At 41.6% G+C, this 144,179-nt stretch overlaps 4 protein-coding genes across 10 annotated transcripts; all 4 read right to left on the minus strand.

The window, feature by feature from the left end:
- Positions 1-1,900: 1,900 nt before the first annotated feature.
- On the minus strand, positions 1,901-15,764 carry GJA3 (gap junction protein alpha 3). Of its 5 annotated transcripts, none has more exons than XM_050333407.1 (5): positions 15,672-15,757; positions 15,224-15,349; positions 13,599-13,676; positions 13,294-13,384; positions 1,901-8,452 (listed from the first exon to the last, which is right to left on the minus strand). In XM_050333407.1, exon 5 carries the CDS (start codon positions 8,245-8,247, stop codon positions 7,012-7,014), a length of 1,236 nt encoding a protein of 411 aa, XP_050189364.1. In that variant the 5' UTR covers positions 8,248-8,452; positions 13,294-13,384; positions 13,599-13,676; positions 15,224-15,349; positions 15,672-15,757; the 3' UTR covers positions 1,901-7,011. The 5 variants fall into 5 exon arrangements, with proteins under 5 accessions (XP_050189364.1, XP_050189358.1, XP_050189359.1 ...); XM_050333401.1 differs by having other exon boundaries at positions 1,901-8,567; XM_050333402.1 differs by having other exon boundaries at positions 1,901-8,567; positions 13,283-13,384.
- A 10,382-nt stretch (positions 15,765-26,146) lies between these two features.
- On the minus strand, positions 26,147-61,127 carry GJB2 (gap junction protein beta 2). Its single transcript, XM_050333534.1, has 3 exons — positions 61,108-61,127; positions 29,874-29,966; positions 26,147-27,454 (listed from the first exon to the last, which is right to left on the minus strand). The coding sequence occupies exon 3, from the start codon at positions 27,430-27,432 to the stop codon at positions 26,755-26,757; it is 678 nt and encodes a 225-aa protein (XP_050189491.1). The 5' UTR covers positions 27,433-27,454; positions 29,874-29,966; positions 61,108-61,127; the 3' UTR covers positions 26,147-26,754.
- Positions 49,711-61,156, minus strand: LOC126649404 (gap junction beta-6 protein). Of its 3 annotated transcripts, none has more exons than XM_050333532.1 (3): positions 60,926-61,156; positions 60,445-60,523; positions 49,711-51,513 (listed from the first exon to the last, which is right to left on the minus strand). In XM_050333532.1, exon 3 carries the CDS (start codon positions 51,489-51,491, stop codon positions 50,700-50,702), a length of 792 nt encoding a protein of 263 aa, XP_050189489.1. In that variant the 5' UTR covers positions 51,492-51,513; positions 60,445-60,523; positions 60,926-61,156; the 3' UTR covers positions 49,711-50,699. The 3 variants fall into 3 exon arrangements, with proteins under 3 accessions (XP_050189489.1, XP_050189488.1, XP_050189490.1); XM_050333531.1 differs by having other exon boundaries at positions 60,445-60,526; XM_050333533.1 differs by lacking the exons at positions 60,445-60,523; positions 60,926-61,156 and adding an exon at positions 54,478-54,693.
- A 29,453-nt stretch (positions 61,157-90,609) lies between these two features.
- Positions 90,610-140,290, minus strand: CRYL1 (crystallin lambda 1). Its single transcript, XM_050333148.1, has 9 exons — positions 140,243-140,290; positions 140,171-140,207; positions 137,673-137,780; positions 129,637-129,763; positions 116,565-116,726; positions 112,296-112,490; positions 103,894-103,999; positions 94,445-94,551; positions 90,610-92,859 (listed from the first exon to the last, which is right to left on the minus strand). Exons 2-9 carry the CDS (start codon positions 140,200-140,202, stop codon positions 92,746-92,748), a joined length of 951 nt encoding a protein of 316 aa, XP_050189105.1. The 5' UTR covers positions 140,203-140,207; positions 140,243-140,290; the 3' UTR covers positions 90,610-92,745.
- Between the last annotated feature and the right edge of the window lie 3,889 nt (positions 140,291-144,179).

The following is a 144,179-nucleotide window of genomic DNA, read 5'->3' on the forward strand; positions in this document are numbered from 1 at the left end:
CTACGACATAAAACCAGAGTCTTCCTAGACCATTTTTATGAGAAGACTCTCTCTTCAGTCTTGTGATTTTGGATAAGCATCTGCTTACTCTATTGTCTGCTGAAAATAGACACAAAAACAGTTACACTTGATGCACATCCAGTTGCCAAAATCCAGATCAAAATGTCAGACCTATTAAGACCTCACTAGCTGAAGTCTGTTTCCTTGGGAGGCAATGTGTATTGCTTTCCTTCCTATTCCAGCTAAAGAGTGGGAAAGCACTGATGAGGTCAGTTAAATCCCGTTTTCACAGTGAAAATGCTTACTAAAGTCCAGCTGATTATTCTTGTGCCAAATCCCCGGGGACAGCAGCAGCAGTACAAGAGTGTGTGGAATGCTCCTCATTTGGCTCTCAGCAGAACTGTTCAGAAATTTACTGGAGCAGTTTAGGGTTCCCCCCAGTACACCTCTTCTCATTACCATCAGGATCTTCAGGGTGCCATGACAAAGCTGTGGATAAGAGGGGCACACCTTTCAGCCTTCCTCCACAAGCTCACATGAAGCCACGTTCCTCAGGGTGGCAGCAAAAGGCACCCACACCATCACACAGGCCTTCAGAGACCAAGAGTAGCAACATTCACATCTCATACTCCAGCCAGAAATTCTTTAGAGACAGTGGATGCAAGGGGACAGCAGCACGGCTGTGTCCTAAGGGAGGGAGAGTCCAGGACTGAGCTGTGTCTGCACCAGCTGATGCTCTCAGCTCCCTTGGGAGTACTCTGACTGTTTTTCAAGTGACAAAACTGCGGAACATGCATCTAAACACAAAGCATGCAAGATACACTTGTAACAAAAAGTGCTCTTGGTCAAAGGCAAGTGAGTTTTGTTCAGCAATACAGCTTTGTGCGCTTTCTTCCTTAGCTTGTTACAGCAAAGCACAATCTTAGTACTATCCATATTATACACCTGTCAGCTTGCTTTACCCCTGCCAGTCATGAGAGATGATGAACAATCTTGTTTACCATATGGATACCTCATGTAAAGAAGAAATAGCATTGCCTGAGCACAGGAGGGACCAAAAATATGCTTGACAGTACTCACATGAGAGAGAAGCACTCAGTGCTACTGGGCAGAAACTATCCTGACCTACCAGGTCCATAAAAGTACTGCATATAAAATACAGTTTTACAAAACCTTCATACTTATTTTAACACTTCTGGAAGAGTTATTTAGTACTGCCCACATTGCTGCTTTTCAAAATCAAAACTTCTTGGAAACCTGGACCTGGCCTTTTCACAGGACTGTACAACGTTTAGACTAAATCGCCTTTAGTACATGGTACAATTTCAGTACAAAATTGGGTTGCACTTTTGTGTGCCTTAATTGTGAACTTTCCTACAAGGGACAAATCAGCAAATTTCAAACACGGTGGATACCCCATATTATCCCCAGTAAGGACACATTTTCCCTTCATGCATTTACAAGTAACAGCCTCATGACATTTCAGCTAGATGGATAGATCAAAGTTAGTGAGTCAGCACTGGGGAAAAGATGGGAGCCCCTATCAACACCACACCACATGAAATGAATGGGGACTCCTGTGTCAAAGTAAGAGCCAAGGGTGAAACCTGTATTTGGCAGAAGGCAGAAGGCAGTATTTCACCCTTTGCACCTGCTCAAGTGGGTCTTGGTCACGCATGTCTTCTGGATTGTGAACTTCCTTTGAAGCCACTGGGAGTTCGGCACGGAGACGGGTTTCAGCATCCAGTTTTGCAACAGATGCAATTCAGTGAGCACTTCATATAAAGAGGGAAAGGAGCAGTGGAAGTGAGTAAAGGGAGGGAACTAACTGTTCCATTGTGTTAGTATTGTAAAAGACCATCTACACAACCATGGAAATTTAATCTAAAAGAGACAATGCCGTGGTACAAAAAAGTTTATTTAGTCACAATTTTGTAAACATATGAGGTAAATTAACGTTTACATCAACTTGCTTCTTACAGAATTTAATATACAAGGCACTTTGTTGAAGACAGTACTTTTAACTGTTTGCTGGTTTTATTGTTCTACAAGTTCCTGACAGCCCAGAAAACTTGTTATGTTTGTTGTTTAGATTCTGTCATGTAAAAGACAAACATCTGGAAAGCCACAAGAAAGTTCTGAGTAAGCCTTCTTATGCTTTACAACCCATTAACTGTGAGAAACAGCAGTATATTCTCCACCTTAAAATATGCTCACATATCTTGCATAACTCTTCAAGAACTGAAACTTTTAGAACTACGTTGGTATCTACAGCAAACTTAAAAAGCAATCTATAGTTTCTTTTTCATATCAGTATTTTTTGCTTACGCAAATAGTCCCATTACCTTTAATGGTCTTATCTGCAAAAGTTAAAATAACTTGCATGAAATTGTATTTGCAGGTTCAGAACCATATTTTTGCATAGAAAGCAAAACATTTATTTTTTGTAAAATCTTCTACAGTGTAACAGTGCAGTGTTTATCCTCAAGTATTTTGTTTGGAACCTTAAGCCAGGCTGTAAATTTAGCTCTTAAAGGACTTACGTCACAGCTAGTTTTTGTCATTGAACCTCTAAACACACAGGAAGGCTTATGAACAATAACGAACCTTAGTTTATTTGGTAATAATTGAGTTCATGATGAAAAGTATCTTTTTCCATAGTGTGCTCCCTATTTATCCATATATTTCAAATATACAGAGAGATCTGATACTATAGATCAGTGACCAGGTTAAACCGTCTTTAATGGTACTGCCTTATGTCTAAAGAGTTCCAGTGTTACAGTAAGACATTTCTCTCTTAAGTTTAACACATTGGCAGAGTCATTCTTTTACTTATTATACAAATGTAAACTTAGAAAGCAGTTTATTTCATCCAAATGTGCAACCTGAAATCAAAAACTGAATGTAAACTTCAGAAAATCAAAATTACAAAAGCACACTTTTCACAAGAAAAATCAAAGTAGAACATCTGGAATTAAAAAAAAAAACAACCCAGCCTGTTCAAATCCATGATGTTAGTGTCTGTATTAAACAAAAAGACCTGGGGGCTCAATGCTCTGCTTCTGCAGACTGCTGTCACCCACGTGAACTCAGTGGAATACAACAGCTTTGTAGCAGCTGAGGAGGTGGTCCCATGCCTAACCAAAAAAGGACCTAAGTATTGATCTGGTTTTTAAAGCTTGCTTTAATTATTTCGCTGATGCTACACTTACGTATTCATACCAGAAAATAATCTCAAGAGCTGCAAAATGTCAGACATTTAATTAGCTCTAAGTGCCTTGATGAATGACAAATATACTGCAAAAAGTGTAGTACATTATACACCTGGTAACTTGTTCAAAGAGTATTTTTTTTTCAGTTTTCTTTTCCATAGTTCACCTCAGCATATTTTTTAACTTCAAGTAAGAGAGACAACAAGTTTTCCCACAATTATTCTACTCAAAGAGCAAAAATGAGTGGGTTTTTTTTCAGTTTGCTTAATATCAGGCATGATTCTGTTCTGAATTCTGCTTTTGCAATAACTTACCTAGAGGTTTCATCTTAGCTGTACATCTAAGGTCTTTCAGGATTGTGGATTGAACAGCCGTATGACCGGGCTAAATCAAAATATCACTTGCTACCAGTTCCCATGAGACTCTGTAATTAATTGATGTGAAAGACTAAATGACTTGGAAACTAGCAGATAGTTTTTACCAACAGACTCTGTTCTGCAAGTTAGTGAGTGTTTGTACATACTTCCTAGAACCGTGGAATTCTCCACAGTTATACTTGGCTGATAGGATGTTGAATTCAGAGTTCATTCACGAGTAAAGATTAGAGTGCTCAAAATTGGCCACACCAATAAGATTTTTCTTTCAACAAATCTGAACCCAGATGTGATGTGGCAACTAAAAGCAGTTGTAAGCACTAAGGAGGAGTTCTGCCAAAACAGTTACCTGGGCTTAAATGAAGAAACAGTTACTGGACTCCAAATGAAACTGTAGGTAATGAAGAGGCTTGACGCTGCATAGTTACGTGATGGAACTTAAGCTGATCTTAAAAGCGCAACCTGTGAGTTGTAGCTTTGCTTTCTCAGACCAGTACTGCTTGGATGCAGAGGCTGCTCTCTCAGACTTCTCTTAGGGGTTGCAATAGAGTTACATTTCTCCCCCCGAGCTTCACCTAACAGGAAAAATGATCTTTTAGAGCTTTCCAGTAGTTACTCTGACTGAAAATACCATATATTCCACAAAAGCATCTGAACTCTCTGCAGGTCTAACCACACACATTTACTAGAAAAGGTCAGACTAGGTATCAGTTGATTGTAAGTTGAATCTATCTCTGTTACTATTTTTTATATACAATATGGATGTAATCCTGCAGGACACACTCTGTGAGGGTTGTACTAAAGTAAGGACTGCAAGATTCAGAGCCCCATCAAACAACAAGTCAGTTTTGCTCTCAGGCACTGATATAAAAAAGCACATATTCCAGGTGGTCTCGTTTATATAAATACACTCCAGAAAGACTTTGACTTCATTCTTCAGAAGCATAGAAGAAAGGGAAATGTAGCCTATAAATTTTGATGCTCTAAAATACAGAGATGCATATTGCATTATTTCAGCAATATAATTAACTGGCATTTATCAAAACTTACAAAACTGCTACTATAGATGCTAGTAAATCTAAAAATTTGGAGTCTTATATTCTGCCTCTCTATACATCTAGGCAACCTCATCAACTTCAGTCTAAGTTCAGCATAGTTGCATGGGTACAATAGAAAGCAGAATTTAGCTTTTAGCTTTCTTGCAGAAAGGGTTTTTATGGCTTATAACACAGAAAATCCATGAGAGCATGTCTGAAGCTGAACACCTAATAATAAATACCTGTATTGTACTACTGCACATTGACTTTTAACGCAGTGTCTGCCCCCAAGATCATGGGAGCAGAAAGACTTCTCCTCAGCTGGTTCACCACAAGCAGTACAAGGAAGTCATGAGACAACATACCCAAGGGTTGCAGAACAGTGCTTCTGATCATGAGAAGCTTTTTCTGACTACTCAGAAAGCAGTAAAAATGTTTAATCTTGAGCAGTAGGAATATATTTTAGCTGTTGAATAAAATGAACACATTCAGGAAAACATATAACAGCAGAAATAACTGGCAATTGTAACTACTTGCTACAGGGTGACCCTGCTTTGCCTGAGTAAGGACTGCACTGCCAGGCCAAATATTTTGAAGATGCAAAGGGCTATCCCAGTGTGTTCTCCAGTTACAGTACTTTCGATTTGTAGCAGCAACAGGACTGACTTCAAGCTTCAGTTCTTTTGGATTTTGCTTAGAACGGAATATGGGCCTAATTCTGCATTCCTTTTGTACCGAAACTCTCCTGAGCCTTATCAGGCATTCAGAAGTCTGACTAATCTCTTGTTAACAAAGGAATAATGGACAGAGCCCATTGTAAGCAAAGCTGCACCTTAGTAACAAATACCCAGTACTTTCCTTCACCCATTTTTAAGGGAAACACAATTTTCAAAAGCAGGATTTCAATGTTTTTATCTACGGCCCAAAATCTACATTTATTCTGGCTCCCAAAACTTTATGTGAACGTTAGTTTTGCTTGAATAAGGCCTGCAAGATCCATTCCAAATCTTGCTCTTTGTTAAATTCAACGGAAAGCCTTCAAGTGACTTCAGTGGGATCAGAACAGACTCTTCAGCCACTACGTTGCCCAGATATTTTAGCCACCTTTTCTGCAATACAATATTATCTAAATCTGTTTTCACTGACCTGTAAGACATTACAGATTGATGTTAAAGGGTAGGACACAACAGGAAATAATGTTGCTTTGGGAATTTTACCATTAGTAAGTTTCTTTCCTCTTACATTTTCTTGTAAGACCAAAGATCAAACTAAAATTATTAAATACACAGTCAAGTAACTTTAAACTTAGAGATCAAAATTATTCTCAAAATGTTCAAATACTTAAAAATATGCACTCAGGTTTATCTCTAAAAAGCATTTTTCCAACAAACTTAAGCTGATATCTAGTAGTCTAAAATGCAGAGCTGTACTTTATCCTATTGTTTGTCCACAGGCAATGTATGGGGCCACAGTGTATTGAAATCATAATCCTTGCTTTCTGAAGAGAAATTGTTCTGTGTAATAATTTCTGAGGTGTGATTTAAATTCCTGTCCTCCTCTAAGCAATTTCAGAAGTCATCTAGAATTATAATCAAACATGCTCAAACATATTTGAGGGCTTTTAAAAATGGTGTAATCATGGTCAGCAAACACTGAATAGAAGGTCAAACTGAACACTTCCTAACAGGTCAAGAGTAAAAAAAAAAAAATTATGGAAAGAAGAACCTCAAAAATCTATTACAGGGGTTACCTAAACTCTGCCTGGCCGAGGACCACATTGGTGATTTGCAATGAGCACAAAGGCTTCTTTAAGTCATGTTATATGGAACAAACTGAGTCACCTTTAATACGGCAAGTTGGTCTGTAGAGATGACAGGCTCCAACAGACGATTTGCCACCCTGATGTCCAACATAGGGCTATGTAAGATTCAAAAAGAAGAAAGTGATTCATCACATCTGCTCATGTAGAGCTTGTGTGAAAAAGGGTAGAAGTGAAGTCATGGGCAAGAGGGAGATGACAGCCAGGCACATGGGCACTAGGGATATTAACATTTTTCCCAGATGAAAGTCAGCCTCGAGGCACATGGCCAGCTACCATCACCACCTGCTATCCGTGCAGGCCTCTTCTATGGCTGCCCTTGGGAGATCTGCCATGGACATGAAGGAAAGTGGGACCGGTCCCCTGGCCCGCGGGCTGCGCTTTGGTCACCCCTGACCTATTAGAAAATGTTGATATTTTTCCCCACTACAACTCACAGAGTGCAAGAACAGCAAGCGTCTAAGTTTGAAGCCCAGGCCTTCTCACCCACGCCAGGCCTGGCCTCCCCGGACAGCTCCCCTGCCCACTCCGCCTTCCACCACCTGCCCCCACACGCAGGGGCGGCCGCCTTACACGGCCAGGTCGTCTGACCGGGCTCTGCAGCTGCTCGACTTACTGGCCCTGCTCAAGCGCCGCGTGTCTACGAACAGGGGTGGCTCGTGCATCTCCACAGTGGTGCAGGCGGCCGGCACGGGCCGTGCCCCTGACAGCTCCTCCTCGCCCTCCACATCCCACTTACTGCCGCTTGCCCCACTCAGGCTGGTGCTGCTGCCGCTGTTGGCTGCAGCAATGGGCAGCACGGCTGGGGGCGGGAGTAGCTGCTCCAGTGGCTCTTCTTGCTCGGGAAGGTGATGCCGGACACTGCTCGGGGTAGAGGAGCCTGCTGAGCTGGAGGAAACCTTCCCCTGCTGCTCCGCTGCCATGTTGGCCCAGTTCTGCTCGGATGTCAGGGCACGGCTGCTGCTGTTGAAGTAGCTGATGACGGCTGGGGTGGGTGTGGAAATGGGGGTTGGGATGGTGACAGGAGTGGAGATGGGCGTGGGAGTCACAGCACAGTGTCTCTCCTCGGGAACCGGTGGAGCAACAGGGTAGCTTGCCATGGAGGTTGTGTTGGAGGGGGGCCGTGGTCTAGGAGCTGCTGTAGCATAGTATGATGCCATGGTGACTGGGGCCAGCAGTGGTGTGACAGCACGGGTGTCAGGCAGAACAGGGGGTGGCGTGGCAGTTGTTACCACCACGGGTGGTGCTGGTGGTGGCAGGGAAACGGGTTTGGACTCCCCTGTTACCATAACTGGTGTCATTGTTGCAACAGGCATCTCAAGGATGTACTGGCTTGTCATGCCCTGCTTAAGCTTCTTCCACCCCAAGTGATATATCTCAAGCATGTTCAGCAGCAAGGAGACTGAGGCCACCACCAACATGAAGATTATGAAGATGGTCTTCTCAGTGGGCCTTGAGATGAAGCAGTCGACAGTGTGTGGACAAGGTGAGCGGCTGCACTGGTAGACTGGTTTTAGCTCAAAGCCATACAGGAAATACTGGCCCACAATGAAGCCCACCTCGAACAGGGTCTTGAATATGATGTTGAAGACATAGGTACGGAGCAAGGCACCCCCCATACGGATTCTACCACGTTCATCACGGATTGGGAGCTTCTCCTTCCCCCTTTTGCCTACAGGATCCTTGATGTTATTGCTGCCCCCTCCGCCACCACTGCCAGATGCTGCTGCTGCTACTGCGTAGTTTCCATCTTTGCTGCTTCCTTTCTTTTTCATCTCTTCTTTCTCTTTCCTCTTCTCCTCCATGCGTACAATGTGCAGGACATGGCCCAGGTAAATGAGGGTTGGAGTGGAGACAAAAATGATCTGCAGGACCCAGAAGCGGATGTGAGAAATGGGGAAGGCTTTGTCATAGCAAACATTTTCACAACCAGGTTGCTGAGTGTTGCATGTAAAGTCCGACTGCTCGTCTCCCCAGACCTCCTCAGCAGCAGCCCCCAGCACCAGTATCCTGAAGATAAACAGTACTGTCAGCCAAACCTTGCCAATAACCGTGGAGTGTTCCTGCGCATTCTCTAACAGTCTCCCCAGAAAGCTCCAGTCACCCATTGTTTCAGATTTCTAACCTACAATAAGAACATCACAGCAATTAGAGCAATGTTAAAAAAATAATAATTACACAATGCTGGGGCAGAACAGACTGATCCTTGACAAATGATACTTCTCAAGTGCACTTGTTTTTGCAGAATATTGCAGATGTGCGTTAAGAACTGGATAACCCTGTGACCATGCAACCACGAGCTTTGATGAGCACAGAAGTGAGATGTTTAGTGCTTCCACATAGCCCATAGAGGTTTAAGTGCCCACGCACAACAGACAAGAAGGATTTGTAAGTTAGAATTTCTACTAGATTTAAATATTTTTAAATTTAGATTTAAACATTTTTAAAAATATTATTTCTCTGTTTCCTCTATCTGAGATGGCTCTAAGTGCTCCTGCCTATATTTAGAAAAGAACAGATTGAAATCAGTTCAATTATAGTAATCCTACTATTCATGTAACTGCCCTTGTATCAGAGTGGGATACAAAAATTGCCTAATTCTAATGATTTTACTGTTATCAGAACTTATATACTCCAGCATTCAGGAAGTTAGAAATGTCCGAAGTCTCTGCTATTTTCAAACTGTACAAACACAGAAAAATAATTACTCAAAACCTATGGAACTTGCAGTTTAATTTTGGAATGTGTACAACTCAACAAGCATGTTCTCAAAGCCTAATCATGTTTGAATTGTTTATTTCTAAAAAAAAAAAAAAACACAAAAAACAAACAGAATTACTTTAATAACTTGAAATATTGGGAAGAATGAGAAATTTTGAGAGGAATTATGAAAAGGTTTCTATGCCATTTTCCCCACTGTCCTGTCAGTTATTGTTACTGAACCATACCTACTGCAACATCATTTAAAAAACCAAACAAATAAAAAAACCAAACCAAACCAAAAACAAAACAAAACAAAAAGCCAACAAACTCAAGGTCACTTTAACAACTGTATACAGAGATTTTCTTGGAAAAAAATAAAATTACATCCCATGACCTTACTTCAGTGAAAAACAACAGCATATATTCTCAGCAATTTCCACCAATTCATGTATGATGGGCCTCCCATGTCCAATTCTAGGCAGAGACACAATTCCTGATTTGGAAAAACACTATCAGAAAAGTGATTATCCTGCTGTTTAAAAACCTCAGAATATTTTATAACTGAATTACTATTTTTATACTTATACTTCTTATCCAAACACGCAGGTGTCTTACAATTCCCAAGAAAAAAAAGGCAGTCATCATTATAGCTAGGAATTTACCACTATTCTCATCATTACATTTAGTGTGATTTCCAGCAATTATGTCACTGGTTTTCCAGAAGAAGCATTTCCAAAGTCTGTATGGAACCTCTTTCAGGCTTTTAGTTAGGGCAGTTAAAGAAATAAAAGTTATTTGAGGTACTTTTTTATAACTTGATTTTACTACAAGGCAATGAAATAACTGTAAATGCAGGCTAGTTTGCTTTCATACAAAAAGTAACAAAACAACTATTAGTATTTTGCATTTTTGCAAATCCTGGAATATGAATTTTTTTTTATCCCACAAAGTTAACTCAGCAAAAACTCCCCCTAAGAAATACATCTTTCATATTCTGCAAAAACACATCCTCTTTAGTATCAGTGAATTCTTTTTCCAGCATAATATGCAACATTTCCAGCAAATGATGATGTTAACAACAAAACACCAATTCTGTGTACTAATGTCCCTGAACCTCAAACTTTTTTTTAATAATTTTTTAATATATTGAGATTCTTTTTGAAGAATGTATTTTTTCTCCTCCTAAAATAGTAGCCCAAACCCAAGTACATTTTGTCATAATATTTTCATAATCTTAATATGCTTATATGATTTAAAAATTTAATCCTCAATCTTAACGTTATACAGTTTACAATATTTTGGATGGTTAAGGAATTTTAATCTTGAGAAGTATCAATTTTTAAGGGAATAATGAATTTTTTGTTGTTGTTGTTTTTACTCAAAACCATTTGAAGATATATCCAGTTTAATTTCAACTTTGAACAGACTTAAACCGATGTTTGGGAATGTTCTCATTTTGAGTGGGAAAATGCAGGAACAGCAAAATGAATAATGTGATATTTGATGGATTAAAGAAGTTTAGCATAAACCTAATCTCATTATTTCCTTTCTCTGCTATTCTTTGCCTCTCAGATCAATACTATCTACCCCACTCTTTATTTTCTATCCAGATCAAACCAAATAGGCAGCTCAGATAATAAGTGGTCAAAGTTACAGTTTGTTCTTTTGTTGCTAATACTTGTAGTAGAAAGTTTATCAACCAGCAAAACGTTAGCCCATTAAATTTTCTTGAATTCATTACTACATCCTATTTTCAGCATGGCTGCAATTACCCCTGTGTCCATTGGCACAAAGCCTACACACTGTTTTATATAAAGACAGATATTACCTTCTGTTGCTCAAAAAAAATGCAGTTGCCCTCACGAAAAATTATAACGCCTGCACTGTAAGGTAAACACAGGTATCAATTTTTTCCCCTTATAGGTACACTGAAGTGCATTTCTTACTGAGATCCATAGGTAATGATGACTACAATGAAAGTAGGATTTTTTGTGCTTTCCTGAAGATTTATCTAGTGATTAGTAGAAGAAGAACAATAACAATTGGTAAAACTTAAAAATGATAAATAATATATCCATCTAATTTAATCATTCTCCATTCAGTAATACTACAGAAGAACTTTTTTTTGTTTCTACTATAGGTCAACAATGCCTAGGCTGAGATAATCAGGACCGAAGACATGACACAAGGCATTTCTCAAAGGATACATATTAAAAAAGCTATTCTAATGCTTATATTAGTTAAAAGATTTATATTTGTGTACCAGAGTGTGCAAACTCATCCTGTACACAAAGAAAAAGTGTCTAAGTTGTGAGCAGATACTTCATGGCATCTTAACTGCACTGAGGTGAAAAACCTCAGTGTTCATCTTGGTATGAACTGCAGCAATTGTTGCCTTCACCAAAAATGCATATTTCCCATAGTACATCCATATGGGAAGGACATAATTTCCAAGTGCAACACAAAGTTACATATTTCCACTAGCTAGAGGGTTCCCAGAAATCCAGGTCCCGTATCTTTCTTCAGTGTCAATACATTCTTCAGTAAGCAATTGTAAAGCCAACATACCTCATCCAAAAATCACACCAAAAATTTAAAGGGATGACTTAATTCAGATAATGATTAAATGACCTCAAATGAAACCACAAGGTCCTCAGAGCTCACAGAATACTTGAGTTTTTCCCAGTAAGTTCAACAATACCTAAATCTAAATTTAACAGCCATAACTCAATATTTTATTTGAGATCAATTCCAAACTTGCTTTTGTAGTATTACATAAACTTCAACTTTACAGTATTACTTTCAGTGCTACTGAAATCCAGAGCTAGGCAACTGTTAAGACCTAATCTTAAATATGGATTGTGAAAGGAGACATTTTTTTCTTTTTGTGTTTGGAAAAAATGCAGATTAAGGAATGAAACATCTTTATCTGAATTTCTTGATGTCCACTAGAGAATGACAGGAAAATCTGTCTCAGAAAGCAATCTAATTCAATTGTTTGAAAAGCAAGGACTTCATGAACCTTGGGATCATTTAATAAGAACTGTGAGTCCTGTATTGTTTGGTTCACTTAGAAAATCATTACTCTGAGACAAATATGGAAAACTGGACAGTTCATAAAAATTGGCATGGCATTTAAGAATCAATGTTGTGGTATTAATTACTAGTTTAGTACATGCACAAATACACTTTGTGTATGGTGTTTGCGTGCATGTAGCAAATAGAACAAGCAAGAGACAGAATAAATTTTAGAAGCTGTGATGCCATATAAATATCTCTGTCTACGGGAGACAAATACTTATAATGTGTCATCTGTAAACTTGTCAGTTATTTTTATTTCTGATGATGTCACCAGATGGGTTCACCACTCTGTATCGAGCGTGTGAAATATGATATTTTAATTATTTATAATTCTACTCACACATATATATGTTTATGTATTTATCTACACATATGCACACATTACACACATAAATAACTACACAGCTGTGTTACATACATGATCAGATTATGAAACCTGATGTATTTATGATTTTATTACACTGGTATATCTAAAAATGTCCCTTAACAATTATTCAGAAACATGACAGATGTCCTTGTCTGAATATGAGTTCTTAAATGCAGTCCACACTTCCTTCAATTTCTTGTGACAGCCTAAAACTATGGGATTTCGACTTTTATCTTTAAAATTATCTAAATGTTATGAAGCAGTATGAGAAAAAAATGCTGCTAAAACAACTTGCAATATTTCATTTGTTTTTACACTAAACAATAAGGCATCTCCTTTACCACCACGTTCTTAACTCTGCTATTTAAATCAGATAAAAGCAGTCATCCTGCAGAAAGTCTGCAGTGTGACCATGTCATTCCAGACAAACTGGCATATATACAGGCACAGAACAAGCTACTATAATTTCCAGTGAAACTTAATGGTATTTGGTCATGCACCTATACATGACATACAATAGTGAGTGTCTCATAAGTCACAATGGAGGTTTCATAGTTCATTTTATAAACTTGTTTAAATGAGAACTTTTTCATCCTCACAGTGTCATACTTTCAGACACATCTATTACCACTCTCATTACATTTTAAACACTTGTTAAAAATTAATTCCTTATTTGATCTTATTATTACCTTAAACTTACTTTACTGCTATGGAGCCTCCTCCTTAAATCCCAGGCAAAACTTCTTTTGACTTCTTCTTGACTTCACTTGACCTCTGAGTGAAAGTTTGGCCTGGGTAAAGGAAAAGTGCGAGGAGTGCAGGGCTGAGCCGGGGAGGAGAGCTACACCCCACCTGTTAAACTCTGTTCCCTGGTATAATAAACCCCTCCTCTGATTCTCTAGTTGCAGGAGACAAACAGGAACAAAAAGTAACCCCTTTTCTCCCCCAGAATACTCAAATGGCATCTTAAGAGCTCTACATCGGAATTAAAAGACAGTGACTTACCAATAAAGCTGAAAGGCGTGGAGGGTGTGGAGCTACCAGGGGACTGCGGAATAGCCGTTGAGCATGAGGGCAACAGTCCTACATCCCGAGTGAGTGAAGCATGAATGAGACAGATCTGTCAGGTGCCCACATACGATCAGCCACACAGGTCTAAAAACTGCACAGTAAGGAGTGTCCCGCCCCCCACCCCAGATATACATCGGAAAGATGAGCCTTTCTGGCATTCAGAGACTCAAGAGCCTTTTACACTGCAGAGAAGCAAGTACTCCAACATTCAAGCATCCATGTGAGGGGACTTAAGGCAAGTAAAAGTAACTGCAAGGGAGATGGTGCTGTAAACCCCATTCAAATTTCTTTAAAGTACACTTTTGTACTATGGCAATCATTTAATTTTTTTTCTAGTTTAAGACTAAAGTGTTCCAGTAGAATTCTCTCATTTCCCTTTAAATTTCTCTTAAAGGGAAGCTCTAATAGCTCTGGTTACTCAGTTCAATTCATTCTTCACATCTATGTCATTCTTCATATCTATGTATCTATGTCTTAAAGGCCTAACACACTAAGGATTCCTAATAACATCTTAGGCTTATATGATTTCTTCAGTGACTCAGCAACGAACCCAAATACTCTAATACTCTTTTTACCTACAGGAAAAAAAGAACAGACACAAATTAAACAACTTTTTTTTTTTTTGTTATAACACTGGAAAAGTCTTACTTAAGAGTTATATTTAAGCTATAAATACCTTCTAAAGAATATTTATTCATCTCAATACTTCACATCACTCATGAGTCCTAAGTGAACAAGTGAGTAACCAGCATGTTTGGATAACTCTCAGATAGAAGATGTGACTGGAAGAGTGATGTAAAAGCCTGGTTAATGCAGGGAGGCCAGCCAGCTGTTTTTCCCACCATCAGTAGAAAGTGTTTGTATGGGTCAGATAACTCAGAGCTCACTTTAAGGAACCCCAGAACCATGTGGGGAGTACACTCCTGAACTCCATCATTCCGTGTAGCACCACTTACAAGAGCTTAAAGCAATTCTGGCTCTGCTTTATAGTTAGGATTTAACTTTACTCCAAGTACAAAACTGACTTGGAATGCACATCAATGTTCGAATGTGAGTGGCAACCCTTAAGGAAGAAATTACATGCCCCTACACGGGCACCCTTTGGCGGGCAACGGCCCCAACAATCCCGCGTGTATTTGGCGTTCTGCTTTCCACTGCATCTCCTTAGGTATTTGGTTAGGTTTGGACACTTCTGCCTGCCTCACCAGGCAGTTCCCGCCCCATGTGCGAGCTGCCGCTGCCTGCAGACGGTTCCCTCGGTGGGGCACCAACGGAAGGACGCTCGCACCGGGATCCCTCAAGGAGGAATCCAAAGCAGTGACTCCCCTTCCCTCATTCGTCCTCAGCGGGATGAGCGGGCTCGGCCCCGCCCTGCCCTTCCCTGGCGCCCAGCCCACGGCCGGGGGGCCCGGCGAGCGGGCAGAGCCCCCAGGCAGCTCCCGCCTCCAGCGCAGGCTCGCAGTGCGCCGGTGGCCGCGGCCCCGCCAGCCGAGCCCCTCTCGGGAGCGGCGGCTCCGCACAGGGGGCCGAGCGGCGCAGACCAGGGTCGCTCTACTTACGGTAGCTTCGCGGGGAGGAGCGCTGTCTTAAGCGCCAAAAGCTCAGCTCCTTCGGAAGAGTCCAGGCAGCGATGGCGCATAACTCGCTTAACCGGGGGGAAGAGGCGCCCCCAAACTTTGCTCGGACTATGGAGAAAGCGGAGGGGGTGGTGGTGGGGGCTGGGTGCAGGGGCGGGGCGGGAGGTGCCCGGAAGGCCGGTGCCCACCTCCCTCCGTGCTGCTGCCCGGGCTGGCAGCGCGCCCCTCGGGCGGGCGGGAGCGCGGCCGCGACGGCTGCCCTCTGACGGGCTGCCCCTCTGACGGGCTGCCTCTCTGACGGGCTGCCCCTCTGACGGGCTGCCCCACAGGCACTGGGCACCCGGCCCTCCCCTCCTCCCTCCCTCCCGTCCCGCCGCGGGCACAGCAGCCGGCTTCACACGGGCCGCGCCGGCAGCCCCTCTCTCCTCACCCGCGAGGCTCCGGGCGGAGCGGCCGGGGTGTTCGCCCTTCTCTCCCTGGATTCTAAAACGTTTGTCACTGTGCAGATGATCCATCCCACCCCCGCGGGATTTCCTGGGAAATAAAACAGTTTATTCCTCCCGGAGGATAAAAGCGTGAGAAACCCCTCCCCGCTGGGCCGTCCGTCCGCCCGCCCCGCCGCGCTGCGGCCGAGGCAGCGCAGAGGGAGCCGGTTCCCGCACGCCCCCCGCCGCCCGCTCCCATTCCCGCCCCGGAGCGGCGTCCCGGGACACGGCTGCGGCACCGGTGTCAGAGGGCGCCTCGCCCCGGCGGCCGAAGGTGCGGCCCTCCGTCAGGTGTTAAGAGAGACCTGAGAGCAAAAGTGGAAAACAAACGAACAAACAAAAAACCCCAAACAAACAAACAAAACAACAACAAAAACAACCTAAATGACAAAAGATTCTTCACAAAAAGAAGGTGGGTCTTTTTTTTTCGTGAGGAGGCAAACCTCGCTGCTACCACCTGCGTCTCCTGCACGAAGAACCCAAAAAGTTGGTAGCGCCTTTTTTTTTTTTCCTTTACCCCAGACCCTGCTCACTGAGGATTAGCTGTCAAACTGTCTGCGTGTAGACCTTTTGGGGGGAAAAAAAAAAAAAAAAATCAGTTGCCACTATTTCCAAAATGATGATTTAAAGGTGTCTCTTGATATTGTCAGCGTCAGGGCTCAAAAATACTATCACCTACATTTTGGTTAGGTTTTTGCGTGTTCTTTAGTGTTGCCCATGTTCTGGGCAGCATCAAAAGCAGCGTGGGAGATGATTCTGCTCAAAGCAGGTCGAGGAAGGTGATTCTCTGCCTCTGTTCCGCTCTCATGAGACTCCACCTGGAGTGCTGCATCCAGCTCTGGGGCCACCAACATAAGAAGGACATGGACCTGTTGGAGCGAGTCCAGAAGAGGCAGCAAAGACGATCAGAGGGCTGGAGCACCTCTCCTATGAAGACAGGCTGAGAGAGTTGCAGGGCTGTTCCTGGAGAGGAGAAGGCTCTAAGGAGACTGTACAGCAGCCTTCCAGTTCCTAAAAGGGGCCTACGAGAAAGCCAGAGAGGGACTTTTTATTAAAAGCATATAGTGACTGGACAAGGGGAATGACTCTAAATGGAAAGAGGTAGGTTTAGATCAGATATTAGGAAGAAATTCTTTACAGTGAGTATAGTGAGACACTGGAACAGGTTGCCCAGAGAAGCTATGGATACCCCATTCCTAGCAGTGTTCAACGCTGGGTTGGATGGAGCTTTGAGCAACCTGTTCTAGTGGAAGGTATCTCTGCCCTTATCAGGGCAGGTTGGAAGTAGATCTTTGAGGTCTCTTCCAACCCAAACCATCCTATGATTCTAAGAAAGACAGAACAACTTGATTCTATGATAGGCAGAATGACTTAAACTAGCACAACTCAACAACTCTTCAGCAATAAGGTATGAGTTTCTGTTGATAGCTACTCTACAGCAAAGGAGTTGAAAACTTAACCACAGCTGAAAACTTAACCATGGCTCACTGTTGCTCTATTTAGTAAAAATACCATCCACAAAAAAATTTGACAGACTTTGAGGAGCTATGTGTAACAGAGGACTGTTGAGAAACTGAATCAGACCATCCCTATGTTCTTGTATCCTTGCAATGCTTGATTGCTCCCTATGAATCTTGCAGCTGAAAACACTAAGGAGGAAGAACACTAAGGAGGAAGATCTCTGTGGACCTAAGCACAAGGACAAATGACTATTCTGAGCTGGGTGATACAGCTGAAGCACAGTGCTGTCATGACTGTAAGTGTAGTAGTACTGCAGTATTGATCCTGAAGCAGTGGGGCATGAGAGGCTGTGTTGGGGTACAGGATAAAATCCCATCAGCCCCAGTAATTCCTAATATTATAACTTTCTTCATGCAGTGAAGTCTCTCAGCTCACAAAGTCAGCTGAAGGGCAAGAAGTTTATCTTAGGGAGAGGTAGACAGATCTCTTGTTTTCAATCATCTGTCCAAAATGTTTAATAGCGTGAAGGACTGGGTGTTTCTCTGATGGCTTTTTCTGTTTCTGGAAGTTTCAAGTGGTATTTCTCACCGTCTGTACAAACTGGCCTTGATACTTGGTTTTTTAAGAAAAATATTCTTACTCAGGAGAGCAATGAGGTTCTAGAGCACCCTTTCAGTACTGCCACAGGAAGTTTTTATGATAGAAATCATTACATTTCAAATGGGGAGAATCTGATGCAATGCCTGCTTACCATGGGACTACACCCAGTAGCTAACAATTTCCTTTCTAAGAATTCTCTTCTGGCATCATATAAGAAGAGGTTTGGTCTGTCAACAAAACCCTCTGGATCATTTGTAAAATAAGATAAGCAAGGATGCAAAATGCATGGGGAAAATTTGAAGGAAGCAGCTTTAAAAATAAAGAACAAATTATGTGCTAGTGAAAGGCCAAGCATGGAAGCATGTCAAGGTGGTATGGATGGTTATTTGTTAGTCATATACTAGGAAAGGAGGGTCTATGCTCAGATTTAGTTAATGGTGTTAAACGGTGTCTCTTTATGTGGACTTTCTGACACAAGGATTTCCATGGAAGAGCCATCCTGTTAGCTTCCTCTCTTATTTTCAAACTGCCAGCCCTCATTAAAAAGTTCCTTCCATTGTCATTAACACTAGATAGCAGCATAAAACTTAGGTCACATTTAAATTTTTACATTAAAATGCACACTTAAGAAAATTTTCAGCCTTCCTTTAATTATCACAGAATCATTAGTGTTGGAAGGAACCTCTCAAGACCATCCAGTCCAATCTCCCTGCCAAGGCAGGGTCACCTAGAGCAGGTGACACAGGAATACCTCCAAGTGGGTTTTGAATGTCTCCAGAGAGGGATTAATTATCTTCTTTACTACCACCTCTTGTCTTCCATCCAAGCCTCCACCCAGGTGACAACCCCTGTTTCACATGTAGATAGACATTTAGCAGTATATGATTTGACTGGTGCAGAAACAAAGTGAATTCAAGAAGTGTGGAGACAGAGCAGTCAGGCAGGTATTTTTAAGATTAGGTGAATCAGGTTTGCATGGCAAGGTACATGGAAAGTAGATAAGAAATAGACACAAAGCTTTATGAAATGATAAAACGATCTCATAAGTTAAGGAGATCTTGCCCTTAGTCTGAACCTGAGCTGTTGCTCAACAAGAAAAATGGACTTTTTCAGATCAGGATTGATCCAAAACAGTGTTTCCCCCATGCTATTTCTAATTTAAACATCTATATTGAAGTGCAGAAGAGGGTCACTCTTACCATAACTGTGCATCCAAACAGAGTTTAATGGAAAGAGCCCACAGCTGGGGTACATGTCATCAGTTGTAAGCAAGCCACACCAAAGTGACACATGCCACACAGCCAACCTAAAAAAAACCAGTTACAAATGCCTTCAGTTCAGCTTGTTGTGGCACTGTATGGCATGTTAATAAAAAGAATTGTGCTTGACATGCCTCTGTGCTACAGAAGATGGCACTAAAGGTATTTCAGTGTTGGGAACGGGTACTGCTACCTCAGGAGGCACAACTTGAAGCAAGGAGGATTAAAATATTTTCTTCTCTAGCTGCTTCTTACATGGATGAATCGAAATATTTTAAAACTAATTAAATAATAAATAAAATGGCAATAAAAACACTGTAGCTTAATCTGATATTATATACTGATTTTTATCATCTGACTAATTAATGATTAGTGTTCTGTTCTGTTACACGCTACTGCCAAACACATCAGAGAACATAGCATATTAACACGCAAGAACTGGTGACAGGAAGAACTATTATTATTTCTAGTCTGTAGAAAGACTTAATGTGACTTCTAGTTTGTAGGAATGGAACCACAGGAAGACTTAATATCTTATCCTAGGTTATATGGTTCTGAGAATAACACTGAGACTCTAGGCTGGTGTTTAAGCCACCAGAACTGGCTTCCTCTCCAAAGTCCTTTGGGAACTGTGGGAAGTCTCCTAATACAACAACAACAAAAACTGGAATGTTCTAGGATATGTAGCAGTGAGATGCTTTCAGGTCATCTTCATGGAAGCAAGAGCTCCATTTGAGATGTATTAGAGGAAGAACTATAACTGTACAAGCCAGGCATCTCTTATGAGGAAGAATTAAAAAGAAAGACACAGGACATGGAGGATCCTAAGAGGAATTATGCCTGCTATCATACTGGCATGGTGTGATGCTATTTTTTTTCCACACCATGGGCAGAAATATGAAATAAAAATATTGAAATAAGTCATTCCTGCCACAAGCCTGGCAGAAAGCTAACTGAGCTGAAAAAAAAAAAAAAAAAAAAGCAGAGTTCAAATAGTAGTCTACTGAGTTAATGTGTTGAATCAACTCATATAAAAGTTGAGGGAAGATTGTGTTGGAGCAAGGGAGAAGCTGGCCGGTAGGTGAGAAGCAGAGCCAATAGAGAGGAATAGAGAGCAAGGAAGGGTACAGAAGCAAAAAAAGGGAAAAGGCAGTTAAGACTTTGCCTTTCTAGTAGCAGTCACTCAGGAAAACACAGCCAGAGGCTGTGGTTTGAAATTGCGTGTGTGTAGCATCAAACAAACTTCATGTTGCCATTCCTTCCACCCCTTCCACTCACTCCCTGCAGCTCTTCTTGCCCAACACCGTGACCTGCTGCCCCACAGTCACCTCAGTGTGGAAGTTCATGTGGCCTCCCTGTAAGCCAGATCAAGGAATTGACCCAGCTAAAAACCAATCCAGCAAAACAAAACATTTGTTTCTTCATCAGCTAAAACAGTCAGCCAATCCAGTGCTAAGCGCAGCTGTGCAAACAACTGCGCTGTCACAGTAAAGGCCCTGGAGCCAAGGCACAGTGTTGAATGGGGTGGGAGAGAGACACAGACAGGATAAGAAGGGATGACATCAGTGTTAATGCCCTAAACTAGTATTGCTACTGAACGATTCATAGTGCCAAACCACAACCAAGGCTCCTAAACAAGGATGTTCTTTCTCATTGTATTCAGGGTAAGAGCAAATACAGTATGTTTTACCAGGAGTATACCTTGTTGTCATGCATGATGACTTTGTAAAGGCCTCAAATAATGAATAACTTCCACAGAAAGGAACAACAGGTATCTTGCTTTGAAGTAGAAAAAGAAAAAATTAAGTATAGGAACATTATTCTACAAATTTTAAACTGCTGCACAATGTGATGGTCTGCCTTTGAAGTTAAAGAAATCAGTAGCACAAAATGGCATGCTACTGCTGGGAAATATTCTGTGTGCAGACCAGGCTTCAGTGAACTCCACCAGTGTTTGCACATACAGTAAAACAGGCAGCAAAACTGATTGTTGATCTGGGTTTCAGTCTTCCTCCTGCTGGGAAGAATGCCTCTTTTGTGAGACACTAAACCAAGGCATAGGGAGCTTTTTCCTCATTATGCTGAGGAGAAGAAAAATAATTCCATCACCAACTTCATTTATATTAACTGCAATTTCATTTACTCACAATGACACCTCATATGCTTTGTTAGGTGGAACATATTACAGCAGAAGAATGTTTTATTACAATTGCTAAAAGCACAAAAGAACCATGCTGCCAGAGATCACGCCAGATAGACCCTGCACTGGCAAACAGACTTGAATTTTGATTCAACAGCTGAGCTTTGTCTCAGCAAAAGGAACTTGTATAACTGACTCTTTCAGTTGAGATCCTCTTCCTCACACATTTTAGAAGTTCCCCCTGTCCTAGGGCATAGTCCTATACCCAGACTATCCTCAACAAATGCTGGAGTTGCCATTTAACAATCTTCAGTGACGAAGTCTGTCAAACCAACCTTCTTCACAGAGAGATTTTGCAGTCACTAACTTACAACCTGTTGCAACATAAGCCTATTATTTATTGTCTTGCTGTGAGTGAATGTAAAGTGCAACATCGTCCATCTTCTTTGCCACAATCTTCTACATATTTGAAGAATGATGCTGGGTCTTTCCTCGGATTTTTCCTGGCCAATTAATTTCTTTCAGTCTTTCCTCGTGAGTTCTGTGTTTCAGACATTTGATGGCATATTATTCCTGACCCCTAAATTTCTCCAGCTGCTAAATAGGCTTTTGGGAAAGATGGTGCCCCAAAGTAGGCTCTAGATAAAGATTTTCGGGTACTAACAGGAGTGAAAACTTTGATTCAAACACAATTTTTTATAAACCTTTAATGCATACCAGTATGATATTTTTTCTAGTCAACAATGTTACTGTCTCATGTTCCACTGATGTTCAACTACAAACTCCAGCTCATCTTTACAAAACTGTTTTTCCCTTCAGACAGTTTTGCAAGTGCTTGGTGTTTCACAATAGTAGCATTTAGACTTTCCTAACTTCTAAAAATGCTATTGTTAAGCCATTTCTCTCCGTGATAAGGATCTTATTGAATCCTAAGCTTATCTTCCCATCTACCTGCAGCTCCTCCCAGCTGCATAAAGTTTGTCCCACTTAGTGGATCCTGATGCTCTGACAATGAGTCATTAATATCTATTTTACTGCTATACACAAAGGCTTTTATCATGGCACAGGCGGAAATTATGCCTGACAAATCCATGTTGCAATGCCTCATTCCATTTGCTACCAGATAACAGAGAGGGAATGATTTAGTCAGTTTGTTGCTCTGTGTCTGTGCGCACATATGTGTGTATGAACTGTTTTTATTTGTGCTGGACATATTGTGGAAGCTATTTAAACTGTATATTAAGGTCTCAGCCCTCGGAAGGGATGCAATACCTAGGGCAGGGACATGACAAACTGTAAGCAGACATTACACTAATTATGCAACATACAATAGGTTTGAAATTTTACCACATAATAATTATAAAATATTTTTTCTGGCACCTGTTGCAACAATCTTAACAAACAGTGCTTGATTAAATTGTTCTACTTCCTGTGAACATGGCACAGTTGTCACCTTTATCTTTAAATTGGATTTGGGAATAGAGCAGGCAGATGTGAAACAATACTTCGAGTTCGTGGCAGTGATTACACTGGCAGAAAAAGGGAGAAGGTACATGCAATGTTGTGACCAACTCTGACATTGAGTTCCATAGTACTACTGGGGAACCAACTATAGCAAAAGCAAGCTGTGTTCTCAAAGGTGGAGAGTCTGAGATGTGGCTTGTTTCTTCAGTTGAGCCTGCTGATTAAAGCTTAATGCATTTCCAAACCTAGCTTATTAGGACTTTCTTTTGGTGGCTAGGAAAGTTTATATGAAAAGTTTATATAGAAAATACACAGGTCAGAGCTGAGCCAGCTTTACAGAAGAGAAATATATTCTGTAAAAGCTGGGTTGGTCAGATAGGGAAAAAGTATAGGTACCTTCTGAACTATATTGAACATCATTACCATTAGTCTTAGCTCATTAAGCTTCAAGTAGTTACCATTACTTTTGCCACTGTCTACAAATAGGTTCAAATGACTGTGTAGGTAATAAGATTGTGAAAATCCAAATAAAACTGTAATTAACGGTCAGGGTAGTGACTGTCCTGAATATCAGAACAGGTGACCAAAAATATAATGCAATTCTTTTGTGTGTGATTTTCATGCCTAGTAAAACCCATTAGCCTAATTTGCAGGGGAGGGAATTAAATAATTAGGGGGAAAAAACAGATTCATTTTCACCTAGTTTGTAGTAAAATGCTCTTAGCTATTGCTTACTGCTGCAGTACACTTTTCACAAAAAAACCCAGCTTGTAACAGAGTTGCTATTTTGAATTGAACCTCCATGATACAGGAGTGCTCTTCTCTGTAGGGACTTGTCTTTTATATTCTTCCTGTTAGATTACAAAACAACACAGTGCATTGGCTCATGATAACTGTAAACAACTGAAGGATTTTTTTATCTTTGTCTAAGAAAACTTTTAATAAAAGTACTTCTATATCCAGAAGTCATAAATACAGATTTATACTTCTGACTTCCTTTCAAATCCATCTTTCTCCCAAGGTAGTTAGGGTTTTTTCTCTAGATGCATCTATGACTTAATAGTGAAGTTTCCTTCCCCTTCTAACAAATGTTTGTAGTTCTGGTTTCAAGGTTTTGAATGAATGTTTAACCTGATTAATTCAATGGTGGTTTTTTTCTGGTGATTTCAGTCCAAGGCATAATTCCAGCCAGTCCCACTCCTACACTTCCCACTACTGATGCCACATTATTAATGACATTTTATATCCTGGCTTTACTGGACACTGAACAGTGAGGAATCAGCCTCATGAGGAAACAGTGATGACCTCAGATTTGCTGCTTCAGTTTTAACACTCTTGAAATCTTCATTCTGAGGAAAGCCCAGGAACCAAGTACCAAAAATGTAGACACTACTAGTGCATTTCCAGAGAGAACAAACACAATTTTAACACAGAGTTGTATTTTAATCTATAAGAAATCCATTTGTAGAAGGTAGCTATGCAATGTAGCACATGCAGAAATAGGTACAATTCCCATGTTCCTATAAAGTATCTGAATTTTTTCCCCATACAAAGCAGCTATTCAGTCAAATTAAATATACACAGAAAATAAATCTGAGAAACAGTAAATACGTCCTGGTAGAGCTATTATTGCCCGATGCTGCAGTCCTGGTTCAAAGTCCTCTTCTGGCTTCTTCCAGACACTTTCCCAATTCTATCTTTTTACCCTGTGTGATAATCTGGTTGCTAGTTGCAGATAACTTCATCATGTTAGTGTTAATGGTTTTGGTGTGTCTCATTTCAAGTTCCAGCTAAATTCAAAGGCAGGCTGGGAAAACGAACTCTCTCCTCTATAGAACTGGTCAAGTAATTTATCACTGGCCTTTTCCAGCCACAATTCTGCTAGCACAGGGCCGTCTTACACAGCATATTTTATTTCATGTAAAGCACATATGTGACCTTCCACTATGAGCTCACGAAACTTCAGGATTACAAGCAATGTAACCAACTGAAAAACCAACCTGCAGCAGAAGGCTAAAATCCTTTCCCTAGCCCTTGGCTATTAAATATAGTATTGGTGCATACATTTTCTATTGTAGTAAAACAGATTTTCATTAGACATAGCAGGTAATACACAGCATGTACAAGTAATACAGAAAACACGCACACATACATGCTTTAATTATAATTTCAGAAAGAAATAAAAATCTTATTACAAAAGAAATGTAATACTAGAGCACTGGGACTAGATAGTTTGTTCTCTTCGTAATTCTGTATGGAACAATGCAGGAACTCTGTCAAGCACAAACCTGATATGTGCCAAGCTTTGTTCTTTGGAGTTGAATTAAAGATGTTTTCACTGTCGAAGTTTCCAGTCCAGCTGATTATGAATGACTTTCTATCTTTTTGTTCATGCTTCTGAGGATGGTGTTTTCATGGTTTCCTTGCTCCCCTTTTAGATGACAGATTTCCAACTGCAGTCAAGTTGCAACACTGGATGTAGCTCACAAGCAATGGAAGCCTGTTTGTGCTCCACTTCCAGTGCAGTGAGGGGCCATGGGCCTTAATTCATGCAGCTTTGTTTACTCCAACAGTAAACATTCAGTAAAACATGAATGCAAACAGAGAAGGTGAGATAGCGATTATTCATTTTGGGGAAAAGCCAGTAATTAAAGCTCAGGAGGAGAGATAGCCAACTTTCTTAGAAGTGGGTTCAATAGGCACTTGGGAGATAAAACTGTGTTGCCTTATGTGCTGTTGTACCTGCCTATGACAGACATAAAACATGTTTTGAGACAAGGCCAGACTGACTCCTATAGTTCTTCAAGTTAGTAATACACAGTTTACAGCCCAGCAATGTGAACTTTAAGAAAAATATCAAATTCCTCCTCATTTCTGATTGGGTCACTTTGCTATTTTCGCTCTACAAGGTGTCTGTAATTTATGCTAGACCAACTGTAAGAAAAGGAATGGTGATTTAATCTCACAATGTGGAATGTCAGAGATATTTGGAGTGGTTTGCTTGACTAATTTTAAAGGTACATCAGATAGGGAAAAGGTTTTATGAAGAAAAGGTGTGCAGGTTGGATAGGAAGAAGGGATCAATGTGAAGAGCACTCCATATCATGCTGTAAGTTGAAGCACTTCTTTTGGATAACAAATAGAAATGAAGCAAGGCAATTTTTCTCATTTTTTACTGAAAAAAAACCCTTATGAAAGGTACACAGCTAAGTGAGGCACAGTCAGGTGGTAAAAAGTCTCTTCATCAAGTACAGTCTACTGTACTGAGGTACTTCACCAAGTATTAGGGGAGAACAAGAGAGGGACACAGTTGCACTGCCTCCACCTTCTCAGAGGTGACAGTCCTTTTTTTCACCTGATCTAGGGAATGAAAAATGAACTTTGTTCCTCCCACTGCTGCAGCATCTGTGACTATGGGGAGGCAGCACTAGTCCAATAATATTCACAAGCAGTTGAGACTGGGCAACTCCAACCCTGTAGGAGATGCTTCTCAGTGCAGGCAAGAAGATGAAAAGATAAAAAGATAAAAGCCATTGCTGGTGCCCAGCAGAGCTGATACCATGCAATGCCATGGAGTACCTGTGTTCCTAGGCCATTTCCTTGCTCTCCAGATTACTTAGAGAGGACACCTACTATAAACATAATCATCCCTTGTCTTCTTCCTTTTCACTGTAGCTGCAATGTCCCACAAAAACCTTTTACCCCACTTTTAGCTGAAACCCTTTGTTATTGGCTTCCCTCTGAGCTGACGTTTTGGTTTTGTGATTCCTGGCTCTCCTTTGGGCACTAGATTCTTCTCTGGTCCTCCTACTCCCACTTTTTGAAAAGTGACTCTGACCCAACAAGAGAGCCAGCAGCAGGCATAATTAAAAAGGCTGCTGCCAGAAGGCTCCTCCCTATTTCTGAATGCAGGAATACTGAATTAGCTCATGATATTTAAAACCTCATCAGTGTCAGCTTCCCAGGGAGGCTACAATTTTTTAAACACAAATGAACATTCATTTTTATGCTTTTCCTTGACTGTGGAAAATATTGCTTATTGTTTTCTGACACCTAAGAAAGTTTAAGGGAAATGGGGAGCTAGGAGATCCTGCAACTGGGGAGTTATTTCAAAACTGTTGTTTTTCTGGGTTCTTTCATGCAAACTTTTATCACTAGGTAACACAACTCAGCCAGATTCAACATCATGCAGATCCCAGACACAGCAAGCATGAAAATAGTAAATGTGGTTTTCTCGGTGGGCCGAGACACAAAACAATCCACTACGTTGGGGCAGGGCCAAGCATCACACTTCACCAGGCGGGGCATCTGGTACCCATCGTACATGTAATAGAACACATACATGAAGACAGCTTCAAAGACGATCCTGCAGAAGACGCTGCTGGTGTATGTCCACCACAAGGGACCCCGGATGTGAATCTTTTCATTTTTTAACTCTTCAATATCAATTTTCTCACCATTTCTGAATCGCCGTTTCTTCTCGTGCCTCCTGTAGGCCACGTGCATGGCCACCAGCAGCGCAGGTGTGGAGACAAAGATCAGCTGCATGGCCCAGAGTCTGATGTGAGAGATGGGGAAAAAGTGGTCATAGCACACATTTTTGCAGCCAGGCTGAAGTGTGTTGCAGACAAAATCTTGTTGTTCGTCTCCCCAGACTCTCTCTGCAGCTACAACCAGGATCATGATACGGAAGATGAACAGGACTGTGAGCCATATCTTCCCGATACTGGTGGAGTGTTTGTTTACACCTCCTAAAACAGTCTGCAGAGTTCCCCAGTCCATCTTCTTTTCTGTGTCCTTTTACCTGCAGAGTACAGAGCACAGTATTACACAATACAGAGAATGATCACTTTTCAAAGCGTGAAAAATCAGTTCTAGACCTCCTGTGAAAAAGAGGACTTCCTAGTAGTCTCTCCAGAGCAATAGACAAGTGTAAAGTCACTTTCATTAATGTCTACATGTTTATGGATTCAAACAGATTATTTAACTCTCCTTCCATGAATTTATAATGGGACAAGGATACCTTGATGTATTTCTCAAGGAGGCTTTGGGCAGGAAATAAGTTACATCTTAATACACTTCCTCTGTGCATCCTCTATGCCCTCCTTCTCTTTCTTGAGATATTTCCCTTTCTGTGGTTGACTCTTGTCAGTGTTTTGCCTTTCACTGTATTTCCCAAAACAATAGAAATTACTATCACTGCATGAGTTGACCCATATTTAGACAAAGTAGAGACTTCTTTAGTATTTTTTACAGGATTTCTTTGCCAACACCACATCCCTAGAAGGCTGAGCTGGTGTTTTCTTTGTTTCTGAGGTTACTACTTGACCACCTTCAGCAGAAGTCCTCACTCAACCCAGATACCTCCAGCAGGCCTCCTCCAGACATCATCCTTAATCTCAAAATTACAGCATTTGATTTTGCCAACACTGGTGAGAAGCCTCAAGTCAGCTCTGTCAGGAATGCGTGCCTATATAGCACAAACCAGGAGGCAAAGAGATAGAGAACAGCCTGCCCTTCCACATTCATTGCTATCTCATCCAAAAAGGAGAAAAGCAGAGTGAGAGTTGCAAGGAAAAAGCCCTCAGCTAAAGAGTTTGTGTTGATTTTCTAGATGCTATCACACCCCAGCAGAATACAGGAGGTCAAACCTCAGAGAAGATCCATTTCAGCTTTCCTCCTACTCTGAAAAACTAAAATCCACACTCTCTGCTCCTTTGAAAGTAAGTTTTGCTGAAGTCAGAATTCAGTCTCAGGGCTCAGCTTTCACTGATTGCAGCCACTTGGAAACTATCAGTGAATTGGACAAAACACTTTGAAACTCGAGCTGAGAACCTGCATAGTTGGTCCATCATCTCTCAAGGCTGGGTTCAACTGTGCTGTGTGGGAGAGCCACACCAACCATGGATAAGAGCTCCGTCTCTTCTTGGTGCTGGCTGTGTGTTGTGGGGAGAATGTGGTACCTTGAAACGTAACACTGGCCAAAGTTTATAAAAGTCTCTCAAACAACACAGAGAGGAAAAAAAAGAACTTTTTACCTTGGTGCAGTTACAACACAACCAAAGGACTAACATGCCCCAACACATACCCTTGGTACGAGGGCCTAGCTTGTATGGACAAGCCTTGAGGCAAGAGGGAGAGGTTAGATTTACTGTGATGCAGAAAGGTAAAATTGAGTAAGACCAAAAAAAAAACAAAAAACAAACAAACAAAACAAAACAAAAAAAAAAAACCACCCCACAACCCACAACAACAACAAAAAACCCCAAACCAACTTCGAGAAGATGGCTGGAATTCCTGAGACTTCTCATGCTTTGTCTCTGCCGAAACTGGCACCATATTACGCAACTTTTTACATTGACCTAAACTGCAGGCTATGATCAAACACCTGCATCTTTCTGTTAAGAATTTCCTCGTGCCTGTTGCATAGTCATTAAAATAAAGTCAGTGAAACCTTCACAAGGAGCTAACCAGGATTGAGGGAAAGTATTTAAAGTGCATATCACTGAGAAATGAATAGCCCGGGCTCCAAGTGCCATCTCCCACTGCAGTCCTGAACCAGTGCTGCAAGTTTTGGGGGGAAAAACCAATTTCTCCTACGCATATGCCCCTACAGAAACACCGAAACTGGCTGTGGGGAGTGAGTGAATCTAGTGGGACACCCAACTCGCCAAAACCAAGTGGTTGTGAAGACCACTCCAAATTCCCACTCTGGGGTTACCAGCTGGATCCCACCCCGTCTCTCCCTCCCTCCGACCTTCGTCCCGCCACGTTCCCGCGCGGCCGGAGCGGACACGGAGCCTGCAGCGAGCCCTCAGCGGCGGGAAGCGGCGCGACTGCCATCGGCTCCTGTCAGCGGGCACCGCTGGCAAACACCGCCTTCGGCTCTCAAGTCCGACGGCTCCCCTCGGAGCGCCGGCTGCAGTCACCGTCCCCGACCCGCATCCCCGCAGCCCGGGCGGGTTCCGTGGCTGGGGGCTCACAGCTCGCTCCCAGGCACGGCTGCATCCCTGGCAGCTCCGGGCCAGCGGGGAATCGGGGCAGCGGCGTAGCTGCCCCAGCCCCGCAGTGCCCTCTCCGCCGCCGGCGGCCGCCCCCAGCCCAGTCCCGCCGGGACTCCCCCCTGTCTGGCACACCACACGGATCCCGACCCACTCTGGGGGGCGCACAGCCTAATCCCGATCCCACCGGTGCGGCACGCGGGAGCCGCTCCGGACGCTCACCTGGCACGGCTCGGCAGGACACGCGGGACGCGACGGGCGCGTTGCTCCGCTCCGCTCCCGCGTCCCGCAGCTTTAAGGTCCCTCCCCGTTCATCTGCCGTCGCTTTTAACCCGCCTCCTCCCGCTCCTGCGGCCGCCCGGAGTCGGCGGGATGGACGCCCGGGGCGGGGCCGGGCCGAACCGAGGGGCTGGGCGGGAGCGGCTGGCACTGGGCTCTGCAGGGCCCGCGGGCGGGAGCTGCTGGTCATGGAGCGGGGCTGGCGACGGGTCCGCCCGCGGGAAGCGCCCTGGGTCCGCCCGGGACGTCCATGCACACAGGGCGCGCATCGGGCGGAGCGGAGTCGGTGCCCTGCAAACACAGCCCTGCGCCGGGATTGATTCCCAAGTGTTGGCAGAAAACATGTCCCGGAGGGAAATCCAGCCCCGTGGGACCCTCGGAAACTGCCCCAGTGCCATGGCAACCCGAGGAAATCGTCACCTTGGACCAGTTCGGGCAACAGTCAGATAAAATGCAGCTGCCACACACTTTCTGTAGGGTGAGGCACGGCTGAAGAAAGAAAGCTGAGACCTTCTTAGAAGGCCTGAGTTTGGAAGACAAGGAACAGATAATCTAACTGCTGAAGTGATAGTAAAAAAATTGATCTTGGTCACCAGATGTAGCGGTAACAAGGACAGCAGGCAGCTAAAGGCATGGTAGAAGTAAGATGATTGTTTTTCTTTTGAGATCTTGTGGACTTTTTACAGCTGTAGGAAACCTTTTTCATTAGTGTGTGCAGCCTCAATTTCGCTGCTGCGCAAAGGGAGTGGGGGAAAAGTTGTTTTTGTGAAAGTAATCTAGCAGGAAGTATAAAGTGTGACTCAAAGAAGAGTTACGTGCCTGTCACTACATGTTATTTGTCTGAAACTTGAGCTCTGATGTTGACAATTAAAAAAAAAATTAAAAAAGCTCCTTCTAATTATAATACCCTTTAAACCCCATCTTTAAGGAAAGTTTCTGAGGACAAAGACCATGGCCTGCCAGGCTTGAGTTAGCTGCATCAGCACTGCAGCCCTTATCTTGGGCTTTGCTTGAAAAGCATTGCTGTCAAGCTCAGGTCTGCACTTCAGCCAAAGGATCCAACCAAGAGTGACTTCTATTAAATAATGCTTGATTACAACATAGTAAAGAGCCTTTGCTTTTTAAAGCACTGATGAAAAAAACTATCAGAAAAGAATGCTGTGTTAAAGAGGGTGTGTAGGAAAGATAATAAAAAATTGCCTGAGTATATAAAGTACTGCTGTGTTTTTGTTTCTGTATTTTGAAGTAAAGACCTGTATGTTACACTTAGTACTGAGCTTGGTTTTGTGATGCCTGTCTGGAAGTAGAAACGCTTTCATCAGAAGGGCTTTAAATAAAATTTAAGTTTGATCTAGTAATTACTGGAAACTAGAACTTCTGTATCAGCAAAATGACAGAGGTAATTGGTTTTGCTCCCAGAGGTTTAGAAAATATCCTGAATTGGAAGGGATCCACAGGGATCGTTGAATCCAACTCACTTCTCTGCACAGGACAACTCCAAAAATCACACCCTGTGTCTGAGAACATTGTCCAAACACTTCCTGAACTCTGTCAGGCTTGGTGCCATGACCACTTCCACGGGGAACCTGTTCCAGTGCCCAACTATCCTCTGGGTGAAGAACCATTTTCTAATATCCAACCTAAACCTCCCCTGACACAGCTTCAGGACATTGCCTTGGGTCCTGTCACCGGTCACCACAGAGAAGAGATCATTACTTGTCCTTCCTATTCCCCTCATAAAGAAGTTGTAGACTGCAGTGAGGTCTCCCCTCAGTCTCCTCCAGGATGAACAGACCAAGTGACCTCAGCTGCTTCCCCTCAAGGCTCTTCACCATCTTTGTTGCCCTCCTTTGGACACTTTCTAAGAACTTAATATCTTTCTTGTGTTGTGGCACCCAAAACTGCACACAATATTCAAGGTGAGGTCACACCAGTGCAGAGCAGAGCGGGACAATCCACTCTCTTGACCGGCTGGGGATGCTTTGCCTGATGCCCCCCAGGACATGGTTGGCCCTCCTGGCTGCCAGGGCACTGCTGACTCATGTTCAACTTACCATCAACCAGGACCCTTTCTGTGGCACTGCTTTCCAGCATCTCATTCCCCAATCTGTCTGTGCATCCAGGTTGCCCCATCCCAGGTGCAGAATCCAGCATTTTCCCTCACTGAACTTCATATGCTTGGTGATGGCCCAGCCCTCTAATTTGTCGAGATCTCTCTGCAGGGCCTCCCTGCCTTCAAGGGAGTCAGCAGCTCCTCCCAGTTTTGTGTCATCAGCAGACTTACTCAGTGTTCCTTCAAGTCCTGTATGCAAACCATTTATGAAGATGTTGAAGAGCACAGGGCCTAAGAAAGAACCCCTTTGTGGAATCCCACTACTGACAGATCCCCAGCCCAATGTTACCCCATTCACTATAACCCTTTGTGCCCAACCCATGAGCCAGTTGCTCACTCATCATGGCTGTGGGCTGGACGTTTTGTCCAGTAGAACTGTAAGACTATTGAAAGCTTTACTGAAATATACAATCTTTATATAATCTAAAAATAAAGGTCATGAAGAATTGTTTTATAAAATAATACCCAAGTCTGATAGTGGTAAATGTAAATGCTTGGGAGAAATCCACAGCTCATGTTGCTCAGTAATGCCACAGCATTTTTCATTTATAACAAAACAAAATCTGTGCTACAGCTGAGTGCCATTTTTAGTCTTGATTTTTGTTTACTTGAGTATATGTGTAAGGAAGTATGTAATGCTATGTTTGGGAAGGAGAGGGAAATCCTAGCAAGGAATTTTGACAGAGCACAAATCCAGGGGTGAAGGCTTGTTGCCTACACTTTGCTTAACACCTGTCTTATTGGCAGGAGGTGCAAGAGACAAGTTTTAACAGCTCTGGAATCTGTAAATGTTCATGTGTAAGGAAGGGGTAGCATTGAAGGTGAGGAATACAAAGCATGTATGTACAAAACATTGATTCTTGTGAATCGTAAAGTAATGCGGAAATAAAAGCTTCATAAAAATAGGAAAATAAATACTGTTGTAACTTGTCAACTCAGAAACAGGTTTTACCTTATTTCAAGATAACAGAATTGAGTGTTGCCATCATCTTCCAGTAATGCCTTACAGCTTTCCAAAGACTGTGTCTGCATTTCTTCATTTAACAGCCCCCAGGCACCCTCAGAGGCTCTGTCTGGATCTCTACTTTTGATAGCCCTTGTTCCACTCTCTGTTTTGCCTAAGCATGTTTTGATGCCACCTGTATATGGATTATATAAATATTTAATACTTATATCGAGATCGAGAGAGAGAGAGATAGAGAGAGAGAGAGAGAGAGGGATGTCCACATGATCCCAGAGTAATTAACTCAGTAGCTTAATATGTGTGGTGAAAAAAAAAAGTTTCATTTACTGAAAACCTGGTCTTTGATAATTTCATGGTACATTCCTGACTCCTCAGCATTGGGATTAATAGCTAATTATCTTTCCTTGTTCATATCCTTCATGAATTCATAAACTTCTGTCATCTCCTCTCTCCATCTATTTTTTCTATGCCGAAAGGCCTAATTTGTTGAATCTGTGCCTTGCAGGAGCTGTTATTATTCACATCACAATCTTCTGTGTCTTTTTCACAAGAGCAGTCCAAGTACCTGCACAGTTTATAGAAACACAGAGCAATGCTTCCTATTGCATTCTCCATAATTTTCCAGTAATTCCTATTTACTTTTTTTCATTTTTTCAGTCACTTTAAAGTAATAAGTTGACTTTTTCATAGTTGCTCCAAGATTCTTTCACAAGCATTGCTAGAAATTAGAACAGTACCTCCTGGTATACATATATATATGCCCCTATACTTGAATAGGTGCATTTTGAACTAATTTTCCCACTGTGTATTAGTTTGCACCAGCAGATGCCCAGGTTCACTTGCCATTTTATTATCCAATTACTCACACTAGATAAGATCTTCTGCTATTCCTCATGGTTAAGTTTAGATCTGACTACCACAAAGCATCATTTTAATAATACAAAAGCATTTTGATTTTTGCTGATTCATATGTGCAGCAACCTCCTTATTCACCACTTTTGCTTAAAAAGAGGCTCTTTCAACACCTAGCAGATTATTTGCTGCTCATCATGTACAACTGTCATTAATCAACTGGAAATGCAACTACAGACTCAGACTGTACTTTGCAAATAGTTTTCATTTCTTTGAGGCTGGATTAAACATGCTGCAGTGGGTATTTTTGCACTATCAGCAATAAAAACACCTTCCCAGTTCAGCTCAGCATGTGTAACCAGTTTGTCTCTGCATTTACTTTTCAAACACTCACTTTAGTCCTTATAAGACTGAAAACACCATACTTACTTAGCCTTTGAGCAAACCATTTTGTCTTCTTCAATATCTTTATATGCATATTAGTGTCTGAAATAGGTACCCAGTCATTTTTATCATGTTCACTTTAATTGTCCTCACAGCCTTTTAAAAATAAGCCTTTGGATTTTATAGAGGAGTGCCTGAAATGCTCTTGCCAAGTCTGGCTAATACAAATACATGGCCATAGGAGCTCAAATTCATGTAGCTTCCATAGCTTCCATATCTGCTATGCAACACTGAATTCCTAAAGTTTACACTGGAACCACATTGGGTACACTCTGCCTCCTCCCTGCCCACACAGAAGTAATGGGCTCATGCCGTTTTCAAGGAACATTTCATTTACAAAGAACAAATTTTCACTGTTTGACATAAATACTTGGTTTTCTACTTTATCATATTTCGTCTTTTTTAACAGTAAAATGTTAACTTGATAAAAATATCACTATGGCTTAGTACTGTAAGAGAAAGATCAGAGATTGCAAGGCTGGTCTGAGTGTGCAAACAGCACTCAACGTGCTTTGTAAACTCACCTTGATTAAGGGCTGCAAAGATGGTGATTAATATCAATGTTGCTGCAGGTGACTCTCAGTTCTCAGGCCATAGGCATCAATCCCATAATCCTTACAGGCTCCAAAGGCTGTCTCTGCTAGACAAAACTTAAGACTATTGATAAAAGAAGCAGCACAGAAGACACTAACCTTCTTTTATGTTCACTGTCTAGTTCAAACAATTCAGGAGGCTTCTGGAAAGGGGGACAGCACTAATTTTATTTCTGTGAGTTAGAGCTGTTTTCCATGAGACTGTTCCTCAAAATTATTTTTCAAAGTTATTCCATAAAATAGCATGTGCTCTGCCTATTCTGTTGGTGAAATCTTGGCTTTTCAGGATAACAAGGAGGTTAAAACAGTTTCTTCATTTCACCCAGCTGTAAAATAAAAAAAAAAAATCAATAAAACCAACAATGTGACACTTCAAAGTGTCAATAGCTGCCTGATCCCTTGTTTCAACCCCCTGTGATAACCAGAATTTTCTTTCCTAGTAGCTGTTTGCCTTTTCTCCCTAATTCAAACAGATAAGTTTGGTTCCCTCAGCTTCTCAGATTTTTAGTGCAAGATCTGCAGCTCCAGAGACACCTTCACAGGGCCACCGCCGGTCCCCTCAGGGGGGACATCTGGCTGGCCCAGCTCTCTAGCCTCAGCTCTCCTTGCTGCTCACAGGACCTCCACTGCCCTGAACTCCATAGCCCCTGGCCCTGCTTGTGAACAAAGGCTTAAATCCCTGCATGGGTAAAACAGAGTCTGGGTAGGACCGATATTTCCTATCTGTGGCTCAAAAAAAAAGTTTTTTGAGAGGGTGATGAAGTCTCTTGTGAGAGAGTGATACCTTTGCACAGAGAGGGTCCCATTTCACCAACAACTCTATCACAAAGATGCACTGTAGGGTCAGGCATGGACAGAACAGGGTCTATAAAGGAGCTTCATGATTTTCTTTGCTTATGGGTAGATGTTTTCCACTGTCTCTCAGAAATAATCTCTCCTCAAAGAAGAGAGGAGTGCAGGGTACAGCCAGGGCTAGTGGCACACCTTACTTTTGACCAATTCCCACCCTTTGTCATGCATATTCCATGTCTGTAAATGCACTATTTACAGCTCAGACAAAGTTTTCTCAGGTTTGACAAGAACACTGTCAGTCTTTGATGCTTATCTGAGGAGGTTTTGTTCTTGTATCTCTTGGAGCACACAGAGCATAGAAGAAACCCACATTAGTTTACTTATTCACAGATAAGGCTGGGAAGTAGACAATAATAGATTTTGCTGGTAAATGCCAGGCTCTGGGAAAAGAAGCTGTTAAAGGCTGGACTGATGGAGAAGCTAAATACAAAGGGTGTGCCAATGAATCCTGGGAGAGGATGGATGCCAACAGTGGGAAGTGGTCTGATTCTGCACACCTCATAGATAAGGGGAAGATCTGGATTGGGATTAAAATTTCTGATGTGAGTCCTTGGACTCAGTGATAGGAGCTCAGGAGGAATGATGGGGAGAGCAGGCAGCATCTGAGAATAATGTATGATTCTTCCGTGGAAAATGGGCTGGGTTCACATATTCACATATACATTCGCATTGTTTTAATTTAATCTGAATAAAGTACATTCTCTTGTTCCTTTTGTCAATATTCAAATCGCTGACTATGTGACTAATCCAGCAGTTTGCCAAGGTCTGAAATTCAAGTCCTGAATCAGACTAAAAACAAGAATAGGATGATTCAGTAATGACCTGGTTGCATCATATTAACCAAATAGTTTCTTGAATGCAAATAAATAATGGGAAACATTTCCTCTTGCTAAACTAATCAGAGGCAAAGGAGCTGAACTGGGTTTGGGACTGAAGAGTCATGAGGAACTAAGGGGATGCAGCTGAAATCTCATGATGTTAACAAAATTAAGAAAAGCAATACGTATTACAAAGAGCTTTCCAGGCAGAAGCTCTGGTCAAGCTTACAGCAGAATGTTCCACCACCAGACCTGAGCTGGATTACAGCTGTGACCTTGCAGATCACTCCGTGGCACTCAGCCAGCAGCAATCCTAGGGCCCCTTGTCTGGTATCCCTGTGTCCAGTGCTACTCCTTGGAGCAATGCCCCCGGGAACATGCCTGTGGAGCTGTCTTGGATGTATCCAGGCAGTGACTCAGGATATAAAGACAAGTCAAATTCTCAAATGCCCACACTGTTTCTTCATTCCCTAGTTTTCCATCATTCCCCACTTCAAGACTTTTTTTCCTGGCAATTCAACTACTTGTCAAACAACGTCTCACTCATCCCATCAGATGGCTCCTTCACATGTGAAAGCCAGGTAGGTCTCTCTTTATTTGTGGGTATCCAAGAGCAAGGACTCCATCACCACTGAGAGGTCTAGAAAATTTAGCACTCTGTAAGGGGGTTATGCACACAATTTGGAGAATGTTCAAAATCTGCTGACTTTCAGCAGCCATCTATATTCAGTGCAGCAGATTAAAAAAAAGAGCACAGGGTGACAGAGTGAGACAGTGATGCTGACTGGGCAAAATCTACAGCACCTGAAGAGCTCTTAGGCACTGAAGCACACAAAACTGTGTGCAAAGCTGGCACTGGTGCCTCTGTGCAGAGACAACAATAGGAGAGCTCCTGTCATGACAGAAAACCAAGCAGGCAGCTGCATGCTCAAGCTTGACTGCTGTTAGTCAGTGGGTAACTGTTTGGAGCTGGAAAGTTAACAGAAACTATGCAAGACTGTGAGGCTCTGCTTTGTACAGGAAATAATGAAGGAAGCTGAAGTAGGCTTCAGGAAGGCTTATTTGGCCAAGGTATATAGTAAAAAAGGATACACATCCAGATTATACATTACCTTGTACCTAAGAGGGAAATGTTACCAGCAGAGTGGGGAGTGAAGTCAGCTTGCTGGAATGATTCTGCTGACCTGAAACAACTAGACACAAAAACAAATGGCAAAGCACACAAAAATGCTATTGAGCTGAGGGCAGCTTCCTTTGTCAGAGGAAGGCAGATCCTGCTTCTCTGGGCTTTTGGGGGAGATGGGACTGGACTACAGCCCAGCATTGCTGCTTGGAAGGACTCTTCTGCATTCTATGGCACATGCAAACCCCAGGCCAGTAGCACAAGTCTAAGATAGTGTATTGATATGTAAAACATGAAAAATAAACACATGAGTTAATGTGTTAGGAAAATGTTAGATACCTTGCTAACATAACAAACAAACAAACACACAAACCCACCACAAACAAAAAACCAAACCAAGCCAAAGAACTTTTTACTAAAATAATTCTTCTGCAGCTGAATAAAATGTCCGTGGGCCAGTGTGACCCTTTTCCTGCACAAGTTTTGCTGGGTTTGCTACATTCCTTTCCTGCATTTCTAGAGGTGATAAACAAATGTTTGATATAAATAGACAGACTTTTAATACTTCAGAGCTAAGTAATGATCAGTGATTGATCAATGCTTATAATTTAGGACCTCACTAATAAATTTGGGCTACAGTTGGAGATAACAGCTAGGGACTGAACCAGCAGTTAATGAAAAGAGTCAGTAATTTATGACAGTATAAATAATTATGAACAGTTATGGGAAGGGTGAAGTGGTGGGTTTGTACTCATCAAAGGTTCATAGCTCTTGTGTGTTACAGGTTGGAAAGGGACAAGGATGTTGGCTCTTCCCCTGCTTTGTGCAATAAGAGGTGGAGAACACTTTGAACATGGTGGTATCCCTGGGGTGCAAAGGCTGCTGGTGAAGAAATCCCTGGATCTCTTCCCCTAGTAGTCTGAATTATCTGTCTGCTATTTTAGGCTCTCTCTGACAGCCTTACAAACTTTACATTTGTTCTAAGTCCTGATTTTCCTAATAACCCCTTTTCATTGCCTGAAGGACAGTTGTCTTTTCGGCCCTGTCACTTTCCTCGTCTTTTTGTCAGGTGCCACAGGCTGGAAAACTGAGAACCTGTCTCCCTTCTGTGTTTTTTTCATTTTTTTGAGTACCAAGAAGTCACTGGTGTGTAGAATACTCCCAGAGAGAAGAAGGGCTTTTCCCAGGTCCTGACTTGGACAGTGGAAGGTGACTTTCAGGCCCTTTCAGGAGACTGTTGTACTACCTGGTTGAAAGGAAGATAAGCTACAAACTGCCAGGATGTTCTCTGAAAGATCTCTCCAGACTTTTGTGCAGCTGCAGGTGTGTTTGAGCTGCACAAAATGAGGGAAAGGAGCTCAGGTGGTTATTAAGTCTACACATAGATTGAATCAGATGGATTTGGATCAAGCCAAAGGGACCAGATAATTTAGGAGTGGAGCAGTAATTACTGCTAAATGAATATAAGAAAGGAGTCCTTTATTTCTATCTCCAAAGTGTGGTGGAGCCCCAGGGAAGATAATGTTCCAGGTACCAACGCGTCTCCTCCTTGCTTGTCATCATGCTGCTATCCACAGAAATCCCAGCACAGCCCACTGCAGAGATCTGTGGGAAGGGATCTTGTAGACACGGAAGAAAACAGAGATATCATGACAATAAATTACAAAGAGCCACACAACATCTCCTCAGAAAGCCGCTGAGACTGTTCCTAAGCAACGTAGGCATTCAAGATTGCAAAAGCTCCAGGCAGACACAAGAAATATCCCATTCAACTAGCACCCCAAAAGAAGGAAAACCAAATCCTTTTGGGTCAGGAATGTTTCTGCCTCTGATCTCTGCTTTATTCAAGTACACCATAAAGGGAAAGGTGGACATCCAACAAAACCGCTGTCTTTTGAATTACCCATGTACTCTCAGTACTTAATATCTGGCTAAAAGTGAAGGGCTCCAGCTAAGCAGGTGCTTGGTGACTTGCTGGCATAATCTAATGGGTCAGTGATCCAAAAGATCGTTTCTTTTGCTAAGAAATAAATTTTTGACTGTTGCTGCTCCTTCTTATTTGAGATTCTTTCTCAGCACCACCATGTACCTGCTACTAAGTGGTTCCTGTATGAACTCATGTTTTTATGAATAAATGGTGGGTGGCAGAATAAATGCACCATGGGAAAAAAACCCTATTTCTTTGTTATTTGACTACATAAAAATGTAGCATTTTGAAAGAGAGGTTGGAGGAGTTTGAGGCAAGTTCAGGAGAAAGTGCCCAAACCCCACACAGTAAGTGCTTGCGGAGTTGTGATAGCTGGGTCTATCACAGACCCCTCCTTGGCTCAGCACACAGCTGCATTGCCTGTAGCTGTGCCCTGCACCCTCCCCACTGGTCACAGACACTCTGGTGTGTCCACAGCTGCCAAGAGGGAGACCACAGCTGTGCTAGGATGCCCCCCAGGAGAGCCCCAGAGTAACTCCCAACACTTCTGGCAGACTCACCTTTGTCCCATGCTGCTGTGTCTGATCGCAGCAGCAGCCCTGGGCTCGCAGTCCCTCTGCTGCAGACACCTCTACTGCTTTCTTCTCCCACCCTGAGTGTGCAGTGCCTTCTCAGTATGGCACAGTGAAGGACTGGAATGTCTTTCGTGCTCAAGGCAGCACAGGGGAACTGGGTGTTGGGCTATCTTAGTGCATAGCTATGCCTGCTTTTCCGCAAAAGTAAAAAGCAAGAAAAAGTCATTCCCCAGATTTCAGAGAAAATGGAGAGGATGGGAACAGAGGCAAATTTTAGGTCTCGGTGATGCACAGGCTGTGAGGTTCCATCCAAAGTGAAAGCAGGCAGTGCTAGGAGGCATTCACAGTGGGGCTCACCTTTTCGGACTGGTGGAGGGAGCACTGTGGTCCTGCTGGCATTTGCATGGCCTGATGGCCTGACTTGTACACGGGATGTTGTCTGGAAACAGAAAAATGGGATTAAAACAACCTTACAGCAACTCTGTACATGTCTAGCTTGTGGAAACAATGTGAAATAAATCAGGTCTAAACCATACTAGGTGTCTCACTATTAGTTATTTTATCATTATGGGTAGAGCATCAGGCAAGGGCGCTCATAAATCAATTGTAGTAGTTTCTATTATTTCAAAAGAGATAGAATCCCCTGGAAATTATTCTGATTGACAGCATTATGTAAAACCACAAAGAAATTCCATTCAAGATCAGAACAGAGTGCAGAGTTTGATCTCTGACAGGGATTGCAATTGCTGTTGAAACACTTTATTTCCAAACTGCAACCCACTGCAGCCTCAGGTGAGGTCATTCTTCCTTGTGTCAAGACATGTTGCGTTGTTATGTAGCCCATTGTACATCCCGGAATTTTGCCTGTAAGTCAGCAAAGTACACACACATGTCTATAACTTCAGACACATGAAATAAAAAACAGAAGGGCATAAAAAACAAGATTGTTCATGCCCATTTAGCTATGCACAGCTCCAGTAGGCCTGCTTAATTGGATTTGCATCTATTTTTTCTTTTCTATGGCACTCAGTACACTTCCAGCACTACCTACTAATGTAATGGCACTGGCTGCTATGTGAAAAATCACAGCAAGATCACTAAAAGCAGCTAAATTAATTTTTCTGTTTCCTTTTGCTCATTTAACATGTGCTATGACAGAGTTGTGTCCACAGTCTGGCTTCGTGTATAAAACAATTTGTGCTCTCTGTGAAATTCCAGACAGCAAAGGAAGGTATGGGGAAAGTTGCCTAAATACTATCCAATTAGCCGTAGAAGCTACTGGCCAGATTTCTGAAATCCAGCACTTTCTGGTAAGCCTTACATTTCTATACCACAGCCAAGGACAGCCAGGGAGGGCTTGTGAGTTGTGTCTGTGGCAGGGGTGGTACTCTCACTGCTCTCTCCCAAGGTTAGATGGAGATGTGGGAGTGAACGCTGCAGTCTAAACGAATCACTTCAGCAACATTTTGCTGTCCTCAGCAGTGTCCTCCACCCTCCAAAAGTGACAGTCAAACCCCGAAATAGCACGTATTCAGGCTTGTTGCTGTCAGTGTTGCTGGGCGTGGCTAGTGCTGAGAGTTTATCCAATTTCAAATTGGCTTAGCAGCGGTGACAGTTTACCAAAATAAGGTAAAATAATGTATCCAAGCTTTAGATTGATTGAAGTATATCTACCACAGGAAGTTTGCAGGAATTTATCTAGATAAATATAAAATTCATTTAGTTAATCCAAACAGCTATAGGAAATTGTCAAACAAAACCAGGCAGCCATTATCTTTCAAGCATGCCATATCAAATACACCTCAAGTATGACCCAGGTGAATTTGATTCTGCTTCAGATTTGTATGTTGGGCTGTGTGACCTCTAATTTCTAAAATTCACTTTTTTTCGCTGGTATGTGTGGAAAAAAGTAATATTTCTTCCTAACAGATCCATCAGGAAACAATACGTTTGCTGCTGCCTTTTAATTATGGTAAATAGGTTGTTATTCTTCAGTGGTCAGTTGGATAATGCCTCCCAGCTCTTTGGTGAATGAGGCTGTAAAATACCAGAACTGTTAAAAAAAAGAAAAAAAAAAAAGAGTAAGCTTTAGCTTGCTGAGAAGTAAATTAAGTTGGTGAATTGTGTGTGAACCGGGTGATGTCGCAAGACCATTTGTATGAATCAATCCTCCAGAGGCAGTGAAGAGCTCCCTTTGGTTCAGGAGTAGCTGGTAGGATGTCTTTGACTGCCAAACCTTTGATTACTAATCAAGGTTTCCCTAAACAGTGATAAAGGGGTTAGATAGGTCTTGGGATGAGTTCCAAGAGACTATTTAGGTACTTGATGGGATTTACATAAATGTCAGACACCTCAGTTCAGAGCTGCAATAAAGAAAACCCCCACCCAGCTGCCATCACCCAGCCCTCCAGGCACTGAAATTCACTGGGTGCTTTCCACTATCACTTGCAAGTTCACACGAAACTCCTCTCCCTGGTGTCACTGGAGGGACCAGGGGGTGGACAAGGGAACTCTTCCCATATCAGCCCCACTTCAGTGGGAAAAACCGGGAAATGCCAGAGTAACAAAGTGTGGGCAGCAGTTTGGTAGGTCAGGCTCTCTCACTCCAGGGGTAGCCTCAGCATGACTTTATGTTTTACAACAAGCAGGGAATAAACATAAAAATAAGCTTGGGACCAAGCTTATCCCTCTTGTCTGTGGGGAGGGAAAACTGAGTTACGCGGCATCCCCCTTTCATCTCTAATTCCTATGAAATAACACACAGTAAGCGCAGTTACAGGTTACCAGTTTCATGTTTCTATGACAAGTGAAAAAAATACTTTTATTGATGTTAATTTTTTTCTCATTAGTGACCAAGAAATAGGAAGGTATCTCTGGCAATCACCTGTGCTTGGTGTGGGCACACCTTCCAGCTCTGTGGCAGAAGGCAGGCATGTCTTTGGGAGCAAACCCTTTGTGTCTGTGACTCTCATGGATAGCTGAACCTGCTTCCTACCTGCCTGCATGATTGGTGATATAATGATCTATTTCATTATCAATTGTAATCTTTATGTATCTAAATATTTTTGGGGTTTTTCTCTATCACCTCTGGGCACACGGCAGAGCTGACCAAAGTGCCAGCCCAGGCAGCTCTCATTCCTGAGGCAGTTCAGGCCACTGAAAACCAGAGAGTTGGATGAAGAGTTCAAATTTTTCCTTGAAATTAATTTAATTTTCACCCTACCATGGTGTGACTGCTGAAAGGATCTTTCCCCAATGTGCCTTAATTCTTCTCTGATCTAAACTAATTCTCTCTAATCGTCTGATGAGTTTGCCTTCTATCAGTCTCTTCTGCTGAAAATATCCCTTGAAATATAAATAATCATCAGGGATGCCAAAATAAAACTTTAACCCAGAGTTTAAAACATTTGCTGGGAATCCTAATTTTTCCTTCACTTACTCTGCATTAATGCAAACTATTATTTTTATCATTCTTCCCTTTGGCCAAGGAACTGCAGGGTCAGAGCTGCACGACACAGACAGCTGTGCAAGACAGGAGTGTTCCAGCTAACTGCACAAGCCTTATATGCACTGGGCAACCTTGCAAGGACTGGTGAATTAGTTAAATTTTTACTAGATAAGAAACCGGAAACTGAATAAGTAACTGTGAGTTGTCAGCTTTTTCAGACAGCCTCTGTTGGATGCTTTTAAACTGTTTTTTAATATCCCCAGCTGAACACACACTGTGTGCCTACCCGGGATATGTTTTGATTAAACTCAAGCCATCATTCCTAATAACAAGACTAAATCCTCCCTCCTGTGTCACCCACGTCTGGCTTGAAGCTGCAAGAGTCGTTCCAGGTTCTACTGTTGTGAACTTTACCCCCAGGGACATACAGAGAGTTTTACCTGGGCCACAGGGTTCACCAGCTGCTTTTCCTCCCAGGCTTTTCCTATATCATAAGTGGCAATAAAGGACAGAAAACAATTCTTTCTTGAGGTCACTGTCATGCTTTATATGACATCATCACTGTTGTTGTTGCTATTTAATACTTGCCTAAATTTCCCCGATGTCCCGAAGACATCACGAGAGGGGTCCCTGGCCTGAGAAGTGCATTATGTAAAATATAACAAGGGAACGGTGGTGCAACGTACTGAGAGAAATTAGATTAGGTAGGGCTCCACTATCATTTTGGTAATACAGAAAGGCTGCACCACACTGCTCTGGAAATTTAGAAGCGGAATCAGCTCTGCCCCTGGTTCTGAAGGAAGCAAAATAGCCTGATTCCCAGGGACTGGGAGTCCTGTTGGGTCAGGAGCCAGCAGGGTGTAAAACCTTCCTTTTTTACCGATCTTGCTGTCCCAAGCTCCTCTGATTTGTGGGCTCGAACACAAATAAACTGCTACCCAACACCCAGAACAGCGGAGAGAAAAGGCCCTCAGATTTGTTAAGCCAAAATATTTTAGGGAGCTCTCCCCCTCCTCCTCTAAGTAATGAAGTCTTTTCTGCAGCAAATCACTGGGAACAGCTGAAATGGTTGTGAGAGCATGACCACACACATGGGCTCTTCGTTCTGCACAGCACTGGGGGAACATTGCTAAGCAGTGGTTGGTCAGTGGGTGGGCATGACCTGAACTGGGAATTATTTATCCAGTTTGGAAATCTGCTGCCAGGACGCAATAGCTGCTGTGTGAAATGGGACCTAACGTTGCAAAAGGGGTGTGCAGAAAGAGGCTGGGTGATGTTGCAGTGTTTTTAAGGAGTTACACCCTTCCTAAGAGCCTGGCCCAAGCCCACTTGGAATCAACAGGGATTTGCTGAGTCATGGTGGGGAGCTTCGGATCTGGCCCTGAAATGTCTGCAAGCTTGCAGAAAGTGCCAATGTGATTTTCTCAGCATAGGAGGGTGTGGAGAGGCTGAAGTAGAAATTCTGGCATTGACGGATGTCCCAGTGGCTCAGGCAAGTGGTAGCCTGGTGGTGACAAAATGCAGGGAGCGGCACCGTTGTCCATATGCCTCTTGGCAGGGATGAAACAAGAGTGCTGACAAGGGCCTTTGCTAGGACTTGATGGCTGAGTCAGGGCTCTGCAAGAACCTCTCCCTGACTCCTCCTCTCACAGACCCACCTGTCCATTGCTTTGTGATTCAGACAAAGCGTTAGGCGCTTCCCTGTGGAGAAACCCACCCAAGCCATGCAGTTGTGCATGCAAGTATCAGGGAGCAAGGCTGAGTAGGTGGGAAATTGCAAAAGCGTTGTTTGCACCCCACCCCCATCTTTCTTGGTGACAGTTTGGCTATTGTGGAAGTTGAAAAGGAGGCCATTCACCTTTACATGGCCAGGCTGAGAAATACAAGCCTGACAGTACAGGCCTGTGCAGGGAAATGGGTGTACACAGTGCCTCTGGCAGGGGAAAGACTGCTACACCAGTTGTGTTCTCGCCCCACTCAGACACAAGGTCTCTGTGTGAAGTTCACAATCCATTCACAACATCCTTCTCTCTGAGCTGGAGAGATAATGAATTTAATGGGTAGATTGTTCAGTGGATGAGGAACTGGCTGGCTGGTCATATCCAAAGGAGAGTAGTCAACAGCTGAATGTCCTGATGGAGATTGGTGAAAAGTGGTGTCCTCCAGGGGTCTGTATTGGGACCAGCTATTTAATATCTTCACCAGTGACATAGACAGTGGGACCCAAGTGCACCCTTACCAAGTTTGCAGATGACACTAAGCTGAGCAGTGTGGCTGACACACCCAAGGGACCTGGACAAGCTCAAGAAGTGGGCCCATGGGAACCTCATGAGGTTCAACAAGGCCAAGTGCAAGGTTCTGCACCTGGGTTGGGGCAACCCTCAGTATCAATACTGGCTGCAGGATGAAGAGATTGAGAACAGCCCTGCCAAGAAGTACTTCGGGATGCTGGTGAATCAGAGGCTGGGCACAAGCCAGCAATGCGTCCTTGCAGCCTGGAAAACCAATTGTTTCCTGGGCTGCATCAAAAGCAGTGTGGCCAGCAGGTTGAGGAAGGTGATTCTGCCCCCCTTCTCTGCCCTGATGAGATGCCCCTGGAGTGCTGTGTCCAGCTCTGGAGTCTTCAGTACAGGAAAGTTGTGGACCTGTTGGAGTGGGTCCAGAGGAGGGCCACAAATATGATCAGAGGGCTGGAATGCATCTCCTATGAAGACAAGCTGAAGGAATTAAGGTTGTTCAGCCTGAAGAAGGCTCCAAGGAGACCTTATTGCAGCCTTTCAGTACTTAAAAGGGGCTTATAAGAAAGATGGTGACAAACTTTTTAGCCCCTTAGGGCCCCTGTTGCAATAGGACAAGGAGTATTAGTTTTAAAATAAAGGAATGTAGTTTCAGAGTAGATATTAGGATGACTTTTTTTACAAATTATGGTGAAACACTGGAACAGGTTGCCCAGAGAGGTGGTAGATGCCCAATGGCTGTAAGGATTTAGGGTCAGGTTGGATGTGATTCTGAACAACCTGATGTAGTTGAAGATGCCCCTGCTCGATGCAAAGATGTTGGACTAGATGACCTTTAAAGGTCCCTTCCAACCCAAACTGTTCTATGATTCTACGGAATAGATTTATTTCAGAAGCATTGTAATACAGCCTTGGTTCAGCAAGGGGAATACAGGTAACAGTGGCAATAGAAAAACATATCAGGCAACTGGGAGCAGAAGTCTGCCTCCTGTAGGCTATGGCAGTGCTTCCCGGCATGCCATTGTAGGGCAAGGGTGGGTGAGGCACTGGGCTGGCACTGCACACACCAGCAGAGTCTCTGCTCAGCCCAGGGGCCGGGGGAGCCAAACTGAATCCGACCTGCCAACAAAGAGCTCACAGCTGCAGTACACGGGGTAGGGTAGGCAGACTAATCATGCAAAAGGAGGAGAGCAGGTTCAAACCACCCCACAACTGGTCTCATTTGCTTTTTAGTGCTTTGGCATGCAGGGTTGCTGGGAAGGGCCGAAGTCAATGGAAAAACAAGTCAAAGTTGCAATGGGACTGGGCTGAAATTAAGAGTGAAGGATGGAGGAAGGCATGCAGTGAGGCTGGAGTCAAGGGCTATAGTGTATAACAGGAATAGAGTCCAGCAGACACTGCTTCTGCACCTGTAGATGGTCAGGGCTCCTGCCTATTTGAATGGAAAGCAAGACAAGAGGGTGGGAGGGGATGCAGGGAATTTGCAAGAGAGCTTTTCCAGAGGCTCTGATTAATTGTTTGGCACCACAACAAATTTAAGCAATCTCCACCTCAGGCATAACAATCACAGAGAAATCACAGGGTGGGGAGCTGCAGCAGGGATGGGCAGAGACAATTAAGCCAGGTGCTATCAGAGAAAACTGGCTGAACTACCATGGGGATGATGGTGGTGCCAGTGCAGTACGAACTGCCAGTCACCAGTGGGTCAGAGATTTGGGGGAATGGGGAGACCCTCTCCCCCGGGGCCATAGCTGCAGGGCAGGAGCAAGGGCAGGCTCAGAGAATGTGTAGGAGCAGTTCAGAGAAGTGCCAGCCATCTTGGAAAGACATGGGAAGTTGGAAACCAAGAATAGCAGCTTGGCTTTTCCCTGCAGAAAGGGTTAAGTACCACCCTGCTAAACACAGCTGCCTCCCCTGCCCAGGCCACAGAGTGCAGCAGGCAGTGGGAAGCTGACTCTGAGAAACAAGTCACTAAATTTCTTCACATATCATCACATTTCATCAGAATGCCAACTACTAGGAATAAAGAGGGCACTGATAGTGTCAGGGACTTCTCCTTGGCAGTAAACAGAAGTCAGGGAGTATTTCAGATAAAGGAGAGTGCCCATAATTAGGATTGCACACAGGGTGAGAAGAAATATTCCAGCCAAACACATCAATCACAACTGGTCTTCCCTGCTGAGACAATCAATGACTTAGCACTAGTGAAGCCTTGGATCAGCTCTGGCTTTTTGATTTACAGCTGCCCTTGGCGTAAATTGGACAGGGATTGGCACATTTTTTCCCAACCTATCTGGCTGCCAGGACACAACAGCAACAGGGCAGTGTTGCCAGACTGCACCTTACCAGGTCCTGCTACCACACAGGAATCATTAAACCAACCCAAACTCATTTACAGCATGGCCACACGCATAGTTGTGCTGGCCTACAAAGGACCATGGATGACCATTTCTTCATTGAAACTTTGCCTACTTATCCAGGCTGAAAAGAACAACAGACACTGATGTTCTAGAAAAAGCTAACTGCTAGAATAAAATGCATTATTTGAAAACTTGTAAACAGGAAAAAACCCACCATCTAGAGAGCTGCTTTCATATCCCCGTTTGGGGTTTTGCAGGCCTGTGCTTTATCATAGACCAACGAGAAGTTACCCCTTCTCCCATTTGAGGAAAACATATCTACGTTAAGGTGTTTTGCAGGTTTACTGGCATTCAGCATAGGGCTATTTCAATTTAATCACTAAGAGTGGTGAGACATGATCAAGTATAATTAACTGATCTCCATTCATTTTCAGCATAAGGTATGTGATTCACAGCACATCCTGGATGAAAGCCCATAGCTCAAGTCTCAAGTTATTCCATGAAACAGTTCTGTAACAGAAGTAGCTGTGTCTCTATACTCTGAAACCACCACAACCCTTGTGCCCCCAGGGCAGACTAGAGGGGGGATCCAGTAAAGTACAGCCTGACCATGCACCTTCCTGACCCTAAGGGAGCAGCTTCATTAAGTCAATACACACTAATATATGGTTTTGTGTATACTTTTTCCTCGAGCTTGCTGGTGGACACATTCAGAAGACTAGCAGCAATTTCTTTTCACAGCAGCGATTAAAAAGGAAAATGTGCTGCGAAGGCAGGAAAGATCAGGAGTTTGCTAGTGGAAGAGAATAGATAAATGACAGGGCTCAACTCAGGCCCTCATGCAGGGACAGAGCTGACTCTAGGTATTTTCTCCCTCCCATTGCTTGCACCTGCTTCCTGTTAGGATTTTACTAGTTACAGATAAACCAACCAAACCACCTAAGCCCACTTACAGCATGGACACACTCAGAGCTGTGCCAGCAGCTGTAAGAAGTGTCATACAACAGCATGAAGAAAACAGCACTGAGTGCAATCTCTGTCCTAAGGATACCTGTTCTTTGTTATGCCCCTTGGAAGACCAGTTCCATTATACAAAAAAAATGAAGCTAATCCATTCGTACTAGTGTAGGGAAAAAGAAAGTAATTCTAGCAAGGTCAGTCTTGAGAAGTGACCCAAAACAGGAAACACACAGAATAACAAAGCTATGGTCTTGCACTGCATGTACTTCTTCCACCTTCAGGTTCCCCTGCGTTCAACACCGTACCCCTCCCACAGGCACATACTGCCATGCACTTAAGAGTTACCAGTGTACCTCTTCTGGAGTATGGACAACAGAATTAGGGCATCAGTGCCCTGGATGAGAATGAGGGGTGTGTAGGGGCTATGTGCACTTTGGATGTAGAATCCATACTTGAACAAGTTTTTCATAAGTTCTTACTGAAGATCTCACTAGCATTCACATATAGACTCTCATTTCACTGAGAAAGGTTAAAGTGTTTGCCTTTTATTCAGAAGACTCGGTCCATTTTCCAGTAATGCATTCCCATGTCCTTGAAACCAGATAGCCTCTAGTCTCAGAACAGCACCATCAGTCTAATACAAAAAAAGCAGAACAAATCAAAACCAAAAAAGTTCCATGATGTGATATAGCATAAAGAAACAAATACAGCTAATACATTAGAGAAATAAACATCTACACAAAGTTATGTAAGTTGCTATAAAACTGGCAGTATGCAATTAAAAGATTGGCGAGATTACCAGGTCTGCTAGATGTTTAAAGCAAGTCTACATAGGCTGTATCTATATTCTCATACTGATTTTAGGCATGACTTTGCATTCAGGATCTAGCTAACTTTCATACAACTTCCCCTACAGCCAGCAGTGTGCGTGCAAGCATCTCAAACTACCTGGCCAGACTCAAGCAGCACTTGCAAAGCCGTAAAGATGTAGCCTATTGCTGTCTCCTCCGTATGAATATGGTGTTACAGGGTTCATCTGCATATGCCTGGTTAAAACAAAATCAGTTGCATACTGTAACACCTTAAGTAACATGGAATCTTAGATTTTAGAAAAATATTTTAATTGTCAGTTCACAAGTAAAAACTATCACTATTACAAAACATCTTTTAAGACTAGAATATCTAGCTTGGAACGAAATTTTGTTCTTATTGCTGTTGTATTTAGTTTTCAGGAGCTGTGTCAGCATGAAGGTAAGTGGTGGGATTCCCACTTGTCAGTCAGCTTGTAAGGGTACTCATAGGAAAGTGTACTTTCCTACTTAATCCTCACGAAATTTTCACATATTTAGGCTTCCCTGACTTTTTCCAGACAGGTACATACTTTACACCTGACACTACCACATCAAAGTCTCACCCAACTTTGTTTCATGTAACAAATTTCATTTGCAGCCTTTAAATAAAACATTCACTCCAAAAAGAGTGAGCATCAGCACTGACTCCACCTTAGCTACTTGAAAACCCTATAACTGTGTTCTGACAGCTATCAGATATCAACTCATTCATTTCATTTTGTTTGGTTTCTTCCTTATTCTCATGATTGGGTTGTTGTTTTGAATTTCCAGCTTTTTTAGACCTTCTGAGGAAAAACTTTGTCACTAAGTAACATAATTCAGCCACATTTAACAGAATGCAAATGCTGGACACAGCAATCATGAAAATAGTAAACACTGTCTTTTCAGTGGGTCGAGAGACAAAGCAGTCTACCGTGTTGGGGCAGGGCCAAGCGCTACACTTCATCAAGCGAGGCATTCGGAACCCATCGTACATGAAATAAAACGCATACATGAAGACAGCTTCGAAGATCAGTCTGAAAAAGATGCTGCCGGTGTACGTCCACCACAAGGAGCCCTCAATATGAAACCTCTGCCTTCTGATTTCTTCAATGTCCTTGTATTCGCATTTCTGGTCTCCCTTTCTGAACTGCCGTTTCTTCTCGTGCCTCCTGTAGGCCACATGCATGGCCACCAGCAGCGCAGGTGTGGAGACAAAGATCATCTGCAGGGCCCAGAGTCTGATGTGAGAGATGGGGAAAAAGTGGTCATAGCACACATTTTTGCAGCCAGGCTGAAGTGTGTTGCAGACAAAGTCATCTTGTTCATCTCCCCAGACTCTCTCTGCAGCCACAACCAGGATCATGATACGGAAGATGAACAGGACTGTGAGCCATATCTTCCCGATACTGGTGGAGTGCTTGTTTACACCTCCCAAAATGGTATGCAGAGATCCCCAATCCATTGTCTTGTTTCAATCCTGTGACCTAAGACAAGACAAATAAACAAAACTAAGATTAATCAAGACAGGAAACAAATACCATCAAGCATGTGGTTTAAAATAGAGGCAATATCATAATGGTACCATACCCATGTGGTAACATTTTGACGCAGTGGGTTTACCTGCAACTAGTCATAAATAATTATCTAATCACATATCAGCAGGTAATAATTCATTACTTGATTATACACATAGCACCACATTCATTTGACTTCTAGGTATATTAGCCAATGCCACATAAAGTAGGAAAAGCGGATGGGAACGGGAACCTGATGAACACACCCTTAAATCCAAAAGATACAACTTTTAGCAGTTGGATAACAGTTACAAAATAATAGAAGGTATCAGCCAAAAGTAAGGTAGATGTTATGTTAAAAAGTAACATGCTAGGCAGATATAATTCCTATATAAATCAAGGCAGATTGATCTATCCTTAGCTTTAGAATGTACGTAATGTTCAGATGAGTACATTCCAGCAATAAAGACAGATCTTGAGTAACTGCTGCTGATGCTCTGCACCTTCCATGAGGTCTAGATAACCTGCATTCACCAATTTAGTTGAAGTAAATTCCACAATAGCTTGAGGCCATGAAGGTAAAGTCTTGGTCATTATCCATCGTGAGTTAGATGTTTAAAATCAATGCTTAAAGATTCAGACCAAAATTGCTTTCTCTCTGCTAACTACAAAAAGGGCCTAAGGTAAGTAGATAAAGATTCCTTCATTGTCAGAGCCTGTCAGGTTATTTTCTCCTCCCCCCCCTGCTTTTCACAACACACAGACCGCATTACTCCTAAAATAGGGGACACATTTCAGAGGCTGGTAGAGAACTAAAATCAACTTTTGAAGAGTTCAGGCAGGCCAGCAGTAGCTCAGAGACTTTTTGACAGAAGCATATAGGTTCTAGTAGGTGAGTTTGAAAGTACTATGACTGTAATTCACAGGAAGCATTCAGAGGCATTTCATTTCAGCCCACCTCCCCTGCTCCACTTCAGATGGATTTACAGAAAGTTAGTTTGCAAGTACTCTGTATTCAAGAATCAGCCAGGACCCTTTAGGAGTGCTCACAGATCTCTTTTGGCTCTGAAATTCCTCATGAAGGTTTTTATTTCACAGCTTCATTAATCTGTTTGCATCTCAGAGACCATATTTCTTTGGCATTTACAATAGAAGGCACCAATAAGCAACATCACCTTTACAAAGTTTCTAGAACAGAGCAGCTACTGGCAAAAGGCCATCATATCTATCACAAGATGATAGCATTGCATGAAGAAGAAAATGATGCCATTTCTTTGCAGTTCTCTTTAACATCATCCTCCCTTCTGAATAAGGTCAAAAGCCTTTCTAACTTACAGTGAGTACATACATAATCAGTAGGTCACGTACAATTATACAGAGCATAAGTCAAAGTACACAACAGCTCAGAGAAAATGAGGGAACTTAATTGTTTTGTTACATAATGCAACAGTATCTTTTCCTTGAGTTATTGGAATAAAATGGTATCTCCCTTCACAACTTCCATAAACTGCATTTTCCTCAGACCCTGCTGGTTGACTGTGTGGGATTATACTGCAGGAGGTGAAAACCAAGGGGGAGACCAAGACTTTCTTCAGATCAGAGACAAGTCTTCCCGAGCCTCCTTCAGAAGCAGAACCTGTCCGCTATTTCTTCTGTACCTGTCTGAAAACAGTCCTGGAAAGAGACTTACCTTCCTATCCTGCTACTTTATTTTTCTAAGGAGAAGGATTATTATTCATTAGCATACAGAGAAAAAGTCTCTGTAGGTTAACAACCCTCTGAGGGCACAGGAAAGACCCTTAATACCAGATACTTACAAAACATAGTGGGTAATTTTCTAGTATTTATTGCCACCCCTTTTTCTGTTATCTGACTGATGAAAAATCAGACCAAACTTCGTTTCAGAATTTGCCTTGGCAATCGTTGTATTGTTAAACAGAGGAATAGTTACAACTTTTATTCGTGTTCTCTATTACACATATACGGCAATTACAGTACTTATAAAATGACACTACCACAATGTATTATGAGTAGAAATACTTATGCACATTCAAAAATAAATCTCGTAGAAAACTGGCACCATGCAAACTGTGGAACCACACACATCATTCACCCATCCTCTAATTCCACCAGTCCTTACATTTCTTCTCAGTTGTTCTATCTTCTCCTGCCTGTCAAGCATCTTCTTACAGTGTGAAAAGGCTGAGAAGTGGAACCTGTGTGTTCCCTCCTCATAAGCCCTGTTTCTCAGTTTCACCTCTCAGTGCACACCCAATACCACTCCCTTTTTGTTACAACTTCACATGGATTTATTTCCTCCTCCCTATCTCCCTGTGCAGAAGGAGATTCAAAATACAGATGTCCCAGTGTTTAGTTAGTTAGCTCAAGAAACTTCCCTACCCCTGTTTGCTCCCGAGGTCACACTGCAGTTCATCTCCTGTGACTTTTGAAAGAGCATTATAAACCAGGAGACTTGAGTTCAAAAGTTATTCCCAGGGCTAGTAAGTTTTGTTTGTTTTTAAACCTGATCCATTTCACTAACTTGCTCTACAGCACAGATCCACAGAGCATCTGAAAAGGACAGCTTTGTTAAAAAAAAAAGAAAAAAACAAAACAAAAAAACCAGGTTGCAAATTGTAAAGCTGAATGAGCGGTCAGTGGGGAAGAGGGGTTGGCAAAGCTTTAGTGCTGAGGACAATACACACTTTTCATCTGACTTGCTCCATCTCCTTTGAGAGTATATTGTGCTTGCTAAGCCAAAACACTGTGCTTCAATTCTAGCAGAGGCATGTCTGCATCTGTACCAGTGAAGCCACCACACTTTTAAGAAGCAGCCTTTTGCCAAGTCTCCTAGCAAGATTTCCTCTCCCTTCCAAAAAAGCCTTGGTCTCTCATCTCTGCCCAAACACTCACCCCTGCACCCTTCCCACATACCTTTTCAAATCTTCCAGCTATCTCTTCAGCTCCTCCTGCCACATTCCACTGTTCTTCCCACTGCTTGCTGAGCTAGTCACCAACCTTTGCCCCTTCTTGTTCGTGGCCTCTCAGGCTTGTTTTGACACTGTTGGAGAGTCATATGACTTCTGGAACACCCCAGAGTGCTACAGGCACTGATCAGATAGCAGTGAAGTCTCACTATCTGCTCCCTGAAGGGTGGCACAGCTATAATTGTAGAGCTGTATTCAGGCAGCTTGAATTCCAACCAACAGTGTTTCCTACCAGCTGGCTTTAAACCATTCTCCTCAATGCAACTTAGAGGATTCCAATGAAAGCAATTCAGAGACTGCCAAAATGTCCACCTCTCTCCAATAAAAAGATGCAGTGATCTAAGCAGAATTTAAGTTAACCAAGTATGGCACTCCAAAGTATTAACCCATCAGTGCAGATCACTCCAGCTAAACATTCCAACAGTTTGGAATATCTACAATGATGTGATGGCTCATTTACTCCTAACTTAACTCAAAGTCTAGGACGTGGATCATAGGTTATCCTTCTTTCAGGTACTTGTTTTATTTTTTACTAGCAAGTAAAATATTAACTGCCTTGCTGAGCAAAGGAAAAGAAAGCAGGAAAATTACATCCCTTTAATAGGTTGATAACTCTTATTTTTATAGAGCCAGTCCAGATGATATTTTTATGGGAGCAAATCCAGCCAAATGCCTACAGAAATAACAGTATACAGACGTACTGGGTTTGCTGGTCTTGGACGTACAGCACAGTACAAGAACACATTTAAGATGTGAAAGCTTAGCTGAATTTTGGGAGAAAAAATAATGTAGGAATGAGGGTAAGGATTGGTTATAAAGGAAGAATTATATATATATATGGGAAGAAGAGGAGATAGTTGAACTTAGTGAGGTTGAGTAACTAAGCATTTAGAATCCTTTCTAACATGGGAGCATATTAAGCATTAAATTTTCCTTCCAAAAAATTGCAACTGGGCATGAAAATAAAGCCTTTCCAAACCTCAGCATAGATCTTTGTTCTACTACCAGTGGGACCTTCTATTTCATTTCAACAATTAGAGGACCATAGTAGTATATGGCTGTTACAGTAGGAGTTAAAAACACCCAAAGAAGATCACCATGCTCCACTGAAAAGTTAAGTTGCAAGGGAAATAGTTCTATACAATCACACAACAGAGTCACATAAATAGCTGTTTTGCTTTTTTTTCTTAGTGGTGGTGGTGGTTTGGGGTTTTTTCCACTAGTAAGCTAGGCAGCAGCAAGAGAAGAACTACAGCTTAACTACTTCTGTAGTTCTACAGCTTCTGGCCAGTATTTTGAGCTGTGTGCTGCCATAGGTAGACTGCCTTCTACTTTAAAGCTAGCTCCTGTAAGCCTACATTAAACCACAATCAAAGCAAGCTGAATACACCCAGTGAAAATCCCTGCAATTCACAACACTGAGGACAATTATCACTGAGCTCCCATGTTTATGAGTACAGCTAGCTTGTTAACAGACATTTCTCCCCTCCTCCCCCCATTAAAGACTGTTATACTGGGAAATCATTAGTCAGTGGCTAAATCCACAACTAGAATACAGAGAAAGTAAAAAAAAACCAACACAAGATACATCTCTTCCACATACACATATGACGCTTGCTGCTGTAGGATATTACCAAGCAAAAAACCCAGTCATTAGCAAGTATTACAATATTTGGTTATGCTACTGGAACATCCAGGAGTCCCGTTAAAGAAACCTTATGCATAAATTCAGAGCACAATTATACTCTTCTCCCCACAGCTACAGTTTGGATACCAATTTACTTACTTTACTGGATTTACACAGAAACTTAGAGGGTGTTCAGGAAGACTCCACTTCTGTCAGAATTTTAGCAAGTGTACCAGGAGTTACCAGTTAGGTGTGACATTCCACCCCTTTCAGCAGGGCCTCCAGATGCTGATACAAGATCAGCAATCTGCCAAATCAAAAGTCACTTTATCTCATGTGGGAATGTGCTAACCAAGATAGTCTTTAAGCAACAAAACACTGGTCTCAAGTGTCACTTCCCAACCCCAAGCTGGGGATAAAGATAACTCAGACGCCTAAGAATGGCAGTTCTGATACAGAATTTTTGCCATAGAAAACATTTAGAATATCTAAAGTATCAGAGGCAAAATCATTACCAAAATTATTTTATGACCCAATTTGAAACAAGAAGTATTGTTGCATGCTGAGGTCCAGCATGCATTCAAAAATGCTGCTGAGACAGAGTTTCCTTCAGGTCTTGACCTCAGCAGTCACACGGACTCATACAGGGGCTGATAACCAGCATCAAGGTGTCCTAGAGCTGTATATGCTGTTTCATTACCCAGATTTGAAGAACATGTAAATCTGGACTTCAGCAGCTTTGCATCAGCATACCTCCACCCTGCTAACCTGGCATCTAGTTTACTGCAAGCACTTAATTGTTAGTGTGTAGATTTTGTTATTCTGATCGCTGAGATAGTTTTGGTGCTGTACCACAAGAACAGCAGCATTGCCAAGACCAAAGCAAGGAAGCTTCTAATAAATACAGATTAACATCTTCCGAGGGCGGCATCTTCTTGTTTGACCAAGAAAGCCTGGTATACAGGCTACAGCAGCTACTTGTTAACTTGCTCAGACTTCCTAACTAATTTGTCAGTCTGCCCCACGCCTCAGTTTCCCAGACATTAAACTAGAGATAACAAAAATCTCACCATCTCACAGGGCTGCTCTGAAATGCTCCACTACAATTACAAGTTTTACAGGCTCAGAGGACCAAATCAGATAAGCACCAGCTCAAAGCTGGAAGCACAGAGCTTGAATTCAATCATCCAGGATATTTCTGATACCTGAAAAGGAATGCAGCTCCCTGCATTGCTATAGCTTTAATGCAGAGTTCAAAATGCAGGAGGATGAAGCTTCGAACTTTGGCAACCAAAATTCTTTAATAGACATCTTGCAGCTATTTTAATTTTACAGCAGTGTATATAAAAACTTCGATGAGTATGCAGCTGGAAGACACTGAAATATCAACAACTTCACTTCTCTCCTTAAAAGCTGAATAAAGATCAAAAGAGAAGTCTAACAATCACAAAAGCCTGTGCAATTCTCTCTAGTAGCTCTTCAACTTTGTCCTGAACACCTATCTCCAGATCAGAGTGGAAACTGGAGAGCAGAAGAGCCGTGACAGAGGAATTATAGTATATCTGATTTGACACAAGAACAGGCAAAGACTAATCAGGAACAGGAAACCTGAAAGTTGCAGGCCTGAACACTGCAAGCATTGTTCTGTCATTCTACTCAAGTTTATGGAAACAGGAGGCATTCTTTGCCCTAATTAAATTCAATGTGAAACCCAGAGAAAACCAACAGATTAGGACCCAATACGTATGTAGTTAAATGTTAAAAAAAAAATTACGTTAGTTAAATATCAGCAGCATTAAGGGTTCAGTTCTACCCACAATGCCTCCCTTATGATTGTCCCATATTCATGCCCTCACGTAAGTTTCAAGTCATTTTCCAAGGATGCTGGGAAATATCCATAGCTATTTCAGTAGCCTGCAACTGTAACTGGAGGATTACCATCTTCCAGAATATCCCTGCACAACATTCATTCCATTCGTACAAAACAGGAAATCAGAAGTGTCAGTCTCACTTGAAGGCATAACAAGACAGCACAAGTCCTATTAGAATTTAGCCCATCTCAGCCATTTTTCCATGTAAATCTTTCCTTCAAAATGTGCTTAAAGCTTTTTGCTTTGGAAGAAAACCAAGCTCCCGCGGACTGTGTCTTCACTGATACAAGTGTCCTATTTCCCATACTTGGAAGAAAGTTCTAGGGATACTGTGCCCTGCTCCCAGTTATCAGAATAACTTCTTAGTTATGACACTTATGTTGCCTTTTTTTTTAAGCCTGTTACTTAATTCCTATTTCCTTTCCCTACACCTAGGCAAAGGTCTACATCCCCTCTACAAATCTGCCCACTCCTGCTTCAGTGTAATGTTTCCTATCAAACTGGCAAGCCACAATGTTCTTTCACACACACAGAGAACTTGCACCCTTTTGGAAACACAAATTTATAAACATTAAGATTTTATACTGCAGTGCAGCTTCTCCTTGAGCATGTATTTTATTATTTCATTCATCAGAAGCAAAGACAAAAACAACTTTTTCCTTTTTAAAAGTCTATTACAGGAAGAAACAGTGGTAGGAGATAAGGAATAAAATTAGTTTTCAATATTCTTTTATCAACTAAGAGGAGATGTATTTCTCTTTTTCCACATTCCTTCTGAGAGCATGTTATCTTGCCTCATATATCATCACTTCAAGCTTTTCCTTACACAAACTGGTGTTTAGCCAGGCAAGAGTCACAGTTCTCCCTTCAGATAACTCATCAGTCATCATTAAGTAACAATTAAAAGCAGTGAGGAATAGAACAAGGAAAAACATCAAAATAAAAAACACATTCAACCCATGTTCCTGTTTCATGCAATCTCTGGTACCACTGCTTTCATTGGAACTGTTCACAAGAATCACCTTGTAAAAGTACCCTCTTTACTCACAGGCAGCAACTGAGTTTATGGAATGACTGTTAAGAAGAACTTGTAAGTCTATCTCAGAGTGCTGCTATTTGTCCAGCTACTGAGATAGTCTGCTTTACCTTTTTCCCTGTACAGTTACTGCACAAAATAAATGAGGCTGCCAAAATAAACTACCAGGATTGTGCATCAGGGGAGAGGCCGCAGCTTCAGCACAGAGAGTTAGCCCTGCCAGGACAGAATCAATTTATCCAGAGAAATATTTTAATTCATGGGGTTTTATTATTCCGTTTTTAAGCTCTGTGATATGTCGTCCTACCGACTACGAGACTGACAGTTCTGGGGACTGTCTGAAGTCTCCCAGAAACCCCAACACATGAAGTAGAGATGTAACCTCGTGGCTCTGCAAAACATGTTGGAAAGCCCCCCTGGGAAACTACATTGCAATGCCTAGTTGACACATGGAGGTACCTTCTTTTACCAGGGTGAGGTTTGTCCCACCACTGCCTTGTTCTCTAAGCTACATCTAACACAATCACATACTTCTGCCAACCGCCTTTTCTCTGGGGCTCTTCCAGGTTTGTGTCTGGGAAGTAGGGTTTCCAGGCTGAACAGTGGATATATAACAAGAGATATTAAAAGTTACATAATTCCTTTAACAAAATCAAGGATAAAAATGTATTTATTCTACTCTTGACTCGATGTACACATGCACATTGTGGTAATCCCTAACAGAATCTGGGCCCAAACCCTCATATCATTTCATACACGTCACGGCCAATAAAATGCCATAAGTGATCAAAGTCATAAAAACTGGGTTTAAAGGAGCCATCTTAAGAGAAAAGGTCACTTCCTTCTTTCAACCCTGTGCCTGTTCTCTTAAGAATATTTCAAGATTACATGGTGAAAACTAATGGAGTACAAGACAAGGAAATAATATCCTCTATTTGGGGGGGGGGGGCAGGCAAAGGTGTGTTAATAAAAAGAAAAAAAATAAAATAGATTCTTCAGCACAAGGGATTCTGAAAGTAATGCCCAATCTAGGAAAGCCCAATGACAGGAAAACCAGTCATGCCCAGCATGCACAGGAACACACACAGCCACCAGCTACTGCCACGAGCTATGCAAGCACACATGCATGCCCTTACTCCAGCATATCCCTTGCATTTACTTAAGGGCTTGAGTACTCGTTCCTTGCACGATCTTATCCAACTCCGATACTCAGAAATACATTTATTTCTGACTCACATCTCTCGTTTCCTATTCCCCCTGTAATTCTGAGGAATGTTTCCAGTGTGTGGTCAGACACTCACAAAACCTGTCAGTTTTACTGATGCAAGCTGTTTACCTTCCCGCAGCTCTCTTAACATCCGTAGGCGTGTCGCAAATTACCTGTAATTGCAGGAGCCTTGATTTTTTGCCTGGTGTTTTAGCTGGCCGTACGTACTTCACATAACGCGCTCACGGAGAGCTGCTGGGAGGCGAACAAAAGACAATCGTTAGAATTGAAGCGCGTAATTAACAGAGACAGGAACATTCCCAAATAAAACCGGTCGCGGGGTTCAAGCACTGCCCGTGACGCTTAAGCTCGGGAAGCGAACCCGAGAACCCCCGTGCCGAGGGAGGGTGAATACTGTCAGGGACGGGGGATGGGGGGGGCTTCCAAGCCGGGCCCCGCTCCCCACGGCGGGCGGCGCCACCACAGCTCCCGGCTCCGCTCCGCCGGTGTCGGCCGCGCTCTGCAGCGCAACAAGTGTGGCGGCAGCTATACCTGGTTTGGGGGGGAACCTGTACGGGAACACCTGCCCCGCCGCGCCCCCCGCCCCTTCCGCTGCCGGTTCGGCCCGTCCCCGCCGCCCGCCGCGCCCCTCACCTGCCCCGGCGGCGCCCACGGCTGCGGGCCGCGATCCGCCCCACACGGGGCACCCGGCACCGCAGGCAGGCAGGCAGGCAGGCGGGCGGGCGGGCGGGGGCTCAGCGTGGCTCTGTCGGTGCCTGCGGAGCGGCCAGTGCGAGTCTTGCCGCCGCGGAGCTTTAAGGTCCCTCCCTGTTCACCTGCCGCCGCTTTTAACCCGCCCCTCGCCCGCCTCCGCCCGCGCCCTGCTCCTCCGGCCGCCCGCCCGCCCAGCCGGCCGTGGGGAAGCTGGGGCGGGGCCGCGCGTCCATCCCCGCCGCTGTGCCCCGGCAAGGGGCTTCTGTGGCGAGCGGGGCTTTGAATGTGAGGAGCAAACAGCCAAAATAAAGGGTGGGAGGGCTTGTATCCGCCCCGGGGCGAACGACCCCCCGTCGCTTCCCGCCGCCCGGGGGCTGGTTTGGGCTTACAGGGGGAGAGCGGGAGGGGAAGGGAGATCAAGGTAAGAGCAGATAACGTGTGTTTTTTTCTCAGAGGAAGCGCATATCTGTTTAAGATAGCAGTGTCATGTTTCCATCTTGACAAATCCAGGTATTCAGAAGGGCCTTGGAACAGGAAAAAAAACCCAGGTCTTTTCTCCTGGAAATCATTAAAGAACTGCGGGCCAAACACAGAAGGAAGAGCCAGTCGTCTCTGGCTTTTTGAGGTTTGTTTTCAAGTACGATTGAAATGCTACAGCAGTGCCCTGGAGACTCGCAGGCTTTCACGGAGCTGCGGATATTTGTCAGTGCAAAGACCTATTTTGGAAAGTTTTCTGTTTCTAAGGAATACAGTTGCTGAGGAAACAATTTACCTTAGGTTCAAAAATCCCTGCCCAAAACTGTGTTCTCTGTCCTGCACACAGGCACATCAAACTAAATAAACGGTTTGTAAACCTCTGAACTAAATTTCCAAAGAAAATATACCGTGCAACTGGAACAACAGGACATTTGCTCAGACTTCAGATGAAAAACGTGTCTGTTGGTGCTTGTTTAGAGTGTAAGGGCTCGAAATAAACAATTTCCAGCTAAATTCTACTGCCTTGTATTTCCCTTTCCTAGAATAAAAATCTTTTGCAAAAATCGGTGGCATAATTGATTTCATCTTCAGGAAAAAGAGGTAGAAATTTCTTGCACAAACAATCTAATAATTGAAAGATAAGAAATCATCATTGGCTGTGGTTTAGATATTAGCCTCTGTGGTGCTCATCTTTCTTCTACCACCCCTTCTTACTCCTGCACTTAGGTTCGTGGAACCTACATGTTAAGACCAGAGGGAAGATTCACGTTGGAAGAGATCTGAGAAGGTCTCTAATCCAACCTGTTGGTCAAAGCTGGGTCAGATCTGGGACCATTCAACAGTTATACCCCATCCTTGGGGAACCCAACACTTGCAGTAGCTGAAATCAGTTCACTGCAGCAACAGTAGAACCAGGCCCAAGGTATATGATGTGATGCTGAGCTAGACAAGTAATAAATACCTGAGGCCTGAGTTTATCTGAATTCTCTGACTTCTGAGGGAGTTGTGTGTTCAGATGACATTCAAGGTTCATGTGTTTGATGTGCATGAGGAAGAGAGGTGACTCTGGACCCAGACACACATCTGCACTTCGCAAAAGGGAAAGCCCATCTTCTAATGGAAGAAAAGCTTTAGATAAGACATCTGGAACTCATGTGTTGTTCCCTCTCCAGTCACGTTCCAACTTGATTCAGTAACCTTGAAAAAGTGAAATGTGTCATTCTAAGGTCAAAAGACTTTAAACATTTTCAGTAAAAGAAGTATTAGGAAAATAAAAGTCAAAATTGTAAGTCACGTGAGGAGCAGCTGAGGGAGCTGGGGGTGTTTTACCTGAATAAATGAGTCTCAGGGTGACCGTACTACTCTCTACAAATATCTGAAAGGAGGTTGTAGCAAGGTAGGGGTTGATCTCTTTTCCCAGGTAACAACTGACAGGACAAGAGGACGTAGTCTCAAGCTGGACCAGTGGAGGTTCAGGTTGGGCATCAGGAAGAACTTCTTTACTGAAAGGGTGGTTAGACATTGGAACAGTGTGCCCAGGGACGTGTTGCAGCCACTATCCCTGGAAGCATTTATGAAAAGGCTGGACGTGGCACTTAGTGTTATGGTTTAGTTGACAAAGTGGTGTTCAGTCAAAGGTTGGACTCAGTGATCTTGGAGGTCTTTTCCAACCTAAATGATTCCGTGGTTCTCTGAAAAGCTAGTGGAAACAAAACCCTACGGGTCTGACTGTGAAATTACCTGAAGGAGGTGAACCATGGGCTGAGGTACAGCATGGATCTCTCTGAGCTGCCTTGTATCAGGTCTTCACTGCACTGCCTTTGAGAGGGTGTTACAGTTGGAGGCCAACACCTGGTGTTTCTCCCAAGGCAAAAGCACGCAGTTCTGGCAGCAAAGAAAAAGTCTTCAGTGATATTCTGTGTTTCAAAAAATAGACGATATCAAGCTAGCTGGAATCACAGTGGAGAGCACCACGTACTCCTCTACTGGGTAATTTTTTATCTCTCATCTGTTGAATGCTGCTTCTCTGACCTGGTAGCATCAGCATGCTCTTTGATTATAAGTGATGATGCAAGGGATATTAGACAGAAAGAATGAGATGTGTCAGTGCTGGAAATTTAAGGAGTAGGAATCTAAGTTTTAATCACAGTGTTTTCTCTTTATTTATGACAGTAAAATTAAATATTTAGTAATTGACTGTGTAGTAAACAGAGCTAAACTGTACTTATTACTTTATAGATGATGAATGTTTTGTGTACTATTTACAAGCATATAAAAAGTATTGTTCAATAAACCTGTAACATAAATAGATGTGAATTGATTATTTTTGGATTATGACAGCCCCTTCTCCTGTAATAGCTGCAGCTGTACACTATAATGCACATGAGTATATTTTGTTTGTTGACATAATTTTAAGGTAAAAAGAAGAAGGGGATGGATAAACATAGAAATCATCTATTAGTGACATATAAACAAGGAGGAAAATTAAAGTGGCACAGTTCAGAAATTCACTGTGTCACTAGATACCTCACATGATAATGCAGATAGTGAAGAATCATCTTTGAAAATAATTTTTTTTGGAAAATAAATAGAGGTAGTTTTCACAACAGGGTAATAAGGACCAAGAATAGCTTTTCATATGAAGCCTAAATTTAGGATAAGGCCAGTCTCTTTGGTAGTGCATTTCATCATCTATAGGGTCATAATCACAGGCAAGGCTAACTATCCTGTAGACCATTTAAATCACGAGTACCCATTTGAAAATACTGGCATAGGTCAAGTTTTCCTTCTGAGCACTAATAAATCAGAGTCTGACTAGAACTTTTGACTAAAATTTTAAACTAATTTGCATGTACTTCATTAGACTGAAGATTTGTACAAAACCAAATCCAACTTCTCAGTCTTACTATTCAGAAGGGATAAAAGAGGAGAAAAAAGCAAACCCCAGGAAGTTTCTTTTCCATTTTTCCATGGCAGACGGCTCTAACACTGTGGTGCAGACTGGAAGCAGGAGGTTCTTCGTCTTGAAAATTTCTGGTTCCTTTCCAGACCTTCACATCTCTAATTAGACTCTCTTTGCCTTCTGACTATTTAGCAGTTCAGAGAGGGAGAAAGAAATTAAGCCCAGTCCTTCAGTGGAAAACTGTTGTGCTGGTCTCAAAGTGCACACTGTCCTGTGGCACATTTTTTAGGGGACAACAGGTGTACATGTGGTATTGCTAATACATACAAAGTCTTGGATCAAGCCCCATTCTTGTTGTGTGCTGCTCAGGAAGATGGTCTTCGTTTGTTTTCAGTTTAATTTACTGGTCAGTATTCCTCCAGGGATGGTGTTGGCCCTCATTTACATACTCTGGGCAAATCCCAGGACCTTATCTAGCCAGAAATAACACCCAAGGAGTCATTTCCTTTTCAGTATAATTACTTTAATGACAATGTGTAGTATGATAAAGGTTATCCATGTAATGTTACTGTTTATTAACCATTACAGCTCCTCAGGCATTTGTACTGCCTTGAAAAGCACACTGCCTTGTTTTCCCACCTGCAAGGGCCTTACAGATGCTCTTAGAGAACAATTGGGATTGCACTTCCCTCAAGTAATGGGCAGATGGCTGTCTGCCTTATCTTTTTGACCTCAGGTTGTCCCCATCAATCAGACCTTTCCTTTTTTACTTTTAATTAATTGATATGCATGAAATATCCCGAGAGAAACATACTGGGTACTTTCCTGCTAAGATAACTTGGTGATCTTAGTGATGTTCCCTTCTTGTGGAGTTAGAAGGAACAGGAGAGAACAAAAAAAACCCCAAACAAATAAAAAAATCAGATTAAAAACCCTGCCTCGACCCTAAATGATATGGGGAGCAAACAAAAGGGGATGAAAATAGTTCCTAGCACTGCCAGTATATGAACCAGCCTATCTCACAACAACCCATATAATTACACTTTTTACCTCAAAATGAACATAGGCAGCTGTTTCAGTACATTGCCATGCTCTTCCAGGCTGCCATTGGAAAGTGTACCTCTCCTGCGTGCTAGTTAGGGTAGACTAAGTCATCGTCAGGCACCCATCAAAGCCTCTCATTTTCTTAAGCTGACAGCTCCGGATATCCAGCATCAGCTTGATTTGAAAGGCAGAGCTTTCTTCATCCTGAGGCAGCCCAGTAATTTCTGCAACACTATTGCTAATTTGAAAGCTGACAGTTTCCATCTCCCCACCCCTTCGGTTTATTACAAATATTTCATGAGACCAGCTGTAGTCTACCATGTCCTTCTTCGCTCTGGGCAAAGGGCGACAAGAAAGGCTGTCAGCAGTGGTGCTCAGTTGCTGTGGTGATGTTTCTCCTGGAGCAGGCAGCTGCAGCGAGTCCCCCACTCTGGTGGCACCTAGCCCAGGCTCCCGATGGACACACAGACACTTCCAGCTGATTTAATTGGTTTGCTTCTCCCTGGTTTGATGTAATAAGTTCATTGTTCCCCAGTTCAACTTAATTGAGTCATTGTTACCCGATTTAACTGACTGATTGCTGCCTGACTTGATTTAATTAATTACCGCTTGACTTGCTGAATAAGCAAGCTCCTTCTGCCAACTGCCAGCATGGCTCATGACTCCTAATCCATGCTGTCTACCTCTGCCCCTTGCCCTATAGTAACCTGCTCTTCTCTCAGGACCTGATCTCTGATCTTCTCTAGTCTCATCATCTGTCCCACTCTTGCTTCTCTCTGCTGTTCCTATAGCTCTTCCCTAACCCAAAGACCTTCTCTCACTCATCCTCTAATCCTCCTTTCTGTTCTCCTCTGCTTTTTCCTGTCTTTAACCCTCTGACTACCTCCAGTTTTCCTCCCAGAGTTCTCATCGCTGTGTCCCATAGTAACCCTCCCTGCTTTGATTCCTCCAAAGCTGCTCCTGAACTCTCCCAAAGGTTTTGCATTTCCCTTACTTCATGTTTCCCACATTGGCCTTCCTATAGTGGGATATTTTTAAATCCTGTTCTGCCTAACAATCCTACACAGGTATCAGCACTTGTCCAGTCCTCTCTTTTTTCCTTAATTTTCACTACTTGCCTGTAACCAGTTTTTTCTTCCTTCAAGGTATCATCAAAGTCTTTCCTTTCACTTCCCTTTTTGCATGTTAGCTAGCATCCTCTAGGCTTTTGGCTCCTTTTAATTCCTTCCCTGCCCCAGATCCATTCACTTGCTTTGAGATTTCTGTGTCCACTGTAAGGATGTCTTCTCTGATTGCTCCTTATCTCTTTAGCCTTTTGTTTTCACCTAAGGTGTCCTGATGACAGTTCAGGTTTCTCACTGACCTTCCACTTTCTGGTTCTTATTTCATTCCCCAATCTCCCCAAATCTCTTTCGTTTATATGACTCTGTGTTTCTCTGTCTCCATTCAGCAGAAACATGAGATATAGGTAGATTTTGTCCTCTTTTTTCTGCTGTTCTGCTCCACTGTCCACCTGATGTCAATCTAGGAGTAGGCACTTCTGTAAGCAGAGAATTACAGTTTTGCAAAGTGGTTTTGTCAAGTTGTAAGTCTGAATTCATAACATGAATTCTGCAGGAGCCCAGGCTTTGCCATGGCCACTTCAGTTCAGTGCGTACAGGTGAAGTCAGCTCTGCCTGTGCTGTCAGTCCAGTACGCACAACATCTTGTGTGGGCAGGTATCCCTCCAGGCCTTGCTGGCCATGTTATAATTTCTGTTCAATCTTCACTATTTACCCATTTTTTCTTTTTCATATGTTGCAAAAAAGGAATAATTGATTGTCTCTCCAGTGTAATCCCCATCATTAGGTTGCCAACTGACATTTGGATTCTGTATTCCTGGGAACAGATTCAGGGTGTGTTGCCCCTCCTTCCTCTGGCTCTCTCTTTTTGACTAGTGTGTCAATGTTTTCTTGAAGAGAGGATCTCATTGCCTACAAAGAAAACCTCTCTCCCCCTCCAGTCTTTAAGGAACCTTCACTCATAGAATCATAGAATCATTTAGGTTGGAAAAGACCTCCAAGATCACTGGGTCCACTGTTTGACAGAACACCACCTTGCCAGGTAAACCAGAGAACTAAGTGCCACATCCAGTTTTTTCTTGAACACTTGCAGGGATGGTGAGTCTACCACCTCCCTGGGCAGCCCATTCCAATGCCTGACCACCCTTTCAGGGAAGAAACCTACACTACATGTCTGAAGGTCTTCAATTTCACTTGCAGTGAGGTAATCTCTGCGTTGTTTTTCATGCACGGAAAAGCCATTATATTCCTGGGACATTTTTGTTCAGACCTTTCTTGGTTTCGTATGGCAGACTCCATTGATTTCAAATACCTAAGAACCTTGGAAGATACTTTGGGAGAGCTTTGTTTGTTTTGTTTTCTTTTGCTGGGGTTTTTTAATCAGCCACATTTCAGTTTATTTCTTTGTCTTACAGTCTCCTAAACCTGAGTGCGGTTCTCTTAAGTTTCTCCCAGCATGGTAGGCAGGATTCACAGCTTCTGTATTCCCTAGTTAAAGCAGCGCAGTCATATTTCTGCTGCTTTAACATCCATCCCCTCTCCTCTATAAGCAATTCTCTTTTGAATTCATCTTTGCAGGTCCTCTCCTGTTGTTGGCTTCACCTCATGTGCTTAACTTACAGAGGCCATCTGACTTTGCAGATGATACAGGTACTGGCAATCCCTCTCAAATTACTAGTGTATGAAGGTATGACACCCAGTCCTGTTCCCATGAAAGCTGGTGCCAAACCTCTCATAAAATGTTATGAGAACAGTACTGGGCCTCAGACTCTTCATTCCTTTCTCCATAATGGTAATTAAAATAACATTAAAATTAGCAATAGAATTAGCGGGTGCCAGGCTCTTCTTGCCATCTTTCATCTTCTGCATCTGGTAAGGCATCTTGGTGCTAACGATTCCATTCTCTGAGCTGATATATACAGAATATGGATTCTCCAGGCTCTTCATAGTGTGGAGCACATGCTAAGAAGGAGAGAACTGGGGACTGCCCTTCAATGTACAATCCATCTTTCCATTTGTAATTGCAAAGCACTCCCATTGCAATAACAATAGTTGCATAGATGGTTAAAAAAGTATTTGTAGCCTTCTACCTTTATTTAGTGTGAAGTCTTATGTCCTTTTCTAAAATGTTAGTGACAGTTTGAAGTTGTTCCCCTTTTCAGCCCCACCCTGTACTTCAGATAATTATGCCTTTGGAAAAACACTAATATCAAGCACCAGGAGCTTCAGAAATCATAAATGACGCTAAATCTCTGCGACTCACTTCAATGCAGGGTTATCAGAAGTTTACATTGCATCCATCAGAAGTTATCATTGCACCAATGTAATTATCGTGATGTCAATATGCTCTAATAAAGGCAAGGACAGAGATAAAAACCCCAGAAGTTTTACAAGATTATGCAAATCGTTTTATCTCATACTAAGAAACAAACACTAAATCAGATGTAACCATTTTGATGCACTTGCATGCAGGGAAGGGTTGCAGTGCATTATGAGATGCTCATCATTACGTAGGCATGAAAGGCAGTACTGGTTATGCACTGGGAGGTAGTTGAGGTCTTTTTCCTCTACATTTGGAAATGTGAAGAATTTTCTGTATTCCTCTCTCTTAATCCTGTAGTTTTCCTTCCTCCCCAAAGAATTACAGAGCTGTGGTAAAGGACAAGATGTTTCTCTGGATCGTCCTTATGGGACTCAGGATCCACTGGGTCAGCGTCTGGCTTCACCCCATGTCTTCCTGAGCTGTGGGAGCTCCCCTCATGCTAACCCGTGGCAGCAACAACAGTTTTTGCCAACGACTTCATTTTCAGCTACAGCATCCTTCTGGCTTTCCTTAATGTTGTCTATGCCAGATGATTTTTATAAGCACAGGACACCTACTAACATGCCAACCCATAGTTAATGTTAGGACAGCAATCTGAAAAGGCCAAATCCTACACACACAACCTTAGAGATACATCTTAACAAAAGGCCCCATTCCTCCCATGCATGCTAAGAATACCACCAGCAAATGTCACCACAGTATGTTCAAGAGTTGAAAATTTTCCAGTTAAATTATGTTGATAGTTATCTTCTGTGACTCTGGTAACCCCTAGTTGAATAGCCCTAATTTTGAAAGTATTTGTTAGAGTCTTCTGAAAGAAGACCAGCTTCCAAGAAGCAAAAGAGGCCTCAGAGGGAGCATCTTGTAGAGGCAACATTTCAGGGGTTAGGTCAGGGGGTTCTGTGTAGGTTGTAGAAAATTATTGAATATAGATAACAGCAGTTTGGACAAAGGAATTTAACTACTTGCATCTGCTACTGTTTGACCATCAGGAAGAGACAAGAATTTGGGAAAGAATATATAGATGCAGAGGTATATAAACACAAATTGTCCATTTACCTTACTGGCTCGATCACGTAGACTAAATATGTATAACCTCGAGTTCAGCTACTTCACTGTCACAGAATGCAAACTTACCACAGAAAAATTGGTCTTCCTCTAAGATTTGCCTTTTATTTTCTACTTCACCATTATTTGCTTTTGGATGTTTACAATATTTTATGCAGCTGTACAAAGAACAACAAACCATGTTCTGCAGGACAGAGGCTCTGTAAATTAACCCTTAAATGTGAGCTGGTGAGGGCCTACAGGATTTAGCCTTAGAGTGTGGGAACTTATGAAATGCAGTGTAAGAATCTGAATGAATTAGCTGCCAAGTTCCTAAATGACTTATCTCCTTCAAATAATCTCTTCTTCCATGGCTTTGTTTAGAACCTGCATAACTACATAGTGTCACTGCTTTCATATATGTTTTATGCTTTTCTATACATTTCAGCTCTGAAAGGCCATGCTTTCTATTGGCAAGAAGGATTATGGTTAGAATATATTTATGGGCCTTTGACTTTGCCCCGTCAGTTGGTAACTGCAGCTGCATATTCACTTGCAGAGGTATTATTAGTCATGGGAAAATATTTCAAATATTATCAGTTAGACTGACATTTTCATTTTGTAAGTGCTTATGTCTATGAAATGTTGTTATATATCTTCCTGCTGGAAGGGTTACAATTAACGTCAATCTTTAGAGGTCCTGGTGTGCGTTTTCCCTGGTGCCTCTGGGGCTATGAGGGTCTGACATGGATGTTTTTATACATCCACAAAATCATTCACAGGGACCATTGGATAAGCAGGTAACCTATGTACATGTTTGCAGAATCAAGCCCTAAATCAGTAAATGGTATCAGTCCTAAGCCCATGTGCTAGCAACGCACAATGACACTGCTGTCCTCATGTGCCAAATATTCCTTAACATTTTTGACCAGAGTAGAAAAATGGCTCCCTACTGGTGCATAATGGAAACCTCAGCAATAATTCACATTTTTCCTCATTACTTAAAGGAAATATTCCCCATTAATGTTGTCCATTCCCAGACTTCTAGGTTGAAAAAGGAGCAGGCTCTCCCAGAGATTCCCAGGTCTCCTGGACAGTTGGGCCAGGTATCTTATGTCGTCTCTATCTTAGGGAGTGCCGGACTTCCAAAACATAGCAAGTGCTTCTGCCTTACTAGCTATTTAAAGAAACCAATTCACATTACATTTCTCCTTTACCTCCCCTGTACCTTACCACTGAAATGAGAGAGCAGGTAAGAGCCTGTCTTGAAAATGTTAGGTTTAATCCTGATGAGGTCCATGTGACTGAGGCTCCAGGGGGGTCTCATGGATCTTATCCTCCCAAGTCCTCTTTCTCTGCTCCCACACATCCTGCTGCTTCTCACTTGGGGTGTGTCACTGCTCTTTACACCTTCTAGGCCAAGAGCAAGATTTTTTTCCTTGTTCTCACAAGCATTTTGATTATCTAAGCAGTTCAACAAGCAGTGGCAAAATAATAATGGGTTTCCATGAGTTATTCCAAATGGATTGTGACTTTGAATTAGTAATTTGCAACAATAGACTGCAAGATTTTGCTGTGTCAGCTACTGGATTTGAACAGGATTCATTCCCAGCACATGCTCACAGAAGCATCTCAAAAGCAAAATGCTTTAATTACTCCTCATGCAAGTGAGTAAACTGGACTCTGCAACATAGATATGGGCTGATCAGAAAGCTAGTAGCATTTTCCAGCTCAAGGACAATTGTTTCCCAGCCCCAACACTTGCCTAATTTAGAAAGACTTAAGATATAGAGATGGAGTAACTAAAAGAGGTCTCGACAAATCTGCCCTCTTCCTTCTAGTTCCTGAAGGAAGAGAAAGGAGGAAGGGATATTCCCAGCTCTCATCCCTTCTGAGATGTTCCTCAGTTCCCATCAACTGAAATCACTGAGATAATATCTCCTTTAGTGCCAGGGTAGTCAAGCCAGTTTTGTCAGAATAGTACCAGTCATAGCCTTTTATTAATTTGGTCAAGCACAACTTATACTTTACGGCCTTTATGAGATCCTACCTGAAGAGGCAAGAAATATATCCTTTGTCCCATAGGACATCATTGCAGGAATCCCATGAGGAGTCCTCTACCTCCTGAAGCACATGGGCTACTGTCAGCAAGAGAGTGCTGAGATTAGCCAGTAGCCAGCGACTACTAGCACCTTTCTGGCCTGTCTGCTGAGCCCATTAGTATTATCTAAGAGTTTTCCTTCAGCCAAGACTGTTGATTTTCAGTGGCCAGTGCGTGCCTCTCATCTAAATCCTGCTGAGTAGAATGGGATGATCTCTGCTTAGCCAGCATCTTCCATCAGACACTGCAGTCAGGACCACACCTAGGGACAGCCCATCCCATCAAATGCTCCCCCGAGCCACAGCTGCTCCTGGCTAACCATGGGTTAACATGCCAACATGCTCCTGTCTGCCCCAGTGCCCAGCCAGTCCTCTCCTCTCTTCTTCACCAGCATGGCCAAGCAGATGTCAGCTGAGTGGGCAAAGGTTGGGCAATGCAGGACAGTCACACCCTCTGCTTTTCCTGCTTTGGCATGATGACAATATATTCTGGGGCGGCAGGAAGATCTGTGGAGCACCTGTGGCTCCTGAGGGACGCAATCTCCAATTTTTCCTTCTGCTTTGGGTGCACGTCTGTGTGGTAATCTACAGCATGTGAGTTACAGCGCTGACTCAGGTTGTGGGAAGCCTTCTTGCCTCATGACACTTAAAGATCCCCATTGAGTCTGTGCTAGACACGTTTACGTTACAGGAGAACCTCTTTCTTCATCATCCAGAAAACCAGTTTTCCTCCTAGAGAAGGTCTCTTCCCATTTATCCCAACATTCTGCCTGCTTATTTCATCCTGCCTGTCATCCCCTTTGTAGTATACACTGGCTAACATCTCTGCATTTCTGGCACTCAGCAGTTTGGATGGTTGGAGGTAACAGAGCCTGGCTATGATCTCCTGTGGTTGCAAACCTCCAGCGTCCTGGGTGTCCTCCCACCACAGGGTCTTCCTGCCTTGCTGTGTAGAGCAAAGGGAGGTCACCCTTTGGAAGCTGCCTCGTGCTCTTCCTTCCCTTACCCCATTCAGCAAAATTGTTTTTCTTCAACCAGGTTCAGAATCTCCTGTGACTCCAGAGGAGGAAAGATTTGCACCTTAGCCATGAAACCAGATTTGTTTTGGTTGTAGATTATTCTCTACTTAGTGAAAACAGCCAGGAAATTTGTTTTGGACTGTGGAGTTCAAGTTCTCTGTACAAGATTTTCAGCCACGCATCTCGGCCAGATGGTTGAGATCTCTGTTATTGGAGACATAGGCAAGAGAGGAGACCATCAACTGAGTGGAGCCACCAGAGCGTCCCCAAGATATGACGTGAGACAAAATCCATATGAAAGCCAAGTGAAAGGCAGACACAAAGACATGTTAGGCTGTGCTCTGGTTATCTATGTGGTCTTCTGCCGGGAGGATAGAAAGACTAGAAAAAAGGGAAGGGCAGGTATGAAATGGGATTGGCAAACATCATCTTCTTAACCAAAATGGACACTTAATAATGCGTAGAAGAAGTGACTCAGATTTTGATGCTGTCTGTGTAGATTACATGGCATATTTGCAGGAGGAGTACTCACAAAATAAAGACGTTATTAGAGTAGGATAATTGTTTGTATTTTGTGACAAGCCAAAAGCCACATTACTGAAAGGTCTTAAATGCAGTTTTAACAAAATTATTCAAATGCAGAAATGAGAACAGAAGAGTTGATCAGTGTGTAAAGGATGACTCACACTGAACTCAGAATTCTTCTTTTTTTATGTGAGTTGCCTTAAATTTAACAAAGCAAATCCTGTAATAGTAATTGTTTTCAACTTGGGCAGACAAAGGCTTCAGCTCTTGAGAAACCAGTGGTCTCCTGCACAGAAAGAATATGTAAATAGCCCCCACTGGGAATTTTGGAGGGCAGGAACTGTTGACACTTACTTACCCACATCCTTGTTCTGGTGTTTCTTCTGTCTCCCAGCAGAAGATGGAGCTGCTGAAAGCAAGCTCTTTCCTGGGCCACAGGGCTGATGCATTACCTTCAAGTGCTCAGGATATAAGAGGGAAGTCAGGGATTCTAGGAAGCCTTTTAACTCTTCACAACCATAAACGTTTCTGTTTAACTTCCAGAATCCCTCTTCCCTCAGGGGAAACTGCCGCATGTTTCTATTTTACCTAAATGTGAGAGCAGGCCTGTTATTACTGGCACTCCCTTCCCATTAATGCATTTTTCTTGGTTTAAGAGACTCTGAATTTTTAAAAGGGAAACCCAAAAAACATTTTTTTGTTGAAGTCTCCTGTAATTTATGTGAGTAGAAGAGTTCTCTCTGAGTACATTTTTCATCATCAGGGCCTTGAGCATGAAGGACTCCTTCTTTACCTGGTACTTCATATGCAACTCTGCTCTTTCTTCAGTCATGAAATAACCACACCAATAAGAAAATAACTCATTGCCACCCTGTAAAACAAAATTAATAGTAAATTAGCTAACCCAGAGAACAAGTCAGAAGTAAATAACTGCTCTTTCATTGTCTTTATGAGAGATGAGTCCTGCACATAAAATCCACATCCCAAGTATAAGCAGGAAAGAGACCTGCAAGGCACAGATGTCCAGAGGGGTTTGGTTTGTCCAGGTGCTTCTGTGATGTTTCCCATCATGGCTCATACCCTCCCAGGGCCATCCGTACCCACCTGCCCAAGACCCGGCTGCTGCAACCACTTGAGGGTCTCACCTCTGGGAGAGATCCTGCCTTCTGCTGGGATGCAGAGCCGTGGCTCACAGAGGCCATTACTGGGTCAGTGAAAGGACTGAAATTTGTGTCTCCAAAGCCTGTGCAGTGGACCATGCCACATGGTGAGCAGGAGTAGAAAGTATTTTCTCATATTGATGGTTTGCTACCTGGAGTCTTGCTCTGTCGAAGTGCCAAGACCTACCCTATCACTTCTGCTATTCCCTCAAGGAGCCTATTCTATTTTTCTTTCATTCTATTTTTTTTTTTTTAATAGATATTTGTCCTGAAAACAGCCTTACTGAAGTGGATACAATCAAAATAAAACCCAAACTCTGACACATCAGTATTTTCCCCCTCTGTGATGGCCCTCTCTGTGCCAAGCACTGGGCTTCTGAGTACCTCTCATCAGTGTAGAGCTCAGAAAGGGAATCAGGCCAGCTTGTGTTTTACCTGCTTCTGTGGCTTCTGTTGTGACATATATCATCTCCCACCCATAGATGCCCATGGGAATACATGGGTCTTACAAACATTTTTGGGAAATCACACGTCTACTTGGCTTCCCTACTCAGTTTCCCAGTTTAACTCCAGAGAATAAGTGCTCCCAGGGACTTTTCCCTGGGGGACCCTGTGGCATAAGGAGTTTTAAGAAAGAAAATTTTACATGAGCCACTTAAGTATGACCTTGGTTTGACCTCTCCCTCCTTTGCAAATCAAGGTGAGTCTTTCACCTTGGCATTGGCTGGCTGTGGACTGGTGGTGCTGAAGAGTGCGTACCCACAGGCTTTCGGAGTGCTCTGGAGTGTTCATAGTTCTCATCCACAGCTCTTGTCCTGCAGATCACAATCTTTCAGGGTAAAACCCTAGTACAGAGAACCCTGATCCCTGTGGGCCTGGTGGAAAGTGTACAGTAGTTGAAAGAATTACAACACATATCAGATGTACACATGCTGAGGAGGGAGCAAAGGAATTTCATGAAAAAACAAATCCTAACAAGCATGGGATACTAATTTTAAGTAGCAATTCACATATTGCTTAAGGGCAAAATTCATACTGCCTAAGATACTTTCCCAAGTTTGCAATGCATGGCATTTTCAGCACAGTAAGTAGGCATGTTTTAACACTTTCCATGTCCACAAAGATGTCTCTATAACCCATGCCACATCAGATATCCACAAGGCAACAGCATGATTTTGGGAATACATTTTAGTGTTGTATAGATCCCTGACAAGATCTATTCCTGCTCTCCCTCCCTGAAGGGTCCAGACTGCCATTACGACCACATTGAGCAAGAAGGAGGAGAAGATGTCCATTAACCCCTTCATTAAGTGCTGAGGTGGCAGTCACAAGTCAGGGTGCGTCCAGAAGAGCCAGATGAACAACTTCTGCAGAAAGCAGAACTCCCATTTGAATCCCACAGGGCTGTGGACAGTACCAGCAGTAAAAACACTGAATTTTGATGCAGCTTTCCATTTCTGGAACTCAGAGAAGCCCATGGTGATTAACCAGCTGAATCTGCCATCAGGAAGCAGAAATTTCCGTTTTGGAGCATGGAGGAGGCATCTTGAGGGCCCTAATATGAGGCAGTCCACAGCATGGGAGACAGACTTAAGGTCACCTTTTCCACAAGACTACTCAGGTTTTGTCACAATTTCTTTTTTTTTATTTTCCAGTTGCAATAAAAACATGATTATAAATTCTGCTGCTGTTGGTCCTGCCCAGAGCTGTGTGCTGCAGGTGACTGCAGTGGGGTTTGTCCTACCCGATTCCCCTGCCAGGTACAACACCACTCACACGCAGAGATAGCGATAGATGGTGATGGTCTACTAAGCTGTTGTTTTTAGTGGCTTCTCCATAGCCTCCCACCAGGACCAGGTGGACAAATGACATTGTCAGGCATTCTCAAAGAGGTTGGTAAAAGAATACAAGGTCACTGAGCTGCTTTGCCCAAAATCATGGCTGCAGGAGTAGTGAAGGTCTTGTTTTCTCATACTAGGACTAAAGGATCCTGAGGAAGGGGTGTTCCTCAGCCTAATGTGCTGCTTTGGCAGGGGAACAGGACTTGGGTTGGTCACCTGCACACAGGTGCTGCACCACCTCCACTCAGCAATCTGTATCCAAGTCTCAGACACCCCCAGTGGACCATAGCCAAGATAGTACCCCATAAGAGGAAACTCTGGGAGAGCATTAGTGGATGTTCACAGAAGAACAGTATAAAAGTAGAAACATTATCCAGAACTTGACTTTCAACACACCCAGCTCATCACAATCCAAGCTCTCTTGAGGTCCTCACCAACAACAACTCTCAGCATTAGCAAGAGCTAAATGTGTGTGGGAGGAAAGAAACCTATGTCTTAAAAGTCAAAATACTGTGCAAGCTAGAAGGCAAAGAATATATTGTATGAGATAAATTTTCCTGTATAGAACTGCTAACGTGCAAAAGTGAAACAAATTCATTTTCTAACAAGCATCAATGTATATTTCAAATAACATTGACTTTTCATTTTCAGTTCTTTTCTCCTCTCTTGTTTCTTTCTTTCTTTCCCATTTTCCCATCTAAATTTCATTTTGGTAAATATTTCTCCCTGTTTCTCATATAACCGTATCTGATTGCAGAGGATTGAAGCGTAACCGATGATGAAAGATAACCTGAGGGATACAGGAGTGCGTGTGCCACATGGGTGTGGACATAAATCCCTGAAATATGCCAGCAGTATGACCAGAGTGGTTCTACCTGTAGGTTAAGTCAAGATAAGAACTTGTTTGATGATTGCACATACAGGGGATTAGACAAAACCAAATGCTTCATGGTTGTTAAAAATCCACCAGGACTGTTGGCTTGAGATGGGGCTGAGCCTGCAAGTTAGGGAGTCAGTGGGGGGGTCTAAGTCCTCCATGTCTTCTGGCATAAAAATTGATGGCAACCCTCTATCCTGAGGGTGGGCTCCCAGCTGAGAGTGGGAGGAGAGAGTTAGCCCTACCAGCCAGGACCAGGGCTTTTGCTGCAGGTGGGCTTTACATCTCAGGGCTGGTGCTGTTGCACCTGGCTCACACAGCTCTGCCTTTTCTTGGCAGGCTTCAATGTCACCCAAGGCACAGGGTCCCTAATGGACACTGGGGTGGTGGGTGGTGGTGGGCAGTGAGGCTCCCCATCAGCAACCAGTCCTTCGAGGGGGTTTACATAAAGGCAGTGGTACATGTCTGTTCAGGGCACAGGCAATGAGGCATATGAGGAGTGGATGACTAATGGCCCCAGACTGACCTAGTTAACTCAGGGCACCTTCACTACATGCTGCTCCGGTGGGTCCCCGCAGTGCTGGTGAACAGGAGAGAGGGATCACTTCTTGCTGGGGTGCCTCCCCTCACTCAGAGATGCTGAGCACAGGTTATACGAGAGGAGGGCTTAGGTTTTGCATAGGAAAGAAATTATGGTAAAATACTCATAGAATCGTAGAATATGCTGAGTTGCAAAGGACCCATCAGGACCATTGAGGCCAACTCCTGGCCCTGCACAGGACACCCCAAGAATCACACCATGTTTCTGAGAATATTGTCCAAACACTTCCTAAACTCAGACAGGCTTGGTGCCATGACCACTTTCCTGGGGAGCTTGTTCCAGTGCTCAGCCACCCTCTGGGTAAAAAACCTTTTTCTGATATCCAACCTAAACCTCCCCCAAATCAGTATCATGCCATTTTCTTGAGTCCTGTCACTGGTCGTGAGAGTGAAGAGATCTGTACCTGTCCCTCTAGTTCCCCTTGTGAAGATGTCATAGACTGTGATGAGGTCTCCCCTCAATCTCCTGTTCTCTAGGCTGAACAAACCAAGTGACCTCAGGCACTCCTCATAAGGCTTTCCTCCAGACCCTTCACCATCCTTGTGGCTCTCCTTTGGATGCTGTCTAATAGCTTAATGGTTTTTTTATATTGTGGTGCCCAACAGTATACACAGGACTCGAGGTGAGGCCGCACCAGTGCAGAGTAGAGCAGGACAAACCCCTCCTTTGAGGTGCTGCAGCATGAGAAATGGCACTTCTTGCATAGCACCTTCATACAGAACTATATAAAAATTATTTAGAAATGCCAAGAGAAGCCAAAGGCACAGCCATGCAACGCTGGTCATGGTATTGCAGGATTTTACAAATGTTGGCTGATGATAGATTGATTCCCTCTTTGAAAAGCCAGGGCTGCTTGGGTCATCTGGAGTGTGCAGAGATCTCTGCAAACAACATAGGCAAACAGAAATGCATTTTCAGTCCTGCAGATCGTGGAAAGAAGAAACAAAAAATAGTCTTAGAGTAGCCAAATGCTCTAATACAAAGAACTAATTAAAAAACCCTCAAAAGCTAATGACAACAAATAAAAAGTGCTCTTGACGATGAAAGCCAGGCCTCTGACAGACTCATGCTCTGGAGCTGGCAGTGCTAGAGTGGTGCCAGGTGTGTGCACACACTTTCCAATCACATGGCTCCTCCAGTGCAGCCCAGGCAAGGTCTGTCCTGCCCCACCACAGCTGGAGTGTGGACAGGCAATGATGGAGAGCATCTCTCACTATATAGCTTGTGAGTTTGAGAGGCTCAGGTGTTAGAGGGGACTCCCAGTGGAAAGCTATGGCCAGAAACATGTTATTTTTAATGCTTAAAAGCTATCTAATGTTTAATTCCTCAGTTCACCTCTCCCTTTAGGTCTGTACCTCTGGCATTAATGCAGCTATTGTTAAAGTGTTTAAACTTTCCTCGCTATTAATCAGCTCAGGAACTGCACCTTTCTGCAGGTTTGTAAATGCGCACGTCTGGACCTGTACTGTCTTACTCTCCATCAAGTATTAAAATGTCATGAGATAATTGCTGGTTTTCTTCAGACTTTTTGACCCATTTTTACTGCTGAAATTCTTTATGGCTCTTGATGTTGATTGGGCCATGCTGCAGAGAAGTAGCAGGCATCTGCTGCCAGCAGTGACACAGAGGAGTGCACACAGCAGTCTCATCTGCCAGAGAAATGGGAAGGGAGTGCTGCTCTCAATAGGGCCATATTTGTGCCACAGCAGTTTTTTTTCCCTACAAGAGTGGGGCCTTGGCCATAGCTTGCAGTCGGCAGGGAACCTGCAGCTCCTGGCTCAGGGAGGGAGCGGGAGTGGAGGATGACTCACAGCCCAGCCCTGTCCTCCCTCCCTGGCAGCCACAAGTGCCGGGCAGCAGATTTCAGGGAGGAAGAGGAGGACAAAGCATTCATCATCCACTCCGTGTCCTCTGCTGATTTGCTCTCTGCTCATCTAGACAGGGCTGAAAATAACAGCGTGCAAGAGGAAGGGCAATAGGTGCAGGCTGGGTGAGAGGTTGGAGCTTGACAGAGTTTGAATGGGATCACCACTGAGCCTGATGTGGGTTGCCCAGGCACAGCTGCAAATCAGTCTGAGAACTGGGAGAAGATAAGCATTACCTTCACTCCTCCTGACACAGAAGTGAGTGTCAGTTTGGTGTGGTTTGATATACGCTATGATCTTTGAGTGAATTAACTGGAGTGCCGGGTCCTGGTCTGGGCATGGCGCTTGCAGACCTGGACAAAGTGAGAAGCATTCAAGGAGCACAAGGATTAGGAGAAATATACACTAAGGGATTCAAAAGGAAAAACTTGGGAACTTGGCTCATTTAGTCCAAGAAAAGAATATTGGGAACAGAGATGGAAACGATCCTCTAACACATAAGACCTTCTTGATCATTTTACATTATCTGTGTAGACAAAAACACGAAGAAATCAGTTTTCCTTCTGCAACAAAGAGTGCTTTGACAGCCTACTAGGGAAGATTTCCAAGATGTACAAGGCATGGATTGTAGGGAGAGGTTGGAGAATCCCTTTCCAGAAAGATTTTTCAGGAGTTCTTAGACAAACCTCCCTGTGATATTTCCCAGTGGTGGGGTGGGGGTCTGGCAGGGCTCCCTGGCAGGGGGGTGTCTCAGTGCAGAGGGGGAACCCAGCAGTCCTAACAGGTCTCTTCCTGGTTTACATTTCGTTGCCTCAAATGTGGCATTAAGTATTCTTGGCAAGAGTTGTGACTTGGCTTGAACAAGCATTTGATAAGATCCATAAAGTTAAACACAGCTCACTGCTCTATAATAATAATGGCCAGTCTTCGCGAGCGAAGATCCGGGGAAGGTCTTTCCACCTTCCAGCCTGCGCATTGGATTTTTTAGGTGAGACACAGTGTGCGCGGAACTGAGCCCACCCTTTAATCCTAAGGTTCATCTGCCGGGGCCAAGCGAGCTTGGACGGTGGCAGCGAGGTCCTTAGGACGTAGGTGGGTTGCCTTTAAGGGTTAACGAGCCCCACCTGCCCGGGAGTGGCCCTGACCGGGAATCGAACCCGGGTCTCCGCGGTGATAGCGCGGCGCCTTTACCACTGGACCACCAGGGGCTCCAACTGCTCTATAAGAAAGTGTTGAACACCAAATATGCCCCACTTTCTATGATCTAAACCGTGTCAATTCTTTGAGTGCAATTCATAACATACCTGGAGCTAATTATTTCCATCTACTTACAGACAGTGTTAAGTGAAATACTATTTTAATTTTGCTGAGCTAGACAGAGATAATACCCCCAGGAAACAGTTTAAGTCTGTAAAAAAATAAAAGGGACATCATAGGTTGCTAAGTGATAATGATTTGCAAAACATAAATACTTACACAAAGGAACTGATTAACTCAGGACATTCTTTACATATCACCTCTATAATCTTTTCAGCTGCAGATCATTATGTACCTTTATCTCACAGCATACTCACTTTGTCTTACAGCCAATCCCTTTAATCTGCCCATTTTGTTCAAACTTACATCTCTAATTTATCCAGCCTTCTGCCTGCTGCAGCCATCCTCACTCCATGGAAAGACACCTGTGGACTCAGGATTGGACATATTTGCACTTCAACATCAAAGTGACGTTCAAAGAATGGTTCCATGCACCAGTGTCTGTTCAAGACGGGGGGATGAGCCACATCTCCTTTTGTCGTCACTGTGGAGGAATTAGCAGTGTGGAGTCTGGCTCCTGTGAACATGGTATCCATCTGTTCTTTATTACCTCCTGCTGGGCATGGCAACATTTTGCCCTTTGTCTTAGATGAAGACACTGGACATGAGAGCCCGTAAACCTTAGATGGAAAAACTAGTGTTTGCAGGACAATGGCGAGTGCTGTCAGCAATTTAAACATGTCAGCTATTTATACTGTCTTACATGCAGTGACCAAGGAACAGCATTCAGATCTTCCATGGGAATATCTTTCCCAGACTCCGAATGCCAAATCATTGCTCGTGGAAAGGAGAAGCACAGGAGCTCCACAACTCCTTGACTGCCATTAGCACTTCACCTCAAACAAAGGCCTAAAGGTTTGTTAATTCTTGGAAAACTGCATTCCTGTTGAAAACTGCATTTAGTTTTATGAAAGTGTTGTCATTTGAGGGTCTTATTGTTTTCCCAGTAAAGTGCTGCCTCCTAAAGCAGATGCCTCCTGGAAGGAATGAGCATGACCAGCCCGTGTCATTCCCAGCTCCCAGACCAACTGTTGGGGTTGACTTGCTCTTCCTTGCTCACTGCTGCCTTTAAAATTATGTGAATCCACTGACAGCAAATTTCACCAAGGCTGCTTCCAATGCTGACTCCCCTTGCATCCCTAAGGAAGCATTGAGGTGACTCTCCACAAAATCAGGAAAGGGCAGTAAAACCTGCCAGTCAGTACTTCTTTGCACTCTCCTGGTTTTGGAGATATTTTCTGATGTTCCAGTTTCACATCCATGTCCTCCTCAGAAGCTGTTTCCGTCTTCTTTTTCCTCATCTGTCACAGCCTCAGTGTTGACAGTGATTCCTGGTTATTTCAACACCCCTGTGTCTGGACTTTGTTTCCCATTTCTTTCACGACTTCCCCTTTCTAAAAGTTATAATTGTCCACTCTTGGTGATTTCTTCATTACTTTGTGCAATGGTGATGTCTCAGCAGCCCCGGCTTATTCATACCCTTCCAGAAATTACTGGGTTGTGTATTGTTTGCGTAGCTTTACCATGTTTCTGTGATGCCCACCACCACTACTTTTTCACAATGACCTAAAATGCTCCCAAAATATCCCTTTGGGAACCATCTTCTCAGAGCTTGTGTGTACTTACTGTGATCAAGTGTCACCCCGCCTTTTCCTTCATCTTCCGCTTTGTCTCTTTAGAGAAACTAATTTGTGGCTGCATGAGCATTGGGTGTACGCTTATATTAAGCATTAGCCAACGTTGTATATTGTAATTGTGTTTAATTTGCATGTTTATAGGGATGAAGGATCTCTGGTTTATACTAACTGTATCTGCATCATCTTCAAGAGATGTGTATCTAATCCTTCCTAAAAGAACTCAAAGACCTCTGCAACTGCTCTAAATAGCTTGTTCAGTTGCTTAATTTACCCTTAGGAAGACTTTAAAAAAAAATCTAAGCTGCTGAATATAAGCTCTTGGTACTTGTATTTTCACCTATGGTGAACTTTGTACAACCTTGGAAATGCTTGAAAAACAGTTTTTAATCTATTTCATAGATGGAGTTGAGCAGTGAGCAGGCTACTGGAAAACGAGGGAAACTGTAAGGGACCTCCAAACAGGCATGGATTAACAAAAATTAAAAAATTGGGGTACTAGGGCAGGAACTGCATAAAGACACAAATGAGGGGAAAAAAAAGGTCTTCTAGGAGAAAGCTCACTGTCTATGAACAAATGGCAGAAAGAAACAGAGTGGACCAGGAACACTGCCCGTCTTCCCAGGCAGTGAAGGGAGATGCTCACATGAATCCAAGGATGACCCACTGCAGCCTCCCTCTGTCCAGGCTATGCTCAGGGTGTTATTTCACTCCCTGCTACCTGTTATGCTGCTTATTAGATTATTGCCAAGGGTGAAAATGTACTGTCATAAGATTCTCCCTAATAAATTCGCCTTCATTAAGTCAGCTGGCATTTTAATTGTCGGAGACTATACTTTCTCCACCCAGCTACTGTGATTTTCCCAGGTATGCAAGCTGGGGATTTTAGCCAAGGATGGAGTTTGTGTGAACTATTGGTTTTTCTGTATCCAAACTGAGAAAAGTAATCACAAAAGTACAAGCATGTATTGAGCATTTCATAATTTCCCTACAAAAGGGATAAAAAAGAGGAAGAGGTGTCACAGATTTGCTAAAGTTTTCTCCTAGGGCGATTGTAGAATATACTCAAAAAAAAAAAAAAAGTGAAAATAATATTTCAAGTAAAAAATTAGTAAAGACTCCTTGAGAAAACCACGAGTGGAAGGAGAATATTTGCCAAACAGGCCTGGAAACCAACAAAAATGTACCCCATGGCTGGAAAATATAAAGATTGTGAAGTGAGAGCTGTAGGGAATGAGGGCTCAGAAAAGTTGTGCCAGTGAGCACTGGTATGTTCATCACACATCACATCTGTGGGGTCTCTGCTTCTCAGGGAGGATGTAAGGAGTTGAAAAGGCAATAGGCAGGAGCCAGGAGTTGGAAGTACTGCTCTGGGAGGCTAAAAATGGGATATAATGTCCCCTATTACAGGGACTGTGCTGACCACAAGGGTCCTGCTTCTACTGCCCCGTGCCTTCTAGGTCCAAACATGAACTCCCCTTTGTATAAAAAGCCCTTCTGTCAATAACTTTGTTTGAAAGCTCACAGAGCAGCTGATCACCAATGATCTCAGCAGGCACCAATCCCACAAATAAATACTGAGTCAGCCATAAAATAGGGAGCAGCTTCATCTTCGAACCTGTCATGAGATTAAATCAGACAAGTCAAACATCACCGTCAACAGAGAGGATTAGGAAAAGGCTGTGTTTGGCACTCCAGCACCTTCAGCACATAGCACTCTCCTGGAGGAATGAGTCAGATGGATGGGCAGCTGTGCTGTGCCTGGGGAACTGCTATGTGCTGCTGGGAATGACCAACACAGGCCCTTGTGACATCAGCCATGATTAAGCAGAGTCCAGACAGCCAGAGACTGGAATTTGGATCCCATCTACTGAGTGAAAAAACATCAGTAGTCACCACAAAGAGTTTGCTTGTAGAGGCTGGAGAGGGAGGTTGGTACAACATCTAGGTAGCAATTAATCCCCATGTGTAGCTTTGAAATTAAAGATGATCCTCTGAGCAGCTGAGAAACACGAGTAATAAAGGGTCAGAAGAAACGGAGTAGAAACAGAGGTGAATGGTAAATGGTGAATGGACAATTCAAAAGGAGGTTTTAAAAAAAGGAAAAAGAACTATAACATAGTGCAGCATATAACCATAAGGCTACGCCAGCTTGGAAATCATGCAAAGGATCATATATTTAAAAAGGTCTGGAAAATACAAGTTCCTCCCTCAGAGAAACTTCTTGAGCAAATGTACCCAAAAAAGAGGAGTTATGAGAAGAAACCAGAGTAATGCTGTTCCAGTGCCATCATTGAAAATAAGCTCACTGAGCATTACTGAAAGTAAGGAACAGCTATAGACTTGAAACAAACCGGTCTTCCCATGGTAGGGGAGTTTTATTCAGCTCTGATCTTTGTGCTTTCCTACTATAAACAAGGTGATCATGTATTGTTCTACAAGTCTCTCAACATTGCCTTAATTGGGCAGCTTCCAAATAATCTCTGTTGTTTTATGCCATATTATCCAGAAATCATAACCATGGTCATATTCGAGTTGTTCAGGTAGGCTCTAACATCCAGTGGTGATCACCTCTGCCTTTCAATATAAGTTTCAGAACCTTTGATATGACCACCAGAGGAAGGTCCTACAACTATACCAGACTTGGCAAAAGAGCCCCATGCTGCTGATAGAGTTGTCTCATGGCAAGTTCTCAAGCTTTCCTCACACTGAAGAAATGCCATCAGGTGGGTGGCAGCTGGCAGTAACCTGTGTAAGGGGAAACCAGAAAAGCTGTAGCAGGGTATCACGGAACAGAGAGCCTGGACAAGCACAGCAGAGGGGCACATGGACCTCACTTTGCTTTTACAGGTAAACTATCTATTATAGGTGAATAGTCCAAGCTTCTTAGCCTGGAAAACGTGTGAATGAGGATGAGCTGTTAACATCCATTTCTAACTATGCAACAGGCTGTGGCTGGGCTTCCTATGAGCTGGGCAGACTGGCCTGTTTAGGCAGTACAAGCAAAACTCCTTTGCTACAGAAACAGGGCAGCAAGCCATGCTGTGGGCCAACACAGACAGATCTGGCCTAGGAAATGGAACAAACCCCAGGACTGTGGGCAAGGCTGCCCAGGTTGCCTGATCACTGAAACTGCATCAGCGCGGCCAGGAGTGAGGTGTTGGAGTAAAGTCCTTTTGGTGACGTTCAAGAAACTCATTGGCAGACTACAAGGGGAGGTGGCAGCTGGAAATTACACTTCCTTTTGCTCTTCACAGGTATGAGGACAGGACTGCCAACAGGGTGGACATGGTAGTAACTACCTGAGGCTACAATCAGCAGCCACTGTCTGGACAGTTGTCACAACAAGTTTTATGGCAGTAGGTGCAATGAGTTGGTCGGGCAGTGCTTTACTGAGGCAGCAATCTCCAGAGAAGTCTGGACTGTAATTTTTGTAAATGGAGACTTGAAACCAAAAGCTATATGCAGATGCAGTAAGCACTGTTCAGACAATGTAACAAGCACGTACCTCTCTTACATCAATGATTAAATATGATTGCATTAATCCCTATCTAATGGTTTCCTTATAACAAACTATTAAGATACTACAATCAGATTAAAACATACATCAGGTTACTACTTAATTAAATCTGATTTTATTAGTATAAATAATGCATCTTGATAAGAAAATTTTTATTTTCTATTTTTCTCTGCAGTCATATCCTTATTTTCAATGGCTTTTGTTTTGTAAACAACAGACTAGAGTAGTGTGAGATGCTATATTCAGACTTCTGTAATCACCCTTTAATATGCACTAGATTTTAATAGAAGGGAGATGTAATTTGTAATTAACTTTTCTTCCTGAAAAAAAAGGAAAACCAAAAGCAAGCACAAGGAACGTTTTTGGTTTACAGAATTACACAATGTTACTTGGTGCTACTCCATAAACATCTGTATGACATGGATCAGGCACAGGCACTGCTCATTCCATTAAATCGCCTGGTTTTGCAGTTTGCTGTCCCCACTAGCCCATATGTTTGAAACGGCACAGTTACATCTTTCCATTACTGCCTGGCTTTGAAATGACATTGCTGAGTCAAATCAGAAAATCTGTTTTTGGGGTTGCAAGGTGCTCTGGAATGTGGAAAGCTATGCAGTTCTGTGACTGCTTCCTCTGTGTTATAGTGGCAATTCCAATAATATCTTTTTAACAGGAATACTTCCTGTATTACTACTAAAAACTCAGTAGGCAGATTGCAGCCCATTAAATTTTTAAGTAGGGCTAAAAAAAAATACAAGTTCTACAGCAACACAATTTGGAATAAAGCTGACTGGTAAACGACAACCTCATTTCTTCAGTAACATCAGAGTTACAGTGAGGATTTTCTAGCCTCATCACCTTCTCCTTGGGCTGCCAAAAGTGCCCCCATGGTATTCCTTAGGAGCTTTATCTTATTAAGCATACTAAGGACAAGAAACAGTGGCTTTGTGTGGAAAGTATATACCATTAAGGTATTGGAAAAATTAGTGCAAGACCTAAAGTTAAACTTTAAACACATCACAACTGCAAAGGAAGGTTTTCACAATGTTTTAAGTTACAGAGGCTTTTTAATGTTCTCATCTCCATGCTGTGATGACACGGAGATGTTGGAAACATCTCCATGCTGTGATGACACGGAGATGTTGGAAACATCTCCATGCTGTGATGACATGGAGATGTTGGATCCTTATGGAGACCTTGGGCAGTATGTTAAAAATATACCGGTAGTCATCATCTAGGCTTAAGCTAAACAGATCAAACATCCAACTGAGTACCAATTTACAGCTCTATTTTATATAAAATCTTCTAAAAAGTAAGTTCAGCTTCTGCTTTCCTACACCCATGTGAAAGTATGGACTCTTAACCTTTCCATGTTAGATTGTATTTTACTCATAGATAAAGGAAAACAAGTTTATGGATGATTCTGCATCTTACACGTCTCTGCTTGCAAAAACAGGTCTGAAATCCAAGTAGCTGGAAGAAGTCTACAAAGCCACACGTTAGAATCTCCATTTCATTCAAGAAGAAATCTCATGCATGTTCATGCATGTTAAGTGCTGTTTTATTCCAAGTGTCCCTCCATTTCAGTGTGTGGTGAAGAGTAATCCATCCTCACTGAAGGAATAAAAATTATCAGAGAGAGAAGGGAAAATACTGAGGGACATGTAACCCCATGGAGCATTTTTTCGAATAAATGTTAAGAAAATAAGTCAAGCTGTTCCCTAGCAAACTAGAAAATTTCTAGTTTCTTTTATGACCTCCCATTTACAACAGAAGCAAGAGGTCTGTGTAGCCTTTCTAGAGAAGAAAATTCTACCTGAAAAATGAACTGTAAGAGATACCAGTCCATGGGTAACTCCCTGTAAGCAATGTGCTCTAAGCTGCATCACTGCTTAACTTGGAATAACAGGCCGAAGGGAAGAATTGCTTTCTGTGTCTGAAATCACAGAAAAGAACAGACTGCTGGCTTGATACATGCAGAGCCTTACCAAATCAAATGTGAGTTTTCCCCTGTGGTCAGTTTTTGTCTTTCCACTCTGACTGATCTGCAATAGCACCCACACATGCACACACAAACACACACGCTCTGAAGCTCGAGGGAACAGGAGCAGGTAAGCAGGCAGCTAGAGCAAACATATTCATTTACACGTTTTTAACTAGATCTAAATTAATTTGTGAAACACTCCCTTTGGGCCTGGTAGGCTGTGGAAAGCAAAAGACCTTTTTTTTTTTTTCCTACTTACAGTAATTGCTAGGTTCACATCTGCTGGCCTCCTCTTCTCATGGAGAACTCCTGTCCACCATACCTCCCTCTCTGCAAGGGCACCAGTTACATATTCACAAAGATCTTTTTGTAACTCCATACTGTGGCAATGCAATCCTGACACGTAACTATATAGGCACCGGCAGCAGATCTCATCTTTTGACAGAGACTGACAATGACATAGTTTTGTCTCAAAATTATTTTTCTCTTTTTGTAACAAGCACCACAAGCATTTATCCTGCTTCTGTAATGAAGCACAGTTCAGTCTTTGTCTAAAAGATAGTATGGATAGGATAACACAGTTTCTTAATACCATCCAATTAGATAATAGGGCAAACAGAAAATGCTTACATTTTAACTTTCAAACTATTATCACGGCTAGAAAAATAACCAGAATAGGGAAAGTAAATTCACATGGCTGCTTTGCAAGCTGCAAACTACTCCTGTCACATTCAAAGATTTAGCAAAAACAGAGGTATTGGACTTCAGTTAGTGAAGGAGGTATTTTCCTGCATCTGTCCTTTCTTTCTTATTTTACACATGATTTGGTTTGGTTTCCAACAGCATTAAGTCAAAGGCTTTGGTATGAACACATTGGATTCTGCTTCTAATAAGCAGCAGTAACTTATAGTAAAGTACACATAATAACGAAATATCAACTTGGTAAAACAGAGAAAAACATAGTGCAACAAAGACTTAGAAAATTCCATCTTCCATCACAAGAAGTTTACTGCATTTGAGAAGAAAAGTAATGGGATAAAAGGAGTAAGACAAATTTGAATAAAAAAATTAAAGCAATTAATTCAACACAATTGGAATTTTGCAGACTTATTTACATACATTAACACCATCCTCAATTTCATTTATGATTTGGGTAAAAAAAGTCCTCTCATCACATGTGACAATTCGAACTAATCTATCTACATTCTTTGGGGTTAACTGAACTTAAGACAGAGCAACTTTTCTGATGCAAAATAGTCCAAAATCAAATAAAACTTGGAATCAGGCAAATGCAGGCTGGGATGGACCTCAGAGGTCTCTGCTGTAACCTCCTGCTCACAACAGGTGAGCTCTGAGGTCAGACCAGGTTGCTCAGGGCTTCACCCAGTTGGGACTTGAAAACCTCGGAGTACAGAAATTGCACCACCTCTGTGGACAACCTGTGTCTGATTATCTTCATGGGGCAAAAAGTGTCTTCTTACATCCAGACTGAAACTCTTGTCTTTCAATTTACATCCATTGTCTCTACCTTCTCCCCCAGCCCAAATTTAGAGTCTGACTCAGTCTCCTTGATGACCTCCCTACAGGCACTGGGAGCAGCAGGTAGATCCTACCAAAGCCACCACCTCTGCTCCAGGCCAGACAAGTCCAGCTCCCCCAGCCTCTCCTTGCAGGACCAGCCTCACCATCTTGGGGGCCTCCCCTACGCCTTGTCCCTGTACAAGATATGTCCCATGTCTTTCTTGTACTGGGAGCCCCAAGCTGGGTGCAGGATTCAGACACCATTTAATGACTATGAGTAAAGGAGATTAATTGTGAACAGGGTACAGGTCCCTGGGACGAGGACAGCCCATTTCATTCTTTTAACCACCTTTTCCTAATGCTTTCCAGTTGTTGTTGCATTTACTAACTAATAATTGTGTGTGCTTCAAATCCTATGCAAATGTCAGCTAAGACACACTTTTTGTCAAGAATCTCCCCTCACCTTCAACTTGTAGCTGTGAACCTGTGTGGGAACCGATGCTCCAAGGTGAGCTTTGCTGTATGCTAGACCCTGTGGAGGAGCTGCTCACAACACAGAAGTGTTCTGGCTCTCTTCAGAGAGCTTTCTTCCCCACAGAAAACCATTCCCTCACAGCAGAGCATCATGTCTGCAGCAACTGGTTGACAACACATAACAGTATAGGAGAGTGCGCATTATTTTTTGTCTGTTTTCTCCCACTGACTTCCACAAGTTATTCTACCAGGACACTGGTTTCTAAAGACCTGTATGTAGTATGTATATGTAGTGCTACCACTAAAGCATCAATCACACTGGAGCACAGAAATTAATACCTTCCTCATTAAAATATTTTATTAATAAGCAAATAATAAAAACAGTGGCAAATCTTTCATGACATGATTCAGTTTTAAAATATCTCAGAATAAACAGAAGCAACGCAAGCTAATTAATTATGACAATGTCATATGCCCATAAGAAAACCAGGTCAAATCTTGAAAGTAATCAGAACCTTCTCTGGCCCTGTCTGAAATGCACAAAATGAGGAAATCAGCCTAATAATTAATTTACTATTGTTTAATAAGGCCTCAGGAGTGAGGATTGACCTCTCCAACTTCAGATATCTAAATGCAGGTTGAGCCAGTGTCTGTGGCAATAAAAAACAATAGAAGAAACCTGACAATTTTAAGTTTATATTGGAATAAAATAATTTGAGCTTACAAATTTTCCTTTCTCTTGGCTGATTATACAGAAGCACAGGACAACCTCTGCACTATGCCTCCCATCCTATGTTTCACATCCAGAAATGTGTTCTTGGACCTCCATTTGTGTCAAGCAATACAGTTTATCCTACATCTCTTGTACTGTGACCTAAGCAGAAATAAATGGTACTGGTATGTTCATGCAGACATTTCTGCTGTTCAGCTCAAAATGGTAACTACTAAAACTTCAACAGCTTGTTTGTGTCCTCTATAAAAAAACCCATGAGAATTAGCAAAATGACAGCTTAAAACTTCTGCACCTGTGCTGTGACTGAAGTTACATGACCAGTTAGCACAAATGCAGAAATGCATAACTCAAGAAGGGTGGGTGCAATGCACTGTTTCAAGTTATTCTTACTATCTGCATAACAATAATGCCCCAAGGTTCCAGCTAAGATCAAAGTCCAACCATATTACAGGGTTCAGACGTTCATAATAACACTTTGCTGTGGAAGAAAACCTGTCACAGGAGCACCTGAGGTTGATACTACTTCCAGGTGTATCCTGCGTCCTTGCCTGTGGACGAGGTGTTACGTCTCCTGAGGGAAGGGCAGCACTAAAGCCGAAATGCTACATTTAAGCCACTGTATCTTGCCCTCTGCAGGGGAGCAAAATAGCAGAACCAAAGAATGGCTTGGGTTGGAAGGGACCTTAAAGATCACCTAGTTTCAACTCAGATACCTGTGGTCCCTTCAGCTGCAGCTGTTACACTCACTACAGCTGAGTCCTAAAGAAGCAGATTTTGCTTCAGCTAATGGATAAAACAGACGGGGCACGAGAGAGGTGAACTGGCTTCCCAAGATCATTTAGAAGGTCATGGAGAAAGCCCAGACAGATCCACTACACGGTCCTGTCTCCAAAACTAGCTACTAAATCAAAATCTCTTATTTCTCAGAGACAAGTCTTAAAATGGGGCACATACTAATGCAGCAATGGCTATGGCCAGCACCAAACATCGGTGGGCAAAGCCATGGGGTATCAAGTGCATGGTCTTAAAGACCAAGTAGGTCTCTGGTAAGTCTAACAGAACCAGGGGTAGGGAATGAAGGGAGAATTTGTTCTATTTACTTACATTTAGATCACCATACAGATACAGAAGTGCCAAAGGGTGGGAAAGAAGGAGCAATTCTTTCCCCTACATTGTGGTACAGTAAGAGACATGAGTTGAAGTGACCCTTACTGCTGCTGAGGTCTCAGCTTACTGGCCAGTGAATCCACTCTTTACTCAATACAGCCCTCTCCTATCTGCAGCCAGAGCCTCACAAATAAACCTCACTGTCACAGTGATTGGTGGGTGAGGGCTTATTTTCTCCAGTGACAAACAGCTGATGTTTGCCTGTTTCAGATCCCTGCATAAGCAAATATTGTTCAAGTGCTGAATTCCTAAGCAAGCTGAAAAATGCATTATTTAAAACATGATTGTGTTCCAGCATTGCACAATATTAATATTGCTAAAGCTACTCTTAATGCTTGCACATCTAATGCATTTATACAGTAATTTGATAAATTTTAACTGAACTTTTTAATAACTGTTCCTAGTTATTCATTACTTTGTCAAAACTGGACCAAATGTTTCATTGGTCTCTACATGTGCACATTTCCTTGGTTGCACATTCAGACTCCTCTTCTGAATGACAAAAAATTTCCACTTTTTAATGAAGATCTGCTCTTCATTTGGTGTCTCCTATTAGACAAGGTGCACCTCAGTTGGATTTCATTTGTGTTTTCAGTTTGGCAAGACCACTGAGACATTCATCTCTCCATTTTCTCCTGGCATCCAGGACTTTTGGCACAACTGGAATTTTTTCAGACATTGCCTGAAACAGAAAATTTAAGATGATTAAATCTCATGTTCTGAGTAGAAGGTTTCTCACCAGCACTGTTTTCCTGCTTTCCCCGTGTCAGACCAAGTCAACATCCACACAAACTTTAATTTAGTTTCACAAGTAATAGATCACTAATTCTTTACATGGGTGATTGGAAATGAGCCAACCCATATGAGAAGAAAAGTGTTCCCACTTGTATAAGGTTATCCTGAATGTGACAATGAAGATGACTACAGAAACAACAAAACATCAGCTTCTTCCCTCATTTTGCCCCACATAGCCACTGTCTACTCTCTGACAATAATCTTTTTTCAAGCAGGAGGGAGGCAACCTGGCCATTTATGTGGCTGAAAATGTGCTCTAAACCAGATTCCTTGTGTGCTTTTAAAACTGTGATGTCTCTTCTGGTTCCCGATAAATGAGGGATACCATGTTTATTAAAAACATTTTGTCTTAAGAGTGCCACTTATAATAAAAATGATAGAGTGAGACACATAAACTCAGGGGAAAAAAAGGTATTTCTGAGTGCACAATTGAAGTTGTCTTAGAAGTGCCAAAGAAAAAGCAGTTGTTTTGAGAGAGCAGGTCGAGATCACAAGGCCATCTTTGCCAAAAGCATATCTGAGGTCTAACACTCAAAAATCAAGTGTTGAGAAACTGGGTAAAACCTGGACCTGTTACCAATGACTGGCAAGCTATGGTCATTCTAGAAAAAAATCAGCAGGAGGGACAGAGAAGTAAGATAAGAAATGTCTAATGATTTACTCTAAGAAAGGATCCTTGCAAGCCCATCTTTGGCACTGAAGACTGAAGATAATAAAGAGACACAGAAACAGATGTTGAAGTGGAATCCAGCTTTCTATAAAAAAACCCAAAGTCTTTCATGCAAATTAAAAGCTGCTAATTGTGAACGACTCCACAATTATTATTGTTATTATAAGCAATCTATGTTGCTAAAGCATAAAATAATTCTTTTCCTTTTTAACATAGCTCATGTTGAAATTACATTAACATAACAAGGAAAAAAACAATGTTATCTTCCAGACAGAATATGCCTCTATATTTGGAATTAATCTCTGATAGCTGATCAGAAATGATCCAACACATACATGTGTTCTTTGGAGAAGCATTAGAAAAGGCAGAATTAGGAAATACTTCAGTTAATTCCTACGGTCATTCAAAATAGCCTACATAGTGAGTATAAACAAATAGTGGGCTTAGAAATGTTAATAGACAAACTAGATCCCAATCCAGAACAGCACTAAAAAACATCTTTAAACATGCAAGTAACCTTACCAGACTGCTCACATGCTTAACTTAAACATGTATTTGCAGAACTACAGACTGGAACTCCAGTTTGTAAAAAACCCACAAAAACAAGAAAAAGAACACCCATAAGGAAAAAAGCTACAGGGTTTATACAGGAAGGAATCTTCTTCCTTAATGTACATATTCACATAATAAGTACAGACTACAGATACCTACAGCAGTTAACTGAAATGGTACAAATGTTAAAATAAAAGCTAGCAATATTCTTTGTTCTGAGTGTCACTGCTTTTATCAATTCTGTATTTACCTGATTGACTTTCTGCACAATTTCACCTGAAAATTCTGGAACTGGCCCAAAGGTGTTCAGAACAAGTCTCATTCCTTCAGAGTATCTTTCACAATAATTTGCAATACCTAAAAATAAGAGTAAAAAGTTAGATTTCAACAAAATTTCCTAGTTAAGGTCAGTGAGGCTGCCTGTGCTTAAGCACTGTCTTATCAGAAACCCAAAAGGTGGTCTGCTCTTATGATTAAGACACCTAATTGTCACCAAGGAAAAATGGATTCTATCCACCACATTTCCATTAAGGTTCATGGAAAAATCATTTAGGACACACCGTCATTGCAAACTGGTAATAAGGGGTAAAACTGCTCTCAAGAAAACTTTGGCTGAATTAGAGAAAGACCTAGCTTCCATCAGCTCCAGTATGAATCTCAAAAAAAATTACTGTTGAGGCAATAGAGAGGAACTCAAATGATAAATGCACCAAAAAGAGAAATCACTCATTAGCCAGACACACACATCTAGTAGACTTTTTAGTATTATAAACTACCACATAATCAAGAAAGGATAAGGCAGCCTTTCCCACTCAGGAAGTCAGGAGCTGCACCACAACAGTAAATGAGCAATGATTGTTTGGCAGTAAGTAAGCCAACACTGGTAAGAATGTGATTATCCTGATGATCACCCTAGATCTGAGAAGTTCTGAATATCCACTAAAGGCTTGTGACAATCTTTTTTTTCTGAGAACCATAGAGAAGAATTTGCATCCTTAACTCTCTTTTTATTAGGTAATTATCAAAGCAAAGAGGTGAAATGTGCAAAAGACAAAGGTAAGCAGTTATAGTCACCAAGTTTTGCATGAAGACTCAGGACACTGTACAGACATAAAGCATAAAAAAGAACTGCTCACGGTCTTATCAACCACAAAATGCAGGAAATATAAGTGGGCGGGCCTGACTATCACACAAAAGAATGCAACTCAGGTCAAGAGTCATTAAGCAATCTCTTTCCTACACAGTTTGTAGACAGTTCCCTGGATTGTATACAATACTGTGTGATATCAATACCGTAGAAGTCACACCTGTCTAACTCTACAATGGTTGTGGTTGCAATGAATGAATGGAAACCTCTGACTACTGACATCTGCGTATCATAAACGACAACACTTCAGACTGCTCAACACACCTGTAATCACTCAAGCACAGATTTCTGAAAGGCCTCCGAAACTCTTGTTTCTGGACAAAAGACAAAAGAACTTTCGAAGGACAGAGGCTCAAGGAACTGTAAAATTTACTTCAGCACTCTGAAGTCATGATGACCATCAGACAAATAACTGAAATGCCACCAGGGGAGAACATGTCCATTGCATAAGAGCAACATGGGGAGATTTGAGAATATTCAACTCTCTTAAAAATGGACTAGAAACATTCTCCAGTGTCTGAAGGAAGGACAGTCTGAGAAAAACAGGAGCCTTGTTAAATAGTCTTATTAAGAACCTATATTTGGTGCCAAGAGTGTGACAATCAGCATTCATTCAGCCTGTTTCCTTGTGTTTTCTACCCATGGAGCACATGTGTTCTTAAAATACAATCTGGCATGTCCTGGCCTTCCCCAACACAAGAAGGAAGGTCAGCTAGTCATACAGGTATTCTTATTATAAGGAAAATTAGTATTTTGCTCAATTTTCTTGACTAACACACAGCCAAAAACCTCCAGATTGCCTAGTGGGCTTCAAAACATCACTGGCAGGAAGTGAGATTCAGGAAGAGAAGCATTACTGTGGGATGTGGAACAGGTTGTGATATGGTCCTATCTTTTCACTGAGGGAATAAGCAGAGACCATTGTCCACTTCCATAAACGCTCTGGAAAGGACCACTGGTTATCAGGGTTTATTGGCCATACCCTGTCATTAGCATAAGTGTTTGCCTATTACATCTTAACAGCTGGGCTCACAGACTTTGGCACCTGAAGCCAACCCAGGCTGACCTACAGGGGATATGACCTACAGGACCCACATGAGCAATCTTGGGAACCTGAGGCAATTCTGGATGAAACTCATGCACCAAACCACAAGACAAAGATAGGTACATTTCAGCTTGCTCACATGAGCTTTTTCTTCTAACAGTGAGGAGTCTGAGCAAAAATGTCCCCACATCACGCAACATCACTGAAAGTTCCCAGATGTAGAAGTAGAAATGACTGAGGCTGAAGAGTGCAGAACTATGTTGGATAACCTTGCTAACCCCCAGCTCTCTGCAGCAGCTGTTGCCAGCTGGACAATGACAAAATAAAAAATGGCAACTCAGTTGAATGTGGCAATTCAAACAAATCCCCATGAGCAACTGGTGACAGAAGGAATGGTAAACAGAGCAGTGTCAGCTACCAGTTATTCTGGTGCTTATCCAGCTGACACAGGTCTATGACACTTAGACCAGCGCTGAATAGTTTGGGTTTGGTACTTTTCCAAAAGTCAAGGGATACCTTTCAAACATCTGGTAAGCTTGTGTAATAATACCACAGATCTGAGTAGTTTTGATTTTGGTACAGTCAGGAGAAGTTAGAATCAAAGACTGTGTGCCTGAAGTCTTCTTCACAAGCCTCAAGCTAAAGAGATACACTAGTGTCTTAGGAATGCTGAATGGATACGGCTGATCCATTTACCTGGTGAATGTGAACTCCTGAGCTGGACATGGCCTTTAAAGCTCACTCAGCCAGCTAGACCTGGAAATTGAGCTCCTACTGGTAGCTCACCTTGAATGAATCAGAACAATTTCTGGGTGAGTGTAGCTCATCAGTTCAACAGAGACGTGCCAAATGGAGGCTGGGTAATACAATTTACTCACTGCACATAATGTGTGAATGAAAAGAAGCCTTACATAGAGCCAGCAAAATAGGAAAAGGTTGGAAAAGAACAGTTATGAGTCTAGAGAAAAGCAGCAGCATTAGTGCAGTTGATCTCAACACTGCGGCTGCAATGGCAATGCGCAGGCCTGCATGATGCACACCAAGCAGGGAGGGGGCACCGCAAAATCTTTCAAGTCTCAAGTGAAGGAAATAAACCAAGTTAGAATACACACATAGTCTTAGCTAAAGATTAAAAAAAAAGAGTAGTTTCAAAATAACTAACAAAAGATAGTACTCCCAGTGTGAAAGGTCAGTGCAGACAACTGCAATTTTAATTCGGTTTCAGAAATCAGGATCAACCGTATGCTGCCAGCTTCAAGAAGGCACTTGAACAATGGGGAATATTGCTGGAAAAATCACTTTGCTTTTCAACTGCAAACTCAAAATTAGCAAATATTTGACTCCAAGCCTTTAGTCTTGGGAGTCCTTTGGTTCAAAGGTCAGGGCTATTGCAAAGGTGGATGAGAAGAGCCCTTGACTGGAGCATAGGGACGAGAAGGAGGAAAACAAATATGACAGAATCCCTTTAACTTTAATCCTTGTTGATACTACCCAGGGAGCAGCTTAATCTGAAAGAATTAGCATTGGTAAATAGTGTGAGACAGACAGGAGAGCACCTGAGAGATGGAGAAACAGGAAGAAGATGGCAAATAGGGTTGTTAAAAACAACCATCTCTCCTTGTATCCAGTTGCTGTGCCCACACTGTGCCCTACCATCTCTAACTGGAGAACAAGAATGATGCAAGATGCATCTGCAACAGAGAAAGAGGATGATAGCTTCTTCTTGTCCTCGTGGTTTGTTGGCTCCCTGTCTAAGCCTCCATCTTCACTGTACACACTCGCTTCATCAGCTTCAGAGGAAAGAGGCTGTGGGAGAAGGCAGATGTTGCAGCAGTTGGGAACTACAAACATAGAGCAGAAATACCTGCAGGGAAGGCAGGAGTTCCTTGAATCTTCCTTCCACCACTTAATCACATCTATGGCAGAGAGTGAAAGAACCTCTTCTTGAGGTAACAGAAAGTTCTAAGGGAGTAGTGGATTATGGAGAAAGATTATAGAGAAGAAAAGGGGAATACCCTATCATCCTTTCAAGTCCCACACCCATCTCAGCATTTCTGACTTCTACAGTATAGTTACAGGAACATGTTATCACAAGCTAGACAAGGGCATTGATTCAAGGTTCTTCACCTGCCCATATGTATCCAGGACACACAAGGCCCTTTATACCCCACCAAAGGAATAAGCTGCTACTTATTCAGCTTCAATAAGAGTCCAGGCACTTTTCAAAATGGGTAATGAACTGTCCCATAAGAATTTGTCCAAATAACCATGCTTCAGGTTTACAGGTCCTTACCTGAAGGACCTGCACTGGTGTTGTGCAAACTTGGTTCTTGCTGAAATGCTTCTAGTTGCATCATCAAGATGAACATGGCATTGATGAAGAAAAAGGAACAGAGAACAGATATTTAGCTTAGAAACATGCATAAAATGCTTCACTGCCCTAAGAAGACCTCTTCACAAGTGAAGTTCATAAAGAGAAAGGAGTAGTAGGAAGAAAGGGAAAATGCAACAGTATAAAATGTAGTATATCCATGCATTATAGTTTGAAAGCATAAGAAAGAAAACAGGCATGAGGGATGCAAGCAAGCAAACTTGGTAAACCAGTCTGACAAGGAGACTCCACATGGGGCAAAACAAGGAAGGCACTGAGATATTTGTGAGAAAGAGCAAGAGACAGGAGCAAGTGTTACTGGAATGGTCAGGGAACACGCCAAAGAGAGGGTGTTTCATGATACTCAGTATTAACTTGATGACTTTCAACCTGATGAGCAGCATAACAAGATATTGTAATGACTCAAAAAGAGCTGGTAAGATGGTCAAGCCAGTGATGCAATAGCATCAACAACTTGAAAAGACTGGGGTGGGGTTGACTTTAGCACATAAAATCTAAGAAGCAGCTGCACTGAAATATGACTATGGACGACAGTAGAAAAGAAGGGGCATATATTGGGAACATCATGGAATAATCTGACATGGTTAGTTTATGTTCAGAGAAACAAAAGTCCCAAACTGTTTTACTGATGGAAGAATTACATTTCTAGGCATTACAGCTGGACAGGAAACTTTCCAAATGTAATCCTATCTTCAGTAAGGGTGTGTCTGAACACAGATGCCTGCTCTTAGTTAGGATGTGAATTCACAGGACACTTCATATGCTACATTAATTCCCATATGAATTCACTTCAGATTCTAGTTGCATGAATACTTTTGACTACCCTAAGACAGCAGTAGCACCCAAAAAGTTTTATTCTTGCTGTTCCTATATTATCACCTCAACAGCAATGCACAAACGTCTGTGAGCTGGATCACAGGAATTAAATTGAGTCAGTATGAACCACTTGGATGTCCTTCCGCCCTCCCCAAAGCACTTTCCTCCCTGTCTGTTGCAATTCGGTTCTCAAAATGCTGTTGGTATTTCTGCTTCTTTTGATGACTTGACGCTGTCATTTTATTCCATGTTCAAGGCTGTTGGCTCACTGCCATATATTCAACATTCCTAATACTCATGCATGGATTAACTGGTAACCTGAAGTGGCCTGGATAATTGGTTTGATAGGGTCGTTTATGAACTAACGCAGCAGAAACAAGGCACTAGCACATAGGAGGTTCATGGGAAGATCTTGATGTATGCATCCCACAGGGAAAGAAGAAACATTGATTTCAGAAAAATAATAAGAATAATATTCTTTATTCAAAATCAAACAAAAATGTCACATCATCCTTAAAAAAAAACAAAAACAAAACTGAAAAGACAGACTCTCCTACAAATAACACTATTTTTCTCTCACATGCCTCCTTCATGCCTACCATCCTTCCTTAGTGATTAACAGAGTTTAAGATTGTGGGCAACTAATATCTTATTAGTACAGACAGGCAGCTGCTATGAAGTTGGTGAAGCTGACAGACAGGCTAACAAAAAGGATAGAGGGGGTTTCTTATACCTACCTCCACTTCCCTCCACTGATAAAAATAGACAGTATTAGTACAATGCTGCAGAGCAGGTTGTCATAGAATCATAGAGTTGTTTAAGCTGGAAAAGACCTCTAAGATCATCAAGTCCAACCATTAACCCCGCACTGCCCAGTCCACCACTAAACCATGTCCCCAAGTGCCACATCTACATGCCTTCTCAACACCTCCAGGGATGGCGACTCAACCACTTCCCCGGGCAGCCTGTTCCAATGCTTGACAACCCTTTTCAGGAAGACTTTTTCCTTAGTATCCAGTCTAAATCTTTCCTTGAGGGTTCCACCTCAAGGTGCAACTTGAGGTCATTTCCTCTTGTCCTATAACTTGTTTCCTGGGAGAAGAGATCGATCCCACATGGCTACAACCTCCTTTCAGGTAGTTGCAGAGAGTGATAAGTAGTTGCAGAGGCTCATCTACTCTGAGCCTCCTTTTTTCCTAGCTAAACAACTCCAGCTCCCTCAGCTGCTCCTCGTAAGATTTGTGCTCCAGACCCTTCCCCAGCTTTGCTGCCCTTCTCTGGATACGCTCCAGCACCTCAATGTCTTTCTTGTAGTGAGGAGCCCAAAACTGAACACGGGATTCAAGGGGTGGCCTCACCAGTGCCGAGCACAGAGGGTCAATCACTGCCCTGGTCCTGCTGGTCACACTATTGCTGATACAGGCCAGGATGCCATTGGCCTTCTTGGCCACCTGTATACTCTGCTGGCTCATGTTCATCCACTGTCAACCAAGATCCCCAGATCCTTTTCCACTGGGCAGATTTCCAACCACTCTTCCCCCAGCCTGTACCACTGCATGGGGTTATTGAGACCCAAGTTTGGGATGCAGCACTTGGCCTTGTTGAGCCTCATACAACTGGCCTCGGCCCATGGATACAGCCTGTCCAGATCCCTCTGCAGTGCCTTCCTGCCCTCCAGAATATCAACACTCCAACCCAACTTGGTGTCATCTGCCAACTGACTGAGGGTTTGCTAGATCCCCCTTGTCCAGATCACTGATGAAGATGTTAAATAGGACTGTCCCAAATACTGAGCCCTGGGAAGCACCCCTATTTACTGGGCCCCAGCTGGATGTAACTCCATTTCACCACCACTCTCTGGCCCTTCAGACAGTTTTTTACCCAGTGAACAATACACCTGTCCAAGACATGAGCAGCCAATCTCTCCGGGAGAATGCTGTGGGAAACAGTGTCAAAGGCTTTACTAAAAGTCCAGGCAGACAACATCCACAGCCTGTCCCTCATGTACTAAGTGGGTCATCTTGCCATAGAAGGAGATCATATTAGTCAAGCAAACCCTTGGCAATCAAGAGGAGGTCCATATTATTCCATATTATGTGAAGCAATAGTGGACAACAAAAGAGAAGTTAGCACTAGAATCGAACTATGAACATAAGCCATCACATGTCCTGACATCAGCAATTTTGATTTAAATGATGAGGGCAAGAGCCTGAGTCAGTCTGTGAGCACAAAAAGAGGAGTAGCTCTAGATTCAGAGACAATGCATCTGCAAGGGCAGGACTGAAGCAATACTTCTCATGATGCAAGTTACCGAACAAGCCAACAAAGTGCTTTTGTGGAAGTGGTCCAGTACACAAGTGTACTGATTATGTTATTTTAGGGTTATTTTTAATTGAGAATATTATTTAATGTTAAAATAACTCTACAGGTGTATTTTGGCTTTGTATTTTGCAAGCCCATCACCAGACTACTCTTTCAGTCTATCAGTCTCTTGGATTGTATTTCCTAAGTTTTCTTCCTCTTATCTGCAATATTAACATATTAATAAAAGGAATCATTAAATCTAGAAGCTGGATAATTTCTGCCATTAATAAACAACCTACCAGTTTCATGTGTCACCTAAAATTGGTTTGAGATGGGAAATTTCAGAAATGTTTTTGTAACAACGACTACTTCCTGATGGGAAGAAGGAAGCTAAGCTGGATCATGATGGAACACTAAATGCCAAAGAGCACTCCAGGAGGAGCCTCAAAACCAACCCAGATGACTTATATGATTCCATTTATCTCAAGTAAACATTGTTTTAGAATTCAGAAGTCTAAAATACGGATTAAAAAAAAAAAAAAAGGATTCACAAGTGTGATTTGATCTCTAAAATGGATTGCAATTTCTTTGGTATTAACAAACATTCTGTTTCAATTTTATGTTTTAGTAGAGGCAGTTCAACAAGTTACTCTGGCAGAAGACCCTGTGCATGGATGGTTCCTGCAGAGGATGGCATGAGAGCTTAGTGGATTGGTGGGGGCTGGACTGGAAAACCCTGGCCTGCCAGACTCCAGGTAGTTTGCTGTGCTGAAGGCCAGTGCTACATGCATCCATTTTATGTAAAGAATGTATATGGTTATACTGAGTAAGTCTAAAATCACTAGAGAGAATGGAAACTGCCAGATATCAATAGATCAGAAGAGGGAAATTTTAAGAAAGGTGCCTCTATTTAGAGTATGAATGTTGCTCACCTAACAATACAGAAAAACAAACACTCTGTGACATTTAATTTACTGATATACAACCAAACTGACAAGCTGAAAGACTCTGGTAGAACATCCACAACTCCACATTCATGGCAAATTGCTTAGTCAGCCTTAAGAGACATAAGCTTCTGCTAAGTAACCAGCAAGCAGAAGTATAATAACTCTTTAACTGTGCACTGGTATTTTATGATCTTTGTTTCTTATTTTTATTTTATACTATTGTATTTTACCTTTGTTTATTTTACTGTTGCAGGGTCCTACCATGTTGGGAACCATACAAAAGCAGAATAAAGGCACAGCCCATAATATAACAAGTTAGTGTTTGCTTGACCTTCATTTATTGAAGTTTTTGTGTTTTGCTAACGTCTTTGCTCAGACCTTTGTAACACGGATCCATAATTTTTCTTTCATTTTATGAAATTCACTTTTTATTTAGCTAGGATTCACATATACCATTCCAAAAACATCTAAAAATCTGTCTTAATTATGCAAGGCAGAGATTGAATATTTACTTGACTGCTTTGTCAAGTCAACTTTGTATGCACAGTATTACGTGACTAAAGTAATTTTACTTCACTCAGGATCTAAGCCAGCTTAAAGCACACCAGCTCCGGTGATATTCACACCAACTCTTTGCTACAAATTCAGGAAGGGGGGCACTTATCTGTGGAAAGTAATTTTCTGTTGACACTGGATTATCAGCTGAACTTTTTCAATACTTTCTTTTCCTGACACTCAGAAAGTCCTGAACTATAGGTACAGCAATGCTGTCAAAGCACTGGGATGAATCTTGGAAAAAATTAATTACACAGCTAGTGTTTTAATGATTTGTCGTCTTTCATCTGATCATGTACAACAGAATAGTCAATATCCATTTCCTTCTATCAACCTCACCGTTTAGGTAAGTTTTCCTTTTCTTACCATCACAATAAAGAAAGAGACAAGTCATAATTGCAGCAATCCTGACATGGTTTTATTACACAACATTTCCAAAGTCTTGTGCAATGCAAGCCTTCCCTTCATATTCACAACATTTTAAACTACCTACCTTCTGCATTAAGATGCATGGTTTCCAGAGGTCCAATAAATGCATATCGCATTCCCAATCCATCAGACATCACAAGGTCTAGATCAGTAGGAGATATTACTCCTTCCTAAGCAGCAAAAGTAGAACAGGAAGGAAGGCTGGTGAATGTTTGCTTTTAAGATAAAATTTCATGGGTTTTGTATATAACTAAAAAATTTAAAAAGTAATAAAATCTAAGGCCAGAAATAGCAGTTAGCTTGCAAAGAGAAACAAAACTGCTTGCCAGAAATGCCCATCTATTATACAAGCCTTCCTATGGTTCAGTGTAAGCACTCATTCATATCTCTAAGACTGTTGTACCTCATAGTCCAACTACACTTGATACATTTTCAAGTATTTTTTTAATTTATAAATTAATATACTTTTTACATACAGTATGTACTATTTGTACACAGTAGTCTGCCTGACACTTATTACTTTCAATAATTTATGTACTAAAACTAAACTAGAGATGTGTATGTTAACCAGTATCCATTTTTCCCCCCAGAAACTGAGAATCAGAGAAGCAAGTGAGCATGACACTCTTAATACCACATGACCAGAAGAGTTTATATCAAATCTAAGTACTATACTAACGCTTTCAAATACGGGAGTTTTGGTTGAATGTTACACCTTCCCTCATACTCTCTCAGTTTTGGACTTTGGGGCACAGTCATAGTTAGCAGAATGGCAGTGCAGCAGTGGGTATTACTCCTGAGGCCATCTGCAGAAAAGGCTGGGACCAAACATGCAGGCAATGCAGTTGCCACTCCCTCCCATTAAACTCATAGAACATTCAGCCTACCCAGCCTCAACCTAATCAGGGTTCTCAAGTTCATTGCCAGCCTCCCATTTCAGAGCTGACAGGATACAGAGCATGCAAAATGAAGCATTTTGGTGCTAAATGCTAAGCACTGCTATTCCACCCACGTGGTAGCACTTACAAGAAAGCCAACGCCTCCATCAGGTTAGGGCAAGCACAGGAAAGCTTGTAAAAAAATGAGTTACAGTTCATTACCTTAACAGATTTATTTGAGAAGAATACTATTTATTATATGAGGTTGTTTTCACCTACTAGAATGATATGAATTAACCAAAACTTGTTCTAACCACTTCTATCAGATAAAGCTTAGTTTCAAGAATTTGTCCTCTTTATTCACAGAGACATAAGAATATTTCCTTCAGGTTTAGGAAGGTGGAAGAGTTTCTGAACTGCTTTTAATTTGTCTTCTCACCCTACTCTGAGGTGCTGTCCTCACTGAGCGCCTCTTTCCTAACAAGCCCCTTTGAGCTGCAGAATACAAGTATGTATACTCATTTGCTTGGCCAAAGACACACCTTCTTCTGTTAAATTTCCCTCTTGCAGGGCCCTGCCTGAATGCCCCTTTGTAACACACAGGCATCAGCTAGAGTTACGGGCACACAGGACAACAACCTGTAGTAGACACTGACATCTGAGCTAGACATCTAGACTCTCTTCGTAATCACCAGGAAGAAAAAGGAAATCAGCATCCTAAAGCAGGCTCCTAGAATAGATAAGATGAGTTGCGTCCTAAAAGGGCCTAATTCTCCTCACAGATTGAAAGATGAGTAAGAATCTTAGATGTCAAAGTCTACATTGTAGACATCCCATCTTAAGTGACCTGATTCTTACCCCACGATGTCTTCCTGTGTTCATCATCTACTGCTGCTTTAAAAGAAAGTATAAGCCAAGAACCAACATAACTTCTACAGCTGGCCACAGACATCGTTTTGTCATCTTGGGCTTAAACAGAGACTTTTATAATATGCTCTCAAGTCTCAACTTGTCAATTGCTCCTATCAAAAGCAAGCCTGTCTGAATCCCTGCTGCAGATGACTTTATAACTCTACCTTGAAAGAGAAACATTACTAGAATTATTAAGATCTATGCACCATATATGGAACACATGGTTCTGGTAACAATTTAATTAGACACTAAATAGCAGGGATAAGAAAGCATTATTTTCTTCAACTTAAAGGTAAAGCACAGGCATGGTAAAGTAACTCATCTAGAGGCAGACAGAAAGACAGGACTAAATGAAAACCTCAGACAGAATTCAGATTACAGACCAGCATCAGTGTAACTAACACAGGCACACAGGCACCATAGGTTCTGTGAAAGCTTTTTCTCCTGACGTGGCAACACAACTTCTCTGAACAACATCAGCAAAGTCAACAAAAGTGCTCTTCTGTTGGGGGTGCTTCATTTAAACAATGAGTTGTGCTGGTAAAGCTGTGCTTGATGAGTGTTTGTTTCCCCCCACCCCCACCGCGGTTGACAAGGATTTGTGGACAAAAGATTAACCACAAATTCCAGACAAGCATTTGAACCACAGCAGCAGTTAAAAACCGTAAACATAACGTTAAAAGAGTTAACAGCCTCTTGAAGCACTTCAGAATAATTGCAAATTAATTTTCAAATTAAAAATTATTTATTTATTTATTTTGATAGCATAGTCCTCAGCTTTGATACTGACATTTGAAGACCAAGTGCCCTCTGAATCATGAGATGAGTGCTTTGCTCTTGGTCTTATGACTATATAGCTGCAATTGATGTTTACAGGTGCTAAAAGGCAAAAATTGTTGCTATTGGAAGGAAAACATGACATGACAGATCCCTTCAGCTGAGAGACACAGTATTTTACACACATGAGCTCAGCTTCTTGTCACATAAACCCTCTTAAAGAAAAGGTTCCTGCTTTTTCTCTTCAGATATTAAAAACACATAAATGATTAACAAGTTAGACCATCCTCCCCTAGGGAATAACCCTACACCCACTTATGTTAAGGACTTCTTAAGTCGGTGGAATGATTCAGCAGGGTGGGTGCAAGGTTAGCAAAGTGTCTTCCATAAGGATTGGTATTTATGCTAAGCAACAAACAAGAGTTCCAACCCAGTTTCATTAAGTCTAGGCGTGAAATAATCTTCCCAAGGGGAGTTTTCATCCTGGATTACCCCTCTTGCAAGCCTTTGCCTCCAGCACTTGTCAGAGGGAAAAGGAAGCGTATTAAGAGTTCACTAGAAGCTCTTGAAGCTACAGAATTAAGATCTTAATTTAAAAAAAATTCCACCAAAATCCTCATTGGTCCCAACGGCCAGTCAAACTTCAAAATCTAGTCCAGCTCAGAATCCTCCACACTTCTTATAACACCACAAGCTCATTTTCCTGGAGATTTTAATCTCCAGTGATGCCACAGTATTGTCCTAATGAGCCTTTGGTATTCTATTAGTGCTTCTCTCTATGCAGGGATGCTTTTAACCTCTCCAAAACCTGCGGTGGTTCTGAAGTATCCACCTTTAGGCTCTGACCCAGCCTGCTTGGTTTTAATCAATATTCTTTACATCTGTGACTCACACCCATACTGCAACTTCTGTCACTGACTTGATTTGTAATTATATTAGATGCAGTATGGCCAAAACCCACCAATCTCACTATTTTTCATTCTACCAATTCATCATATTCTCCTACTCACTCCAGTTAGTTTATAGAATTATTTTGGACTCCACTGCCTCCTGGACCACCTAATTTCTGTCTGCAAATATGCCACTTCATTCTCTGTATCTCCCAAATCCAGTATTCTTTTTTTTCTGATTGCCACTAATATATGCATTCTCTCTCAGCAGCACTTGTTACACCCTTCTCTTCACTACCACTTCAGTCAAGTCCCTTCCATCTGCACCCTGATGAGATCTTTTTCCAGTCCTGTAATTTTGAGCAAATAACTTTTCTCCTGTATCCCTCTACCAGCTTCATCTCTGTGCATCTCATAGTGTTTGAGAAACTTGTTGCCCTACACACTTCATACCTACTTTGCTGGCCTTTATCTTCCTTCTTCCGTGGCACCTTCACTCACCTCACACTGTAAGAAACACTTAATATCAACATTTTTTTATCCCTGTCCCTTTAAACTTCCTTATATGATGTTCCCCCTTTTATGGGGCACTGTAACTAGATGTTTAACCCTATACGTTATCTTTGCTTTTCTGGAAAAGTCCTCTGGATAATGCTATATAATTAATAGTAAGGAATTTGAAATTTAATAAGCCTTGCCAGCATTTAAGGACTGCTAAGCTAATCACCTGAGAATGGAGAGGTACATAAACTAAGGATTTAAGCTAATGCATCTGACTTCTGTGAAAACAAATCAAAATGGACACACAGCCAAACCATGACTTTATTTTCTGAAAGATTAACAAAAATGGCAGGCTGCCCATTCTTCTGGTCTTTTACAGTGACTACAACATATAAGAAAACCCACCTGTGAAGAAAAAAACCACATTTAAGACAGTATTAAAAACTTACATAGAGGGAAGCAGAGACTCTTAAGACATTTACACAATCCATCCTGCAAAGCAGTTTTAATGGGTTCTCAAAAGCAGCTGAAACTCCTAAATTATATCAAGGCCAAAAAACGGTCATGTTCCCTTTGCTATCTCTGCTGCTGTATTTTATGACCTTCTTGGTAAATTCCAGGTGATGTTCAGAAAAATATTTCAAGAAGCTAAATTCCACTCAATAATCCACAGTTAAAGGACAGCCCTAGATATTCAGAGCAAAGCTTGAGACTTCTGAACTGAAGTGTTGGTGAAACTCGCTGGTTGTTATTTTCTGGGTTATGCCAACCAAAACTGTACCTTCAGACCAAGAAAAAGTCAAGCTGTTTAACTAACAAGCTTTTGCAATGTAATCCCAAACTACTATAGAATGTATTGGTACTGGTAAAAGTACAAAAATAATACTGTCCACAGTGCACAGGGTGCTTCCCAGGCAGATAAAGGCAGTAGGTCTCTGCTCCAAGGAATTATGAACACAATCAGATACACCCTGTGACCACTGTCATTGAAGATGTGAGAAAGTAAATAAATGGTAACAGAGACTAACAGAGAAAGCAGTTTGAGATATTTTTCATTATTGGCTATAGGGTATTCTAATGGTTCCAAACTGGTAATATCAAAATTTAGGGTTGAGAAGAGAGGAATAAGGATCTTCAACCTCAAGACCTCACAGTACATCTTTTACTGTCATAATTATCAGCTTTCCAACACTTCTACCAGAGACCTAAAGACTAAAAATATAAACAAGAAACCTGCAAAAACATCAGTCTCACATAGGCTACGAGGTCCTGCAGAAAGTTCTCAGTCCTTAAAGAGACAGACTGGAGTGCTTCCTGGTATCTGCTTTTTCATGGAATAAGTGTGGAGCATGAGGAGACAGAGATAACTGATGCAAGAAGTTCCTGCCACAAACATCTGCACTGCCCATGTGCTCATGATGTGCAAGTCAAAAAAGACATCTTGTCACAAAAAGAGTAACTTACATCCAAAACGAAAAATCTCTTTGTAGCACTCTTGCCTCAAAGGGAAGCACTTGCTTGAATTACATCTTTTAAACCCATAAATGAATCTATAGACTTCACTTCTAAATTCTTGTAAAATCAAACTTCTGCATCCCTTAACCCTAATTATCCACATGACCAAAGTTCTCAGCACCCAACTGTATGTCTCTAAATCAGTTTTCATTCTCCTACCTTCCTACAATTTGAATCTCAACTTTCAGGTCTCTTAATCTTTTACCATCTGAACTCTAGACTTCCTACTCCTGTATCTAGTCCAGTCCCACATTCATATGATTAATAGTATGGTTATTTTGGTCAAGAATGCATTATTAGTATGTCCGTCCTGTTATCATTTGCAGTTGATCTTCCACCCTCAGGTTCTTCTTAGAGTAAGGAAAACATTTGTTCACTCACACAGATTATAAAATCAATGTGAGTAAAACTTGATTATTAGGAGTCTCTCAAAGACTGAGAGTTGGGGAGGTTGATGTTTTCAACAATAAGATCTGAAAAGTGACTTCACAGTTAGAAACAAGAAGTATTCCTCTCCATTTGGAAAGTGGAAAACACCAAAAGAACATGACTTGCAATAAAAATTACTATGTTGGCAGCACAACAGTGGAAACCCACAAACTGCCCCAGGCCTGCAGCTTTCACCTGTCTGCAGTGATTCTTCTCCCATCAAAGGCACTGTGCAGCCCGAAGTCACACAGCTGAAACTATACAGCTTTGACAGCTGCTCTTTGTTCAGGCTTCCGGAATCGAAATACAGCCACCAAAGTTGTTACAGTTTAAATGTATATTTGCCTGAAATGCAGTAAATTTATAAAACAACAGAACAACTTGGAAACTTCGATGATGCACAACAAAAGCAACTTTAATTATCTGTCAGTGCTCCAAGCCCTATTTTATTACTACCCACATCACCACCACCCACACAAAAGCATCCATACAGGTTCACCTCAACTCAATACCTCCCTTCATAGTAACTCTTTCCACAGCTGAAGACCAAACAGAGATTGACACTTTCAATGATACCTACTGCCTCAGCTCCCAGCAGTCCAGTCTTGGAGACTCTGACAACTGGAGGTTGCTTCTGCACAGCCTAACACAAATGTGTCCAAGTGATCCCATTCAAATTTAGCATCCTAGCTTAATATGGCAGCAGCCTCCACAACTGAGTTTGCCCTCAGAAATCTAAAAGAACCCTACTAGATTTTTGAGGCATTACTGCTCTGAATACCTGTGCTGATCAAGCACAATACCAGACTTACTGGTCCACAATTTCCCAATGACTTTTTGATTTTTTTTTAAAGAGTTACAGCGTGCTGACTTCTATTCTGCAGTATTTTGCTAGACAATGCGTAAAATGGTGCTGAAATTAGTATTCCATCAACTTCATATTTCACATAATCCTCAAAGAAGTTTCATTTCTCTTTCATGGTCTGTCATTACTCATTTACTCTTTCCTCCTTCAAAAACCTTATTCTTAGAATGACTTATTCTATGTCAGAGCTCTCCCTTTCAAGGAGAGGTTCCCACAGTGTAACTTCTTTAACAGCAAATGCTGCAGTTCAGCTAGCTTTCTCCTCATGAACTTACCTTCCTTTTCCACAATTTGTAGTAGTTGCTTTACATTTTTATTCTCAAAAATATTTCTTTTTACCAGTATTTCCACGGTTTCAAAAACAATTTAGAGGTTGATTTAGACAGGACCAGACTCTTTTCAGTGGTGCCCAGCACACAGGACAAGGGGCGACAGGCACAAACTACAAATTCAGAAAGTTCCATCTGAATACGAAGGAAAAAATTTTTTACTTTGAAGGTGATGGAGCACTGGAACGCACTGTGGAGTATTCTCCTCTGAAGATATTCAAAACCACCTAGACGTGATCCTGTGCAACTTGTTTAGTAATGGGGTGGGACTGGATGATCTCCAGAGGTCCCTTCCAACCCCAAGTATTCTGTGATCCTGTTTTACTTCCTCTTTCTATCCTCTGACTTCCAAACATGACTACAGCTTTCTCAAGGGGTTTCTCTTATCATAAACTTCAGACTTTGTATTAAATGTTTAATAATGAAAGCCATTTTTAAAATTTCAATAAATATCTCCAGAAGATTATTTCCTTCTTAATGATATTGTTTTCCTTATTATTATTCACCGCCTCCTTTATATTGTTGTATTATGTTGCTAGTGAAAGCCACATACAGGTAAGCAAAATCAGTTCAGCAACCATGTTGAGATACTTCTTTGGAAAAAGAGTTGCTTTATTTTTGATAACATTACCTTAGCTTTAAGATCTTTACCTACATTTGTGTGCATGGTTGTTTTAAACAGCTTGAAAAGTTAAAACACTACCCACAACAAAAAAGTAAGCCCTGTTCAAGCCCAGTTGAAACTGATCTCGAGAATAGCAACAAACTCATAAGTCAGCTCCTGCTGATGAAAGATCAGACTTTTCAGCAAAGAACAGGTAACTGTGAGAAAAGCTGAAGGGACACAAACAAATGATTCTCAGCTAGAAGTCTGAATGGGCAGGAGGAGGAGAGATCTGTCTTTACCTACAAGTATCAAGTAACAGTTGAACTTATGAGTGCAATTCCTGAAAGGCCAAAGGGAAAACCATTTAAAATATTATTTTCATACCCAATGTCCAGCAGGCCAGCAACATTAATAAATAAAACAAAATGAGAAGACAGCCTACAAAAAAGAAAAATCAGTATTTTGATTCCTATGCTTTTAAGATTTTTCTTCTTATTGTTCTGAAAATAACAATATTCTGAAAAGAAAGCAGAACAAAGAATAGTTGTTATGATCACATCTCACTTGTTTTTGCCACTCTTTTCTAACTGACATAACTTCCTACTGATTTTAATCTACATGTTAAATATATATTTTATGTTCATAAGGGACAGCTTAACAAAGATGACACAGATTTATAGGAAGTTTAAATATACATCTCACTTGTCACATCCACAAAACTGACCAAGTGTGTGTGTAGATACCAGAAAAAATATATACATACACTCACAAGTCTCCAGGCTTCACTTATCACTGCATACTGTAGTCGATTCAGAACAAACCCTTCAATTTCTCTGTTTAGTTTGACAGGAGATTGACCAATCTTCTTCATCAGGGCATATGTTCTCTCTGTAGTAGAAGGATCTGTTTCTGGATGAGGAATAATTTCAACCAATGGCACAAAGTAAGGCGGATTTACCTCAAGAAGAAACACAAAAGAAGAATGTCAACCATTAATGGAACAAGTTAATATAAAGCATCTTTAGAGAGGCTACTAGCTTGGATATTTTCCAGTCAACACAGCAAGCATGATATTCTGATCCTGAAAGATCCAATAAAAGCCGGTGCATTAATTCAAATTAAAAAAAAAAAAGTAATTAATCTTGCACTAAATTGAACTCTGTTGAACCCCAGCAAAGTTCATGGAGCTACACTAAAGATGACAGCACTCAAACAGTACTACAAGACTTTATACTGACTTGAGTAACTGATGCTTTCTCAATATTCAGGCTGCTTGTTGTTTTAAGTCATATTGTCACCACCTGTCTTTCCAAATTAAGGTATTTCCTTTTAGATATTCAGGAACTTTATAGTAAAAGTATTGCTAAACACCACCTGTAAGATGCAACACTTAATAGATAAGCTGCTACTGGCCCAAGCCTGTAAATAAATGCTAAACACAGTAACAGATGCCACATAAAACATACTTTGAAAATGCTGCTGAACAGGTTACCTTCAAACACTGTACTTAAAAAAAAATATATTGTTATCTCTCCCTGACTCTTCCCAAATGTAATTTCTCACCAAGTCAAGACCTTTGTGTAATGTATTTTTGAAGTAAAAAAACCAAAAAATCGTTAAGAAGATTCTGGAAACAGTTATAAGCTCTTCAGGTCACAGTGTTACAGAGAGAAACACTGCTTTGCATGCTCTTTCCAAAGTAGCAGTCCTTCAGCCCTACTCCTAAGGTGTTAAACTCAGCTCTCCGTCTAGTTTCCAGGCAATAGAAGGAGCTAGCATATCACAAATGACTACTAGGAATAACATTAACGTTTAAAGGATGGTAATTAAGTACTGATACTTTCATCATGCTCCTTTATAGTTAACTACTCTTAACTGTGCTCATGTAAATGCAAGTATGGGATTTAGTCACAGCAACATGAAAACAGTCTTTCCTCTCTGCATGTTCTTTCTGGTGACCAGTCACAGGACCTGAGAGAATGGCCTGAAGCTGCATCAGGAAAGGTATAGGTTGGATATTAGAAAAAGGTTCTTCACCCAGAGGGTGGTTGGGCACTGGAACAGGCTCCCCAGGGAAGTGGTCATGGCACCAAGTCTGACAGAATTCAAGCATTTGGACAGTGCTCTCAGGCACATGGTGTGACTCCTGAGGATGGTCCTGTGCAGGGCTAAAAGCTGGACTTGAAAGATCCTTGTGGGTCCCTTCCGACTCAGAATATTCTGTGGTTCTGTGATTCTTCTCAATATTTACGTGGTTCCCTTTACTGTAGGGTCTGACCAGCGCATAATCTGAAGTATGTTACATCTGCTCTAACTACTGATGTAACACACTTCGTTCCCTTTAAAGTGCCTCCTGCCCCACATAGCCTTCCTCACATCAGTCTCTTTGGCAGTGCCACCACCGATGCCAAGAACAGCACGATGGACACCATCGCAGGTGAGGTGCCAGGCAACTGAGCAAGACCCAAAACACTACAAGCACCGGGACATTCTCTGAAGGCTTTCCTAACCCATAAGTATATCACAGGTTCCAATCAGAAAGAGGACAAGTTAATTATCGAGGGAGACTGGAGCTATTAAAAATTTCTTCCAAGATTAGTGTTGACAATGATCTTATTGAAATATTCCATTTCATGAATTTGGCATGGGGAGTATATGGGTGTGTTTGTGAGTACACTGAGGAGACTTGGGAAGACAATTTTTCAGGAGTGAGGTAATAAATGTTGGTAAAAACTAGAAGTGGTAAAACATACATGAAATAAGGAATAGGGGAAGATTTCTAAAAATAAGAAGCATTTCAGGAAACAGAAGGTTACCTTAGTCTAGGAAAATGAAAGCTGAGAAATGATACGACAAAGAAAATGCTAAAAATAATTAAGCTGCACAAAAGTTGCCTACATATATAAAAATTAAATTTAATGGACTGTTAATTAGATTGGAAAAAAATTAGAAGACACAAACAACTTCTAACAGGACTAGTGGAGTTAAAAGAAAAACTAACAGATAGAGTTTAACACATATTCAGGATGATTTGATTACAGGGTTTCTTGTACAACAGGGGACTTGACTCAATGGTATAGTCTCCTCTAGCTCCGTATTTCCATCATGTGACCTAGCAGGTGTATATAGTACATGACAAGAGAACAACTCTGCAGCAGACCTCTACTGATACACTGCCTGAAACTGCTCTCAGAGAACAGCTGTACCTGTTTTGTATTGTATTGTAAGTATTGTGTGAACTTCTATCATACAGCTCTGCTAGGGGATTTAATTTCTTTCTTTAAAATTACTGAACCATGTTAAGCAAAGGGATGAGCTGCTTCTGCGCTTCGGGCACTTCATTTTATTCACCTCAACATCCTCACCTGTGTCAGAGCCTCTACAACTTTAGCTTTAAATTAATTTTCAAATTCTACATTTGTTTTGAGTGTCTTCCAGAGCTGCTTGCTTTCTGCAGCCACCAAGTCCTAGTGTTGTGTTTGAGATCTTATTAATGGCAAAAACACCCAAAAACCAAAACCAAACAAAAAAAAACCCACCAAAAGACATTACCTACTACAAAGCAAGCATATTTCCTGATATAACAGATGCAGAAAGGCCCCTGGAATAGTACACTGGCTTACAGGTTCTCCAGTATAGCTGAGATTATTAAGAAAATAGTCTCAGTTGGACTGCAAAGCCATTTCAGAACAATTAAGATATTTTAAGGTACTTCAGAGCGCTTGCTTTGAAAAAATACATATATTTTTACAACAGCAACCTAGGAAATGTTTAGGCAGACACACCTTTCAAAGATACTTTTCAAATATATTCATACCTTTCCAGATCTGATAAATCTGATTTCAGGAGCAGCTCCTATAAAGACTGCAGTTCAGACTACACAAAATCAACTGGTACAAACCAAATTGGGAAAACAGTAAGAAAGAGTACAGTAAAATAAAAGACTGACAAACAGTCAGGCAGCCAGGAACTGGTTAAAAAAAAAATAAAATTTTTAATACAGAAATCTAGAAGAAATGTTATCTCTTCTCTTGCACTACAGAAAGTTATAGCCCTGGAAATATGACATAAGGAACTACTGAATTTCAAACTGGAGAAAGGCTAAATCTACGCATAGACACATACTTTGAAGTTTCACTTTGTTTTTTAATTAAAAGGGATCAAAACCTATTTACATAGAAACAAACCAATCCTTTTGTTCCCTTTGCCACCCAGTCACCCCAAGGTACAAGGATGGTGGTGGAGGGGTGTCAGAAAGGCTCTGATCAAATGCTTTGACACTACAGCATTAGGCTACAGGTAGCTGTACAGATGATCAAGATAAAATGCTCTTCCATGCTGAGAAGAGATGTGATAAACTGCTGTCTGCAAGTTTTACATAGACCTTTACAGAGTCTCACAAGTACCCTTTGCAATTTTGAGGTTCTGCTGCACACTCTAGTCATGCCATTTGTGCATCACTGCCCTGTCCCAGTTGGTCGTGAAGCATGCCAATTCAGCTCCAAGTCCAATTTGTTCCATTTCATCATTCCTTCATTCCTCTTTCAGGTATACTTCTGCACCAGAAATCTGAAGAAACCAGAGTCAAACATTTCCATCTTTCATCAACATTACCCAACAAGCACATGCAGCTCAGCGTTTGGATTCTTATTGTTACCCAAAAGCAGCTGAAAAAGGATACTACGAAAGACTAACCATGGCACAAGAAGAAAGTAAGTAGTGTTAGAGGTTTGTATTAAAAACACAGAATTCCAACATTTTGAAAGCCAACAGTTTGAGAAACACACAACAATATGAGCACAACAGCTTACACAGGACATATTGAGCCAACACTATGAAATGTGCATATTCTCAATTTAGTAGATGCTGCTGTTCATAGAATGAACAAACTACACCTTTTTTGAAAAGCTGGGTCCCTGCACACTAACAATGGCACACAGAGACTCCAAATACTCTTCTGTATCTTTCAGTCTACAGGAAGGAGTTTGGGATGCAGTTTATACAAAACCAAAAACCATGCCATCATACTTACAGGATGTGACACAATACACTGCTTAACATGTTTAAGGCCAGTGAACAATTTGCTGGGTAAGAGACAAGAGGTCGAGCTGCTCAAGATAACATTGTCACCCACAATAAGATCCAACTGACCAAAAATCTTCTTTTTTAGTTCCAGGTTCTCTGGAGTACATTCCTGGAATAAAAACAAACATGGGTATTAGAAATCATCTAGTTTAAGAGTATCTATCCATATATTCCAGACTTTACTGATCCCACCTTGACACCTAGGAACTCATCACAAATTATCTATTTTAATCTAACTAGATATACCTGTGAGCCATAACACAAAAATACCTTCCCACTGATAAAAAAATGGAAATCCTGAGAGCTTCTCTACAGCAGAAGATGGACCACCACATACCACAGGAGATATAACAGAAAATAAATGATTCTGCTTTATCTAAAGTTAGACATTTACTCACATACAGAGATAATACAGTACAGAAGAATACTCCTTTTTTTTAAAAAAAGAGAATCTCACATGATAGTAGTCAGTGTTCTCTCAGACAAGATAGAAATAAAGAGGTGTATCTCAAAAGAAGACAAACTTACAATCTACAGAACTATGGCAGGAGATGCCAAGGTAGAGCTCTGTAACCTACACTGAAACAATTCTCAGAATTGAAACGAATGGAGATACTTAAACATTTTAGTGTGAGAAAAATTTCTGAAGTAGAATGCATGCTATCAAAACTTCTCCCAAAGCTACTGAGCATGTTCAGTTCCACAGTATTGTGTGAAATTTCACATGTATGAGCCAAGAGCCACAATCCACAGTAACTAGATTTCCAAAGTTATTTCCAGGAGCTGTCTGAAGGAGAGAATGCAGAAGTCCACTAGTCTGAGAGCAGCAAGGACATGAGAGAGTAACTACAGTGGATCCCACAATCAAGAGAACAAAGTCAGTTTGTTTTCTGGGGTTTTTGGAAAAAAATCCAAACAGGATCCCAAAGCTGCAAAACCTCAGCTTTCCCCTTAAAACACAGAAAATACCTGCTCTTTTCCAGCTCTAACCTTCTCCCACCTGTCAGTACTTCATTCTGTCTTTCCTGTTATGCTGAAATGCACATGTGGGGCAGGGAAAAAGGCCACTTATTTGACATAATCCAAAATTTACATTTAATATCTTCAGCTTCAGACAGCCTCAGTGGCAGGAATACCCAGAGGCAGAGGTTTTTAATTGAGTGAATGGGTTAAAAGTAATTTGAAGTCTTAAAAAAATAAGTTTCATGGAATGGCACTAAAGGTTCCATGATGCAGAAGAGATAAACAGGGTCATTTAAGAACTCCAGATAGAGCCCAAAGTATTAGACGGCCTTATCTAAACAAAATGATACTATGCTCATAGTTCCAGAATGCCTGCTTGTTGGTTAGGTTTAAATAGTTTCTTTTAGCAAAGCCAAAGATGACGAGAACTCTGCAGATACTGTTCAAGCTAATAAAAGAGCTGCTCTGAATAGGTTTGTGAACTTGAAACTCTAAGCCTGCTCTCACATCAGATGATAATCAAAAAGGCAAACTCAAATCTGCTGGAAACTCAAACCTGCCATGGTTACGTAAGGTTTCTGAATGGGCCATTTGCTTGAAGTTTCTTGTATAGTGTCACAATTGTTTTCAGGTTGTTGGACCACTGCAATAAAGTTTCTGTTCTCAAGCATGCAATTATATTCTCAGAGACACCAATTCCCTAAAGAACACGGCGAAAATTAAACTCTAAACAATTCATTAAATAGGAACCTCACTTGCTGTCAGTTATGGAGCCTGGAGAGGTCTGAAGCTACTCTGTTTACCCTGAGAAAGAAAAGATCAAACAGAGAGCAGGTAAGATACGGTTTTAAAGCTGCCACAGTCTCTCTCAAACAATCAGTGCAAAAAGGTTACATGCACCTCCCCGCATTTTAAGTGACACTGTATATTTCTGTGCTCTTTTCTTAGGGAAGATCATACTTCTCGTTTGCAGTGAATGTTTCCAAGGACTGATCACTTAAACAAGGTTGCTACTAATCTGACTTCCAATTTAAACTTTATTAGACTTAACAGCCTAATCAGTTGCTAACTTTTAAAACCCACTTCCCGGAAGAGTTGTACTGAATTAAAGGCTTAAAGGTTAAAAGTAACAGGCATCACACTATTCAAATACCTGTTCAGAGAACACATAGAAGCTACTTGACCAGTGTATGAACTCTTAAAAGAGCTACACAAAGATCAACATATACTAGATTCACTCCCCTAGCTAACAATGACACCCTGACAAGGTGACTGAGGTCTAGTTGCCCCTAATTAAAAAGTTGCACTCATGTGGCACAACTCCTGGAATGTGTGTATATGGAAAGCTAGGGAGTTTTATCTGTTTAAATCCAGTGTCTCTGTGTTTCTGCATAGGCCTTTCTCACCATGCTATCCACCATCTGTGCTCCACACGCACCCATGCTCATCTAAGTGCACAACTTCATTTATCTATATTTAAATGATAGCATCTAGCCAGGTTCTTCCCACCCATTCTCAAATGTGCCAAGGTAGCAATTCACCTGTACTTTCTGGGAAAACACTCCCCAAAACACTATCTTGCAAAATACCTTTCCCTAGGTATTTAGCAATAAGAATCACTGCCAAGCGATTTATTAGTACTGGGAGGCAAAAGAAGTGAAGTAAGGCCTCAAGCAAAGCACTGCAACACAGTGGTATGGTCCTAAAATAAGTGATATTGTCTACAGAAACATGGCAACATAAGATGAAAGTCAAATATTTAAACTAGCATGCAGAAGGGCAAACATTAGCAACCATTCAGCAACAAGCAAGTCACTTTCTGTGAGATCATCTGGAGATGCTGTCACAGGGTGCACATGGGGCCCTCTTAATAATGAGTATGGAGCCTGACGGTAGTCACCAGCACAAGGAATTGCTGAATAAAGAAGTCTGAGACACAGTTGCGCAATGATGAGTTCCTACCTCCTTACTAGATTCTGGCTGCTGCAAATTCAAAATATAATCAAGAAAGCATTTCTTCCCTGGTAATCTTAATATGAAGATTGATTTATGATAATATAAATTCCCAAATGTGACGATTGACCTATCTTGAGCTCTCTTCGTTCCAGGACTGTATCCCATACCATGGGATTCTTCCAAGCAGATTTTGCTCTGAATAGGCCAAAGTTGTCTCCCCTGAAGTCAAGGGCTGTGATCCCACTTTTTGTCTTGCTTCTCCTCTCGGGATCCTCAACTTCACCATCTCATGGTCACTATAGGCAAGACTTCCCCCTGACTTTCCCATCTCCAACTAGCTCTTCATTGTTTGTATGAGATCCAGCACAAACATATCCTCTCTTCTGTTCCTCAACCACCTGTGCTGGAAAGTCAAATGAATGCATTCCAGAATCCTCCTGAATTCTTTGTGCTCTCCTGTGCTGCCGCACCGTCAGATATTAACGTGGTTGATGCCCCACCATGAAAACATGGGTATATGAATGTGAGACTTCTTCTAGTTGTCTGAAGAAGGCCTTTTCTTCCTGATAAGGTGGTCTGTAGCAGACATCTACCACAGTATCTTGGTGGCAATCCTGTTAATCCTGACCCATAAGCACTCAAGTGGCTCCCTCAATCAAATCAGGGCAGAGCTCTGTCCATCCTAGCTCACAGCATGGAACAAGCACCCAAGTTCCCCTCCTATCTTTGCCTTGCACACCTAAGCCCCAAAAGCTGCACTTCACTGTCATGCAAGAGCATTCTGTAGCCTTCCCCTAACCATAACTGAGGTAGAAAATTATTTTCAAGAATTCTGCGACTTTCCTCTTCCCAATAAATTCAATAGGGTTTCAAGCAGAAGGAAAACTGCTTAAAAGTCATAACCAGTCTGACTGCAACAGGATGCTCTTCACCTTCTGCAGTTAAGTGACGATCTCCAAATGTGCCAGAAGCCCTGGCTCTGTTTGTCTATTTATACACATATAATTTACAGCATTTTAAGCAGCCTCAGCTTTTCAATGCTGTGATTTAGCTGACAATTTCGAGGCACTTCTGTAGAACAGTTCCCAGAGTCAAGTGACAGCAATTGTCTCTTCTCATAGAATGAGGATGTAGCAGCAGTTTCCAAAGCACCAAACTATCTCACAAGCTTGACACGGACTGTCAGCACTCCTGCAACAGGAACCACATTATATCCAGCTTTTTGTAGGAATATAAAGATCTTCACAGGATTAGGAAACAAATAGTTCTGCATCTCAGAAAAGAGGCTTTTCTGAAAGTTTTGGTGCCTAATACATTTCTACAAATACTTCCATTATCTTCTATAGTTATAATCCACTAGAAAAAGAACTTCATAAGAGAGAGGCATAACTGTTTTATTTTCAAACAAGTCACTTCAGAATTTGTATTTCTAAAACAAAGCCTGATTAACATAAACCTACAAAAAACCAGGCCCTGCAGATTTTTATAGAGATAACCTGAATTTAAGATAAATATTAAAAATACCTGAAGAGGAGACCTGCAAATTCAATTAAATGAAATACAGATTTCAAATCACTATTACTTTCTATAGATAGCAACTGTACAGTCAAATACAACTACTCCATAGAATTTTACCACATCTAAATAATAATAATAATAATAATAGATTCTTGTAAAAGTCTAGTTGAAAGAAGTACATATGCTACAATAAGCTCTTTGCAAACTAAACCCTGCAATTTTACAATCAGTTCTGTTTCCCCCAATATCACTGTCAAAGTTGAGGTTACAAGATTGCATTTGTTTGCTCCATCTTGCATACCGACTGCTGTGCTTCTGTCATTACCACCACTTTATTGAATTTGTATCAAATTATATTTTAAGCCAAATAGTGTTTAAAGTTCTTACTATTTAAGCCATTATTATTATTATTATTATTTTTATTTTTATTTTTATTTAGGCTTTTGTATTGACATGTCTGCTCCTGCAGAGTTTAGGAACTCCATTCCATGCACCTTCTATTAAGGAAACTGGAGCTTTCTTCTTTTGTTTTCCACTGAAGTGAATTCTACACAGCAAACAAGAGTCACACACACGAACCGAGGGAACTATACCACCTGCAATCAAAAAATGTGACATTCTGACTGCAGAGTTTTGGAGTTCAGCTACTGAAATAAGCAGACATATAAAACTGTATTTTTAATATCAGAATAAATTATTAAACCAGAATATCAATTTTTCTTCTGATATTTTTGTTAAGCATTACAACTTAGCTCAAATATCTAATTTTTTCATACACTGAGTAGGTTTGGCAAATCATTACACATTTCAAATGCAAATACTTGTCTTCAAATATTTTGGGCTTTTCCTTCATGCTCCCCCCGAAAATAGTTTCAAACTGAGGCACTTTAAAGATGGATAGCATGTGGATCTAACAGTATACCAAAACATTAATTAAGACAAGGTGACAAATAAAAATTCATTATTTCAAACTGCAAAGATGGTGATGGGAAAACATATTTACTTCAGTCTCCTTTTATAAAGTGCTGTTACCCTCATCTCAGGTTAAAAGCAGGGACAGCAGCTGGCCAAGAGACACACACACTCTTGTTCACCACTGCATGGGTTTGGGATGAGACACATACACACAGCTGTGACTGAAGGAAGTCCCCAGGCTACTGCACACCTTTCACTGCAGTGTCAGCATTTTGATCAGTTAAAATGAGGAAGAAGGAGGGAAAAAAAACCTCAAACCAAAATGAATCACCACAAAAACACTTAAACCCTTGGAGGTAATGCAGAAACCAAATCCAGTGGGATAAACACAGGAGAACAGAAGCTCATCAGGCTGTCTGCCCCTTTCCCCTTTCAGAGATACTCATTCCACTTAAGTGGGTACACAACTTCCTCCAAGATGGTTTCAAGCACATGTCCAAATACCAGATCATTAAAAAATATCCTAGGCAACAAAAGACTCCTTAGATGTAAAGCAACTCTGGTTAGCCCAAAACAAGCCACACAGCCTTCGCAACCAAGACTTTTACTTTGAAACTGGACTACCTTACTAACCACTGCTGTCCTGTAAACCAAAGGTAAGAAAGCATGATAAGGACAGCAGCTCCTTTAACTGAAAAGCAGACTGGCCCTTTATTAGGAATGACAGGGCCACATTATCACCATGTGACACAATTATAAAAAATATTAATAAAATTAAGGTATGCGAGCTTCACAGTCCTGGGACTTCAGTTAAAGATTTTCTACGGGTTCTGTATGCACTGAAGTAAAATGCTTAACATGGGAGGAGAAGGAATCACATCATAAGAGGATTTTAGGAACAGGTTAACACATTTTTGACATACAGTTGTCCAGGTATGACTGATCCTGCCTGACTTTGGCCCGGGGTTGGCCTAAGTAACCTCTAAAATCCCTTCCAGCCTGATTTTGCGTAACTCAGTAGCCAGTATGGTAGCAAAGGTAAAGGTGAACCTTCTGATAAAGGTAGGGTTTTCTCATACACTGTTCTGCTGAGGAACAGAGCACTGGGGGCTGGTAGGGACACATAGACTCCCATTCAAGTTTAACTCTTATTTATAGCATTTAAACTTGTTTAAATTTCCATTCAAAATATAGTTATAAAAATGTCTTACAGCAAATCTACAACTGTATGGCTTTTAGAACAGAGTTAAGTTCATATTCAGGAAAGCTTTAACAGAATTCAAACCCAGCAACTAAAAGGACAGTAGATCGGTAAGCTTATTATGGAGCAGTTGTAAAGGCATTAGTTAAAGCACCAGCAATTTCAAGCTAATCTAATTAAAAAAAAAAATTAGGGCTATAAATCACTTTAGATCTGAAGTGATAACTTCTTACTTGTCTTGAATATATGAGCTCATACCAGTGTGAAATCTGATGCTTCTCAAATCACTACCTCTTGAGTGACATGAAAGACTGCCTACCACATGATACTGTACAAGTAAACAACATTTAGGTGAGGTAAAATCCAGCGTCTGGATGGAAACATTTTGTACTTTCCTGTAGTTCAGAAACATACTCTGTTAAAGAACATGAGCAATAAAAATATCAAGTTACTGCAATTTTATACTGTTCAGAATAAAAGACTGAATTACAAGTGTCTGTTCAACGCTTACCAGAAAACACAAAACAGGATTTGAGGAAGTACTAGTTTTCAGAACTACATTTTCTAAAGTCAAACTCATAGATTTGGGAGGGCTGGGTGGGAGGGAAGTGGATGGCTTTTTGTTTAAAACAACTACAACAAATGAAGACATTTTGCTTCACCTCATGTTAGTATCATGGCATGAAGAGATCCATCTTTTTCCATGATGTTCGCACGTCCTATAAAACTTTCGAAAGACAGACAAGATCATCAAGTTGCTACAGATGAAGATTCTTTTTGCTCCCTCAAAGATTCTTTTTGCTCCTTGAGATCTTACTGCTCTTTCCTGACTGACATCTCTTCCCCACATCTCACAGAACCAGGTCTTCTCTGTTTTCTTCTACCCTGATCCCATCCACCCTGAAAAACAGGGAAAGTGATCTAGGAAAGGCAGTGGAAACACAATACAGCCCCAGAAAAGAGACCAGGGAGCACTGGAAGAGAACCTGAAGAGCAAGATTAATTGTTAGGCAGGATGACAGTTTTGGCAATGACAACCTTCTGAAATAGGGACCAAAACCATATTCAAGACTGTAATGGCAGACAACACCAGCTGTTACATGCAGGGAATAGATGGAAAATGAATGGTATAAAGTTTGGAAGGACGTAAGTCTATTCAGCAGCAGCACCACTGCAGTGACACTAGCAAGCTCTTTAGCTAAACATCATCCTTCAGCTCAACTCAAACACTGACTTGATAAAATGTTTTACAGCAAGTCCTTGAGATCAGATCATTTCAAACCCTAAAATGGAGAAGAGTTTTCTCAAAACATCTACAGAGATGGCAAGTCAGGTCACATGCTTAAAACCTGTTCCCTCAGAAGCCAAAACACAACTTCTGGTGCCTCAAGCCAGTGTTTAAGATAAGTAGGGTAAAGCCAGGCCTAAGGTTATATTTACCCAGCTGAAAGTAAATAGACCCATGTTTGTCTGTCCAGGGCTCAATCCAGAAGAAGCCATATTACTGCAATGCTTGCACACTCTGCCTTCGAGCAGTTTTGTTTCTACAGAGGTAGAAACATTAACACAGCTTCCAAACTGGTATGGTCTTCTAGCCTACGAGCTCAGGGCAGTTGAAGACAGCTTCAACCAACGTCTGCAGATATTTCCTCATTCTCAGAAGTAAAGGGGTTCTTGAAAGCCATCAGGAAAGCAAAACAAAAGCTAGGGATAGAAACTGGTACCAGACAGTGAAAAACTAATTTTTATAACCAGAGGCATGAGACGTCTACTGCCAGAGCTCCAAAGTCAAAGCTGGTTTTGCATTCTGAGGCACCACCAGACTTTTTGAAAGCTGTTAACACCGTTTTTCTAAATATGTCTAACTGGGAGAGATGAACAAGCCAGCAATATCTAAAAGACGCCAGACTGAAGATCTGTTAGTATTATCACCAGCTCAAGAGAGCCTGCAGATGTAATGGGGTGGGATACAATCCCCCTCACCATCCCATAACCCCACTTCTTTTAAAGGAGGGGGGGTAGGAGATAAAGATACTGTTCAAAGGCTTTTAGAACAGAGTTCTTTTAAAAGTGAAAAGGATAAATACCTCAAGAACACAAGGTATAAGTTAAAAGCTTAATTTAATTCCCTTGCTCAGTCTGCTCTGTCCCACGCCACAGCACAACTGAGGGGTTTAGAGCGCACATCTCAGCCACCTCCTCTGTCCATCTGCAATTAGCCTGGCCAGCCCTCACAACTCACCAGAATACACAGCAGCTCAGATGTCGAGAGTAAGATCTCACCAATAGTTAGTCACCTTATCTTCCTCTGAGAGCCAGTAAACTTTATTATTCAGTTAGTAAATTGTTCCATTTAACTGGTTTTGTTTTACTAGCTGTATGGTAAGAGACCATACACTGACTTCTGTTCAGTTTATATTATTTAGAAAATAGACACACATGCACTTAAAGGTGGTTTTAATATAGAAAGACATAGTAAGACGTTCAGTACCTAATAGTCACACAAGAACAAAAGACAAAAGTCATCACATATTTATGCAGGAAAGCTAAGAGAGTGATATTAAGAAACATTTACCTCACCCATGATAGTCCCATGCCAGGGACATTTTAGTATAAACATATCCATTAATTTGTCTCATGGAGTTTTCAGCTGATGAAAACCTTATTTCAGAATTAAAGCTTCTAGTGATACAAGAGCTTGCAAAACATGGACTAACTTCCTTCTGAAGTTGATGCAAAGCACACTAATCAAGACAAGTTACTTCATGAGAATGTCAGGAGAGGGAATATATAAAAATATGCATTAAGGCATACTTTGTTTTTAAAGGTTCATAACATTACAGTTACAAATTTTCTTCTTACTCAGTCCTTCAAATGATTTCTTTCACCTTTTTCACTTTTATTTGTTCACTAATACAATTTAAGAAGTTCCACTTTTTACTTCATCATCCCATCTGTGCTATGTCCCATGAAAATTACACAGAAGGTAACTATCTGAAGAATTTACTCATGGAGTGCAAACATTCAAGAAAATTTTTAAAGCTTGAAGTAGACTTATTCTACAAAGGCCAAAATTTGAAAAGAAGTTAAGATTTAACCACCTGAAATCCAGGGTAAAGAAATACAGTTCTCATGGGAGTTTTCTAACAAGTTAATCAGTAAGTTATACCATTAAGCAAGAAAATTGAGTCTTCTATATTCAACTAACATTAATGCAACCAATATTTTATTTTTTAAGTAACCAAAGTCAGTACACTTGCCTTCATAAGTTACAATTAATACGTTTTGTCTTTCCAGGTTCAGCTGCTCTAGGCAATGTGTCTGAAGTTTAATATGGTTCAGCCAGAAAGTAGCCTGTTTGTGGTTGAAATAAGGCTGTGAGTCTAGAATCAAGATTCTTTCATTATATTCCATCATCCTCCTTTAAAGAGAAAATTAAAGACTAGTTCAAATAAGTTGCTTGCCCACTTCCATTGTGTATTAGTTAACACTTTGAATCAAACTAAAATTTAATGCTATGGTTTCATGCGCTGACTTAAATAGTGCCAACCATGTTTCACATGTACAATTTGTTATCAATGGCCATGCTGCAGCAATTTAGTTTATTTTTATTTATATACATAGCAACTACATGTTAAGAGACATCAAGAGGGCTAAGGGAACATGAAATAGTACCAAAAAGCTCAAGGTACAATGTTGCTGTTCGGAGACTATCAACACAACACTGCTGTCTTCAACTATCTGAACGGAACACACTCTCTGAGGTCTGTGTGGAGGACAAGAGGCAAGAGACTGAACTTGCAAAAATAAAAATTCCAATTCGATATTGGGAAAGAAGTTGCACAATGAGGGTAATTAACATTGTAGCAAGTTACCCAAAGAGACCAGATGTGTTTATCCAAAACTCAACTGCACAAATCCTGAGCAAGATGATGTGAGTGGGTTGGGCCAGATGACTTCCACTGATTCTTTCCAACTCAAAATTACTTTGATTTTGCAACATTTGCTCGATGCCCATTTCATAGATCAACTGATGGCGGTGCAAAAGGATGCTGCCCTCGATTTAATCTGAAGTGCTATGTTCAAAAATCTTACAGCCAAAGACCCTCCCTAACAGGATCAATGGTATTGGACTACACATTTCTGTTGGAGCAACAAGAGCCAAGAACTCCACCACAGCTGTGTTCAGCTTCAAAAGAAGATGGTAAAAAGAAGTGAGGATGCTAAAGAGATGCAAAATTGGCATTAAGAAGGATCGGATCCTTACAGGTAGCATATAGAGAAAGTAGAGACGCCACACAGATAGATCAGGTAGTAATGCTTGAAAGAGCAAAAGAAAACAAGAAGAACGACAAGATTACTGGAAACCAGAAAGGTAGCCTTCCCAAAGTTGATATGGTACTCAAATGGACATGGCCATGTAGGATTGTTAATTTGTGAAAATAACGCACCCCCTCACAATTTACTGATAGAATAATTGAAAAAAGTGTTTTCTCTTCTTTCTTCAAAATGCAGAGAGAGGAATGCACAGGACCAAAAGATGAGAGCACAGAAGGATCATCTGGAAAATACACACAGAACAGTGATTACTTTGCAACTGTTCTGTTTCACCTTCTAATCCTTGTAGAAAACTGAAGCCTTAACTCTTGCAGACTCCCAGGGTCTCTTTGAAAAGGAAAGAATTTGAAGATATAGAGGAGGGTGGAACCAGAAGTAAGGTTCTGGGATATGTCTTGATATGGTTGAAATCCCCAACACAGTAACAATGATATATAACCACTCACTTGAAACAAAACTGAATGTACACTATTTTGGTACCAAAGAGAAGAGTGGCAATCATGATGCAACTTCTAAGGGAACTTCAGGAAAGATCTCACCAGCAGGCCTGTAAGCCTTATGTCTTTATCAAGCAAGTTAAGAGAAGAAGGTAGAACCACATGAGTATAACATAAATTAGAAGAAGAATCAACGAGAAGAAATACTAGGGAAGAAAAAAGGAACATCATGGAAGGAAGTCCCAACTCACAGACCAAGTAGAATTCTCTGAAGGAAGCAACAAGTAGAGGTATCGTGTTGCTGATGTCATTCATGTGAATGCTCAGAAGTATTGTAACAAAAAATACTACAGGCTTTTAATGAAGTTAACTGGTCACACGTGAGACAAAAGACTTTTTAATGGATAGTAATTTGTAAAGAGACAGTAAGTAGAAGGTAGGAAGAATGGTCAGTTCTTACTGGAATATGCTGGGTATGCTGTTTCACAGATATATGTGCCCATTGTTACATCCATTCACAAATGACTTGAAAGTTAGCTCACAAAATGTAGGTTTGCTATCATTACAACAACCACAAACATTTGCAGAAGGACTTTACAGGACTGAGACAATAAATTTGCAGATTAAACTCAGTAGAAATAGGCCCTACATACGTGAATACAACAATATGAACTGACAAGTTCTGAGTTCATTAGTGATGAACGAGTAAGATACTGGGGTTACAGTATATAGTTTCATGATATAGAGAAAAGGAAGTGAACACAAAACAGTATACTACCATAAAAATCTAGAGTACATTCACACCTTGACTTCTGTGTGAAGCTTTGCCCTGTCTCCCATTCTCTCCCCCTCCACCTCATCAAATTGTGAGGAAGAGAAGGTCTAGGAGTCTATCCCCTTTCAGTTTGGTTTCATATTAGGGTTGTGTTGGAGCTAAACAGAGTGTGAGATTTACTGAAAGAGTGTAACCATTAGCTGAAGTAATGGTACAACACTGGAACTATACTGCGGGACCACGCAGGGTAGAAGATCCTAACAAAATCCTAACAAATCCTAACAAAAACTCATTCATACCTTATCCCAGAAATGGTCTCAGATTCACCTATCCCCAAAACTGTGCCAAATCCAGTGGCATATTAAAAGGTCAGTAGCCATAAACTATCAGGTCTAGTACTTCAGCTTGTTTCCCATTCCAATTTTACTTAGCAGCACACATTCATTCCAAACCTATATATCTACCCTGTTTTTAATACTCTAATACTCTCAGATAGCTGTGTTCAGCTACAGCACTCCCTTCACAGTCAGAATAGAAGTAACCACAGACATAGTCATATTCCCTTCCTTCATAGATACCAGGACAGGGAGAAACACGTTTTAGTTTCAGCTCTAGAATGTGTGATGTTCCCTAAGAGATAATTTCTCCCCCAAGAATCTCCTGCTCACCTGCATGTTACATTCATCTTTCTAACAGGTACTGTGTCTGTTATACATGGAGGTCAGCAATTCCCTCTCAGCTTAGTTGCCAGCCTCTCCCAACATAACTCAAAGAAACTTGCAAGGAGTCTCAAGTAGGAAAATCCTGCAAAGAGGTATGATCTCCCGTGTCAGGATACCAGGCTAGAAAGAACACAGTACATCTTCTAGATCATCTTTCTGAACCGTTTGCTTGGAGTTGGCAAATCTTTGCTTACCTGAATGAAAGTAGCACCCTCTACTGCTGCCTTCAGGTCTGTACAAATGCTAATGAGAGCAAACTGCTGTTCTGCATTAGAAGATCCTTTCAGGAACCCCGACTTCTCCATCTCTTTCATTTGTTGGCTGACAGAAACAACACAGACACATTTCAATACTTTATAATTGTTAAGCCACCACTAATTTTTAAAAAAGTTTCTTAACAAACCAGTAATACTATGCTATTTGCCATGCCACTGCATATATTCACACTCAAAAATATAAAGGTTAATTTCAGTGGCTTCTCTTTGCTCCCCCATTTTTTTCCTTCTCTTCAAGTAGAGACAGCTCTACTCCTAGATGCAGGATTGCCTCTTTGTAGGAACAGCTCTTTAATTGTACATAAATAAATAAATACATTACATACAGCCAGGAGTCCTTCCTAAAAAACCTGTATCACTACATGTTTGTTTGTTTGTTTTTATATATGTAACTAACAGAGCAAATGTCAAAAAATTCAAGTACTTCTTAAATTGAGTGGCCAAAGCTTGAAATGAATATTTGAGTACACATCACTGCTAGGGTTTTTACCTTTGCTTTTACACACACTGCTTTTACCTTCTCAGTAAAAGTCTCTACAGCCTGAAGACCTCAAACATCCAGAGCAAGCAAGCTATTTTTCAAAACCATTATAAGTCACTTAGAGGAACAATGTCCACAGAAATTAAGTGGGATTAAAATGTCTGATTGCAATCAACCTAAAGGTATTTGGTGTAGCCATTATCATGCTTAAATCTGTTCAGTTACCTCAAGTCAGAATTCCTCTGAGCCTTTGGTTATTATTCAGCAAAAACTGCTCATCCTGAATACAGGAGGAAATTGAACTCATGAATAGTGGCAGGGAAAAAAATCCCTTTATTCTCCCTGCCAACCTAGTTTTGAAGCATTGGCTTCTTTTTGGATGCCTTTTTACATGATAAATAAATTGCCCTTGCCACTCGGAGGGTAGAAAAGCTGTAGTGATTAAAAAAAACTGTACAGAAAAAGTGTATTTTTGTACTACACAAATCATAACGGAATATAGAAATAACCAGTGATTCATCACGTGTTTCGTAAGTGACAGTGGCAATGAAGCACATGTGACAGTCTTCATGAGGGGTTTTACAGGACAGTACACATTAAGTGGGCAGAACTTATTTATATCGGCCCAGGCAATCTCCATTCCCAGTCACACCTCAGATCTCAATACACCTGCCCAGTCCCCTCCAAGCATCCAGACAATAACACTGAATTTACTTTTGTATCTAGAGACCTCAGGGGAGATACACGTTTATCACGATCTACAGCAGTCAGACAGACACTGTTCTTACAAAGCAGGACAGGCACCCAGTCCCAGGGTCAGCATAACATCAGCCCCAGGCCACTTCTCCATTCCAGCTCTTACACCCTGGGGCAGACCTTCCTCACCACCTGCCAATGACACCACTGCAGCCACCAGCAACCCTAAACACACAGACAGGGTGCAACAGGATCCCAGATCTCAGCTGCTTAATGAAGCTGTGGGAGGTGTTGTCTACACTTTTCAAGTTGCATTTAAGTGAACTGAGAAGGGAGAGGACTTAGATCACACTGTTGCTTTTTCTCTCTATACCTTTCAGACCATCTGCTGAGCAATGTGTGAAAATGCACTCACACTTTGTCAAACCATCCTTTTATTTAGAACTCTTTCCTCTCAACAAGTATTGTTGACATAGATCAAATAAAAATATTAAGCTTCCTCTTCCAGACTGTCCTAAACAAAATGGGTGCGATTCATCTCGCCTACTCTGTCAACATGCACACCTGAAATAACCATCTTTGGCTCTCTTTTAGAGAAGGAACAATTGTTTCAGGTGCATTTGTCTGATGTTTTTTAGACATCCAAGTAGGCAATCCATCTTGTCTTACATTGGAAGTACTTTTTCCCATCCCAAGCAAGTATAGGTCAGAATGAGAATTTAGACCATAGTATTCTGAAGTCAAAGATGAAAGTTTGCTGGGATTTATTTAAAGACAATCCAGTTCCTGTTCAACTATACAGAAGCAAGGCACACCTCAGCCAAGATTCACTGAGCCCTCAGGTCTTTAGCTTGAATTGGCTCACTATATCTACCATTAAATTCCAAAGAATCAGAATTTTACTTCAGCATCCATGCTGTTGTGCTATATCCAAGAAAATAGAGCAAATACAGGCTATACTAGTTTTTCATGGCTTTATTAAGAGGTTATAAACACCCACAGCTCTGCAAGTTATTCTGATATCCCTTCTCCTACACCAAGTATCAGAAAAGAGAACATTTGTTTCCCAGCAAACAAAATAGCTTTGCAGCAATATGTTATCCTGGGAGCAGCCCCACTAAAAATCACACACATTCAGATCACTATGGACTTTGTACATTAAAATCAAAGTATTTCAAATAACTTGGGAGCAGGTAAGATGTCAACAGAGGCTCTGTTTGAAGTTCTGTTGAAGTGCACCTTACAAACCAGAATATACACCTATATTCCAGACTGGAAAAAACAAAACCACTACCACCACCAAATATCCACATGCATGCACACATGCAGTGCTAACTAGTACCAGCATTAACTTTCTCCTCTTCAATTAATCTCTTCAGCAATTAGCTCTAACTAATCATTTCCATACTGCAAGTCCTAATACTTCCTCTTTCTTTTTGTTGTGGATGATCATGGACAATGATTCTTTATTCTTTTAGGCAGAGTACACCTTGGTAAACCATTAGACATTGCATTTCGTTTATATTGGACAAGAGCTTTGAAAATGTTCAATTAATTCTTAACTGGAAAACCAAGCCAAGAGTCATATGCTTTTTAGACACTGCTAAGGTCTGTCCTGTTTGCTTCCCTGAAATCTCTTAGACTTAGCACTTACATTATTTTTACCAATTTATGCAGTCCAAAACTGATGAAGAGTTCCACAAATATCTTTCTGCCTCTTTTCTCAAACACAGGTCTAGACTCAAAAACCTAGACCTTTCCTACCCAAAGCTAAAGTTGTCAGAAATTCCTTTTCGTAAGTTTTGTTTAAGAGCACTACAAGGTAGAAAAAGGATATCAATAAAATGTGCTCAAGCACACACCTCTCCCTAGGCAAAGCCACAGAAATCAGCAGGAAATTCTTCAAGTGTCTGGAAGAATTCCCCATTTAGTTTCTTACTGACACAGCAAATGAATGGCTGAAAAGCACATACTTCTACCTCTTAAGCAATTTGCATGGTAAGAATTAGGAAGCAGGAATCTTCAGCTCCATTTCCCAAGCTCACAGGGTATATATACCACAGCATGCTAGGCATAAACTTCACCCAACACTTAAGGTTTCTAGAACACTAAAGGTGCCAGTGATTCATTTGTAAAAAAATGGATGCACCTAAGCTAGAATATCCAAACTCCTGGCTACCTCACACATTGTGAGGCAAGATAAGGAGACAATCATTCAAAAAGTCTTAACTATTGATTTGTCTGAAGTTCATTTTCCAGGTGCTCTTGCCCAAATCCAGCATACTCTTGTTCACAGGCTATATATATTGCTTAGAAAAAAACCCACAACAAAACCCCCAAAAAATCCAACCAAACAAATTTCAGTTTGAAGATACCACAATGGAATTATTTCCTTCTTTGAAGAAGGGGGCCAAGTTCTTATTCAGCTTCTATGCAATACAACATTTATCTCATCCACTCTGGTTCTCCACAATAACAGTACATGGTTGCTAAGTGAGGCACTCAAAAAAGCTAAAGTCATAGACTAAGAGATCAAGCTTTTATTTTTCTTCCTCAAGCTCTCACAGAAGTTTGTAGCACCTGTCTCCTGTTCTGTATCTTTCCTTCTCTGCCAGTGGTAATCATCCTGTCATTTCTCCTTCTCTTTCATAAGCCATTACACACTACACTGTGCACTGATAACATTTCTTAATTAATCTGCAAAACTACCATCTTTATCCTTTGCAACTTAAGGTTGGATTTTTGTTTATTCCTCAACAAAAATCTTCCTGTTAATATCACTAATCTTCATATTAGCTATTTATTTAAATCAGTATAGTTGTAGGGAATATGTGCTTTACTTTAATTTTGGCTTTCCTTCCCAGGAAACGCTCTTCTTTGGCATCCTTTAACAATATACTTATTGACATTTTGGTTGGTTTGTTCCACAAATGAATTTAAAGTCTTCCAAATGCTAAATCATCTTTGTGTTGCCCTATGCTATTAGATTGCCACAAAAGTGTGGGAAAAGTAAGAGAGTGTTCCTTGACACTTATACATTAAGGCAGAAACCAGACCAGTTTGTACATACAACAGTGCACCACTGACCTCTAGTGGATGGCTTTTTATTCAAGGCAGCCTAGAGTTTTACGGGCTCGTCCCTAGGATGACCAGAGACTGAGGTCATTGTAGCCACGTCCTTAGCGCACAGCACAAGACTTCACTCTGCAGCTGTATCGTGCACACAGCTTGGAGAGTTTCACTCATTACCTGTAAGGTCTTTGAAGAATGAAGAATTCATGTCCATGAGAAAATACTACTTCCTCTTAGAGCCCACACCTTTATTTACCTCCAGAGTTTTACTATTGTACCTGCCTCCCCATGTCAACAGTACTCGTGGAACTGGGCCAGAATTTGCTTCAGGTTAAGGTATCCAATCTATAGGAACACTGCAGATCACATAAAATGCCTGGAATGCTCTTGGTTACAACTCCTACTCTAAGAGTCTTTACAGAAGGACCCTGCAAGCAATGCTAACACTTAACTCATCTTGTTCACATCTCACTTGCCTCACCTTTACCCACAGCTACTATTGGGCAGTCATAGTATTCAGGACACACTGTTGCAACAAGCAAGTACTTATAAGATTAAAGACCACCTAATCACAAACATATTGCCCAGACCAGCAAGAAGGAAAGAAAGAGAAGAAAACACCAATACTATTCTTTACAAATTCAACCAGACACTGTTGGCTGAAGACTAGAACCATTAGCCAGTCTTAGCACTACAATCTAGTGCTGTCTGATACCCAAAACAAACAAACCAAAACATCGCTGGTCCCATATATATCTCATCTGAGACACAACAGAACAAGCAGGCAACTGAGAGCCTCTGACACAGGGACTAGGTCACTGTTCACAGATAAAATGGTCAGATAGGAAGCTGCCAAGACTCAGCTGCAATTGGCCGTCTGAAAGCATTAGCAAACACTTTCCTCTTCCCACTTTCCCCAAAGGTAAAAGCACAACACATCACCGTGGAAAACTCATCACACAGGAAGTCTTCTTGAAACAGCAGTACAGGCTGAATCACTAAAGTATGTATATGTCCAGACAACAGAGATCCAGAGCTGTCAAATGCACTTCACCTATAGCAACAGCAGTAATATTAAAGAGGAACAGATGCCCATGAGCCTTTGACACAGCTTTGAAGAGGCACAAAACAAAGGACTAGAGAAGAGCTGGGACACAGCATACGAGTGTGCCAATGCACAAAACCAATCAAAGTTCTGAGATCACCTGAAGCTATCACACACATAAACTGTTTTCCAGCCACAGCACTCTCAGAACGTCTACACTGGCACTTTGCAAACTGGATGCTCCAATGAGAGCAAAGACTTGGTAACAGGAAAAGCAATTATGGTCACTATGTTTTTCCATGGTAAACACACTGTCGTGAATACTGGAGAGTTTGAGTAGAGTTTGCAACTCATTACAAGTCACTTCTTGCTCTCTGAAGATCAACCCCAATGCTGTCTCCAAATCTAGTGACCTAAGTACGTTTACTGGTTAGGGCATCTAACCCTTTTGGCATCCTGGTATCAGAACTGACAAGTTTATGCTGGAAAACCTTCCTGCTGAATACATTCCAATCTAAAACAAAATAAACCACAAAAGTCTCTAAGCCTAGAAACTTCTCTAAAAGTATTAGCTATTTGGAGGCAAAAAGGAGAGCAAATCACAGCAAGTCCAGAGAAACAGTCACCAGCTGGCTCAGTCAGGAGCTGCTGTTCTCTACGAGCCCTCATTACCTACTGAAGCTCCAGCTCTCACAGAAGTAGCACATCAGTAACCCAGTGTGATTTACAGCAGGTTGTGTGCTATGAAATCAGTGCAAAGAAGTTCAAGTTTGACCACATTTTGAGAGATGCAATCATTAAAATAGTGGTTGAAAAAACTGCATAGCTTGTATTCTTATCACAAAAACTATGCTGTCCTGAGACCAGGTTTTTAAACTAGAATGTTACAACAGCCAAGATACACAAGTTAATTATAAATTGAGTTAAGAACACCTTACGTAAAAGGCAAAACCTGCCTTGAACTCAGCTGAACTTGCCTTGAACTTATCAATGACTTGGATGAAGGGGCAGATGCCTCCACAGAGGCATGATTTTGTTATTAGAAAAAGAAAAAATTAGGGGTAAATGCTGTCCTTAGTAACAAAAAGTTTTGTAAACATAGTTTAGTAAAATAGTTTAATAACATACTTGAGTAACACAGTTTAGTAACACAGTTAGTAAAACTGCGACCTCCACAATAATCCAGAATCTTATCATGGCTATCACTATGCTAGCAGGTGTGAAAAGAACCAAAAGTGTCTGTCATCTAGGGATGCAACAGAGATGTTTGGTCTGACTAACACGTACCTGGAAAGAAAAAAAAACTAAGAGAGAGATTTTCCTCTTCTTTTGTTATCAAGCCTTTTATAGCAAATCTCACTAGATATCACATACTGCTTCACTTCTGAACTCCAACAACTGAACTGACCTACAAGTGGCTTCTGAAGTCATTTTTGTTAGCTTTAAGCCTTGTTACAGAAAGAAATGAGGATGCAACACAGCATAATCCTTTTTTAGGTGCACCTTACACCCCATACCAGCTGACACGTCACTCCAGTGCATCAGAAGGGAGAGCTGATGCATTTAGGTTGATGCTGATGGTGAAGCAATCTGAACGTTAGCATTAAATGCCGATAAACCAACGTAAGTTGTGCACAGCACAACTCTATAAATGCACTCTCTCCCTCTCTCACATGCATATAAAAGTTGTATTTCCAGGACCAGCAAGAAGAGGGTGCATACAACCAACCAGATACTGTCCCTTCTAACATAAGAACTAGGGGTCAACCAAAGCAACTGAGGTGTCAGGTTCAAAACAAACAAAAGGGAGTAGCTCTTCATGCAGCAAGCAGTAAACCTGCAGAACACAAAGTCCCTGGGCAAGGAGGCCATGGAAGGATTTACATGGGTTCAAGGGACAGTTAGAGAAATGCTTAGATGAAATCTAGTTAAGAGTTACTAAATACATTAACTAAAGAGTTACAACTGAGGCACTGAAGGTTGGGGGCAGGGTGCAGACAGGCAAGACTTGAACTTGTAGCTCTTGTAATATGAGAAGCATGGTTGCTTTAGCCACAGTGCCATATGGCGAGAGAAGAGGGCTGGAGGACTGTTAGCCTGAACCAGCGTGAGTGACCTCATGTTCACACCCTCAAATTTGTTCTCCCTCTAAAGATGCTTCTCAGCTTCAAGTACAACTGATTAGTAGCTGTATCTTTGGTGAAAGCGGCAACCTGTTCTTCTAAGACTCAAAAATATTACTTTTAGAGTTTAAAAAACTCTGGTTAAAAAATACTAATAACTGTAGCAGAGCTCCTCAGCAATCCATTTTAACCCACTGAACTCTGAAAGCGCTTCTGTTGCCTTTCTATGCAAAAACTCTTATGTTTGTATATTTTAAACTTAGCCTATAGATAACCTAATGGTGGTAAGCATAATTAAACAAAAATTAACTTAAACTTAAGCCCTTGAATCAGTTAAGAATTAAATTTCTCTTCACAGGTGTCAGTGACACTTGGGAACACAGTCCTTCTGATCTTAAAAGGACCTGTACTTCTAAATTAAAGCCTTCTTCAAAGCGTAAAATCTATGTTCCCGTAATAAGATATGGCTATTCGTTCATAATTACAGTAATTCCACAGTTTCACTACAACCCCGGTCATTTCAAGTCAGGTGACCTACCGAATATTTTCCAGTGCACTTGTTAGCTGCTGTTGTGCAATATCATAAAGTTTCACTTTGAAGCCTCCAGCAGCAAACACCATGGCCCAGCTGCGACCAATGAGTCCGCTGAAAAGAAAAACAATAAATATTAGCCAATTCATACACCAGCACTTATTTGGGGGAAGAATGTCTTGCAAGCACTGCAAAAAGGAAAAAAGAGTTTGGACTCTTCAATATTTGATTAAAAGTTAAGTTGATATTGATAAAAAACAAATGTCTCTAACAGTTACTAAAGTCACAGGCCCTCAGCAATTCAGAAAGTACCCCTAAGCATATGAAAAGGTAAAAAAACCTCCCCTAACCATGGGTTTGATACTACTTTTCCCTCTAGCCACCTCTAGCACTATCTTTACTTTTAGATGAAGCACTTAACATGCTGGATACACACAGGAACAGTCTGCCTACATCTTTTGGTGAAAACATATTACTGAGCACTACATAGAGAAAACTTGTAGTAACTGACAATTTTATTGTGTCTCTTGAAGCAATGCAGGTTTTAACTTAGTTAGATGTATAGCAGGCATCAGCCTTTTCAAATGGAAGCCCCAAGTCACAGTGTCATAAGCTTAAGTAACCTGAGATCATAAAAAAAAATAAAAATTTTAAAAAAAAATCCATAATAGACACAAGATCAGAACTCCATACCCATGACTGTTACAGTGGGGCTTTTGATAATTACTTGCATTTCCTGTCATTTTCAAGATCACCTTATCAGCATTCAACTTAAGTGATCTCTGGTAACTGGAAAATGTAAGGCCACTAGGGCATCAATAAAAGATTAAAAAGGGAACAAAAGTCAGAGATAAAGCAGCAGGACAGATGAGAAAAGAAGGAAGAGAAAACAGGAACGTGTTCAGCCTTTGGTTTAAGTATATATTTTAAAAAAGGATAAAAACAGGAAGCTTCAGGAAATAGTAAGAATAAGTGGAAATAATTGGGACCAAAAAAAAGAAGTCAAGCTTTGCATTTAGTCTTGTTAAGCAGACAGTAAGGTCTCACTAAAAATCTACCATTTAAAAGTAAAAACACAGAACTTTCATTGTAGTAAGTCTACACTTCTTCAGTTCTCAGGCAAGTTACAGAACAGACTTATGGAACAGGTAAGGTATAGTCAAGGTTTGTAAGATACTGTAGTCTCCTGGCGAACAAATATTTATAAAACTTGAATCACTTAAACCTTAAACAAGTAAATCCGAGCTGTCACTATCTTTATAAACTTGCATCATCTCTCTAGAGTGCACTCTCAAATTAAGTTTCCTTAAAACAGTGTTCGACAAACAACAGAAAAAAAAGGTTTTTACGATTGTGGGGTTTTTTTTCTTTTGAACTACAGAGAACACAAAATAAGTTGATGGTAGGTATCAGTCCTGCACTCTTACATCATGGTACACAACAGCATCGTTACAACCTGACGTTACCATATTTGACCCCAAGACAGTGCTTTTTGAGACTTTAAGTACTGTCATTTTGAGTCCAGTGATAGATTAAGTCTTAAGGGCCAGATCTGCTCACACAACTTCTGTGGGTGCTACAAGAAACACGTTTTCTGCCTTCAGTGCAACAATGCCACAGCAGCCACAGTGAGCAAGAGCCCAGCTTTCCCAACCCTTAACACGCACTCATGGGGAATAAAAGTTTACCAACTGCCAACAGTAAGAGCTACTTTTGTCAGTGTCACACAGCAACACAGAGACTCATGTCTTGAGGTTTCAAGTGGTCTTGCTAATGAAGTTTGCTGCAGCCCACACTTCCACACCAAGGTACAGCAGACTGCTACTGTCTGGTACGTGTTTTCTCTCCCCTCCAGATCATCGTTCAAGTAAAGAACTTCAGGTTCAGCTCACAATGAGAGTATGAAACAATGCATTCCCACATAAGCCAGAAACATTGCTGTATCTTGTGGCAATTAAGTATTACTTCAGGAGCATCTCACAGGAACTTACAAGTTTCTTGACACAGTTGGCAAACAGGACGTTAAAACTGTGCTTGGATTTCTCCACTCTGTACTTATGTACATAAAGCATTTCAATGAAAAAGGTCACCAGTCTTTCACATCTCAAGGACGACTTACTTCGGTAGAGATGCTGTGGATGTTTTTTGCCGGCTTTTTTACGGTAGCACAGGGCTGTTAGGCCGTTATGCAAAGGCACTCTAAGGAGCCCAACAGGTGCGTCCCCGCCCGGTTCCCTAGATGCAGGAGCAGCACGACCCCGCAGCTGGCCAAAACCCACCGACTGCCCCGACCCAGCACCTCGCCGACACATCCGACGCCTGCAGCAGCGGTGACATCTGAGGCAGGGCCGTACCCGCCACTGAGTCCCCAAACCCACCACCCCGCAGGACGGGCCGTGTCGGGACGGCGCCCGAGCCCCTTCGCACGCCGCGGGCATCCGTCCCCAGAGGCGCCGAGCGCTGCCGGGCGCTTCCCCCCAGCTGCGGGAGAGGAGAGGCGTTACCTGCCGATGATGGCAACCTGCGAGTGCTCCATGGCCGGGAGCGGGAGAGCGGGAGGTGCGGGAGGTGCGGGAGGTGCGGGAGGTGCGGGAGGTGCGGGACCGGCCGCAGGACGCTCAGCCCGCCCCCCGCCCCGGGGACACCGCTGCACTGCGCGCGCCTGCCCCGCCCCCGCGCCCGCCAGGTCGCGGCCGCCCATTGGCCCCGCTCACCTCGGCCACGCCCAGGGGCGGGGGCCGAGACAGGTCCCGCCCCCAGCGCCCGAGTGCCGCCCCCGTCGCTCCAAGAGCTGAGCCCGCTCAGCCCGCACCGCCCGCTCTCGCCTCCTCCTCCTCCTCCAGAAGCCAGCGGTATACTGGAGTGCATCCAACGCCATTGCTTTTGACAAAGGCACGAATTCACTTCAAAGTTCTAATTCGAAAGGAATTCCAGGCTTCTTTTTCACATTAAGCAAGGCCTTATTATTCTTAAAAGTGGCTTTATCCTCTAGTTCTGAAATAATTTTATTTTTTTGCTGTCCTTGATTTTCGTACAAAATCTTTTTTAAAGTTGTGCAAAAATGTGACAATACAGTGTCAATTCTTCAAGCTGCTCTGTAACATGTACTGTTCGTGTTGGTGTGCTCACCATTACTCATTTTTTCTGCTTTGGTGTTCCTACTCATCTGCATATTGCTCTGTAATCATGCTAGATGTTCCTGAAAAGAAACAAAATTTAGCATTTTAAATGCCTACTTATTATCAAAGATTATGTTACTGTTCACTTAATATAGCTGAGAGATACTTGCAAGTTCTCCTATGTTTCTGGCTTTCTAAAAAAAAATAAATCAATTGAAACTTAATACATTTGTTCCCAGAATAAAGGTTTGATAGCTACTGATGAAGCTCAGTGAACTTTTGTTTGGCTATCATTTCTTCTAGTTTCTGAGAAAAAAAATTAAAGGTCCACGTAATCATTTGGTACATCTGCCCCCCTCACTGGCACTTTGCTAATTCCAATCACATTCAGAAAGGAGACAGAGATCTCAAAAGTATGAATTCTTAAAGGCTTCATGAATACGACTCAACAGGTAGCAGGCGGAAAACCAAGCTATCTCTTTGACTTCATGACCTTAATACCACCCACGTAAGCTGAGACATGCCAGTAGCTGGGAGGTGTTAATGGAGCTAAGTGGATGTAACTGGGCCATGGAAGATTTAGGGCAGTGGGACAGAAGAGTGCACAATGCTGTGCCAGTTCTGCTGCTCAGGGTTTGTGTAGGCTGGTGTAGAAAGCAGCATTTTATGATTTTAGCAAGTACCAATTTTGATCCTCTGAAGACTAATTCAAAATGCATGACTTGACACATGTTCTAAACACAAAGATCTCTGTCTAGCCAATCAATGTATATTTATTTTGTGAACTCAGGTTTTTAACTGCAAAGAAAAAAAAATTAAGTTGCTGAAACATGAAACTAATGTCTCCTGGGCTTTGGAAACACGGTTTCCAGAACAACTTTACCATTACTCCCATTTGGAAGTAGTTATCAATTATTTTAATACTCTTTGACCTCCTGAGATGTGTATTTATACTTTAAGTTGCTGTTAGCAATAGACTATTAGAGACAAAAAGACATTACAGATAGACAAATGGATTCAGCAGAATTAAAAGCCCAGTTAAACTGTTAAAGGAGTGTACAGGGGTTTGAGAGCTAATCACAGTCATGATAAAAGCAATGACAGGACCTTTAAGTTCTGGGGGTGAACAAAACAAATATGTGGAAATGAAATCTGAATTATACTATTATTATTATTATTATTATTATTATTATTATTATTATTATTAATATATTAGTGACAAAGCCACATGCATTACTTAATCATAATTAGGGTATGACAGGACAGCAGCCATATTCCCCATTGTTTACAGTGATGAGACACACTGATAAGTCCAAATTGAATAGATCAAAAGAGGAGAGAGAAGTTTGCAAGAAGAAAGAAAATATAAATAATTAAATTATCAGAAGTATTAGTCAAGGGAAAAATATATGATTTAAAAACAAAGTGCAAGTTTCATTTCTGTGTAATAACATGAGTTTTAGGCCCACTACTTGCGGCCTCCACAAATAAGGGACAATTATTCTCCTCCTTCTGCAACTCACATGGGAAGGAGAAAAGGTACCCTAAGACCAGAAACAGCAAAGAAAGGACCTGGGCTCCACTAGGGAATGAAAAGTAGGGCTTGTACTGGCAGCAGGAGGGGCCCAGGCAGAGGAAACATGTATTCACCAGCATATTCTCTCTTCTAAGCCCAATAGCAGTAGGAGCAGATTTGACTTGTGCATAGTTGACCCCTCCATGTTTTCAGTCTCTCTGATCCTCATGTATGGAGCTGAAATCTGCTACTGGCCATGGACAGGTGGGTTTACTGCAAGGGAGGAGCAGGGTAGTATAAAAGGGTCATGTAATAAGCAAGGGGAAATAATTCACATTAACTGGGAGCCACATGGAGGCAGAATACAAAGGAGATGTGAATTTCCCTTTAGAGAAAATAAAGGAATTGTACGCTTTTAAGATACAGAGGGTTCTAGACTGAGCTTTTTGGCATGGGATGAAAACAGAGGCATAGTTCACATTTGTTAAGTATTAGGTCTGTTTAATACATTACTTGCTCACCAGAGTGACCAGAAAGTACATTTGTTTGGTAATGGACTATGGCACGTTGCTATGATCCTAACAGTTTGAAAAACATAATGCCTTAAAAATTATAGCTTTAATTAGTAACTTTATTGCTATTCTGTAGAGTCCTAACTAACAGTTTGCATACTGTAGTTATGACTAGTGATTATACTGAAATTACACTACAATTAAAACTATATAATTTTAATTAGCTTAATAGTTTGTGCTGTTAATTTACGTGGTCCTTTACAGTGCAAACGGTCTGATGCAAATACTACCAGTAGTGCTAAAATGCTGATTCTTAATGAAGCAATCTGCAGGAATTGGAAAGTAAATAGTAGTAAAATAGATATTACAAAAGCATGATTCAGCAAAACTAGATAGAGTTATATCTTTCAGTGGTAGAAATACCTGTTAACAGTATAATTTTCCTGTTGCAAATGTATTTTAAACCCAAACCATAAGATATGGTGGGACATATAAAAGCACTCCTAGCCCTGGCACAGGACCTCCCTCCCCAAGAATCATTCATTTAGTTACTCGGGTGGTTTAACGATCACAGCATACATTACTTGGACTGTAAACTAAACTCGCTACACTTCTTTTTGGCATCTTCCTATTCCAGCTTGGCCTCTGGATTTAGCCAAAACCAATAAAGATAATTACATCACCTTACATCATTACAGGGTTTCTCCTGTAGCATCATCTTGTTAGATCAAGTCTTATAATCACAGCCCATGAGTGAGGTCCTGTGTTGCCACAAAGGATCCTGAGGGTTTGTGTTAAATCCTCATGCATTTTTATACTTCACAGCACCAGAAAAAAAAAATCATATATATATACAGCTTTTAGAAACATGAAAAAGTCTGTTGAGACTCTCATGTTGTTGCAAGGATGTCAAAAGTAACAGCTGGACTGCAAGTCCTAATGGAGTGCTTCCAAGCTCCTGACCACTGACTACGCTCCAGCAGCATAGGCAACATGTAGCATTGGGAGGGGCTGGACTAAGCGATGGAGCTAAATGTCTCTGAGGTTGAAATAGCCCATTAAAGTGTTGACCCATTACCATTCTCCAGTATAATTTCCAGTATGGTCAGAGTCCACACAGGCCAGGGACCACTTCCAATAACTGGTTTGAGTGTATACACCCAATTTTGGAAGGTAAGAAAATTTGACAACACGAACATGGTCAGATTCCGCTTGTGCCTTGGCACCACTGCATTTATAAAGTAGATGTTCTGCCTCCTTACCACAGCGCCTCCTCTCCACTGCCCTAGGTATTCGGGCTGAAACATTGGAATAGCACTGGGCACCAGTACGCCCAGATCTCGGATATGGACAAGATGGATAGCAG

The sequence above is a fragment of the Myiozetetes cayanensis genome, unplaced genomic scaffold, assembly GCF_022539395.1.
Source record: "Myiozetetes cayanensis isolate MyiCay16 unplaced genomic scaffold, myiCay2020 scf5-8, whole genome shotgun sequence".
NCBI classification, from domain to species: Eukaryota; Metazoa; Chordata; class Aves; order Passeriformes; family Tyrannidae; genus Myiozetetes; species Myiozetetes cayanensis.

Bases quoted from the DNA above. Each gene is read 5' to 3' on its own strand.
- GJA3 (XM_050333403.1), bottom strand. From the start codon at position 8,550: ATGGGTGACTGGAGCTTTCTGGGGAGACTGTTAGAGAATGCGCAGGAA.
- GJB2 (XM_050333534.1), bottom strand. From the start codon at position 27,432: ATGGACTGGGGAACTCTGCAGACTGTTTTAGGAGGTGTAAACAAACAC.
- LOC126649404 (XM_050333532.1), bottom strand. From the start codon at position 51,491: ATGGATTGGGGATCTCTGCATACCATTTTGGGAGGTGTAAACAAGCAC.
- CRYL1 (XM_050333148.1), bottom strand. From the start codon at position 140,202: ATGGAGCACTCGCAGGTTGCCATCATCGGCAG. The intron at 129,764-137,672 runs GTAGGTCACCTG...TGTTTCTGTCAG, and splicing joins AGTGCACTGGAAAATATTCG to CCAACAAATGAAAGAGATGG. The intron at 112,491-116,564 runs GTAAGTATGATG...TTTCTTCTTGAG, and splicing joins AGTGTATTGTGTCACATCCT to GTAAATCCGCCTTACTTTGT.